The 144179-nt window shown below is 34.5% G+C and overlaps 1 protein-coding gene across 1 annotated transcript; it reads left to right on the top strand.

The window, feature by feature from the left end:
• The first annotated feature begins 65419 nt into the window (after positions 1-65419).
• LOC129216705 (BTB/POZ domain-containing protein 6-B-like) lies at positions 65420-123743 on the top strand. Its single transcript, XM_054850922.1, has 6 exons — positions 65420-65563; positions 80215-80528; positions 99416-99706; positions 115244-115567; positions 118168-118344; positions 123446-123743. Exons 1-6 carry the CDS (start codon positions 65420-65422, stop codon positions 123741-123743), a joined length of 1548 nt encoding a protein of 515 aa, XP_054706897.1.
• The last annotated feature ends 20436 nt before the right edge of the window (positions 123744-144179 follow it).

Raw genomic sequence — 144179 nt, 5'->3', positions numbered from 1 at the left:
TCGATTGAAAAATTATAAGGTATTAAATTGTTTTCCAAACGTATTCAATTTTACCAAGAACTATAGTGCTATTTATATGAATACGTATATATTGACATATTCGTATAAATCGATCATGGGGTGACTTTATATCGAGGTCTGATTGTATTTCAATATTAAATCGATTTTTTTTTTTTTTTTTTTGCGTTCTACCTTTTCATCGCCTGAATCATAAAGAGTAATTTTTGCATGATTTGTGGATAGCGTTCCAGCCCCAAAACAAGGTTTTTCATCAAATTTTCTTCCTAGAATACTACCCCTAGTTTTTGTAAAGATCAATTTTAATGTTTGGGGATAGGGCCCCTCTTTTAAGACCCACTCAATTTGATTCTCAGCTGTGTGAACGCTTGCTTACTATGTTGTTCGATGCAAGTCGAGAATACGTCCCTAAAATGGCGGCGTGGAGGTTCGTGCGGAAAAGAAGACTTAAGAAACACTAAATCTGAGGGTGAAGCCGCTATGCAAGATATCCTGAAAAAGATTTTCATTATTTATCACGGCCATTTAAATTCAGCGACGTGATCATGCGGTCATTGGACAAATGAGCACTTCGCGTGCGGCTCGGTCCTTGACTGTCGCCAAATGGCGAGAAACCGTGCCAAAGCGGCAGCTCCGTCGTCCGGCCAATGAGCGCACGATCCGAATCCAAACATTCCGACACCCTCACGTGCGAAAACAGAAAGAAGTGAGCTCGAACTTCAGAAGCAATCCGGGATTCTACACGCAGGAATGTTCCTTGTGTTTCGTATCACATTTGGGTGCTAACGAGTCGCAGCTGCTGGTTCCAGGTAGTGTGGCATTTAAAATTCCACTCTTCTACTCTTGAATCTTCTAGTTTTATTAAGAGTTTTCACAAGTTTCAACTCCTGTTGATCCACTTATATGCATAGAAATGGATATGTGTTTGTGTGTGTATATTCCTCATACAAATTCAGGTTGCATCGGATCTTTGCCAAATTTGGCGTAGAGAAATTTTGATGTTCAGAAATTCACAAAGGGACACAGGTTTTGGAATTGAAAAACAGTCCAAAGTGGTCAAAATTCTAATTTTGATTCGTAACATCACTCTTTTCTATGTGTTGACAAGATTTTTTTATTTTCTTTTATTTAAGTCTGTCGTAAAGTTTTCTTTTAGTTAAGAATGCGCCACGACCCTTCCCCCCAGGTGGGCACCCCTGTGTTCAGTTCCGTTTTTAGTTTTCCTAAGTTTCGTTTTCAGCAAATTCTACATCGCATAGACTTATATACTGCCGTGGGGACGTAAAAGGAAGCGACTGCAAATTTTACAATTTTTGTTTGCATTTTTGTCATTTAGTGTACGTTAGGTTGATTATACAAGCTTGCTTATTTAGTTTCCACGGAAAAAAAGGCGCGAAGAAAACGTCTCAGTCCCACATTTTCCTATAGTTAATATTGAACCCAACACACATTTCTTCAAATGTCTCGCAAACTCATTTCGGCAGATACTGCCGTTTACTTACCACGGCAGTAATGTAACGGTAGGATTAAAAAAAATTTTACTTTTAAAGTTAAAATCTGATTTTTAAAAATTTCAATACAACTTTTTTGAAAGTTCATAAAAGTACGGATAGTTTATCAACGAAAAGTATTATTAAATGTTGAACATCATTTTAAATAGTTAAAGGTTGAAAGTTACATGAATCTTTAATTAATAAAATTACACTCAAGTTAAACAAAGAGAAAATAAAATAAATTAGTGATACCGTATAAATGTAAATTTATGAAGAACTTGACACTTACTTACACAATATAAGTTTATCTTTTTTACATATTTACAATATTACTTCCTTTCAGGACTGCGATAAAGAATCTATTAGTGCAGTTTAGTAGGCAAAACAAGTTAGTGAAACTCTGTAATATCGCGTGTGGTGGGAAAGCCCTTTTTCATGCACTTTATAGTTTCATCCGTAAAGAATTAAAAACAGGGATTGCAATACTGGACCAGAAATGCAATACCGGTATTCGGTATTTTTTTAAACGGAATACCGGTATCAATACCGGTATTACATATTTCTCAAAAAATGATCGACAACATATTGTTTTGTTGCCATATTTCATTTTGTGCAAAAACTATTGGACCAAATGTGATAATAAAGAAATAAATAACTGTATGAAATGAAATGCATCTATTGAATTTTCTTTAAGCCTGGAACTTATTTAGTGCACAAAATTCCTGCAATTGAAAATACCCTTTCTAAATTCACGCTGGTCGGTGGTACTGTAAAAATACGTAACACAACTCCTCTCCTTGCCTCGAATTCCTTCATTTTCAAATAATTTGGTCTCTTGATTTGTATTTTTGGATAAATCCCTTTTGTATGTGTGTGTTTATTTTGAATTGCGTGTAGTTTTTTTTTTTTTTTTTTTTTTTTTTCAATTTCTAGCTAGTTGATATTTAACTTCAAGACAAAATACTTACATTTCCAGTTTTTAATTCATCTTCAACGGTTTCCTCTTGATCAGTATAGGTTTGTCTTTGCTTTTAAAAGTTCTTTGGTTTGAAATTTAAGATTAACTTAACTAAATTTGATCTTGTTAGTTTCTTTTTCGTTTTCTTTTCAAAATGTTTTAAAATTAGATTTATGTAAAAATGTTTTAAAACTATATTTATGTAAAAATGTTTTAAAACTATATTTATGTAAATATTTCAAAAAGGGGTTCCATTTGATTATGCCTTACTTTTATGCAAATTTTTACGCCATATATAATTTCCAAATACTAACTTGCCAAGCATCAAGTTAAAGACAAACAGGACAACTAACCAATAAAGTTGACAACAAATTACTATTTGTTATTCTAACAAGAAAAAGTTTTTGTCAAAATTGCAGTTAAGGCAAATGTATATTTTTCTAAACATTATAAAGTAATACTGCAATTGAAAGTTGTAATAAATTCCATGTAATAATGTTCGTAGGAAAAATACATCACAAATTACCCTTGAAATTAACATTCACAAGGAAAGTGAGTGATCAGGGAAATGGGGGAAAAAAAACATGGTACACAATAAGTTAGGAAATGTGTTTCAAACAACATCTTGATTTTAATTCTTTCTTAGGATGCTCCATTGGTAGTATTACTCATAACTACAGGAAGATTTCGATAAGAATTTTTTTCCGTCTTTTTTTTTTTTTTTTTTGGCTTTAAAGATTAAATACTATTGTTTTCCAACCTAGTCAATTCCTACAATGGACCACAATGAAACGATTTTCACTCAAAATCAGGCGAAAGCGAAAACTTCTCAGTTATGACAAGAAGTTCCGCCCAGAGCTAAACGTGCCTACTTTCCCATATACCATTATCGACTTTATGGTATCTGATCACTTTTCTCAAAATTATTTAAAACTGCAAATTATTCCGAACATAACTTCTTAAAATTTTCAACTGATTTCTACACAATCGGATAGATTCTGAAATAAAATATGCCTTACACATCTAAAGAAATAGATGCGTTAAAAATAACTAAACGAACGAATAAAATAGCAGCACCTTTTAAACAAAGCAACTAATATATCATTTTCTCTTTATTGTAAACTAGCAAAAATATCCGGCGTTGCCTGGGTCAGTAATAATCGTGAGGAACAATCGATACTTTCTTTCGTTTACTGTTTTAACTGAAAGAACTCAAAACACCGCTTTGACATGATTAAAAATCGAGTTTTTTCCTTACCCATAAAAGTAAAATGGCACTAAGTATGAAGAGCAAAATAGTACTCTTTTAGAAACGAAAAAACGACATTTAAGAATATACAAATTTGAAGAATTTCCAAAATATGAACTAACAAAAACAAAGTTCACTAAAAAAACCGTGCGCTTTATTTAATTAAATAGACACACACACACACACAAAAAGAAAAAAAGAAGATCTCTACTATGTTTCCCTAAGTGAGCAAAAAGTAGAGTTTCCAAATGTTTAAATGATTTTAAACTCATGTTTGCTCCGGAGAGGCCTTAATTCAAAATTTTCATTATGATTACTTTTAATATTGCTGTTGTTAGGCAACGAATTTTTGTAACAATGGGTTTTATATTTAATATTTAATGGGGAAATTACATGAAATTTACTGTTTTCCATCATAATTTTTTTAAACTAAGTTTTTATTAAGAAATTATAGCCTAAGTTGCTCTCTGATAATGTAGCTATCTATGGTGAAAAAAGGTTAAAATCGGTCCACTAGTTTTGAAGCTTACCCCGGATATACATACATATATACAGGTGTAGCCATTTATGTATAACTAGTGGTACCCACACGGCTTTGCTCGTAGTAGAAAATTAAAAGGTCTTTTGGTTCGCCAGTATATTTACAAATAATGTATGGTGGATTTCTCGCCAATTTGCTTGCTTATGTTACGGTTCCACGTTATGATAACTTGGTAATTTACTCGTCAATTTTATAATAGTTTTGCTCGTGAAAATGTTCTTAAAATTGGAATAGAAGAAGAACAAAATCGAATTTTCGAAAAATCGCTTCGAGGCGCACACCCCATACTACAAACTAACTTTGTGCCAAATTTCATGAAAAACGACCGAACGGTCTAAGCGTTATGCGCGGCACAGAGATCCAGACAGAGAGACTTTCAGCTTTATTATTAGTAAAAATAAAGAAGATAAAAGTAAGGTTTCTAAGAAATTCTGGAAGAAAATCTGTGGCGGACGTGCGTTCAAGAGACCCCATAGCACCTACAGCCTTGAAATTTTGTACAAAGTTACTTCAAGCCCCGGGGGTGGGCACCTGAGGCTTTATTTTTTAAAATTTGAATTACTTTTTGTGTAATTAATTTTTTAAGCTCAAAAATAGCGTAAATTGTCTATTATTGCCTATTAAAGGGTGAAAAATTATTTGCACGCATTAATATTACATATCGTTGGAAAGGGTAGAATTTTCCGCGTTCTAAGCAATTTATTTCATTGCTCTAACTTAAATACGGCAGGAGTTATTTGCGTCTTTAGCTCGAACTATTTCAGGCTTAGCTAAAATTTAAGCACTACTTTCTTTATTAAATATATCAGTAAAAAGCGAAGGAATTGTCCCACAGTTTTGTTTTTTACACCACTGGAAAAAGCAGCTTTTTTTTTACTCCAGATCTAACTTGACCTATGGTCGAAAAATTAAGCTTTTATCTCCAAAGGAAAAAACGTTACAAGCCGTTAAAAATTAAGTTCAAATAATTTCATTTCCATTTAAAATATTGATGTTTTATTTGGCATTGCCATTGTTACGTCTTTTCGATTCGCATGTTTATTCTTTCTTATTCACAAACTTTGAGGATTTCGATTTTAACAGAAAATCTTAGGCTCAACTTAATTCAAGCTCCGAGCAAAATATATTACTAGAGACCACGAATATGAAGAATATGAAAGCGACGTGACGAAGGCGGAGTCAAGTGCCTTCTCGTGGAAAACGGACAGTAAATATGTTGGAAGCAATCCTTGTTTCAGAAGCCTATACTTGCTTTAGAAGTGCGCAAAATGTAGTTAGGGCAAAACGGCGCCACTTATCTGAAAAAGTATAGCTGTTAGAGAAAAACTAATTTCATGTTTCGATTCGGAACCTCAAACTTATCTAAAATCTGTTCTCAAACTCTGGGCACCAAAGAAAAAAAAATTTTTTTCCCTCCCCCCCCCCCCCGTGTCTTCTAAGAGCTCAATTTCATTTACTTCAATGTAATTAATTTCAATGTTCAGAATGAATGGGAAGAAGGGGAATGTGGGGACAAAGTGAAATAGAGGGGCAGAATGAAAGGGTGAAATATTTACTCTTTTTAGAGTCAGCTATCTAGTAACATTTTAACCATGTAGTACCTCTTGTAGTCTATTCTAGTGAGAAAAAAATTATCGTCGAAGATCAAAGAACATGATAAAAAGGCATTAGAATAAAAAAAACTACCATTCTGTTTGCAAACCTTTTCCTGGCTTAAAGAAACACACTTTAAAAATTTCAGCAAAATCGACAAGGTAGTTTTGCGCGTTCAAACACACAGACGCTTTTTGAAGACTTCATTTTATACTACGTAGAGATTCTTATTGCTTCAAAAATAGTACTAGTAAATCAAACTAAATCCTGTTTGTCACGGTAGGACTCCTAATTTTACACGTTTAAGAGAAAAAAAAGTCAATTTAGGCTTTTTTTCATAGATTTAAAAATGAAAAATATAAGGACAGAAAATGATTATGAAATGTTTTGGCATTTTGCCGAATGAATGTAATTACTTACGTACTATTTTTCAAAATCCTTGGCTTAAATCTTATTGCTTGAGCCTAATCCACCGTTGAGGAGGTTACCTTTTTAAAGTCGTTTTCAGATTTTTATATATTTTTTTATATTTTACTCTGGCTATTGTGTTATTACATTTGCACATGATGTAAGCATTTTTTCTCTTTCTAAATAAAATTTCTTTTAATTTTCAATTAAGGTTGAAATATTATTACATACATGTGAGTTATTTCAAATTCACATACCGATTTCATGTCTTTGGAGGAGTATTTTCTTAAATAAAGCAGTTGATATTTGTGCTCAGTGTAGCCAGCGCATTTGATATCATTTATTTGTCATTAAAAAATAATTTAAAAAAATAGTTTAAGAATAGTTGTTTTATAAATAAAAAAAAATGAATAACTTAGAACTCTCCACTGATGTTTTTGGCTGTCCCAGGTGAAGTTTACTACGTTGTTCTATACAAATCTAGTAAATGTAATAAAAAAATATGTTTGAATGTGTGGGGCTCGCTTTCTGCGAAAACGGTAAGAGAGAGTATGAAAATTGGTGAACAGATGTAGTTTCTGCGTATATTGTGCACCCCAGAACTGGAATTTCGATTAATTAATTAGAAAAAAGTTATTTAATATTTTATGTGATTTTTAGTCCTTTTTTATCCAATATAACCGGAATGAATTGTTGAAAGTATCGAAACTGGAACGTGCATGGCTTGTGTAACTTCTGTTAAATAATTTTTGTTTCTAACTGAGTTTTCCGACTTTTGTCAAAGGAGGGCAACATAGAATAAACAATGACTCACACTAGTGATCAATCATAGTAGCCATTTTAGAATGTGTGGCAAGAATAGCAAATGTAGTGAAATGATTCGCATAATTCTGAAATGCGTGATTTTTGTCTCCGTAACCTTTGTTATTAAACTTTGATATTTTCTTAGTTAAGAATTTTTAGCAGAATGAGTTCATTGGTCATTTTCACGAAAATTCGCAATGGGGTGTTTTCTCATTCAGTCAAAAGTACTGCTTTTAGTCGCTGAAATTCATAGAATAAGAAAAAATAAATAAATAAACGAGGGAGAAAAAAATAATAATTTTCCCAACGCTTAATTTTTAATTAATTCTTTAACTGACCGATTTTGAAAATAAGGCGTGATCCTAATAACGTCACAAATGATGTACTTTGGCGCATCCGTCTACCGCGTTTCCACGTTATGATAATCAAGAAGCGAATTAAATATTGCGCTCTACGCTTGCTATCAAATATATCGTTGCCAGTACTCGTGAGAAAAGATGCGAATTAAATATTGCACTCTGTGAATGGCATTATTGAATGGCATTTCATCGTTTGTGATGTCATGTTCAGAGGCGTAAACAATAAAATTGCACCATTTAAAATAATTTTTCAAAAATAGTAAACTTCGTCAAATTATTTAAAAAATGGTCAGATCCTATGTTTTTTAAGAAAAAAACTCTTTCAGAAAAAAAAATAATTTCGGAAACGACCCCAGTCTAGATCTTGAACACCACACTTTGTGGTGATTTAAAAAACTTGCCAAAGAGGCAAAACATTTCAATTTTGCATTTTCAGGCAGATGTCTTATTGGATAGTTCATATGCTACTTAAGTGGGTTGACCTTTTTTACCTCTTTCAGTCACCATTTACCAGAGACTACGGCGCCTGCTGTAAATTATTTGAACCGCGAATAGTAAACATTATGCTCGACACTTTCGAATTTTGCTTATCTTAATTACCACTAATTTAACATATCTTTAACTTGATTCTTCATTTAATTGAGAGTAAGAAGTATCAATGGTTTGAACATAAGTAAGTTAGGAAGGTCATGAAAACATTTTTAGCACTCTGTTAGAGAGAGGACAAATAAGATTTTTAAAAAATCATTTTAACCGTAAAAAAAATTGCAATTACAGAACAAGACAATGATTTTAAAACTGTTATTCTCTTCACAGTTCAAACAAGATTTTTTAAATTATTATTATTTACACAAATGAAACAGAGTGGACATTAAATTATTCAAATTAACTATCATTAAAAAAAGTTTATCCCACCTTGTTTGTTGATTAGAATAAAAGGCTGAATAAACGCAGAATTTATACTACTCAGACTTCTTAAAAATATTACCAGATTCAATGCCATTGTTTATTTGATTTTCAAAAGGGCCACAACAGAGAAGAAAATATGAACCATAGAAAATGTCGGGATCTGAATGAAGTGAAATATTTTTAGGTTAATTTTTTTTTCAAAGTTGCATATTAGCATATTAAATAGATGTGGAATACTTTATCATTTTTGTGTTACTATATATTTTTGAAATCAATACTAGGACCAAAGAAAAGGAACAACAAGCACAGTCACGTGCACTTACTTAATTTTTAAGGGCATGAAATTTATATGAAAATTTCTTTCGGCACACGCACTTCGTTTCTTCCCCAATAATGACTTAACAAAAGAAACAAAAGAGTTTAATGCTGTCTTCGATGCCGGAATCACAAACCCTCTTTCAATGATACGAACTACACTTCAACTTTCACCCATAATGTTTTTGTATGTCACCTCCTTTCTGGAAGTGACAAATGGAAATTTTTACACCGAGCCGGTCAATTTGTGGAATTACTTTTCTGTCCCCATTCTATCCTTTCTTCTCGTCTGCATTCCCAGAAGAAGCTGGTAATGACGGGAATGAAATTCTCACGCTGCTTTTTAGAAAAAAGCTGCTCAAACTATATCTGCTCGTTTTCCTTTCATTTTATTCAGTGCATAGATATGGGGGAGCAAGTAATTTTCTTTTATTTTCCCCGCTTCCTATAATAATTGTTGTCGGCGTATGACATAGCTTTTGGTGAAAGATAAGTAAATAAGAAATAAATAAATACGTTTGTGCTGAAATGTAAGAAATAGTTAAGCAACATGCTAAAAGTTTGTGAAAAATTGCAAACACGTGTTTCAGGGTTACAGAAAAACCCCTTTTGAATGCAAAGGAAGTCAACACGTGGTTGAAAAAACATTTGGTTGGCTGTCTTTTCCTCCATGAGTTCACTTCTATTGCATTGAAAAAAGGGGTCCTTGTAACGCCTAAAACTGTGTCTGCGATTTTTTGAAACTTGTGCATTTCATATGTTATGCTGACAAAGATCTGTTTTCATTGAAAAAAAGCGGAGTCGTTCTAAATGAGTGCTAAGAACCAGTAGCAAAATTAGTTTTAACCGTGCGTAGCGCAGTTTTCTCATTAATGTACATATAGCAACCAAAATTATCTCGAATTATACTCAGCTAAAAATGATGAAAAATGTGTGCTTGTGCAATTTTTTAAGAGCTGAAAGCAATTAAATTACAGGAAAAAAACAATTACTTGAATAGTAAATTGCAAGTTAGAAACTATTAACACTTAGCGATGATTATCTAGTAAATTCCTTTTTCATTAAATTACTAACTTTTGGAAGCACCACATAAATTAATATTAAATTAACAATTCAAATCAAATTGACCCTGATTGCCGACCTCATATTGAGACGAACCTCGCGGATCTCAGAACACAAACAAAATTTAAACACGTTTAATTTTTTTCTGAATAGCATAAGAAACGTGAAAAAGGAAAAGAGATTGACAACGACTATAATTACTTAGTCACAAAGCAGATTCAGGAGAGGAAATTGATTTTCCTTTCAAAACTCTTTCTTATGCACTGAAATGAATCACAAGTAATTAATTTGTTTATAAATAGAAACTGTCAATAGATAAAATTTTTGAATAATTGACTCTTTCTCTCGATTTTCTCTCAGTTTCACCGACATTTAAAATCCCCACCCCCGAAATATTCAAAAGGTATGATTGAGACAGAAAAGCTGGGGAAAGAAATTTCGTGTCGGCGAAACTGGGGGGGGGGGGACACCTTTTTCTCCCTACTAACTATGAAAATGTTACCAATAAAAGGCTGGATTTGAAATATTATTTAAAAAAGGTTCAGTTTTATGTAACTTCAGTTCTATGCAACTTTGAAATTTCAAATTCCATCAGAAGTGGAAAATATTGTTGTTTCAACTGGTAATAATATTCTAAGCGTGTGAGTAAATTTTCGCTACCAAAATTGTGAAAGATGCTAATTTTCACGATAGTTTATTAATACCATCAATATTTGGGGCTATAAAAAGTGGAGACCTACAGCTAAGATAACTCTAGATAAAATCACCTTTGGAACAAAAAAAGGAATTTTCAAAAATGTGTTCGTCCGGTTTGGCGCAATGTTACCCCAAACGCGACACACGTATATACACTTAAAAGTTATAATCCCCTTCCTTTTTGCGGCGGGGGGGGGGGGGAGGGGGGTTAAAAAGCAAATATCAAATTCGTTTTTGAATGAAAATGTCAGTTTCGTGAGACTGGTTTCATAGGATTTACTTATTCGCAAGCTGGTAGCCGAGTAAAACAGTAAGCCGAATGAGCTGCACGGCAACTAGCGTATATGTGTAAGAAAACTACATTTACAAAAAACGAGCTGATGTGTGCATCACATGATTTCCTTTTACTCTTATTTAATGTCATTTCCCCATTATTGGCATTTTTAGTGTGATTCGATAGTTTACTCTCTAAATATCACCAACAGTAGGCAAATTGAAACCAGATGTTAAGAAAAAGTCAAATTTGTCGCCAAATTGGTGACAAAACTGGGCGACCAAAATACTGGCGATATATCGCCAAGTGTCCACCAAATGATAACACCACTTGAGTTTACATCGAAATTAACAATGATTTCCCCCCAAAAAGGGGCAAAAAACCCCTTTAGAAACACCCGAATGCAACCAAAAGAGAAGGTGCACTACTAGACCCCACTAGGAGTCTACGTACCAAATTTCAACTTTCTAGGACATACCGTTCTTGAGTTTTCGACATACCTACGCATATATGCACATCCGCAGTTACATACATACGTACAACGGACGTCACGAGAAAACTCGTTGTAATTAACTCGGGAATCACCAAAATGGATACTTCCCGTGTCTATACGTTCTTAGGCACTTATCTACGTGTAGTCGAGTCGAAAAAAAAATCATCATTCATTCGAGGGAGGGGGGGGGGGGTGTAAAATGGAAATTAAGGTCTATTTTTGGGTAAAAAAAATTTCGCAAATACCTTCCTTTTTTGTAAAAGATAGTAAAAAAGAGGCACATAAAAATAAGCTTAAATTTTAAAAACGGAACGAAAAAATGATGATGATGATGATGACTTATTCCTCTGGCTTTTGTCGGATGTCTTTTCATCCATAAGTTCATTATTTTTTGCATTGAAAAAGGCGTTCCCTGTAACGCCGAAACACGTGTCTGCTGTAATTTACAAATTTGTGCTTCTTCTGACGTTGTTTTATCTTACTTTATTGATTATGTATAGTTTCAAAAAATCTCTCTACATAGTATAAAATAAAGTCCCCAAAAAGCGTCTGTGTGTTTGAACTCGCAAAACTCGAGAATCACCCGGCTGATTTCGATGAAATTTCACAGTTTGTTCCTTTAAGTCCTGAAAAGGTTTGCAGACAAGTTCAAAAAAAATTCGATGAATAGTTCTTTTTTTATTAAAATTTAGGCCCAATTTTCTCATAAATTCTAAAATATGGGGGTGAAAAATTACTTGCACATATTAATATTACATATCGTTAGAAAAGGTAGAATTTTTCGCGTTCTGCGCAACTTGTTTCAACGTTCTAACTTTATTACGGCGGGAGTTATTTGCGTTTTCTGCTCGAATTTTTTTAGGTTAAGCTGAAATTTACGTACTACTTTTTTCATTAAATAAATCAATAAAAAGTGAAGGAATTGTCCCACAGCTTTCTTTTTGACACCATTGGAAAAAAACGACCATTTTTACTCCAGATCTAACTCGACCTATGGTCTAAAAAATAAGCTTTTATCTCGAAAGGAAAAAAAGTTACAAGCCTTTTTAAATCAAGTTTAAGAAATTTCGATTCCATTCAAATTGTGAACCATTTTCTTTCGCATTTTAATTCCTTAAACTTATTTTATTTTGTGTTTCCATGGTTACGCATTTTAAATTCATCTTTCTGGATTAAATTTCTTAAAAGTATTTTAATATCTGCCGTCATTGTTTGGAAGGGAAATCATGATGTTATTTTTAATTTATTTTTTGCGCCTGATTGTTGAATTTATGTCACTTGACACAATTTTTGTTTTCAAGTTGGATCGGGCAAAGCCAGGCAACGCAGCTAGTTTTTTTTATAAGGGTCAAAGAAACGAACGCACTTATAAAATAGGCACCTAGTTTTGAAACTGGATTAAAAACTTAAGGTTAGGTAAATCTTCTGGTAAAAATACATTTTACCAGAACTATATTTCTGTAGGGCTGCAAACAAAATACATTTTCGTGGTTCCAGAAATTTTCTTTCCCCTGAGAGGAATTAGAACGAAAATAATACTGGAGGCAAAAATCTTTCTGCTGTTAGAGCTAGTAACCGACTAAATCATAATGTGGATTTCCACAGCTACTAGCATATACGTGTATGAAAATTATTTTTATACGAAATGGATTCGCTCTATAAACGTGTACTAAAATATTAGAAACGGGACGAAAAATTATTGTTATAAAGTTAACAGAAAAGAATACACTTATGAAATAAGCACGTAGTTTTGTAAACTGGATAAAATACTTGTGGTTATCTAAAGTTTCCGAAAAAGTTAAATTTAACCAGAACTATTATTTTGCTGGGCTGCAAGCAAAATAGGGTGGTTAAAAAAAACTTTTTTTCAGCTAGAGTCCAGGACACTCCCTTATTTTTTTTAGACTAACTAATAGGATTATGCTGTAAAATTTTTAGTTTCTTACTCCAATTTGGAGAGGGTGCTCAATGACCCCTCAATTTAAGATTAGCCGTATCATAGAAAATGCTACAAATTTAGAAACATTTAATTTCCTCAACTGATTATTTTGTAAGTAATAATTCTATTGCAATGTATATGCATATTGCTCGTGCATATTATAATATGTATCATTGTTTTTTTAGCTCAATGAATTTGTTTTAACCCACCTCCCCATACTTATGAAGTTTGGGGGGGGGGGGGGTTGAGCACCGTCTTTCAGTTGAAATAAAAAGCTAAAATTCTTCCAGTATATTACTATCCACAAGTGTAAAAATATTGAAGGGGGTCCTGTTATCTAGGAGAAACTTTTTTTACATGTATTTTTGAACCACTCTAAAGCAGAAGTTAAGGTCCCAACAAGTTTCTTTTGCCTAAAAGGAATAAGACCGAAAGCCTTTTCGAATGAAAAATACTTCAGCTATTCGAGAAGAGTGAGGCCCTTATGAGGAGCTTCACGGCAACTAGCATATATGTGGAAGAAAACTACATTTACAGAAAACGGATTGTTTTGCGAAGTGTACTTCGTATTACAAATAAGCTGGAAAAACTGCAGTTATGAAAAACTACCGGAAAAAAAGTGAATTTCACCAGAACTATATTTTTGTGGCACTGTTAGGAAAAGAAATATTTTAGTGCCGGGCCGCATTTAACGGGGTGGGTTTTTAGGGTTCAAATCCCCTTCGAATTTTTAAAAACTATTCTAAAAAAGGCCTTTCGTTGTACTTTTTTGCTAAGAAAAATTGTCATTACTGTTTTGTTATTTATTTATTTATTAAATTTCATTTGAACAATCCTACCAATTAGTTTTAGTAGCTGAGTTTCCGAACTTTTCTAATTCAAGGCACCCTTTGAAGACTTATAATTTTCTCACGACATCCTACTCTATCCGTCACATACACGTATTGATATCATGAACACCTTGCGGGGCCCTTTACCTCCTTCTACGGCATCCCAAGGCGCCTCAGCTCCAAGTTTGTTAACATTTGGAGTGAACCATTATGTGGAGCTCCACGACAACTACCGTATACGAGGCAGTGAGAAGCAAAGGGATGCAAGTGGACTATTTTAAGTTTCGAGTAAAACGCGTTTAAAGATCAGATCCTAGGTAGGCTTTCATTGAAATTTTTTTTTTAAATCATCCTATACAGCAGCACCTACCAGGGCTACTAGTACCATCTCTTACCCCGATACAGAGGAGAGGTTCACCTACCATTTGTATTAGTTATCTCAAATTTTTTATTTTTGCCACTTGCATCCCTTTGCTTCTCACTAACTCATATGTGTAAAAAAAACTACATTTACAGAGACAGGATTCGCCTGTAAAAAGGTAATTAAATATTAGAAACGGAACGAAAAACCTACGGTTAAATAGAGTTTCAATTAAATATTTTATTTTATAAAGTTCACAGAAAAGAATACACCCATAAAAAGGGCACCTAATTTTTTAGGCTGCATGAAACACTTGTGGTTATCTAAAGTTTCCGAAACGGTTAAGTTTCATCACAACTATGTACAGTTAAACTCGGTTAATACGAAGTGTCAAAAATCCATGGATTTGTTCGCATTAGCGTCATTCGTAACAACCGTGAAGATGTAAAATGAAGAAGAAAAAAAGCATATGTATAATTTACATTGTATGTATTTGTTATGTAACAAATTATATAACGAATTATATAACAATGTCGTTTATATTAGACATAAACGACATTGCTAGTCATTTATATGTCTAACGTTTCACGAGCTGTTAGTGTTTTTCTTTTTATGCCAGCCACCATTGTTTTTTAAAGGATTACCAGAAAAAGCAGCACTTAATTTATAAAAAACATAGACTGTCAGGATAAATACTACGGATTTTTTTTCTTCCATGAACCAGAAAAGGTAAGCTAAGTTTAAGTTACAACATGAAATAATCTACCTTATTGATGTTCTAGGGTCGAATAAAATGTGTGGGACAAGTATTTTTATTGTGTTGAATTGGATTAGCGATAACTGAAGAACCTATTCGAAGAAAGATGATAATGGGCAGAGGAAAAGGAATAGGAGGTGATACCCAAATGAAAAGAAACTGTTTTATTCCTAAGTAGACCTACCTGTTCAATGGTATGCAGCAACAGTATGAGTTTCAACCGGATTCAACCCTTTCATTCTCAGCGTAGCAGTAGGGGAGAAATACCTTGGCTGTAACAATAGCCCAGTCCAATGAGAGCTAACAAGCTTGAACTCGGGGACAGTGAGAAAAAAATACGTAAAGGTCTGCACTGACTGCAGTCATTGTCAGTTAAAATTTTCAGTGCTATGGTGGAAAAGGTAGAATAGCTGTCACCGCTACAGTTGATAACTGAAAGATGGGTAGGAAGTTACTCCAAGGATTAGGAAAGCATGGTGAGCTTTCCCATTGATACAAAGTATCACAAAAAAAAGTATTCAATCAAGAAATTTTTTTGTGAAGAGGTCAGAAGTCTTGTTCGTCTTAACCGAAACTTTCTTTTTGTTCTACGTAATATCCATGACATTTTAAATATTGTTCAATAGTAAAGCAAACTTTATTAACAAAATGTTCGTTTTACCCGTGATTTCGTATTAACCGTGCATGCTCGTATTAACAGAGTTCAACTGATTTTTTTTTAATAAGGATTCTAACTCCACTAACTTATATTTCGGGAAATAATCTTCATTGCAAAATAATTCGAACACAAGAACTTTGATATTAGTACAACAAATGATTATTGAGAAATGAAACGCAGCGTTTTGTGATTTACACCACTTTCCACTCGCATTCAATTACACCTTTTAGGAAAAATATAGAGACTCACACAGTTTTAAGATTTATTTGTGTACATAGAAAGCGTTTTTTTTTTTTTTTTTCAAATTTTACGATCATATGTAGTACGTTTTTACTCCTCTTAGCGAGACATTTGCATTTATTTTTCAATAACAATGGAAAATTTAAACATTTTATTATTTTTGTCTTCGACAATCTGTTATTCTTTTGAAAAGGCGATAAGTTCCAATCTCATCTTCAACACGATCCCTGTGAAAAAAAAGTGAATCTGAATCAGAACAAAAAGCATTTTTGAATGAATATTTTTTCTATGTGAAGCTCCACGGCAACTAGCATATATTTGCAAAGAAACTGCATTTACAGAGAACAGATTCACTCGCAAAGGGTACTTCGTATTACTAACGGAGTGGAAAATCTGCGGTTATGTAAAGTTCCAGGGAAAATTAAATTTCCCAGAACTATATTATGTAAAGTTGTACCGAAAAGATAATTTTTAGTGGCCCTAGAAAATTCTTATCTCTCAAAAGAATCAGAACAAAAGGAGTTCTTGACTGAATAATTTTTCTTATTAGAGCTAGTTGCAGAGTGAACCATTATGTGAAGCCCCACTGCACCTACTGTGTATCTGTAATTAAACTACATTTACAGAAAAGAGATTGGCTTGCCAAAAGGGCAAAATGGAAAATCTGCTGGTAGGTATAGATTCGGGACAAATGAAATTTCTGAAACGTTCACAGAAAACAATTTACTCAGAAAACAGTTCTCATTGTTCTCCTTGAAACAAGGTAATAGAGTTTTGAAACAGAATGCAAAACCTGTGGTAATGTAATTATTCCAGAAAAATTAATTTTTGTGAGTTTAACAGAAGTGGATCCACCAATAAGGAGGGTATTAAGAAATGAATAAATTATTTTGCGCAATAAAGTAACAGTAAGAAAAACAACGTTATAAATGGACAAATTTGCAATAAATTTCTGACACTTTTCTCCCGTTTTGCAATGCAAAATGTTTTGAGCCTTTGGATGTTACATCATCCGAAATCATCTGAAGAAGTAGCTATGTCTGAAACATCTCTATGTTTTCCATCCTTATGGGAAAAAACTAATTTGTAAGTCTGACAAACACATTCTTTTACCCATGTTAGTTTTGTAAAATTCTATTTGTTACGCTGATAGTTAATAAACCTTATTTTTAACTCTGGCAGTTTTATGAATTTTTACTTGCCATCTCTATGTGTATGAAGGAGAAGGAGAGTTGATAAACGAACTTCTATTTATTTTCCTTGGAATAAAACAAAGGACAAAATATTACTTTTGTTTTGACCCTGGCAGTTTGATGAAATTATATTTGCCATTTCTGCAGGAAAAAAAAATGCATTTCAATTTACTTTAATCCTGACAGTTTAACAAAATTCCAATCTTTATTCTGTCTTTCCTTCCTAATCCAGCCTACTTCTGACTTACACGCGACAAAAACGGAACAAAGAGGCCCACTATGGCTGCTGAAACTTCCAAAAAACAATTAGAGTTCCGCAAACGTTCGTCAAAAATTTTTTCCGGTCTTCCCTTGACAGTCGCGTGAGAGCGGACATCAGCATTCTGCCAACGCTTCCTGCTCGCAGACTGGAATACTGACGTGGTCGCCTCAAGGTCGAAAAAACCGTAATCATGGAATAAGAAACTCAAAAAATCCGGAATGGAACATTCTGCATTTTCATTCGACCACCCCCACCGTTGTTTGAGTCGATACCGTAGAAGCTGAAAAAGCGAACCTCGCAGCTTCCGACATTTCAGTCCACCACATGATTCATTGAAAATTATGTTGATTAAATTTAAGTGAAAACGAGCTCATTTGATTAACGAGAAAATTATATATATATATATATATATATATATATATATATATATATATATATATATATATATATATATATATATATATATTATTCCCCACCCCCTTTTTCAGTTTTAAAAGTCCAAAACTATTCACGTTCAGCATTTACTTATTGTATTATAAGTATGAAATACAAAGCCTATTGAATAAAAGTACAAAATTATTTTCAGTAAAAAAATGATTTATTTATTGTATCCATCGGTACATTGCATAAAAAGTGACAACCGGGACTATAAACCGCTGAATATTGTCTCCGACTTTTGTTTTAGCATTATGAAGCATAATTTCATTCAGATTGATCAAAAAATAAAAGAAATTTAGCACAACATTAGCGAAACCAGAAAAACGTGACAACTTTGAGTCAGAATCCAAAATCCGGAAAGGTCGCGGTCTCAAGCATTCTGGATTTGGAATCCCATACTATACATATATATATATCTGTACCTGGGAGGGATACAACAGGATGTCCAATTTTTTCCAAAATGACATTACAAAGTTAAAATCAGCTTTTCTCATATTTCCTAGAGGCATAGAGCACTATGTCCAAAACCAATTATTAATTAATGGATGTAGCGTATTTTAAAAGAACACCAAGTCCACTATTACTTAGAGGGATAGAACAGCATGTGGCTAAAAGCTACTCTCCTGTATGAGTATAAGTTATGAAAATGAACATAGTGTTGTATCCCTTCGAGGTATATATATATATATATATATATATATATATATATATATATATATATATATATATATATATATATATATATATATATATATATATATATATATATACAGAGAATCTTAAAAGGAATATTCTTGATCAGCGCTCTATTGTGAACTTACTTTTATTTTTCTCATCAGCAGTGTTGTGATTTTAATACTACCCGTCTCTGTGTCACTTCCAAGAGTAACAGCCTCCGTATAGTGACAAGGAATATTCAGTGCAGCTGCCATGTCGCTATTCTGCAGCTGTCCTGTCACGCATCTTTAAAATATTTTTCCAAACAAAAAACAAAGAAAATACCATGGGGGTGTTAGTGAATACTGCACATGAATGTTCCATCTGAAGTAAGTTGTACAACTTTATAAGTTGATACACGGGAATTAAAATTATTTGCACTTTTTTATGATGAACACACTCAAAATAAAATCTTGGTAACAAAGGGTTGAGTGAACATTTATTGACAACGAATAGCTCAAGAATTGAAACACAACCGAACTTGATCACATATGGGGGTGTGCAAAAATGGCGTTCGGATGAGATCCGTTCCCACAGGGGCAGAAGTCGATAGCGCCCCAAGAATTCCCAAGAGAGGGAATCGGAGAGGGCGAAAAAGTAACCCAAGGTTATGCAAGTCATTACGGAACAAGAAGCGCTCCATCTATCAAAAGGAGAACCCCACGACGGGAAAGGGTTGCCGGAGGCTCGCCAACAGGTCGCCAAGCCGGGCGGGATTAGAGCGGCAACCTTGACCTGAATTCTAGTACGATTGATGTGATTTCCTCTGCGATTACGTCCACCTAGTCGCATTTAAAGAATTTGATTAAGAGAAGATAAAATTCACTTTTTCGCTCGGCCTAAGACACGAAGCTGTGTAGGGGAAGAGAGAGGGGGGGGGGGGTATTTTTATAGTTTTGCAAAAACTTTGATGAAAGTTACCTCTGTCTCGTACAAATCTCCAAAAGACGTCTTTTACATTGCTTAAAGTAATTTCTATACTATTAAAACTAGTTTGTCTGTAACATTATTTCTTCCGGCTGTGAATGCTTACGAAATCAATACTAGTAACGTTGGATACAGAACATCCATGAAAAGTCATTCCGGCCTGTCTCATCCTTCTAAACCTTAAAGGGCCGGACATCCTGGTGTTAAAGCGTTAAAATTATTAATTACACGCCGCAGATGGCGAGCGGGAGTTGCGGCGAAGCAAAGCAGAAGGCGGAGTCACCTAGCCCTGAAGTAAATGACAACAAAAGTAAACCGATATCAACAGCCACAATACACAAACAGTGGAAATTTACTTGAAGCTAAACATAATTATTTAAGTTAATTGTGACAAAAATTGCTGATAGAGCTCCATTTTCTTGTTTTGAAGAAGTGATTTCTTATAACTCTGAGGCACAAGTTAACAAGCATTGTTGCAAATTTATGTCTCATTGAGCTAAAATTTTCTAGCAAACAATCCTTTTTGGAAATCCCTAATCTAAATTTTTTACAATTAAGGAGTCACAGTACTTTTCAAACATTTTTTTTTTTTAAATTTAAGTAAATTTTATTTTTCTTTGAAACCATAACATGCATACTTGTGTCTCGTAATCAATAATTTACTTTCAAAATTTTAAAATATTGCCTACTTTTTTTTTAATTCAAAAAATTTAGGAAAATTCCAAATTTTTAAAATTTTTAAGACTTTTTTGTTTTTAAATTAATATTAAAAAAACTTTTTGCTAAACGATCACAATAATCATCTCTAGAAATCTGTGCATTAATTTGCTTTTGTGTTTATTAGAAAATTTTCTGTGATTAATTATGTAAAAAATCGTAATTTAAAAAAAAAATAGTTTTTAAAGGTTTGACGTGCTCTAAACATTTGAGAAAATTTATAAAATGCTTATCCCATGCACAGTTTTGTTAAATATATTACCCTAATTACAAAAAGTATTACTTTAAAGCTGCGTCGTTAATAGAAAAAAAGTCTTAGGGATTCTAATGACATGAAAACACACACACAAAAAAAAAAAAAAAAAAAAGATCATCGAGAAAAATCAATTAAAAGCTTTTCTTTTGCATAAGAATACATAGCGAGCATGACCTAAAACCACGCATAACTTTTAGCCTACTTTCCTAGCAAAAGTCAGAAAAAGAAGAAAAAAGCATGAAAGAAGGCTTAATGCATCTTAAAAATATCGCGAAAAACAAAAAAAGTCAAAAATAAATAAAACAATTAAATAAATATCGAAAAATTAAAAATTGGAAAGTAGGGTATTGAGATGGGGGAAAATGTCTGTCGGTCTGTCTCTCTATCCCCCTAATAACTTTTAAATGAATAGTCCGATTCGAAAAAACTTTTTTTTGTTCGAAAGATCTCGGTGAGGACACCTCATTCCCATATTTCACTTTTTCATTAGAACTATATTTTGTTCAATTTTAAACAGTTCAAAAAAACTTAACATTAGCGCCTACGGGGAAATTCAAGGCAATTCCGAACTGTGAGGCAAATTCGCTTCAAACAAACTTTGTTAGAAAAAGATTTTGATGAAAAACTTGTATATAAAATATCTTTTTTATATACAACTTGAACAATTTTCCGTTCAATTTTGAACAGTTGAAATCCTTTAACAATAGCGCCTACGGGGAAACTGAAAGTCAATGTACAGTGACTCCCAAAAGTGTTCGTACACTTAGAAATTTTGTAGCAAAACCAAAATTACGCAAAACTGAATTCGAATTTGAAGTCCAATTTTTTTTCACACCATTCCTATGCCATTCTGAATAAAACTGAGTAGTTTTTTGTTTTCAAAATATTGCCACATTTTATTTTTGAAATTTGTCCAAAAACCAAGAGACAGAGAAATATTGCGCCACAAAAGTCATTGTACACTGAAATATTTTCGAATAAATTCATAATTAAAATTATCATATGTAGTTTTTTTATTATTTTTGCATTGTAATGACACTGTAAAGTCATTTGCCTTTAATTTTTTGTTTGTTTATTCTCTAATATTCTGCTTATTATTTTTAAATGGCAGGTATACGTAGAAAACAACAAACACGATTCGAAATTTGATTTTTTTCCCCTCACAGTAGCCGTAAATTGGTTTGAAGTGTATCTAAATTGGTTGATTTATATCATTCTGTATTGCAGTGCTTGATAAAATGCTTTAAAGAGAAGAATCGGATCGAAAACAAGGTAAGAAAAGGTCAACTGGCAAAGTTAACAATGCGCGATCGGAGGTTTACAGTTAAAAAAATTATTAAAAATACACATTTCAGAGCTGAAAAAGTTTCTGCAGAATTAAATGAAACATTTTACGTTTAATTTTCATCTAAAATTTTTCGCCAAGTTCTCTGATTAGCTGGATTAAATGGGACCTATTCCCGCAGAAATTTTCTTGTTCGTGCGAAAAACAGCAAGCTTACGCTTTCCGTCGTAAAATCAATGATAAATAAGCTCAAAACGTTTTGGAACAACGTCTTATTTATAGATAAAAATAAATTCAACATTTTGGGTTAAATTGTTGTATAATTGTAAATGGAAGAAAAAAATGAGGAATTGAAGCTTAAGAACTTAGTTGGATCAGTTAATCAGGACGGTGAAGGTGTTCTTGTGTGAGGGTGCATCTCAGCATCAGGACTTGGAAATTTTGAATTTTTTGATGAAATAATCAATCATGCTGTTCATTTAAATATTTTAAAAAACAATTTTAAACTATAAGCTCAAAATTTGGTATTCGGAAACAACTTTTTTTTATCAAGATAACGATAAGAAGCACACGTTTGCGTTTGGTGCCTCAAAATATTTCCTTATAAGCTTTGAAATATCTCCTCAATCGCCAGACTTGAACTTAATGGAACATATTTGGAGATAAAGTCAGAACAAACAACGTAAGTAGAAGCACAAATTTGTAAATTACAGCAGACACGTGTTTCGGCGTTACAGGGAACGCCTTTTTCAATGCAAAAAATAATGAGCTTATGGATGAAAAGACATCCGACAAAAGCTTTTGTCGGATGTCTTTTCATCCATAAGCTCATTATTTTTTGCATTGAAAAAGACGTTCCCTGTAACGCCGAAACACGTGTCTGCTGTAATTTACAAATTTGTGCTTCTACTTACGTTGTTTGTTCTGACTTTACTATTCAGCACAAAGGTATTTATTTATCTTAATATTTGGAGATATCTGATGGCTAGATTACGAAAATACACCATTGAAACGAAAATCGAACTAGAAACAGTAAGACTCGAAGTGCGGCTGAACACTTACTCAGAAATTGCACAAAAAAAGAAAGAAAAAACAATGAAATCTAATCCCAAGCGTTTAAAAGGTGTTGTTGCTACTGCATGATATTCTACTAAATAATAACTTAGTAAAAAGTTAGATTATTTACTAATTTTTAGACATTTTTTCAAAGTGTACGAAGACTTTTGTGAAATAAAATTTCCGGCACTTTTTGGTTTTTGATTTTTAAAAAAATAAATTTTAATGTTTTATTAAAAATTTTCATGTAGTTTTGTTAAAAATAGATCATAGATCTTATAATAAAATACCTATTCCAAAATATTAGGTCTAACCAATGGATAAGGGCCTATTTCATTGAAAGTCGTAGGTGTACGAAGACTTTTGGGAGCCACTGTAGATTCCGTACTTGAAGGCGGATTTACTTCAAACAAATTTTGTTGGAAATAACTCTTGACTCCAAACTCCAAACTTCGACTCCGAGAATTTAGGGGCACTTGACTCCGACTCCTGTGCCCGACAATCAATCTGACTCCGACTCCCCGACTTCAACTCTGAGTTCGTAGTTTTGGTAAAAATTTATATACGGAGGACAAATGCCTGACTCCGATTCTTAAATATTCGACTACGACTCCTTTATCTCAAATTGAGATTGACTCCGACTCCGCAGCTATGGCTTTAACTGTGAAATAATTATTGTTGATATGACTTGTTTTTATTTTTACGCTAAAGTTTCAATTTAGGTACTCAGTTTTTGGCGAATAAACTCGAAGTCATTTATGTTTCTACATAAAGATATGCGCAGACGATTTTTTTTTTTTTGACAAAGAAAATTATTTCTTAAGTTGACATTTTATTGTTTTTTTTTTTTTTGGTAAGTGCATTAATTCATTTAAAAAATGTTTTTGGCAGCAGGGGAAAAAGAAACGATTTTTTTTTTTTGGATATGATGTATTTATTTTAATGAGATTATTAATTTTAATTATTATTTTTTCGTTTTGAAAGCTGTTAAAGATTTTTTTAATGGAAAAAAATGTATTAGCTGCTTTGTTTAAAAGTTTTGCTGCTATTTTTTTTTTACGCATCTAATTTTTTTAGATGAGTGAGGAATATTTTATTCCTAGAAATCAGCTTAAAGTATTTTAAAAATATGTTTGAAAAAATTTGCGATTTTAGCTATTTTTGAAAATATTGATTAGGTACTAGAAAGTAGCATGGGTATACAGGAAAGTAGGCTCGTCTAGTTCTAGACAGAACTTCTTGTTAGTTTTGAAATAAGCAATAAAACTTTTTTTCATCGTTTGATCATTTTCGAGGTACTGAACCCCTTAAAAGTGTTGCATAAGATTTTTTCGAAAAGGAGTTCGTAAAGAAATAAACAAGCCTAATTTTCCTTCGAATTCAATTTTCAGATGTTAGTTGATTTTTCCCTCAGTTGATTAATGGGTTATGCTGAAACTTATTTATAGGGCCTCACCTTAGGACTTTTTTTTCTTTCTTTTTTTCCTCCAAATTTTTGGATATTGATCAATTATTTTCAAAATTCTACATGGTATTCTTTCGTTCTATATCAAATATTTTTCAATCTTAAATCTATTATAGAAGTTTAGTGAACATTTACTTTGTCCTAAGGTGTACCACTATGCGACAGTTAAAAATAGACAGTGAAACAGTCAATTGTTGAAATAAATTATACTTGGAACTGTTCGTTCATTAAAAATATCGGTGTTGTGACCTTATTGTACAAAGTACACACAGTTTAAGCAGATTTAACTAAAAAATTTTTTTGCACAATAGCTTTTCATACCCCTTCGTGCCCTTTCGTTTGTACTGTTCCGTATCCCATCCCAAGGTGCTCCAAATACCCAAGATGATAGATATGCCTGTTGTACATAGCACTAAAGATTCTACTTGTATACCAATTTTATATACGAGGGCTGATTAATAAAGAATGAGCATAAATTAAAGAAAATAAACACTATGTGTAATAATCCTCCAAAAATGGTCCTTTTCAAAGGTAGTTCCCGTTTCATACCCCATGCAATAAGCTTGGCGAATTTTTTTTCGAGTCGGCGAAGGCATTTTAAAAGAAATTTTACATGGCATTATTTTATCGTTTGCGTACAATATTAAATAAGTTTCAATCTTAAATCTAGTATAGAAGAAAATATTTATGGAACATTTACTTTGTCCCCTAGGTGTACCCACAAGGTGAACGGAATTTTCGCTCTTTCTTTCTTTTTTTTTTAAATTCTTTTATTCTTTCTTTTCTTCCTTTTTTTCCGTTAAATACTTCCGTTATTCGAGAAGAGTGAACCATTATGTAGAGCTTCACGGTAACAAGCATATATTAGGGTTGCCCAAATGAAAAGTGGACAAGCGCAATAACATCAGAATGAATGATGCGATTAGAGAGTCACTGCCCAAGTATATAAATGGTGGTATGAGGTATGCATTTCGGTCTGAAATCACAATTTTAACGGAAACCTCCCTTAAAATTGCCTCTAAAGTGTCCACTATTGCCTCTGGAGGTTAGAAATGTCGTCCCCCCGAGGGGGGGGTGTTTCTTTTAACTTGGAAAAAGAAAGAGATCACGAGGTGCTAAATATGCTATATGGAGGACGGGGTACGACGAGCAAACCTCCACCCGACATTCTAAATGAAATCATCATTGCTGTCTAAAAGGGCACAGTGTCACAGAAGTCTGATAAGTGCGATGATGAATGCATCGGTTGGTTGGTCAAACTTTCTTTTTTTAAGGCCTTTGATCTTTTCATTTCTGACCCTGACCTCAGAAAAACTCAAGAGTGTCTTTAGAGAAAACTTTTGGCAAGCGACTTTTGGTCAACTAATCCTTTTAGGGCGATCCAGTGGTGAGAATATACATTGCTGATTTGAGCTCTGGAATTTCATTGTTATCTCTTACTTCAAAGCATTCGTTAAGTCGAAAAAAAGTTAATTTTGGTTGTAAAATTGTTTGTTCCTATTTATATAAAGCATGGTGTCCATACTTACATTAACAATACCGAAGAAAGTAAGCAATTCCTCAAAACTGAAGTTGTATAAACGTTTAGGCTATATTTCATGATCTCAAGAAAACAGGGACACCCGGGGGCTCTTTGTAGAAAATCTTTCGAAAATACAGTCGTAAAAACTCAATTTCAGAACAATTTTTGTAATTTGCGGAATCGCCTCAACCCCCCCCCCCCAGGAAAGTATTTGAAAACTAGATTCTTGGAACATTTAGGCTGTCTTTAGTGACGTAAATTAAGGGAGAAGGGAAGAATTCTCTTCTTAGATGCATTTTGAAAGTAAAAGCGCTTTAGACCGTATTTGGTGACGGAAGGGGATCAGGGTTTCTCCCCAAAAAACATTTCCCATGAAGTAGCATTGCAAATGATATTTTAGGGAATTTTTTGGGTAAGTTTAGGTCAGGGGTTCAGGGTCCTTCTTTTTTTGCATATTTTTTGAAATTAAAATATTAAGTCTAATTTTAAGCTTTCTTTTGTGGGATCAGGGACAGAAGAGAGTTGGGGATGTCCCTCAAAAGTTTTTTAAACTAAAGTCTTAAAACGCTTGGGCTTTATTTGGTATGTTAGGAGCACAGTAGTTAGTAATTGAGCTGAAAATTTATTAATTTTGTTAATAAAGGTGTTTTATTATTCAAAAAAAAAAAAAAACTCGCGAACTATTTTTTCCCCCACAAATTAGCAACCTCAAAACATATTTCATGTTTTTGCTGCTCATTTTGGGGGTATAAACAATTAATGTCTGATACAGTTTAAAAGGTTAGGTGCATAAACGTATCAGTTTCATCAAACTGTCAAAATCAAAGAAAAAAAAAAAACTTTTTTTTTGTTTTTTTGTTTTTTTTTCTTTCTTTTTTCTTTCTTTCTTTTTTTTTTTTTTTTTTGCTGCAGGGAACTCAAATAAAAGTTTATGTTTTATGAAACTATCCTTCTCCTCTATATACACAGAGATGACAAGTAAAAATGCATTAAACCGTCAGCGTTAAAAGTAAGGTTTGTTTTAGCCCTCAGGTTGGCAAATAAAACTTTATGGGGCTCTCGTGGGTTAAAGTATGGTGTTTTGTTTTTCTTTGGACCATGAGGATTTATAATAGAATTTTATCGGACTGTCAGAGTTAAAAAATAGTTTGCCCCACGCGGACAGTAAATATAGAAATGTTTTAGACACAGATACTTCTTCACGCGATTTTTGATGACTTTACACCCAAAAGCTAACAACTGTCTGCATTGAAACAGGTATTCCATCAGACCCAGATCTGCGTACCCGCAGACCCAGCAGTGCGGGGAAGGGGAAAGGGGGGAGTGACTACGTCCTTAAGGAGCCCATCGGTCCAACAAACTGAAACAAAAAATTGAAAAAACCAGCAATAAGACTTATTAACGGTGCACATATACACGGCTGGCCCCTGGGAAGGACCCTACAAATTTTGTTTCAGAGGGGCTCAAAATTATAAATTCGGGCCTGTGTTCCTTGAAACAGCGGAAAAAATGTCAGCAGTTTACTGCAAATTTGTTCATTTATAACGGTTCTTTTTAACTGTTAATTTGTTGCGCAAAGGAAATTATTCATTTCTTACTTAATGCGCTTTTTATTGGAGGATTTCCTTCTGTCAACTTCATCAAAATTTGTTTTTTCGGGAAACTATGCATAACCAGCGGTTTTTCATTCTGCCTATTTTCAAGGTAGATTAGTAGAACTAGTTTTGCTGTTTTCTGGGTGGAATTGTTTTCTGTGAATATTTTAATTTTAACTGTTTAAACTTGAGTTTTTCCTGAAACTATGCATAACAGCAGATTTTCTATTCCGTATTTACCGCTTACTCTATTGCGATCGAATACCTTTTCTGTAAATGTTCCTACACATATTACTGTATTTGCCGTCGAACTCCTCTCATAGTGGTTTACTCTGATATTAGCTCTCTATAACAAAGTTTTTTCATCCAAGGATTCCTTTTGTTCTGATTCCTTAAAGGGAAAAGAAACTTCTAATGCCACGTAAAAGTTTATTTTCCTAACAGCCCTAAAGAAAAATAGTTCTAGTAAAATTTAATTTTCCCGGAAAACGTACATAACCTCAGGCCCTCCATCACGTTTATGATACTCAGTATCCTTTTCGAGCGAATCCGTTTTCTGTAAATGTAGTTTTTTTTTACACATATATGCTTCTCCCCGCGGAGCTTTACATAATGGATCACTTTGCTCGAATAACAAAAGTGTTTTTTTATAGTAATGCAAAAAAAAAAATGCAAAATTAATTTGAATTTTGGCTTCTTGAATTCAAATTATGTTTTTCGCAATCACGAGTATGTGTGTTTGTCTGTAGGGGTGTGTGTTTGTGCCCAGGCATGAGTGTGGGTATGTGTGTGTGTGTATAGGAATTTGTATGTATGCGCGTGTGTTTGTGTCTGTATGCAGGCATGAGTTTGTGTGCATGTGTGTGTAGGTGTGTGTGTATGTATCCGTGTGTGTTTGTGTCTGTGTGCAGGCATAAGTATGTGCATGAGTGTGTAGGTGTGTGTTGTGTCTTGTGTGCAGGCATTAGGGTGTGTGTGTGTTTGCATGTGTGCGTGTGTGTGTGTGTGTGCAGGTGTGTGTGTGTTTGCAGGTGTGTGTGTGTTTGCAGGTGTGTGTGTGTTTGCAGGTGTGTGTGTGTGTGTGTATGTATGTGTGCAGGTGTGTGTATGTATGCGTGTGAGTGTAGGATATGGACGCAACCTGGAGACGGTTTTCGCTAGAGGAGCAGCATCGTGAAGTCGGTCGACGGTGGTGCTGCAGAGGGTGCTGGTGGGAAAATAAAATGATAGCACGATAAAACAGTCAAATAAAAGCAATAAGCAATCGTGATTGCTCAAAAAAAAAAGAAAGAAAGACTACCCCCCTTCCTCCCCCCCTCCCAAAAGAAAGAAAGAAAGGGCGAAAATTCTTGAGACCACTAAAATGTTTTTTCCTTGCTACCCTGCAGAAATATTGCTCTGGTTGTATTGAGTTTTTCCAGAAATTTTTATATCGGGGAGGCTGGGTTAATAAGAGACAAAAAAATTAATAAAATGTATACTACCGTTCCAAATAACTCCAAACAAATAACTCATATTAAGTGCACTAAATGGACCCCTTTTGATTTTTAGGTGATTATTGAACTTAAATATTTTGGTTCAAAAATGTTTAAAAATTTCAATAAATTCTTGTCTCTAATAACACCATGTAGGGTAATAAGAGACATCTGCAAGCAATTCAGAATCCACCAACATTTTTAATTTTTTGATATTTTCATTCGTTAAAAACATATTTTTTCTCAAAAGTTAATGCTTACAAATGCGTTTGTGAAAATCATTTCTTATAATACTAGGTCCTAAATAATGTAATGTTGGATTTAATTACAGTTCTAAATAATGTACATAACCACATATCCTAAGGATTGACCAAAAACATCAATAAAATTTTTAAAGTGGTCAGAAAATATTTTAAAAGTTCTCTAAAGTAGAGTCGAAAATATGTAAAAAAAACGCGTCTTTAAAGTATATGTTATCAGGGATTTTTTCTCCCTAAGTATTAATGAACTTAGACTATTTATTATCTAATGAAGTAGAACTGACTTATTAGTAACTTACAGACATTCTAAGCATAAAATCATACATTTATAACATCTAAATATAGTCTACTAATTAAAAAAAAAAACTGTTCCATGAACTTACTAAACTTAGACTAACCATCAAACTCACTGTATTTTACCAAAAAAAAAAAAAAAAATTATTAGTACGAGGTAATAAGAGTCACTTGTCTCTTATTACCCGCACAAAAAATAAAAATGGGGTAGTAAGAGACTGCTCTACAACCTGTATTTAAAGAAGGCTTTCAAGATTTCAAAAAATAGTACATCAATAATCATAGTTTTGGTCAGAAGTTTACACATTAAAAACTCCCATACACCTCACCTACAAAATAAAAATAATAAAAACGTAAAGAAAAAAATCGCGAGCTTTTAAGGTAAGTTTAACGTGAAGGTTTTTTTTCATTGTATGAAAAGAAACGTGCTGATGTGTGCATCACATGACTTCTTTTTACTCCAATTTTAATGTCATTTTCCCATTATTGGCAAGTTTAATGTGATTCAATAGTTTACTCTCTAAATATCACCACCAGTGGCCAAATTGAAACCAGATTTAAAAAAAAAAATCACCAAATTTGTCGCCAAGTTGGCGACAAAACTTGGCGACCAAAAGACTGGCGATATATCGCCAAGTGTCCGCCAAATTATAACACCACTTGAGTATACATCGAAATTACCAATGATTCCCCCCCCCCAAAAAAGGAGCCAAAAAGACCCCTTTAGAAACACCGGAATGCAACCAAAAGGGGAAGTGCACAACTAGACCCCACTAGGAGTCTACGTACAAAATTTCAACTTTCTAGGACTTACCATTTTTGAGTTATGCGACATACATACGTACATACGGACGTCACGAGAAAAGTCGTTGTAATTAACTCGGAGAATGTCAAAATGGATATTTCGAGTGTTTATACGTTCTTAGGCACTTATCCGCGTGTGGTCGGGTTGAAAAAACTCAACATTTATTCGGAGGTGAGCAAAATGGAAATTAATGCTGAATTTTGAGTGAAATTTTTTTTCGCGAATACAATACTTCTTTTTTTGTAAAAGGAAGTAAAAATCAAAACATGTTATAAACTTTTAAATAAGTGTATTGTAGTAAAGTATACATATGATACTTTATACTATATATTTTTAAAGTTGTCTTAGTTTTTTTTTTTTTTTTTTTGTTATTTTTTGACTGCGTCTCTTATTTACTCCGGCATCAACTAACTGCTGATTTTCCATCGCGTTCTAATCCCAGAGTTAAGGTCCTTTTGCAAGCGTATATGTTTTCTGTAAATGTAGTTTTCTTACACATTTATGCTTGTTGCCGTGCAGCTCTACGCAATGGTTTACTTTGCTCGAATAACAGAAATATTTTTGTATTCAAGAATGCTTTTCGTTCTAATTCCTTTCGGTAAAGAGAACGTTTCTTGAGCTACTAATTTATTTTTTTGCAACCTTACACTACCATAGTTATGGTGAATTCAATTTTTCCGGAAATTTTGCGTATCTGCAAATTTTACATTCTGTATCTAATTTTCACGACCGTTCGTTCTAGATGCATACTTCCAATTGCAAAAATTGTCAAAATATGTTACAGAATTAAGATACGAAAAGTTTGAAGAGAAAAAAAAATTAGTAAAAAAAATAATTTGAATTCAAAAATAGTTTGAATAAGATCTTGATGTTTTTCTCAATCACGAATTGCTATAGGACCTATTCGTTTAGGCGAGTACATTTAATTTCTCTCGTGTCCAACGATCATAATAGGACGAAAAAAAATTAATAATCGAATTCTCAAACCGAAAATCGGTTTTGATCAGCACTGAAAACTTGGGAATTTAAGGTTATTTTTTTTCAAAACACTCCACAAAAAGTGTCCTTTTATGTCCTCTTTCAAATTAATATTAATTAGTCATCAAGACCCTGAAAAGGAATTAGCTGCGTAAACCTCCGAACTTTGAACCCTTAGCCCAAATAAGTCGAAAAACCTCGTTAGTTACATGCCAGTTTAAACAAACAAACGAGAGAGGTTTAAAAAAATGTTAAAGCGCTTTTTGCCGTTTTCGCTCCACTGTGTGCCGCCCCCCGCACAAAAGCGACCAGGCGGCACTGTTATCGTTCGACATTTGAAAAACAATCGTAAATGTTGTGTTAAAATGCGTAAACACACACTAAAAAAGCTTCTATACTTCAAAAAATAAAAAACACACACTCTGTGCATAGTAATAATTTTAAACTCCTGTTAGTCACTATGTTTCCCTCTAAAAGGCGTCATTGAATGCGAGTGGAAAGCGGTATAAGTCACAAAATGCTGCTCTTCAAATCTCGGTGAATATAAGTTGTACAATTGTCATTTTTTTTTTTTTTTTGTGTGTTCGAACTGTTATTGATGTTGGTGATTTCCCTAAAAGCTATGCAAGGGATTTGGGGACCATATACAATGTTAAATATAAATCAATAAATTATTAATTGCAAAACACATACTTACTGACATGATTTAAAAAACACCAAGAGAAAAATTGTTTCACAGACAAATTGTCTAACTGAACATTTTCTATATTATGGATTTTATTATTTTTCCTGTGTGTAACTTACCTCCAATACATTTTTTCTTTGGCAAAGCTATATAATTTCAAGAAATGATTGTTCAAATCAAAGTTATTGAACATTTTCTGCTTCAAACAGAAAAAGGACGACTCAAAAATTACGCCCCTCTCTTTTAATTGCTTTTTATTTTTTTTTTTTTTCGAATCAGCTGGGATTTGATCTAATTTAATTTTTCTTTTCATACTAGAGCACAGCATTTCGGTTTTTTTTTTCTCTTTTTTCAACGAGCAGTTGATCAGTATTCTTCCACCGAAAAAAGCTCCCTCTTCGGGCTTGCGCTCCTAGGCCACGACCTAGGACGGCTTAATGGGCTATCCTGGCGTGAATATATATGCGTAAAAATGTCACACGACAAATGAATTGAACATATAACACCCAAAGGGTTAGATCTCGAACTGATTAGCAATCTCCACAACAGATGGCAGCACTACAATTTTTAAGGGAGAATTTTACTGAAACGGCTTATTACGCGGTAGGCTCAGGAATGGGAAATAGATTTCAAAAGTGCCAATATTAGAGTTAATTGAAATTAATTTAATTTCAGTTGTGAATTTATCAAGTGCCAAAATTGAAAATTTGGAGGTAACCAGTACAAATGGTAGAACCTTTTCTCTGTCTTGGAGCAAGCGATAGTACTTGTAGCCCTGGTAGGTTCTGTTGTTACAACATGATTTAGAAAAACTTTTCAATGAGAGTCTACCAAGGACCGGAACTTTAGATGCGTTTTACTCAGAACTTGAAAATGTCCACTGACATCCCTTTGCTTCTCATTGCCTACGTCCAAGAAAATGAAATAAAGCAGTTTAAATAAAAAAATCTCCCTGCAGTTAGTTTTACATGAAAACATATTCTCCCAATTATTTTATACATTATTATTGATATCTTAAAGATTTTTGAGTTTCTGGGAAATTTTCTTAGAGTACCAAGTTTGGCACGCAAGCCCTATCATTAACACCTCCGTGTAGTAAGTTTCAAAAAAAAAAAAAAAAAAATGTGTAGATGCAGTTTGATATACTTAATGGAGGACTTATTGTACAGGAAAATTAAAGTAAGGAGGAGACGTGGAAGAAATTTAACTCGTTCTAACAATTAAACGTAAGTTTGTAAAATTCATTACCGGCCAAACTGTTTAAAATAACTGTTTTGTTGATTCACCAGAACGCTTTTCTACCGTAGTTATCACTCTATCTAATTCATGAGAGAATATCTAATTCTAATCGGTATAAAAACTTACAAGTTGCTCAATGGAGGATGGTGCTAGACACAAAAAATGAATATCAAGGTAAATGCAAAAACAGAGGCTGTTCAAGGACTAATAAAGAATCCCTTAGAGAATTTTGCTGGAGTGGATGATTAAAGAGAGAGCCGGGCTGCTACACGACAGCTGAGCATCGCACTACTTGGCGATCGCATTTTCCATCATCTATTTTTCGGGGATTTTGAATTTGTTTCGTTTTCATACACATCGACCATTAAGGACCTAATAATGGTACGTGCCTTCCCCTCCTTAATGGGAAAATTTTTTGCTGTTTTGTGTGTGTATGTGTTAAGATACAGGGTGTTCCGTTTTAACCTGCAAGACCTCTTTTTTCGCAACCGTTAGTCTTAGATGCATACTTCCGATTGCAAAAAAATTCAAAATCAGAAGCAGAGTTAAGACATTGAAAGTTTGAAGCTAACTTAAAAATCAGTCAAAAGTACAAAATTTAACTTTTTATACGGGCTCTAGGTTCCTTAATTTATATTTAGAGAAATAATCTTCATTGAAAACTATTACTGACATTTGTGCGACCAAAACTCAAGGAGATATTCCAGTTTAAAGTTTTAAGGGACCATCAAGAAGATGAGATTGAAACTTATCGCCCTTTCAGAAGAATAACAGGTTGTCAAAGTAAAAAAACAAGGTTTTTATCTTTTTCAATGCTATTCAAAAATGAATGTAAATTTTATGCTGTGATAAGCAAAAACATACTGAAAAATCTCGAACAATTTGAAAAACCACGCTCTACGCACCCGTATAATTTTAAACACTTATTAACCACTACATTTTTCCCCAAAAGGTGTTGCTGACGGCGAGTGTGAAGTGGTATAAGTCACAAAACGCTGCGTTTCATATTTTGAAAAATATAGGTCGAACTAATTTCAATTTTTTTTTGTTTGAATTATTTTTCAATGAAAATTATTTCCCGAAATATAAATTAGGGGACCTGGAGCCCGTATAAAAAATAAATTTTATATTTTTTAACTAATTTTTATTTTTATTTCAAACTTTCAATATCTTAACTTTACATCTGATTTTGAACATTTTGCAATTGGAAGTATACATCTTGGACTAACGGTTGCAAAAATAGTGGTCTTGCAGGTTAAAACGGGATCTCCTGTATACAGTGTGCCCTCTAAAGTTTCTCCCCAGCTTTCTATCCACTTAATTTCGGATCGACTGCTGCTATATTATTAAAACTATTAAAACTGGTGTCTAGGTAGGTATAGTGAAGTATTCAGACGCTACTGAATTAAGGCATTTCCCTAAAGTGTCTAAGTACTAACGGCGAAAACTAGTGGAAAACTGTGTTAGAATTCCTATCTCGAAAACAGATCGAGATATGGGGAAAAAGAGATAAACAAAGTTGTAGAGCAACGTCGATTTAGAGTGAAAAGGCACCTTGTAGATAATAATGCAATGAACAGAACAGTTAAAACGCGACTTTGTTTTGCGTACGCTTGAGCGACGACAAATTCCAGTCGCTCACGTACAGACACACAGACAGACATTTTCCCAAAATGGTCAAAATGGATTCAACACGCCTCAAAATGTGTAAATCCGTCAGAATTCGAAAATTTTCACGAATACAATACTTTCTTCAACATACACTCAAACCTGTTTTAGTGCGGTGGATAGGGACCGCAGATAAAAAGTCTCACGTAGAGAATAACCAAAAAACTAATAGTACAGTAAAATTAGGCCAAAAAATGGCCAAACCCAAACATCCAAAAAAAAAAAAAAAAAAAAGGTGAAACCTGTTGCAAATTACTTCTTACACTTCCAGCAAGAAGGGGTTAAAAGTCCCAGCACTTTGCGCGTCGGGTTTTGGGGGGAAGGGGGGACGACGAAAGAATCCTCTATTTAAATAGTAATAATTTCTATTACTTAAAAAAAAATTCTCAAACCTCGCAGAAACCACTCTATAATAGTAAAATAATAAACTCTCACAGAAAAAAATTCTAATTAACAGGGGTGCACAGGCGGGGGGAGGGGTTCATGGAGCAGCTTTGCGTCATTGGAATTTTTAAGGCATTTTTTTCAAGGGGTATTTCTTTCTTTTTGAGGCTTTTATTCTGGATGGATACTTCGTCACACTTAAGGGGTGCGCGATCGCTTTTTTTGAGGGGGGGGGGGAGACCCTGAACTAACATTCTAAAATTAACTATTGCAGTGAAGTTCGCGAAAAAAGTTCCCCGATTTAAACTTTTCCGAAGTACAAAATGCCACACAATGATATAGTAATGTCAGAATGATAATTCTAAAAGATCTAAGCGAGCTCAGTAACCAAATTATTTGTGACTGGAGTTATTCAACTGTTTAGAGCGCTGGAAAACAAGATTCCTGTGCAGCATAAAAAAAGTCCAAATTGACCAAAGTTTCCCTACTTCTTCTTGATTAACAATCTTCAACTATTCTACAATCTTTTGCCATCACCGTACGGGGACAAACCGAAATTGCCAATAGTGAGACGGGCAATGCTGCAATTCTGTACCCTCAAAGTCGGTGGGGGTTCTCATTTGCAAACACAGAGCTACCTCTCTTTTACGCAGCTGGTTATGTGAATTATTTTAAGTATGCGGACATATACTTTCAACACTATCTCAAACTTTTGAGTACATTGAGCGATAAAAAAATTTGATCACATCAAACATCAGCTAAAACATCAGCTATTCAACGATCTAACTCAGTGACAAATTCAGGTGGTCTAGAAGCTGTAGTGATTCAACGGTAGAACAAGTCTTGATGAGAGAAATGAGCAACACAACAATAGAATGCTAAATATTTACACTTTTTTGTCTCTCAGTTTGGAAATCACAATCCGTTTCTAAAGCCCCCAGAAGTTTCTTCCCTCTTAAGTTGGTAGTGGTATTGCTCGCTGATGATAAGGTGAGTTGCGATGAGACCTTTAACGTTCGGGTAGTAACTCAAGGGATATTGAAGGCAAACAATTTTGTGGCATTTCTTTGTAAAGGAGGTAAACAGTTATGTCTTTGCTTCTGTTACGAGAGTAGTTACTATCTGTAAAGATGGGTAAGCCCAAACCATCTTTTACACCGAATGGTATGAACAGTAAAAATGGAATAACAAATTGCTAAAAACTTCTGGTACGAGTTATGAGCTGATCCTCCATCAGTATTCGATGAATCTGGTTTCAGAAGGAAAGAAATCTTGTATCGTTAAAGTGCTATTATCTGAAGCAAAAGTTTCATCCACCATCACAGAACGAACAACTGGTGTCATAAATGAGGCAGTGAGAAGCAAAGGGATGTAAGTGGACATTTTCAAGTTTTGAATAAAACGCGTTTAAAGATAAGATCCTAGGTAGGCTTTCATTGATTTTCTTTTCTAAATCATGCTGTATAGAAGCAACTACCAGGTCTACTTGTACCATCTCTTTCCTCAAGATAGAGGAGCGGTACACCAACCATTTGTACTGGTTATCTCCAAATTTTTAATTTTGCCACTTGCATCCCTTTGCTTCTCACTGCCTCATATGTAATAGATGGAAGATACCTGCTTGATCATATTTTTGGTAATGATCTGTAAGCTTCAAGGAGATATGCCAGCAATGCAGTGTATAGGTAATTTGTAAGTATAGGAAAGCTAGTGTCATTTTTGATGGGTGCAAAGAAAGCACCACAGAAATATAATCTGTGTCCTATTACAACAGTCAAGCCTTCTGTTCTAGAAGACTTTCTGCGTCTCAAATCTTGTGCTTGCTCTGAGGAGTTCATTGGATATAGTGAATGTTTGAAAAGTCTGAAAGTGGACTGAAGTGCTCAATTATATGCACAAACTGTGTTAGACATAGCTGCAACAATAACGATTTTGCTGAGGATCTAGATTCCAAAAAACATCTTGATAACGAAGACTTTTCGCTACAAGCTTAGGAGAAATCATTTGAAAGCAAAAAACAGTTCTGCGTAATTTTTCTGGCCATTTAATCAAATGTGCACCATTAGAGGGGGTGGGGGGGAGGATAATATTTTAGTATATAATTTCATTTTGGGAGGTGAGCTACTGTTCTAATGGGGTGGACAATCCTGATTTAATGCATTTTTGATTTGCATGAAATAATACTTCTACTTGAAATAAAGGGGGGGGGGGTGAGGTTTTCATTTATTTTGCGGAGGGGTGGGGTGCTGCAGCTTTGAGAGGAGGTGCATCATCGATCTTGGAAAATGGTCACACTCGATTTCTAACTTTAACTTAGCATAAAATAATGTTTCCATATGAAATGTATGGAGGGGGGTTCGGGGGTACTGCTTCGTTTTACGGGGATAGGGGGGCTTTGTAGCATTGGTTGGTTATATCATCCCTCTTGGGGGTCAAACACCTTTAATTTCATGCTTTTAAATTTAGTAAAACATTATATTCTCACTTGAAATTTACTCTAAAAATTCTTGAAAAATACCCAAAACAGCAATTTTTAGATGCTCCCCATTCCAAAACCCGACGCACAATGGGGTGGGACTTATTACCTGTTCTTATTGGGAGGGTAAGAAACAATTTGCACCAGGTTTAGCTTTTTTTTTTTTGGATGTTTGGGTCCGACCCCTATTTTTACTGTACTATAACGAATTAGCTAGGAATTTTTCTTTGAACGAAATAAAAAAGAAGCAAGTTATGATAATTTTGCCGAACTGTCAGATAAAACTTCCTGAGTAAGGAAATTTTTGGGAGGTCACGGTGACCTCCCATCAGGGTGTCTCTGAAGGGTACTACTTCACACTCGTTTTATAAATAATTTCGTCAAATGAGTCTCCCAATCTGATGGAAATTTTCATATTCCGCACAAAACAATTTGCACAAAAAAAAAAAAAAAAAAAACACACAGCACAAAAACAGATTTGAGTGCGTTAGATGTAGAAGAAATTAAAAATCAACAGAGTATTCTGTATACAAACCGTTACCATCCCCCATAAAAATTTTTTTCGAAATTTAAAATTCTGAAAAGGTCACACCCTAGTCACTCGCGATTTCCCGAACGCCCGATTGCCCAGTCCGGAACTGTTTGGCAACAGTTAGCAAGTTGCAATTGTTTACACGTGAATTTGCTGTTGATGAACTTTGATTTTGATTTTTTTATCTATTTCCAATTGCTGTTTAATTTTGTTTAAGATTTGTGATGAATTATTTTTGGGGGATATTTGTATTCTTGAGATTAGCCGCGATCGGCCAAATTTCAGGCAATTTTAATCCGTCAGCATATACTCATAATCTTTGATCAAAATGTTTAGTGACAAATAGAAAAATTGATCGGAATCTTCCCTATTTTATAATCGCTTAAACTGGGGAGTTTTAGCTGTTTTTTTTTTAATTTTTGAGCGTGTTTCTGATTACGAAACCCTTTTAAGTATTATTATATTAGTTCGATCCTTAAATAGTTAAGCACTCCAGTTTCCCGACACTAACTAGGTGTATTTAAGCGAAGCATTCCACGCGTTTTCTGTCTCTTTCCGGAAATTGCACTCGTCATTAGTTTCATTTCTAACGATCTGCTTAGTGCGTTCTGATGAGGTTTCGGTTGCAGGTAATTCAGTACTTATTAATGATTTCTCAATGAGAGCATAAACGTTGACCAGGGAGCGGAACCGAATTTTTTTATGGATTCGTTCCTGCCGGAAAAGAAATTCACATAAAGACGACGCCTCCTGTCTTGTGCGCCCCAAATCCCCCTTCGAACGCGCTCAGAGCAGCATTTCTGAAACAGAGTGTTCACTAATGGTGTGATACTTTATTTCAGGAAATAAACACCCCTCCCCTTGTGTCACAAAGTGTCACATTTTGCCTTATCCCCTCCCCATTCTGTCACATATCACATTGTTTTTCATAAGCATATTGTTTAAAAAATGCCAGATAACCCGAATCTTGTTGCTCCTTCCTCCCCCTTGTCACAAGCTCACAAACCCCCCTCTCCCTAACAGCGTGAAATCGTTCGTAGACTGCATCAAACTTGCAATATACAGGTAGGACACTACAACACATTTTTCTGATTTAAACTATTAAGAGATGAACAATCTAACAGTATTTTTGATCAGGAATAAGTATGAAATTACAAAAAAAAAAAAAAGAGAGAGAGAAAAGAAGAAGTTAAACGTATGCTGTGTTTAGCAAAAATTAAAGAAAAAAAAAACTTATTAGAGAAAAATTTTTTGTAGTAACTCAGATAAAACTAATGCTGAAAAACATTTCAATACTTTGATCGGTAGACTTTAAAAATATTGTTGGAATAAATCGATTTTAGAGGTAATCTAACAATTATAATGGAATTTTTTACCTGATTTCTGAAATAAGTTTTCAAATAAAAAAGTCCTTAATTAAAAAAATATTCAAACACTAGAAATTACTTAAGAAAACTTTCTTAGAAAGATTTCAAAAAAAAAAAAAAAGTACTCTTAAATAATCTCCACAGAAAAAGAATAATTTCTTAAGAAACCGTGTTTGAAGTTTTTGAAAATTTTCTCTAAGAAAATAGTGACTTTTTTTTTTTTTGTAAATTTACTTTACTTAAACTCAATATTTGTATTCCATTTTTTTTTTTTTTTTTGAAATCTTTATTAGGTTCAAGTTTGAAAAGCATATTTTAATGTTCTATATTACAAGTTATTGAAACTTTAATCCGAAAATGTTCACACAAATTAAGTATCTTTCGCATCCGTATTTCGTCAGGCGCAAGAAAAGTCTAGACTTGACCATCTTTAAAAAAGTCTACATTAGACTTCAGTCAATGACCACCGCAACTGCATATTTGTAATTTTACTCATGACTTCCTTTAAAAGAATTTTCAGCCTCTTTTTAAGCGATCAGTTGGTACAACCGCATTATACCAGGTTCGAAAGTGCAAATTAAGCCAAACTAGTACGAAACAACCGGATTTGTTTCAGCTGGCACGTTTTTTCTCATTAGATAGAACCCGTATTAGTTTTGTTCCATTTGATTCGGAACAAAATAAATATCATTCCGTTCGTTTTTAACCGATTTCAAAAAAATAATTTTGCGTTGAAGAATTCGGACAAAAAAAAATGTACATTTTCAATGAAAGAATTTTTATCTTTCGCAAAAAGCGACAAAAGTGTGAAGTAAGTTTCCGATAAAAAACATACTTTTTCACGAAGATATAAGCATTTATTTCGAAAATATCCTTCAATAATTATGCACTTAAAAAGCACTCTTTTTTTTTGCTCAGCCTTGAACATTTTACGTGCTTTTTTTCCGTTGCATACTTGTTGTTGTAAACAGTAGCAGATCTGTTAGGAAGGTAAGCGAGAGCACGAGTGGCAACTTTAGAGAGCTACAAATTCAAGTACAGCGCTGCAGTACGGATAAAAAAGTGGAATCATGAATCTCCTTGAGAGCCATTCATTCCATTTCGGATCAGGCAGAGCCTGTCACATGACCATCACCGATTTTTTTTGAAAAAATTATAGTAGTTACAACTAAGAGATATATGATGTATACCAAAAGGATTTTGCAAGAAATTTTTTTTTTCTTCGGTTACAGCCTACTACAATTCTGCACGAAATCGGCCATTTTGAGAAAAAACAGCAAAACTCTCGATTTGAAATGGACACCATTTGAAAAGTATTTAACCTTTTTGAATATCTCTTTTTTCTAAAAATAAATAAGGACCCATATATCATCTTGACATCGTTTTTGAAAATTTAGTTAGGTTTTTTGAGAAAGAAAAAAATACTTTTGTGGCGAAAAAACTGCATTTTTGCCGATTTTATGATTTTTTTCTACATAAAAAAGCGGTTTTTTTTACTAAATGAAGATGGCAGTCTAAAGCCCTTATAGGATAGTTTCATAACACCATTTTATTATAATCCTTAGATTCATACAGCTTTGGAAATAAATTTGAATTTTTGAAAATTTTTCCACAATCAACGATTTTTGAAGTGAGATTACTCAAAAAACTTATTTTTTTTAATCTAAAAATTGGCTTATTTGAACCCCTTTTAATGCTTACCAAGTGGACAGGGCCATGTCCAAGGGGAGGGTTTTGGGGGTTAAACCCCTCCCATTAAGGTAAAAATAATAAGCCAAATTAAGAAAATGTACATTTGACTAGTTTTAAAGTAAAAGTTGGTATGCAGCGTTTCTTTAAAAAAAAGAAAAATAAAGAAAAAAAAAATCTGCAATATACGACTGTTAGAGCTTTACCAACTGGAACAATATTTCGGAAAAACTGTGGAGGAAGAAGCCCTCAATGATTTGTCAGTATAAAGCCAAAATTGCGTGCCAAAGTTAATATTACTTATGGAGGTTATGAAGGATTTAGCTTATGTTGCAGCTATGAAGAAGCATTAGTGATTGTGTTTGGTAATGTTAACTTGCATCTGCAATAAGTTATTTGTTGTTTCGTTTAACATTTATTAAGCATTATTTCAGAATATGAAACTCGTATACATTATGATGCCATGCTGAATTATAAAAGAATCTGCGGACATTTTGTAATACTAATTGCAATATACCACAGAGTAACCAGTTATCATTAAAAAAAGCATGTTTTTTTTCGAAACAAAAAATGTTTGATTAAAAAGAAGCAGTAAAATGAAGGTATATTGTGGTCACTTGTGCAGCCAGAATTATCCTTTGGGGGGGGGAGTAGGGAGGGGGCACAGCAGGCCTTACAGGAATAGAAATGCCATACTGAGATTACGTAATTTTACGTGAAACTAAAGTTTGTGAGGGATTGAAGAATTGAACTCCCCCCCCTTCTCGAGTAAAAATTTGGTAGCTTTAAAAACCCCTCCCTTTATGAAAATGTAGACACGGGCCTGCAAGTGGATATGCACCACATTGCGTGTTTTACCCAGAAAATGTTTTATGATTTTTTGAAAGTGACCTTATCGACCATGGAATGCATGTAAAATGAAAATGTTTAATAATTTCATTCACTGAAATTCTGATTGTATTAATGCCTAATAGCTACAATAATGGTGCACTCTACAGCAACAACTAAAATCTTACTGACTTTTAATAATATACGTGTAACAAACCTCTTTTGATGACCCAGTGTATTCGTCTTTTTGAATGACTCTGTGCGTAATTATAGAAGAGCCTTTGGTGGCCATCTGGCTTAATTAAATAAATATTTTTCTGCTAATCAGGACTTAAATTGTTATGCAAGCTGAGCTCCCGTACTTCCTTGTTTATTTCACTCTGATTTTTGTATTTTTGACCGAATTCACGCCTTTTAAGCATTAAGATAATTTCTGAAGACTGTAGGGCTCCTGCACTTTTGTTAGAAGTTGGATTCCTGGCTATAATAGCTATGTTTGGTGATCTGTTTGGTTACCTCTAACAATCATCTTCAATGGATTTATTCTCTCGAAAAACAGGTGTTTTATTTTAAAATCCCAAACTACAGGTGAGTTTTGCGTTTTGAATTTAATGTACCTATTCTTATGTATAAAAGTAATCATACGAAGTAGAATTCAAAAATTATTGGACAACATGCCCCCAATGACAACCAAAACACGAAATTAAAATAGTAAGTCGTTTTAAATGCATTGTACCTACTGCTTTTCTCTTTGAGCTGGATGATTTCCCCTGTCATGTAGTTGAGTTGCCCGTTGTAGTTGAAAGAGAAAAAAAAATTGATTCGTTGCGGCAAATGTAAGTAACGGTGAATGCGTGGCTTTGGAGTCAAAATAAACTAATATTGAAACAAGAAAAAGGAAATATTTCAGCTGTTACTGGAAAAGTACACCATTATTGTAGACATTAGACATTAATATGATCTGAATTTCAATGTATGAAATTATTGGATATTTTCATTTTACATGCATGCCATGGTCGATAAGGTCACTTTCAAAAAATCATAAAACATTTTCTGAGAAACAACTCGGGATGAGGTGCATATCCACTTGTTAAGCATTAAAAGGGGTTCAAATGAGCCAATTTTTAGGCTTTTTAATTTATTTTTTTTGAGTAATCTCACTTCAAAAATCGATAATTTTTGAAAATTTTCAAATTTTCAAAATTTATTTCCAAGGCTGTATGCATCTAAGGATTATAATAAAATATGCTATGAAACTAACTTCTATGAAACTGTATAAGAGCTTTAGATTGCCATATCTTTTTAGTAAAAAAACTTTTTTCATGGAGAAAAAAAATCTTAAAATCGGTAAAAATGCAGTTTTTTCGCGACAAAAAATTATTATTTTTTCTTTACCAAAAACCTAACTAAATTTTCAAAAACGATGTCTAGATGGTATGCGGGTCCTTATGTATTTCTAGAAAAAATTTTGAAAAAAAATAAATAAAACCGACTTCAAAATTGCTCTAAAATGTGAAAAATAATTTTATTCTTTAAACTCCATCGATAATACTTTTAAACATAATTTTTGAAGTTGGCGCAAAAACAAAAAGTAAAATCCAGTGTAACCATGCTTCGTTCATCTTTTTTTTTCAAAAAATCATCCAAAGTTAGGAACGAAACATTTAAATCGTTGCTCAAATATGCTGTCATCTATGTATAATGTATGCAGTAGTGAAGAAACCAGGCCTGGTTAAATTTATAGTCGTAGTTGAGTTATGGCTGTGAATGATCTTATTTATCGTTTTTGTGCCAACTTCAAAAATTATGTTTACAAGTACTATCGATGGTGTTTAAAGAATAAAATTATTTTTAACTTTTTATAGCAATTTTGAAGTCGGTTTTATTTATTTATTTTTTTTTCAATTTTTTTTTTAATTTCATTCTTTTTAGTGTAAATGTAGGTATTTCAGTAAAAGTAAGAAATTACCATCACGAAGCTTCACCATATTTTTTTCATAAAAATGCTCCATACCAAAAAAAGGAAGAAAACTATAAGCACGCCTTAAACTTTAAGCGACTGGCACTAAGAATTTATCTTTGTTCCTCTCTGGAATTCATAATTTGTGTGTTAATTTAATTATAACCATTTAAATATTCCATTTTCCCTAACTAATTTGCATTTCACAGCACACAAGTTGCTTGTGATGCAATTCTGTATAGTTGAGATAAACCTAACCTGGTAGTATTGTGAAGGCTAAAAAGATCCTGATTACTGCATCCCCTCGCTTCCAGGTTAGATTTATCCCCACTATGAAGCAATGACACTGAAAAAAACTTGATGCTTGCTTCAGAGAAGCCTTTATTCAAAATTATTATTACAATTACTATTAATGTTACTGTTACATGACAACAAACTTTTATAACAATGGGTTTCATATTTAATCGTATTTAATCATTTAATAGGGAAATTGCATGAAATTTACTGTTTTTTGCCCATAACTTTTTGTTTAAGGAACAAATATGGTCAAAAAAAGTATTCGGACCTAAGTTGAGCCACCCCCTATGCATTGAAAAAGAATCATCAAAATCGGTTCACTATGTGAGACGCTGTGAGTGGACAAAAAACATACGTACTGTATGAACTGATAACCGCCCCCTTTTAGAAGTCGGTTAAAAAAGAATTATTCAAATAGGTTACTGTCCAACCACGGATTGCATGGAATTTTCAAACGTCCAGATAAGACGAATCTATGTGAATAAGGGGGAAAAGTAAAAATTTGATGCGCGTATTCCGCTCATTTGAATGAGACTCTGCTTCTGCAAAAGCTGACATCGGTAAAAAATAATATATTCGTCCATTTCCGGCTCTAAAACGGATGTTTGTCTTTCCATACAATCCGTGGTCAGACAGTAAATACTTTTGAAATAGTGTCCATTTCAAATCGAGTGGTTTGCTGTTTTTTTTTCTCCAAAATGGGCGATTTTTTGCAGACTTTTAGTAGGCTGTAACTGAAGAAAATTTTTTTCTTGCAAAATCCTTTTGGGATACATCATATGTCTCTTTAAACTACTATATTTTCTCAAAAAAATCGGTGATGGTCATATGACACTTTTCATACCTGCCTGCCTGATTTGAAATGGAATGACTCTTGACAAGACAAAGAAAGTTTAAAGTTATGTTTAAAGATCTAAAATTTCGGGGAGAGCCTCTGACTTCCAAGTTCCTCCTTTATGTCACAAAAGATACTAAAAAAATATGCTTTTAGGACTTAAATGTCAAAATATTTGCTCAGAATTACAGCTCACCTCCCTCTTCTTCCCTAAATCGGTCAAACAGATCTTCTAATTTCTGCTTTTGGGACATCATTTTGAAAAAAAGAATCCAAAAAAGAATCATCCCTCTCCTGCCTTATCAAACATTGACAAAGTTTGCATTGAAATATGTCTTTAGAAAAAAGAGTTCCCGCGTCTACCATAAATTCCCTAACATTATAGAAAAAAAGAAAAAGGAAAGCACTGTTTCTAGTACGTCAATGTTAAAAAATTCTGGAGAGAGCCACTGAACTCGCTTGTTTCTAATAACGTCAGAGTAAAAATGTATTTCCTAGCCAATTTAAAAAGGTTTCTGATGAGGAATACCCACTTCCTTCCCATTTTTTTCAACATACTAATATATCCTAAAATTTCATTTTTAAAAGTCAATATCAAAACGTTTATTACAGGAACCTCGAACCTGACCTCTTTTCTAACATTATAAAAGATAATATGAAGTGCATTTTTAGGACTTCAATTTCCCAAAATTTCCGGGACCTAAACTGCCGCCTTTTCCGTAACCTTAGTACAAAAGATAGCATGAAGTTACATCTTTTTGGTTTAAATTTCGAAAAAATTCTGGATTAGATTTCCTTTGTCACCTTACTCCTCTAAAGATAGTCTAAAATAGCGTTTTAAAAAGTTCAAATTCTAAAAATTCTTGGAGTGAACTGCGAGCCCAACCCCACCCATTTAGCAGTTAAACGTCACAAAATATAGCCTAAAACAGACTTCATTGTAGATAAAGATTCAAAGACGTTTTTAACTCAAGTCCCGTAACATATACAATGTCTTTTGCTACGAAGATGTTTTGTGGTAACATGTATCTTTTTGAGATAATAAACACCAGTTGAGGTTCTAAAGTGTTTGTTCTTCATTCCACAAACAAGTTCAAGATTTAATGCCAGTAGATTTGTTTCGTCGAACTTGAGTAAATGTGTGGTCGATATCTGAAGTTTTTAAGTGGTGGGAATGGGATCATAAGCTTCTGTTTTTATGCGGTTAAAATATAAAATTTAAATTCACATTTAGTTATTTGAATGAGATTCCTGACGAACTTGCTGGTTGAATTTCTTGAAAAACACAAAACACACTTTATTCTCTAACGAGTGGCATAGCAACGGTGACTGGGACTGCAGGGGCAAAAAATTTTTGGAACCTGAAGGCTTTATTTTTGATTATCTTTGTGTGACTTAATAGAGAGAGTATTCGGAGGTTCTCCCTCGTAAATATTTTAAAATTGTAGCTTTAAAAAAGTGTTAGTATAATTTCGTCAACGTTTGAGGAACGGTTCCAAGCCCCCCCCCCCCCCCGAAGTTCTTTGAAGCTTAAGTCTTAAAAAAAATACAACTGGTGTCTTAAAATCACAAGTTTAGGCCATCTTTAGCATAGTTAGGGGTTCCCTCTCAAAACATGGAAAAGTAGAGCTTTAAAAAAATATTTCAGGCTATTTTTTAAAAATAGGAAAGAAGAGATTCGGAGGTTTTCCCCCTTAAATTTTTCTTAACTGCTAAAATCCTAAAAAAATTATTTTAAAACTACCTTTGGGGACTTCAGAGGATGCTTCGGGCCGAGGGACTACTTCCGGTTCTACTTCTTTTTTCTAAATTGGAGTCTTAAAAAGACGAGTGTACACTAATTTTAGTGTTGAAAAGGTAAGTGTTCTCTTTCCAGAAAAAAATCGAAACTCCAGTTTTGATAACGCAAGTTAAGGCCGTCGTTGAAGCTAGGAGAAGGCCTGGAAATTTTTCGAAATTGAAGTCATAAAATTTCAATTTTATGCTATGTTTGGTAACATTAGTGTGTCGGTGGTCTAGTCGGAAAGTTTTTGAAATTAAATTCTAAAAAGCGTTTAGGTGATTTTTGACGATAAAAAAAAAAAGTGCGGCGGCGGTTGCCCCCCGCCCCTTCCCGAGTCGCCGTGACTGTCATTCTACTTGATATCGGCTCCAAATAGAACCACAATCTCGATATTCTACAGTATCCGACTGTTCCATTACACCCTTCTCTCATCTACACCCCATTTAGAGTTGAAACCATCTATTCTGTCCGTTCTATAAGCAATTGCGATCCAAATTCTTATCCTCACGCTTCTTTCTCATCGGGTCCATTTTTCAGTGTGCAGCACTGTTTGCCTTGTTAGAGATCATCAGGGGCGCAGCGGTGCGGCGCGGCCTCATCCGTATAATGAGGCGTGCCCCACCGATTTATGGTAATGCCGCAGGGGACACGCACCGCTGCGCCCCGGCAAAGCTCGCTCTCTTTACTTTCTTTTTTTTCTTCTTCTTCTTTTCCCGCGCGTGTTGGGGCCAAATCAGACTCGTGTCCGACAAGAATCTGTGCAGTTTGCATTTGAATTCTTTATGGCATTGGACAGAATTTACGAAACGGTTTTACAGAAATGAAACTGTTAGCCACGCATGGCTGCACTTTCAAATGGGTTTATTGGGATGGAGGGTCGAATAACGATGAGTATGGGTCACGATAGCGAGTGTATGGTCCCGTGGGCAATTCAATCATCAAAGCGAGCAGAATGCTTGTAAGAAATATTCCTAAGATAATGCACAAACATTCGATTTTTTTCTTTCCTTTTTTAAAAACTTTTTTGATCCAAATGATTGTTCCGTAAATTGGGATCGGAGAAATGATCTAATTTGCTTTGAATTCCACATCAGTTACAAGAAAAAATTGCTCAACCAGAAGACGGGAGTACAGAAAACAAGAAGCTACCTCGTCGCCGAATGAAAAACTGGCAAGATGGAACGTGTTACCAAGTCTTCCTCATCATACACTGACCTCAAAAAGTTAAGGTACAACATGTTCTCCGAATCTCACCATTAAAAAAAATGGCAGTAACAATAAAATGCATAGTTTGCACGAATGATAATAACGAACTTTAAAACCATTTATAGAAAAACGATAGTTGCCACTTTTATTTTATAGAAAAGAACATATCGTTATGAGAAAAAAAAGTATGCAAATATCAAGCTTTCGTACTTTTATGTGTAAGTTGTGTTGATTTTCAACTGTTATTGAGAGTTTCGGTGAAAATAGTAAATAGAATTCAGAAAATGTTCCAGAGACGTCGTTTGCCCAATTCGTTAACGTGGCGGGCAGTTGGACGAATGTAAATGAGATTGTCTCAGGTTGATGCTGCTAGATGTCTCAATGTGTCTCGCAGTGTTGTTCAGCGACTTTGGGATCAATATCAATCAGATCAGAAAATTCTGTGTCCAGAAGACCTGTTCCAGGCCGACCACGAGCTACAACACCTGTAGAAGACCGTTTTCTAGTTCTTTCGGACCGAAGGAGAATAACCACTACTGTGCCGCAGCACGTTTCAGACCACTTTGTAGCATCAGGAAGAAGAACTTCTGCTACTATGGTGCAAAATCGTCTTCACAATGCAAGACGACCAGTTGTGCGTGTTTCACTCAACGGACCACAGCGAAGGATACGCATATGCTGGGCAAGAGGACATGTTTCCTAGACCCAGCAGCAATAGGTTTCAGTGCTGTTTACAGACGAGTCCAGATTTACATTGGAAAGTGATTCAGGACGTCTATTGATCTGGAGAGAACAGAGCAATAGATATCATCAATCCAACAGTGTTGAAAGGCACAGTTCTAGTGATGGTGGAATCATGGTTTGGATAGGGATCTCGCTCGGTGGTCACACTGACCTCCATGTGTTCCATGAAGGAACTCTGACTGGTCTGAGGTATCGGTTTGAGATCCTTGGTCCATATGTCCGCCCATATGCTGGAGCTATTGGTGATGACTTCATTCTGATGGATGGTAATGCATGATCGCACCGAGCTGGGATTATTGAGTAGTATCTTGAGGACCACGGTTTGGCACAAATGGAAATGTCCAACTCAATCTCCAGACCTGAATATGATAGAATATGTTTGGGACTATCTTGACATTTTACTACATAACACTGTGATGTTCTGTTTTCTTCTAGAGTGGACTTTTCCGCAAAGATTGCTTTTTCTGTTATAAATCGTTTTTGCAATGCACTTGTACAAATTTCAATGACGCATTCAATAAAAAACTATTTAATGTACATATCCTTCAAATTTTTTGTTTCTACATTCATTCATTTGCAAGTTAGACGCAAAAAACTGGCTGTACCTTAACTTTTTGAGGCCAATGTATATTCATTGCTACGATCGCTTAATGCCTAATAGCCTTGGACCAATCCAGACGAAGAGTTGAAATGGAGGCAATAAAAGTCCTCGAATTCTTCATTTTAGTTTTTTTTCTGTTAAGGATTGAAATGCAAGCTTCTACCCAGAAAAAAAGTTCAAAACTTTTAACGTCACGTTACTGTACGATAGAGTGGGCTGAAATAAGCCGAAAAATTTTTTTTTTTCGAAATCAATTTTTGGATAGCGCGCAAAAGTTGCGTAGTGAGCTAGTTAGCACTCACAAAAAATTTCTTGGATATTAAAAAATATCTAGCCGGCGCTATTTGACACTGAAAAACCGAAAAAAAAAGAGAAAAATGAATTTTTGTCGAAATTTTTTTTTAAAAACTAAATTCCAAATATTTTGCTATAATGCACCGAAAAAGTTATATAATGAGCCAGTTCGAGCCCATAAAATGTTTTATTGATTTTAATGAGCATTTAACCGCACCTTTCCAACATCAAAAATTGGAGAAAAATTTAAAAATATCGAATTTCTTTAAAAACCAATGTGAAAATTAGTTTTAAAAATTAAATCATAGACTAATTAATTAAATAGCACTATTAATCATAGTAATTATTATCAAGCAATAGTATCATACATTTTCTAGAATTACATATAGAGATAGTAAAATTTTGAAAAAGAAATCTTCAAATTTGATTTACAATACCTCATGCATCCCTTGTTATCAAATGATGGAAGTTCTTTCCTAGCTTGAAGTTTGGCACGAATGTATCCATCTCTTGCAGTTGCACCACGAACTTTTATTGCAGCTTCGGTTATTAGTTTTACACGACGTTCCACAGCTTGCGTGTGACAGGGAAATTTCTCGAAGTGAACTCCGTAGGCTGTTCTTTGCACATTTCTTTCAATTATTGGTCCTTTAGATGCATTGTAAGACGTGGCTCTGTTACAACACAGTTTGCCCAACTAAATCAGCATAATCAACGGCTTCAAAATTGAGTTTAGGACGCTTAAAAAGTCGTACACAATCCGAGCTCTTCGTCTTCTTATTTCTAGAGTTCAGAATGAGCCGAACAGTTAATTCCCGAATGTATTTTCTTGAGTCAAACAACATTGTCAACAGTAGCTGTTCAAGATGAGCGAAATATGCATTATTTGAGAGATCTCCTTAACGTCGTCTGGAAACTGCCTTGCAAAAGATATCATTTTCCAAAAATGTTGGGCACCATACTGGCAGTTCGGTTTCATTTTTATTTCAAACTACATTGGAGCATAAACTAACATTACATACTTTACAAACATTGTAAGGTTTTCTGATGGAGTTGGAGTGTCTATATACAAGCGTAACAAACGGTTTGCAATTGTCAGCCATCGCGCATGACTGAGTTTTCCTGGGCTACTCTCAGCCACGCTAGAAGGACAACTACCATCTTTTACTGCAAGACAGATTCTATACAAATATTGTTGTTTAGTACTTAATTTTTTTTATCTTCCATGTCCAAAACCAGAAGATTGCAGTCAATTTTATCAAATTTGACAACCTGATTTTTTTCACAATCTCTAAGAAGTTGTCTGATAGCTCCAGAATATGAATGTGGCCCCTTTGTGCAACTGTCTATTTCCAGAATAAGATGTCTCAGTGGCAACTCACAAGCATGCAGCAGCCATATGTTCCACTGTAAAGGCCTTTTGAAATATGTCTCAAGTAAACGAATTACTCCACCTTTCCATCCTGTATTTACATCTGTTCCGTCGCATCCAATAACCGATAAGTTAAGCAAGCTCATATTATATTTTTTGCAAAGCCTATAATACCTTGCGAAATTTCTTTTGCACTTTCGCCAACTGTTAGTGATAAATGACCGATGTTTTTGCTACCTGGTTCTTCTATCAGTGCTACATGTGCTTCAGATGCTAATTTTTGATGGCCAGATTTCTTTTGAAGGGTGTCGTCTTTGCGGCCGTCAGAATACAAACTCTTTATAGCTGCCCCTTTAACTGCTCTTAAATTCCTTTCTCTTAGCTAGCTCCTTTTCTATTGACTTCCCTCCTTACTTTGTTTTTATCGACTATATATTTTTGTTGAATAGGAGAAACTAAGTCGAAATCAGCGAGAACTGCTGTAGCAATTTTAGCCACTGCTCTGTTTGACGCGCCAGTTATTTGCTGCTAAAGCTGTATGAGGCATAGAAAGTCTCATTTGACTTGTCGTTGTTGATGGCGCATCAGTTCGCTTACGTTTTCTTGAAAGCGGATAATTCAATTTAAAATCGTCATCTGTATTTTCTGTGCTTTCTCCTGATTCAAGCTCTGTTTCAGGTTCATTCAATGTAATATGACTTTAGTTAACCCTCAATCCACTTGTGCTGGGTACTGATATGTCTTTCTCATCCAAAGCAACACTTGTTTCAATTTTCTGGCATCTTTTTTCTCTTTTTCGTAGTTTCTGGGTTGTTACCTTATCCACTTTTCCAATAGCTTTTTTTCTTACTGTCCTTTGATCAATTAGAAATTACTTTTCTCTATCAGGGACTTTTGCTTTTTTTTTTCTGCAATTGCACGAATATAAATCTGCGCATTTGCAGGCACAAATATCAAACAAAGTCGTAGCCTCTGCTTTAAATTTACCTAGTTTTGATAGCATTTTTTGTTGCGCTATTGTATTTAGAATAATAAGATAAAATCATGGTAATCACTCAATAATCTTAGGAATAGTAGAAGCAGTTGAGCGTCGTTTATTATCCAGGAAAAACAATTGGAACCGAAGATTAAAAAATTAACGTCTTATGTAACTATTTTTTATTTGAGTGTGTGCATTTTTAAAAATTGGTGTACAAATGTCGTATAAAATTGATTGAATTTTCAGTTTTTTCTAAGTAACGTATTGCTTAACATTTCAGTATTTACTTATTTCGAAACTACTTTATTATTATTATTATTGTCCTTTTTTCATGTTTCCCATGTTTCAGTCTTAAAGGAGCGTAGCTAAATAGTCTACGAAATGTATAAAAATCTTTGAGGATTTTAGCTAATTCACTGACAGATAATTCTAATGTTTGCTGAAACTAGCTTCAAACTTTTATTTTTAACCCCCCCCCCCCCCACCCTCTTTTTTTTTTTTTTTTGAAAAAATGCATTTTTGCCCTTTTTTTAGTTTTTCAAGGTCAAATAGCGCCGGCTAAATATTAAACAAATTTAGCGAAATTTTTTATGGGTAATAACGGGCCCATACAGCAACTTTTCCGCACTATCCAAAAACAGATTTCCAAAAAAAGTTTTTTCGGCCCACCCTACTGTACGATGGCAAGAATTTCTATGAATGGTTATAGACCAAGAGCTGAGCCCCCAAAACACGATTTATCTCTTTTATGGCAGGTGACCGGTTAAAATAATAAATAAATGTAATTAAAAAACTTTGGCTCTAATCCCCCCCACTAGTTTTGGGTCACACGGCTGCGTGGGTGGATGAAAGGTCAAAAAAAAAAATATTAAAGTGATGAGTTAAATGGCTAAAAATTATATAATAACATTAAATTAATAAGAAAAAACAAGTAGCGAATTTCTCCCCCCAGCTATGTTGGGGCGAACGTGGTGCCCCCCAGGGGTAAAGTATCGATCATTAAACTAAAAAAAAATGATCACTTTCGTGGTGGGGGGGGGGGGGAATTTTACAGGGTATTAGTTTCATTATTTTAATTGCCAAAAAAAGAATTCCCCTCCAGTAACTATGGGTCAATTTGTCTAAAAAAAATTTTTTTCTTCCTCTTCATTTGGTCCAAGCCGAGTATTATTCAAACTTACGCATGACTGCTTAAATTGCAAAAAAAAAAAAAAAACCCCAAAGTTTGAACGTTTATTCGTTAAAAAAAAACTCGTAGCAATTCCCCCTTCCCCACACCTATGGAGGGGATTGCTACGCGGTGCGCGGTTTTACAACGTGATGCCCCCCCCCCCCCCAGGAGTGAATTATCGATTGATTAAATAAAAAATGATCACTTTCGTGGAGGGAATTTCACAGAGTATACATTTAATTGTTTTAATTGCAAAACAAAATCTCCACTCCCCAGCAATTATGAGTCTACTAGCTGCATTGCCCGTCGTTGCACGGTCTACCTCAAAAATGTACGTGTATTCGACGTTCCAAGCATTTTATACAATTATATAAATTTTCCCGTTTTCATTACATTTCTTATTGCTGCTCCACTCCTCTTAGTCAAAGCGCAATGTTATATAGCCTATAGCCTATATATATAATTGTTTTAATTGCAAAAAAAAATCTCTCCCCCTCCCCCTCCAGTAACTATGAATCAATTTGTAAAAAAAAAAAAAAAAAAATTTTTTTTTTTTTTTTGTTCCTTTTTATTTGGTCCGAGTCGAGTACTATTCGAACTTTAGCCTGAACGCTTAAATTGCAAAAAACGAAGTTTGAATGTTCATTCGTTAAAAAAACTCGTAGCAAATTCCCCCCCCCCCCATCTATTTGGGGTGGGGGTTGCTACGCGGTGCGCGGTTTTACAACGTGGTGCCCCCCAGGGGTGAATTATCGATTGATTAAATAAAAAATAAATGATCACTTTCGTGGAGGGAATTTTAAAGAGTATATATTTAATTGTTTTAATTGCAAAAAAAAAAAAAAAATCTCCCCCTACCCCAGTAATTATGAGTTTATTTCACAAACAAAAGTGATTTGATGTTAAAATTGCAATAACGATTTTTTTTCCTTGTAAATTTTAGCGCGTTAATCCGATGCGTTAAGTGAATTTTTAAAATAATAATTTGGTAATTCATATTGATTTTTTTACCTTCAGCATATTGGTTGTGTTAGTGTCTATCTAGTTTGATAAAAATGTTCCTGCAATCTCGATGATATAAATCTGCTTCTGTTAAGAACTTGGAAAAATCTAAATGACGGAATTTCAGTTTTCAGTATTTTCTAATCTTTGAAACTTTTATTCCTTCAAATGAAGTTTCTGTCAAAACATTCAATCTTTTATCTGGTGGCTGGCTACACTTAAAATTACCTTTTAAAACACTCATAATATAAAAACATCAAAATATATTTTTGAAAAGAGGATTTTTTTACGTTTTCAGTTTAAGGATGCGGTACAGCGTGCTCCGAAAAGAAAAACCAACAGCTATAACGACTTCACAGTGTTGGCTACAGTTGATCACTGACGAAACTGCCCTCGAAACAGCAAGAAGAAACCATCACAGGCGTATACTTTCCCCTTCCTTCTTTTCATGCTGAGCACACAATGGTAGAAGCAGATGTACGGACGCTGAATTGCTACCTTTCATTTTGAAAAATATTTCAAAATTTCTAATTTAAATTAAATTTTTTTTTGGGGGGGGGGATTTTTTTTCCTGCTACATTCAAACTCTGAGAAAATCCCCCCTCTCTACGAAAGTAATTTTTTTTTTAATTTAAACAATCGATACTTTACCCCTGGGGGGCACCACGTTCGCGCCAACATAGCAATACTGGGAGAAATTCGCTTTGTGTTTTTTCCTATTAATTTAATGTTATTATATAATTTTTAGCCATTTAACTCATCACTTTAATATTTTTATTTTTTTATTTTTGACCTTTCATCCACCCACGCAGCCGTGTGACCCAAAACTAGTGGGGGGGATTAGAGCCAAAGTTTTTTATTGCATTTTTTTATTATTTTAACCGGCCACAAGCCATAAAAGAGATAAATCGCGTTTATGGGGGTCAGCTCTCGGTCTATTAAGGAAAACAAATATATAAAACTTGAAGTTGAGCATCGCTAAGGCAACGTTGTTGTTCAGTGACAAAACTAGCAAAAACATTACCCACAATAGAGTAAATTTTCTTCTGTCGTCAATGGAGTGAAATGGAATAAAACCGCTCAGAATCTCGCCCAAATTTACTCTAGTAATTAGTAAGTTATAGCGTTGAATACATTGAAACTAGTATATACGTATATTAAATCAGGCTTATTTCTTTTAACTCTAAATATGGATTTAGAAAAATAAATTTCAGTTACACAAGTTCAAAGCTAATACAGAATTCTACCATTTCAATACGTCTTTAACTGTTCAATCAACCTGTCCCATTTGCAGCTAGAAGAAGCCAAAGTTGAATTTCTAGCACTTATTCCTGGGCAGCCGCGGCAAAATGCATCTCTCATACAGTGTGGCTCTAATAACTTGAGCTATGGCTATGACCCTGACACTGTTTGGAGTAATTTTGAAAGGTAATTGCCACTGTGTTGAGTTGGGTATTTTCGTAGTAGTTTTGCAAGAAAACTCCAATTCAAATCCGTGCCAGTAACACGTCTCCTTTAGAATACGGCATTGAAATTTTTATGGGGCTTGCTTTGAGGGGTACTTTTTACTTTGGGAGGGGGGAGGGTGCTCTTGATTTGGGGGGAAGGGTCTTTGCAATTTTTAGGGAAGTGCGCCCTTGCTGATAGTGGGGGGGGGGGGGGGGGTTATCTCTGCCTTTTACACTCAACTCCCAACCAAAAAAGAGATAAACATTGTCAAGGTCATACTCGATGTATCAGAGCCACTCTATAATCAGAATATTATTTGGAATCACTCTTAAGTCGACGTATTTCAAAAGTTTACTATCGTTCTTCTGCAGCCACCTGCCCGTAAAATGGTTCGAATTGAGCCTTCCTCGGGAGTGAGCTGGAGTGTAACACCCGAACAGTCCCGCCAACAGGGGCGTCTGATAAATTGAGAGGGATCGTCGAATCTCTAATCAAACACCGTTAATAATAGAACGGAAGATCGCCCGGACGATCCCCCTCATTTTCTACGGCTGCCGGACGCGCATCACGAACTGATAGATGACCCCGGACTGCCGGATATCCGGACGGGTCCATTCGTCAACATCGAATCATGCTAAATATGGAACAGAACGCCCCTCTTCATTTTTTTTTTTTTTTTGGCATCCTCTACGATCCAAATATGAAATATCTTTGCATAAAGCTATAGTTCCTGTTTAATCAAATTCTCTTTTTTAAAAAAAAGCTACACTACAACAGTAAGACTTTTCCGAAATTATAAGCTATAAGTATTTTCTCTGTCAATGATTGTGCTAATGCTTTTAGTCAATAACTTTTCTTTTTTTTTTTCTTGTATTAGCGAATAGGTTTTTGTGTGTTTGAAAAGTGTGTGCGTAGGTGTTGGGTCAGCAGTGTATGTACTTTTAACTTCAGTTTCTAGATTTCTAAATTTCTTTAAAATAAGCAAAATTATTGAATTAACTTTCATCATCATCGAGAGCTAGTATATCCGCTTTAACCTGGAAGTCCAAAAGTAGCATAAATATCCTTTCATGGATCTTACACACATGTTACGACATTATACATCACACATAAAATAAAAAAGATGTAAAATTAGTATTTCATGGCGATTGTGACTTAAGATTCTGGTTTTGGAGGGGACCATTATTAAAATATGAGCACACAAATAGCGGAGGGGTTCATAAGTCCAATAATAGGACAAAAATTGGGAGTCTGACTCTCAAAATCAATTCCCCAATCCAAAATGCATTTTCAAGCTATCTTTGGCCCATGTCAAATGGAAAAGCTCATGATCCTACCTTTGGATTTGCACTTGGGTCCACTTGTTTAGACCACATGCCTCCATAGGCCAGTACACAGCTCCTTGGCATCACATACTTAAGCATTTAAGATATTTAAAATGCTGCAAATGTAGTAGATGAAACGTACTGAATTAAAATTGATCATAAGGGAGGGCGCTAATTCAGTTGTCGTTTATTCTCACGAGAAGCCATTTTGAAAAACATATGAAACAATCTATCATTTTATAAATGAATTTGATTCTACAGTCCAGTGGCACAGCGAAGGGGGGGGGGGAAACGCCTCAGAACCCCAGACATACTGGTTTTAACATATATGCAAATTCTAATGCAGTAGTTTATGCATATGAAAAAGCTACTTTGATCAAAAAAAGACCCTTCAGAAGGTATTTTTGATCAAAAACCTCCCGCAGAAGGTATTTTTCATCAAAAAACACCCTCAGTACGCATTTTTCATCAAAAAAAAAAAAAAAAAAACACATCCAGACTGCGCTGTTGCTGCAGTCTATTGATTTTTTTCTTCATTGATCTCTTTATCTTTTTAAAGTTACGTCTTTAAACTTGTTAATAGTGAGATCAAAAGGCTTCTGTATCGAGTGTCACAGAATTTCACCGCCAAAGTGGAACATGAGTCAACAAACCACTCCGTTCTTGATTGCAGTTCGGAACTCGAGTCTAGTGACTACCACTTGTTTTCTAAGTTCAAGGAACACTTTGACTGCCTACGTTTCCGGAGCAACGACGAAGTCGAAAAAGGGGTAAAACTCTTTACCAACGGACTAACGGTAAAATTCTGTGACACGCGATACAGAAGTTAGGGCATCTTCTACAATAATGCACAGAAAAAGATGGCAATTATATATAACAATAGAGAAATGTTTTTTCTTTCCACCGATGTAAATTTCAATCATAATATACAGTGCTGTATATTTGTGAAATAGATGGGAACCTTACTTTTGGATCTACCCTCGTATGATAGTGTGCTTTTGAAGAGATGTCAAATCTCATTTCAATAGGTACGATATGACCACCTTTCACAGCAGTAACAGGACTCGATCAAATGGCAAAGTTTGAAGTCACTTGTCTCTATTGAGACGGACGCTTCTGCCTCAACACAGCGAGTGGCTTTGACCTTTGCCCTTCGTTACTGCTCTGAAAGGGAGTCACATCGTACCCATTGAAATGAAATTGGATATGTGTTTACGAAGCACACTATGATGCAATATTTAAAAGACATTTGTGACTACAGCTCTCTCTAATGTCAAATATTTTGAACTGTTTTGGAAAACCGATGTATGGAACATTTTAGACTTGTCTATCTAGCAGTCTAGCATTCCACCTGTTTGATCTTTCTATCTTTCGCTGTTTTGTCAGTTCGAAGTATGAGAGTCCTTTCTTGAAAGGATTCAAAGGCCGAAATTGAAAATTTGGACGTAATTCGCTCAAATAGTAGGAGAAACTCTCCTCTGTTTCGTGGAAAGATATTGAAATTGTAGTCCTGGCAGGCGCTGCTATTCAGCATGATTTAGAAGAAAAAAAAATAATGAAATCCTACCTTGAGCTTGATCCTTAAAAACGTTTTACTCAAAACTCAGTTCTTCACTGCCTCATATCGTCGCCTCAGAGCAACAGTAAGATATCTAATCCCAGAAATAACACTAAGATATCTTACTGTTGCTCTGAGGCGACGATATGTGGAATAGCACAAATGTAGAAATTTTGCAAAAAACATCATGAGATATTCGGGTCTATATTTTTTTAATGCTAATGCGATTTTTATGGGTTATGTGTAAACATTTTTAATGAATATATTTTAAATAGTCATTAGTTAATCGAACATACAAGACTAGCACGTTACAAAATTACAAACCAGCTACATGAACAGAAAGAAGAACAATCTCCTGCGTCACAAGGCAGTATTTTCGCATTCTACACGGCATAACGCACCGAGTCCGGTACGCTTTCCGAGGCGTTGTGGAGAACGTCAAAAAGTATGACGGATAAAACGTTTTGGTTTGCGAGTCAAAAGAAGGCTGGCGTGCAATCTTTTCTATTTAAATTCACTTATTCGAAGTGATCTGCATATTTAAACGCGATATCTGCATTTTCCTAACTGAGGGTTGACTTACGAACAGAAGATATAAGTTTTATATTATTAAACTGTGGAAACTCTATATCCTAGTTGATTGTTTGAATATCTTAAACATAAAATAAGAACGAAAGAAATAGCCTATCTAGAAATTCGCCCTTGATTTCTGTAACAAGCGGAGCTGCTCTACTCGTGGCTCATTAGTCAAAGAGAAGAGGTCTGGCGAATTTCCTCATTTCCATTCACCGATGGCCACAGCTTAACGAAAGCGCAGTCGGCTGTCCAGACGAAATAGACATGGAATCATCATAACGGAACAAATAATCTCGCCGAAAAGCGCGACTAATGCACCTCGCCATTACCTCTCAAGTGATAAATGATGCTCGCGAAGTAACTCCGAAAACAGTTTCAATGGAATAAAATGAAGTGACGACGGTTTTTTTAAACACTTTTCTTATTTGCATTTGCGCATGCAAGTATTATAATAATCATAATGATAGTGTTGACTAGTTGGTTGATTTGCTAATGTAAATTTGCGTAAAGTCCTTAATGGGATATATTTGGCACCAGAAAGAGTGAAGAGAAACGAAATATAAGCTATTTCTTTAAAAGGTGAAGGTTAAGTTATCAAGAATTAAATGAACCATGTGCAATAAAACATGAACACGAGGCTTCAAAAATGTTGAGTAAAAAACAGATTACTAAAGAAGCATAAAATAGAAAGCAATTTTAAAAAAACACTAAAACAGCAAACCAACAAGAAGTAAATCAATACAACACAAATGAGCGAACAAAAGAACAGAACACTAATATCAACTGTGTGTAGTTAACGTTGTGTTAATCGTTTCGTTCACTCGAAACCTTAATAGCAGAATAGATTGTTCCTCAAGAGGAAATTGCTTTCATGGAGAATTTATGGCCAGCACAGGCGTTTTGATTATAAGAAAAGTTGAAAAAAATTCTCGAAGTGATATTGATATATTAATATGAATCGTAGATTGATTAGAATCGTTGCGTTTCTTCTTTTTCTAAAGCATGAATATGTCCGATTTATGCGTTCAATCTGAAAAATAACCATGACTAAAAATTAAATTAATTCATTTTCTCTTTTATTTACAAACATCACTGACGTCTGTCTACAGAGACTAGGAAATATGGTGTCTTGTTATTGGCGTTTAGTGTGTATTTTACGGAAAACATTCTGCCCGATGCCCGAAAGTCACGGGTTTAACTCCACTATCGTTTTCAGCTCGGCATGTGACGAATCTGACATCTGATTGCTGAATCGGATGTGAGTTCGTTCATATGACTGGTCGAACACGACATCAAACTAAGTTCAACAGTTACGGGAATCTTCCTGATTGCTTTGCTTTCATGTCGACGGATATGTTTTGACAAAACAGTAATTTCACATTAAGTGTTTGTTAGTAATATTCACACTCATTTTAAAGAGGAGAAACAGCTCAAGGGGCAGACTTCCCTAGCTCATAGGACTGCTTTCAATGTTGTTATTTATCAATCGAAGTATCAAGGATTGCTTATTATTTTTCAAATTATGAGGCTTAAGTCCTGATGCATCTGATATTCCGATGATTTGTCATTCAATAATTGAAAGCTTGGAAAATCATTTGCATTCTCACAATTTTTCGAAACGGGGCAACACGAAACAAATACCCAATCAGAGATATAGAAAATTTGCTTTGACCACACACTTCACAGGAACTGGTCATGGAATATCGTACAACAGTAAGAATAAAATCCTCAAAAAGACAAAACTAGTTTTGATTGATTAATTTTAGTGATACTTCCAAACCAGCTGAATGCATGTTTATGAAACTCTACTATATACGAATAGGTATTTTTTAATTCTCACGTAACTGTAGCAGTTCTGCATCATAATTGGAGAACAAAGGCCCTCGCGTTGATTTTTGGGTTTGAATCCTGACATGGATGTTGTTTATTAGTACAGCACTTTCTCCGGTGACATCCGATTTTAAGTTTTTTTTTTTTTTTTTTTCCTTTCACACTAAAGTAACAAATTGGACAATCGCAGTCCCATAAAATTCAAACGGGATGTGATCGAGATCGCGGCCCTCAGTTTGAGAGATGCTACGACAAAAAATAAATAAATAAAAAAAATAATAATAATAAATACGCAGACGACAGCCTATTACGATTTATCTTTCTTATTTGTTGCATTTATAAAGCTATTTTTATTCACACAAAAAAAATACTGTTTAGGTTTACAATTAATTTGAATTCTGTAATTTTGAATTCAAATTATGTTTTTCGCAATCAGGAGTTGCGACAGGATCCTACTTATTGGTTACTACCCTAATCTCTTGTTTCTACAGAAACGGCTCCTGTCCTTCCTCTTGGCTGGTTACGTGTGTACAGTTGTGTATGTATATGTGTAGGCTTGTGTGTGTCCGTAGACCTGTGTGTATGCATGTTTGCGTGTGTGTATGTGTGTGAGTGTATGAGCGTGCCTGTGTGTAGGACATGGACACCACCGACCAGGAGAAGCGGCTACCGGAAGGAGTCGCACCTGTAGAGGATGGTGGGGTTGAAAAAAGAAACAAACATCAAGGATTGTCAAGTGAAAACAATTAGCAATCGTGATTGCTCAAAAAAAAAAAAGTTTTTGAAAACGAAATTGACGATAAATTACCACTCCAAATAACCGCCCGTCCCCTAAAAGTATCCTCTTGTACATCACTCCAAATGCAAAAAATAAACGTTTAATCGCTTAAATTAATTCGAAGAATAATTTCCAGTGACGTGCGTGGACAACGCATTGGTTTACCATTGTCATCAGTAACCCTATCACTGTCGGCTGTGACATCTCTGCTGCTTGTTTCCTGAGAGAGAAACAGCAAAAAGAGACCACTCCACTCCCTCCTTTCTCCGTGAGTCAGCTTGTGCAATGAATATTTGAGCGAGGGCGTTCTGTGTTGGGCCGTCATCGAATGACGTACGACACAGCTCGTGACGCAGCTGTAAATCAACGGAGCGGTTGCTCGTCTCAAGATTTCTCTTTTGAGAGAATTTCGGGGCGCTGCGATTTCTTTCACATGAGTGAAGCGCGGGAAATACTTCCTTCGCGGGAAAAAAAGCAACATTTTGAATGAACAAAAATTTGAATAAATAATAATCATTTCATTAAAGCACCAATTGCCAAAATATTACAGCAAATAGTTATAATGAGGCTACAGCGTGGGTATCACGTATCAGTGAAAACAAAACGCTTAACACAGTACAGTGGATTCTTAAATGAGCACACTTGTCGTTTACTATTTGCTACAATCACACGTGTACAATTCTATTCCGCATAAGGGTGATATGATGAGAAAAGCATCTTCCAAACTCATATATTATATACACGCATTGATTCATATATTTTTTCAATGTTAACTTATAATATATCCATTTTAGATTTAAAGCGCTACAAGAAAAGATGAGACGCACGCCCAAAAGCACAGATGGTTTATATAAACGAAAATATTCAGAATAGTGAGGCTCTAATTATTCTTTTCGATCATGTTTTAGAGCTCATGAATTTTTTATCATTTTTCAAATGAATAAAACTGTCTTTACGAGAGGAAAAATTCTTTAAAGCATGATTTCAAAACAAGTTTGAAAGCAGAAACTAGTTTATTAGTTGCACAGTAGTAAAATCAATAAGCATGTGTAGTCACTACCGTTCTAAATCATTCTTCTAAACTTTGGGCATCTATAGGATGTATGTCTTACAGAAATGCATATTATATAATTTTACGCGTGACTTGACTGAAATGCTTTATACACCGGTTTAGAAAAAGAAAGCACAACAAATCAAATATTAACGAAAACTTAAAAACCGCCAAGAGATCACCAAACTTACAGTCTTAAGATTCTGTTTGCTCTTATATAGATAACTGGGATCCGTCGGGGGGGGGGGGACAGAGAGTTTTCTGAAACAATACCAATGGTTTAGATTAAGGCCCCTATATATACGAGCCGACGCATCAGCTTAAGATAAGCCTATTTGGATCTCAGCGCATGTTTGAGTGGCTGTCTTTGCTGGCGAGTTACCGCTTTTGGTGATTGTTCACTGTGAGCAATTATTAGCGGCACGTGAATTTTTATAAAACAAAATATTATTTTCGGAAAATCTGGCGAAATCCGAAACTTTGTTGTAGTAACCCTAACAGTGCAACAATGAAAATCCGATCCAAGATGGCTAAACTTAAGCTCATGCGCCGGCCTGTCTATATAGCGGCTCTAGTTTAGATCACAGTGACACAAAGATGTTCCAGTGCTACCAGAGCAAAAAGAAGGACCGAAAGTGGTGTCAGCGAGAAACCGGAACAAGTAACTAAATGACTAGTCGTTAAAATGATGGAGACGAACTGCTCAGATATCAGGTTTACAAACATTTTCACAACATTTAGGCAAACGATACCATCGTATAGTCTGAGCACCAAGGGGAGTTAATTGACACATGAAACCCAATGGCGTTAACGCACAATGAAACAAGCACCCCATGAAGGCAGATGCGCCACTCTGGTTCTTCATTGAAGTGCAACCCTCAGTCGAGAATGGAGCTCGACACCTTCCAGCAGTCCTTTTTGACTTCTAGATAAAAATACTCGACGTGACTGATCTTTCATGCAAGGTATTTTTAATCATACCTAGGAAACATTCGCTTTAGATTGTAAAATTGACTGATAAAATAGGTCACATATTAGGGATCCTGTAGCTTGAATAGTTTAAATCCCTGAAAAAATACGGTATCATGAGGAACTGTTGTACTAAATTTCTTGAAATTGACTTCAAAACAGTCAACGACAATAACGTCATTGGTATGACGATAATCTCGGTAAGTTTTTAATGACGCAACATTGTAACAACCGCTATCGATGATGCAAGCAGCAGTTTTAGTTGGATGGTCATTCGTCAATTTTTTTTCCCTCCCATCCAACTTCAACCATCTATAAGCATCCTCATATATATGCATCCAACTATAACTTATAACTTTCGTCCCAACAACTGTGCAACTCATTGTTGAAGCCTTCACTAAATTTTGAGCCAGTGGAAATTGGGAGAACTGACAATTTTTGCCAGGTCAGATAATTTTATTCCAGCATTTAAAAATCGTACACAGGAATTAATTGGCTATATAAGTACATCGTTACCGCACTACTGCTAAAGAGTACTCAAAATTCAGTTATTTCGTTAGATTGTTACATGAATATACACTTCATACCATCGCGAGTGTCACCCGGTCCTTTTATTTATTTATTTTTTTTTTTTGCTTCTAAAATAAGTTTTTTAATTTAAACGTTGGATTTAATCACAGATCTATTATACTGTCATCCTGTTGTTAGTTCTTTAATAAATGCTTTCGTTTTACTGCAAAAATTGAATTTTAACAATAAAAGGTGCGGACTGATATTCGGGATGAAACACTATATTTGCACCTTGGGAGGTAAAGGGCACTAAGACACAAGATAAAGTTTCACAAGAAAAGAGTTAACAGTTATTATATGGAATGATTTATTTACTGAATTGTCATTTATGAAGTTTATAAATAATGCAAACTTAATAATTTTAATCTTAGTGCTTTATACCTCCGCAAGAAATATAAACAAACTGAGTATGATGGTGCTTAAAACAAATAGACATATTTCTCCTTAACCTTCAAGGTACAGAAACACAATATTTTTGAATTCTGAATCTCAGAAGCATTATCCTTTCCATGAACTATTTCTCATTACCTGTAGGCTAATGGATGAACATTAAGTTAAATTCCATCTCATAAATAAGTGATACAAAGAGTTTTAAGTTAGCCTTTATAAATATATAGCAGTTATAGACATTGCGATTTAAGTTTTCAAAAAGAAAAAAAAGAGGAAAAAATATGTAAAAAAAAAACTCTAAAATGTTCTTTTATGTGCTGCATTAGATGAAAAAAAAATCCTCAAACATTAACCTGACTATAAAACATGCAGACACATCGAAAATAATAAGCATATGCACTCATTATGGAACGAGACGCAACTAACTATTGCTCAATCGCCCTTCGAAATGAGCCGAAATTCATTAGTGTTTAGGGGTCTTTGGGAAACGAGGCTTGATTATCCTGATGAATTCGAAAAAAATGGGGGAAGCTTTCGGGTCCCCCTCCCAGAGGTCCTAATGAGTGTTACCGAGGCAACGGCGTCACGAGGCGCGTGCCCACGGGAATCATGATTGGTCCGTCACGGACCGGAGCATACCAGCGACACCTACACCCCGAAGATGGAACCCCCATTCCTTGGGATGGCGGAATCCTGACACAGGGGTTTTTGAGAAGATTGTTGACAACTCCTGGTACCGAGATGACGGAACAGGTAAGTAAACATTACCCTCGCCTTAATTAATTCAGCCAATTAATGACTCCAACTGTGTTTGATGACATACTTGACCACCGTAGCGACAACTCACCACGTCCAGATACCTGTAATGGCTCTCTAGTGACGTTGTGCAAATTCCCTGAGAAATTAAAATTTACTAAATAGTTCTGAGCCAGTGATATTTTTTGCAGTTGTTCAAAAAAATTCCAATGTCTGGCTCATATCTATTTATCTTCTCCCATATTTGTCTACTTATCTTATACTGTATCTATTTATGTAACACATTTTATTTAGTATCTCGATATATCTATGCACGGAAAGCGTCTTTGTTGTTTTAAGTTTACATGGAAAATACGTGTCGATGAAAATTTTCTCGTAACGTATTCAGTTCGGCAATTTGTTTTAAAAAAGATCGTTAGTTTTTATTTACTTTTTAAAGATTATCAGCGATTTCCAAAAATGATAATTGCTGCTCTTTTCAAAACCATCAACTTTAGATTGAGATCACGCACTGTAAAATATTTTTCGAAAAGCTAACGAGTTTAATTTGACAGCTAGGTTCGTGGTGCAAAAGGTAGAAAATACAGTAAAATTTCAGTTCTCAACGGATGTTTTTCAATATTGTGTGAAAGTTTTTGCATCATAAATTTTGTTGTTTACTGTTATTTCAAAGGCTTCGAACATCCATCCAAATGCATGTTTAAAACCGCTAGAATAACCAAAATGCTTTAGAATAGAAATACTTTTTCTACACCGAGTACAATCATAACTGATAGTGTCTTCATAACCCATCGCTGATATGTGTCAAATAAAAACGCAATTGCAACCTAAGTTTGTTTAGCAAAAAACGACTTTCATATATACAGAGCTATAACTTGTTTTATTTTCCAAGGTGTGAAAATACTCCTTGACTTTTTTAGGAGTGAAATATGAAAAGAGGGGAGCAGTAAAAACTATGCATGTGAAAAAAAAATCACCTTTCTAAGGATGAAAGGATAGATGATAGGGAAAAATGAAATGTGTACTACTTGATATTAAACATTTAGAACGTCTAATTTTTGAACAAAAAAAAAGTAACAAAACATTCAAATGTAGCATTTAAAAAATCCAACTTCCTTTTTCTGCTGTTGTCCATGATGATACATTTCTAGACAAGACTTAGTTTTTGAAGAGTGTCTTCGATTTTCAATACTGGAAATACTCTTACAGAGACGTCAAAAACACTGCTGCATATATACATTAAGTATTCTACCGTGAGCAGGTGAACGGCAGTATCTGCAGGAATGAGTTTACGAGATATTTGAAGAAATGTGTGTTGGATTCAATGCTAAAAATAGGAAAATGTTGGAATTATACATTTTTTTGCGCTTTTTATTCAGCGGAAACCAAATAAGCAAGCGTGTATGATAAAGCAAACGTACACTGTATGACAAAAATTCAAAATGAAAAATTTGCAGTTACTGCCCTTTACCTGCCCAAGGCAGTATTGACGAGCATGTTTTAATGTAAATAGTTCTTAGGAAGGAAAAAACACATCGAATTGTGCAAAACAAATGTGAGCTTGAGGGTAAACTATGCTTCACATTCATAACAAAAGGGTGAGAGAGAGAAGACTTAAAATTTACAATAGGAGAAATTCAGATTAATAGTAAAAACGATTTCAAATCTTTTTATATAATACATGTGTGCGGTATCACAGCAAGTAAAATTATGGTAAAAATTATTTATGTTTTAAACTTTCACAGTTGACATTAAACGCTGCAGGAAACCCCTCCTTTTGTACTATTATATCGAGCATTGCTTGACAATTGAGTTGAGAGAAATTCACTTAGTATTATTAAAATATGTTGCTATACTTTTGGCTTTTTATCGGAACTATCAAGTACAAAGCATTCCTTTTACTTTCTCCTATGTCTGATATTTTGAAAAAAAGTTTCGTGAAAAGTTTCGAATTTTGACAGATTCTCACGCTGTAGATGTGCCGAGTCCATTTCGACCATTTTTGCAAAATGTCTGTGTGTGTATTTTGTCTGTATGTGGGTGACCGGTTTTTGTGACCGCTCTGGAACAAACACTAATGCATGGAATCTGATAAAATGTGGTACCCATATGTGTCCCCATGTGAAATGGGGACCATTAGTATTTCACGCCGATTCCTTCAAAAGGGGATGTAGCAATCGCACGATTTTCACGTTATGCGTGCCTGCTACATCCTAGGAAGCTACTGGCGAAATAATAAAAAAAAAAGTCCATATGCTGACCCTAAAAGGAACAGGTGCCGATTCAATTTTTCCAATAGCTCAAAAAAGGATTGAGCATTTGAACATTTTTTCTCGATTCTTGTGTTCCTTAGAGAAATCTAGAGTCAGGCTGATTGAGTGGAGGACCGGTCACGTATTACGCAATTCAAACAAGTTTCTATCATAAAACTTTTTCATTCTTTTTTTATCTTTTAATGCCGGAAAAAAAATCAAAATAAGGCCATTAGAATTTTTTTTTTTTTTTGTACCTATTCTTCTTATTTTTTTTCTTAATATTTAGTAGATTTTCAATCAAAAGTTGTTTTTTTTCTCAAGTCTGAAACTGGGGTTTTCGCACAAATCTTTTCGAAAGTTAACTTTTTAACGATAGATACAAGTCAATTTTTAATCTTTGACATTCCAGTAATAATTGTTCTGAAAAACTTTTAGGCTTTTTTAAGCTCAGAAGGGTTATATAAATTATAAAACACTTGTTAAATTTTCTGCAAAGCAAAATTTTTTTAAATTTCAAAACAATTCTTTCTACATCGCAAGAGAATGATTTAAATATACTACAAAAAAATGATGCAGATATTAGCTGGTACTCCAGAGATATAACTTGTTGAATTTCTCAGTTGAAAAAAACATACAAAATGATTTTAGCTAAGAAATGGCAATGTTTCAATGCTTTAACGTAATTACGGCGGGAGTTATTTGCGTTTTAGCTCGAATTTTTTTAGGCTCAGCTGAAATTTAAGCACTACTTTCTTCATTAAATATATCAGTGAAAAGTGAAGGAATGGGGTTGTTTCTAAAATTTTAAAATATTTTTTCTGAAAAAGCATGCTTAAAAACATAGGATCTAATTATTTTTTAAACAATTTGACTAAGTTTAATATTTTTAAAAAAAATATTTTATTCGGTGCGCTTTCATTGTTTACACTTCTGCTGATGACATCACAAATGATGAAATACCATTAATTGTTGCTATTTGCAGAGCATAATATTAATTCACTTCTTTACTCACGTATGTTGGCAACGATATGGTTGATAGCAAGCGTAGAGCGCAATATTTAATTCGCTTCTGAATTATCATAACGTGGAAACACGGCAGGCAGATACGCCAGAAGTACATCATTTGTGACGTCATAAAGACCACACCTTATTTTCAAAATAAGACATTTTAAAAAATTAATTGAAGACTAAGCGTTGGGAAAATAAAAGTTTTTCTCGCTCCATGTAATTTTTTTTTTTTTTTTTGCTTATACTATCACTTTCAGTAACTAAAAGTAGTGCTTTTGACTGAAGGAAACGTCCCCATTGTTCCATAATTTTTTTTTTTTTTTGACACCACTGGAAAGAGCGGCTTTTTTTTACTCCGGATCTAACTCGACCCATGGTCGTAAAACTAAGCTTCTATCTCCAAAGGAAAAAAAAGTAACAAGTCGTTTTAATCAGGTTCGAAAAATCTCATCTTGTTTCTTCTTTCTTATTCACACATTTTTAAGCTTTCGATTTTAACGGAAAATCTTTGACTCAACTGAATTCCAGCCCCGAGCTAAAGAGCAAAATATATTACTAGAGACCAGGAATGTGAAAGCGACTTTTCAAACGAACAAAACTGCAGTTTTGCAGTGCTCAGGAACGCCTTAGCCCTTACAGCTCTGCAAGTTGGTACAAGATATTTTGAAACCTGGGAGGAGGGGGCTTTTTGTTCCAAAGGGAACCATAATGCGATTTTAATCTGTTTCTTTTTAAATGACAATTTAAATATTTGCGAATCAAATAAGATTGCGAAGCAATCTTCGGGAGTTGGTGAGCGTCAGCGAGCAGACGGCGGAGCCCCCTATTAGTACTGAAAGGAAAAAGTATTAGCTTGAAAGTGATATCTAATTCAGCTCAATTGGTTGAAAAAAAACAAATTAAAGAGATTTTTCTAAGTTCATACCAAAAAGGTGAATTCAAAAAGGATCAAAAATCGAATTTTTCAAAAATTCTCCAAAACGTTTTTATTCAAAAACTATATAAAAAAAAACGTCCCATTGCTCCACCCCCCTTGGAGGAATTCGCGCCAAAAACCAATGGGCACAAGTTCACATAGGGGCACATATGTGTACCAAATTTCGTTCGATTTCATGCGGTAGTTTTTGCTGTAGCGCGGCCACAAAAAACTGGTCACACACAGACGTGACACACACATACATACACACACACAGACAGACAGACATTTTCCAAAAATAGTCGAAATGGACTCAGCACACCTCAAAACGTTCGAATCCGTCAAAATTCGAAATTCGAAAATTTGCACAAATCCAATACTTTCTTCTATGTATTAGATATAGAAGGAAGTAAAAATGTAATTTGAGCTTCTCTCATCGATATCTATTTGTAAAAAAAAATAATGAACAAAATTTGAGACACGACGGCACGGCCGACTATTTAATTTAGGCAATAAGAAGTGGAATAATAATCATATAAGTTGTCTGGAAACAGAGGCAACATAGATATTTGTCCTGTCTCTGGAAAGCCACATATAATACATATATAAAAATTTGGATAACTATAGTTTCGCTGTTTGTTTGATTTATCAAAACTAAGCAAATTACAATGCTCACAGTAGTGCTTTTCTTTTGGTACCATTAAAAATTAAACACTCTGTATATTAGAAAAAATACGTATGCAATGATTTAAAATTTGATAGCGACTTGGAATATAAAATTCTACTAACAGCATATGGTACATATTTAAAGTAAAATTACATTTTACCTATATCAATCAAAAATTTATAGGGGGAAAACTCTCTTAGTAGGCTAAAACTCTAACGCTATCCAATCTTTTGGTTAACAGTTTTATAGAATAAAGGGATGTTAAATTTTGTATATTGTAAGAGTGTTTCTTTAACAATTAATTATAAAAAACTTCTTTCAGTGTGATGGATATTGCGATAATTCATTATGATGCAGTTTATATCATAACTGTATTTTCATCAACCTAACCATCAACGTTGTTTTTTTCTTCGATGTTTTTAATTATATATTTTAAACATAAAAGGAGAAACATGAAGCGGGAAGCATCGATGTTTCAATAACATCAACTCTGATGTCATAAACCTAGTTTAAATTCATTGATTCATGAACTGCATATAAACATGCTAAAAATGAGGATGGTTTCTTTCTGATTGTCATTCGATTTAAGGTCTGAATGCATTTAAATTAGAGTTTTAAGCTAATTTGAACTCATTAAATTCATTTTTGTAGTTAAAAATTAGACATTCTTAATTTTTTTCCTAGTGTGAATAAGGCTGAGTTGGGAGGAGTTTTACCTACCCCCCCCCCCAGAACAGAACATGAGATGGCAATAATTATGTAAAAATAAGAAAGAAATATAGATCTGGTCGAAATTTTTTGGGTTTGCTTTTTGAAGTAGCAATTTTTAATTCGGTTACAACTAAGAACCAGACGTGTCTCCCCCCTCCAAAAAAACTACCCTCTCTGCGACTGAGTACCCCAAGCTGCCAAATCTTACACCTAAAAGCGCATTTAGGTTGACTTTACGGTCACATGTGGGACACTCGTTTGGGTATCAGCTTTAAAGCTCTTGATTCTAGCAATATATCATGACAATTTGTTGTAGCAAACTAATAAAATGTATAGGGGAATGTGGGGCAAATTGAAATAGTGGGGCAAAGTGAAATGGTCAAATATTTACTATGCTTTTAGCGCGCCCTGCCAATTAATCTTTTAACTATGTAGTAACATATGTAGTCTATTCCAGTCAAGACAAGATTACCTTTGATAATCATAGAATAAGATAATACAAGCAATTTTCAGAATTAATGCTCATATCATACTAATATTATATATGCGAAAGTTTGTCTGTATGGATGTATGGGTGTTTGTTACTCTTTCACGCAAAAACTACTGAACGGCTTTTGATGAAACTTTACAATAATATAGCTTATGCATCAGAATAACACATAGGGTAGTTTTCGTCCCGTTATGGGGGGCAAAACCCCCTTAGGGGGGCAATAAAACACAATTTTTGTATAAATTCTCTAATATTGGGATGAAAAAATACTTGCACATATTTACATTATATGTCCATCGAAAGCTCTGATTTTTCTGCTGAAGATGGCACCTGTTCGAAATTTCTAAGTAGAATAAAAAACGAGTTATGAAATTTTTAGATCCATGTTCGAAGGCTTTCCTCAACTCAATACAGTATTTAGTGTATCATCTCAACTCCCCGTCGACACACCACCACACTAGAGGGACTCTAGTGTGGTGGTGGTCGATAGCGACAATTGTTGTATTGCTGACTTTCTTTGCTTTTCGTGATTGTTCAAGGCTTTTCTCAAGTCAAATCTTGAAGTAAGATTTTTGCACAAGATGGGCAAATAATACATGATTTGGCTAATGATTTTCCATTTAAACGGAACTTTAATGTAATTAATGGTTTTTATTATTATTTATGCTGATTGAACACTTACTCATTATCCAAACAACCAGCAGATCGCCAAAATTTTTGCAGAAAGATTTCCGTAGCTGATGCATTTGGCAGTTTTTTAAACGTTGCTGTTTTTGAAGCCGAAGACTACGTCATAATGTTTCTCAGCTTTCACCATGTAAACAATCACCAAATTGTATTACTTATTTTGGTAACATTTCGGATGAAACTGTTTAGCGCCATTTTATGGTGACCAAAAATATCTCAGCATCTGGCGACGATATCTCTGTAACGAAAATTAATATCATATCGTTCTATAAAGTAAGGAAAGAATGGGGGAGCATCATCGAAGGTACCCCGAAACGACTTTCGCAAATTCGGTAAAATCGCACCAAGAGCCACAATGATTCAAATTTCCCGAAATAACTAAAGCAAGTATAAGGGGATTACGAGCGCAGCTACTTTTTTTTTTAATCACTTCGGAGTTCATTAGCCATACAGAGAAGGTTTTAGACTCCATGTTAAAAAAAAAGTATCAACAGATTAATTTTTTTAAATATGAGAAGATTAATTTCATGTTTTTTAAATTTGTATATGCTTAAATATAGTGCTTTCGTTTCTAAATCAATACTACTTTGTTCTTTATACTTATTGCTATTTTAGTTTTATGGGTAAGAAAGAAACTCGATTTTTAATCACGTCAAAAAGATGTGTTTTAAATTCTTTCACTTAAAACAGAAAACAAAAGCAAGTAACGATTTTTTCTAATAATTATTACTGACCCAGGCAACGCCGGGTATTTTTGCTAGTTGTAATATATTTTATTGTAAGTCGAAAATTATTTTTGGTATTATTAAATGATAAAGTTCTTGTAATTAACTTTTCAAATATTAATTGAGACCTTCTAATATTCGGTGCAGTATTTATTTAGTTAATATTAACTTATTTGTATTTTAAATATTTTGTACAATTAGACAAGTACATACGGGCAAAGTGAAATAGTTAACCACGTTTAATTATTCAATCATTTATTAAATTTCTTACGTATTCTATATTAATTTTTTATTAACATACTTTAACTTGGTAATTCACTTATTTATTTATTTATTCATTCATTTATTTATTTATTATTCACTTTTTTTCTTACTGACTTATTGGTCCTCATACATTATTTATTTGTTTAGTTTTTCGTTTAATTTTTTCAGTACTTTTTCATTTGTTCATTCAACCTTTTATTTACAGATTCTTATGATCAAAATGCTTTACAAATGAATGCTCGTAGAAAATGTTTCACTGCAAAAAATATTTCATTTTTCACTTTGCCACTTTTCACTGTCTTTTTTTTTTTTTTTGAAAGCGAAAGTTTACTGCAAAAAAAAAAAAAAAAAATAAAAAATAAAATAAAATAAAAAAAAATAAAAGCACTATTTCAATGCAAGTTACATTATAGAATACAATGTGTTTTCTTTATGTACTGTAATTTTCAGAACAAATTTTCAATTTGTTCATTTTGAAAAAGCTCAGTCATCTTAAAAATTTCACTTTGCCTCACACACACACACACACACACACACACATTTCCCTCTTCGCTTTCCTACTAATATTGTTTCCTATTCCTATTCCTATTCAGAGTCACAACTGACTACAACTGTATTTATGTCGAGGACTGCATACTAAGTGCCTTGCCTCCATTATTTTATATACCGATAGATGGCAGCACCATCACCGGATCGAACAGTTAATGAGAATTTAGAACTAGACCAGGAGCTAATAGCTACCTGGTGCTAGCACCCCCAGAGGTATCGTTTGACTTGGAGGACATTGAGACCACGAGCATATTTAACGTCGCCCAGTCCCCTTTAATGACGACGGTGGGTCTTCGACCATCGAGGTTCGAACTCAGGACCCTCCGGCCCCGAATCCGACACTCTACCGATCGGGCTACCACGGCCCTACTAATATTGTTTAAAGTTTGTTTCAAAAAAGAACAAATAGTGGGCCCTTCCACAGAAAATCAGAAATTTTGCCCTACACGTGACAACTCAATACTTCGCGTCAAAAGTGACATTTAAAAAATGTAATAGACAATTTTTTTTTTTTTGCCTAAGAAGCCACACAGACAGATATGATTTCTTAGGCACATTTTACTTATTATAATGGAAATATTTTTTTTTTAAATTCAGTTTAGAAAACTTCTTTTAACCTTGTGAATAAAGTTTTTAGTTATTAGATTTCGTATTAGTACTACTTCCGACACAATGCGTTTTTATATGAAAGTTGACGAAGAGAGTTTAGCGAATATTGCTATCAAACAAGGTACCATGCAAAATAAAACTGGTTACGAACAAATTAATATTAATATTGTGAGTTGTGAATAAAGAATCACCCTGTAATTGATTACCCTGTAATAATACATAGGCCCTTCGATGAAAAAAGATTTATTGCTGACTGTAAGGAATCTCATTTAACCCCTTATTGAAATGAAATAAATTATTGAAATATTCGTGATAAGAAAAGCATATACTTCAGTAATGGGGTCGTTTCCGAAATTAAAAGTATTTTTTCGGAAAGAACTTGCTTAAAAACATAGGATCTGACCATTTTTTAAATAACTTGACTAAGTTTAATATTAAAAAAAATTATTTTAATCGGTGCTCTTTCATTGTTTACGCTTCTGCTGATTACATCACAAATGATGAAAGTCATTCACTGATGTCATTCACAGAGCACAATATACAATTCACTTCTTTACTCACATGTGTTGGTAACGATACGGTTGATAGCAAGCGTAGAGCGCAATATTTAATTCGCTTCTTTGATTATCATCACGTGGAAACGCAGGTAGACGGATGCGCCAAAGTACATCATTTATGACGTCATTAAGACCACGCCTTGTTTGAAAAATTGAACATTTTAAAAAATTAATTAAAAACTAAGCTTTGGGAAAAAGAAAGTTTTTTATCGCTGCATGTCATTATTATTATTTTCCTTATTCTATCAATTTCAGTGACTAAAAGTAGAACTTTTGGCTGAAGGAAGCAACCCCATTGCAAATTATAACTCACTTGAAATTGAATATTAATTTCATGCGGTATTATGGAAACGGATATGCTCTTGTTGCTACAGTTTTATAGTTATCATGATATTTATTAGCCTGTTAGAAAGAAACAATCACGAGTGCGAAAATATTTTTCAAAGGGCAACAGAATTTATTTCCTGGATACGTGTAAGTAATTACAGTCGGGCAAGCGAAAGTCCTCAAGAGCAGTTACAGCAATACAGTGATGTCTAAGTTTAGTTCTGAAAAATATACGTGAGCAGTCGTAAAGGGTGCCATAAAATATAGTCATGTCTGTGAAAACACATCTCAGAATAAAGCAATCCAACAAGGTTGAAAGTAAAAAAAGTGTTACCTTTATTTTTATGTGTACCGTACATGGTTTTTTAATATTTATCTTATCTTCCCATTTTACGAGGCGCCATTCTGTTCCGCTACCCGTAATAACGGTGTTATCGCTTGTCGCTTTTCACGGTTCGTGTTGTGCGAGCCGTAAAACTCACGAAAGTGGCCCCTTCACGGGACAAGCTTTTAAATGCCGGCCATTCACTTGCATAGATTTATCTGTTTTACTGTATTTACAGACACGTGGTTGGAATATGAAACTGATTTCGTGTTTTTCTGTAATTTATTTTTTCTGGTATATTTATAAACTAGTGATACCCGCACCGCTTTGTCCATAGTTGAAAATTAAAAGGTCATTCGGTTCGCCTGTATATTTACAAATAATGGATGCCGAATTTCTCGCCAATTGGCTATGTTCATTCGCTCTCCCATTCCAAGCCACGATAATTTCGTAATTTACTTGTCCATCTTATGATAATTTTGCTCCGGAAAATGTTCTTAAAATTGAAATAGAAAAAGAACAAAATCGAATTTTCGAAAAATCGCTTCGAGGTGCACACCCCCGTGCTACAAACTAACTTTGTGCCAAATTTTTTGAAAATCGGCCAAACGGTCTAGGCGCTATGCGCGTCACAGAGATCCAGACATCCTCCAGACAGAGACTTTGAGCTTTATTATTAGTAAAGATTAAGAAAAAAAAAAAAAGCTGATTTCAAAAGAGCATAATAAAAGCAAAACTACACTACAAGCAATTAAAAAATGGTTTTTCTACTAAATGACTCGAATGGTATATCAAAATAAACAGGCGGAAGATATTTTTCCGCTTGTAAAAATTTTAAGTTAATCCTTCCTTTTTTTTCTTAATCCCTGCAGTCGGAATTATGAAATACTTAACCGAAAAGGTTTTTATTTGGTAGACAGTGTACCATGGTAAAAAGTATCTTCAGGCCCGGATCTAAAAATTTTGTGGCCCCTGCAACAGATTCTGAATAGTTCCTCCCCAGAAGCCAGCAATGTATATTTGCAACGTTAATAAGTCCTCGTGATTTTTTTTTTTTCAATTTCTTGGACTGTTGGGCGTTTTAAAGACATACCTCCCCCATGTCTTAAAAAGGCCCAACGGCTTTGACATGACATAACTGAGACATATTGTGCATTATGTATCAATCGTTATTAGAGCTTTCTTGAATCTTCAAATGTTTATAACACTTTCCGCAGTTAATACAAATATTTTCCTTAGTTCATTAAAATTTTTCTCTTAATTATTACATTATTTTAATGCTTAACACGTACTTCTTATTTCTTTGCGACTTTTTTCGTATTAAGTAAAATGATTTTTCAATTATTCATTTGGACTTTTAGCAGTAGAGATCTTAAATCAGTACAATTTTCTTTTCAGCAGAAAAATGTGTTTCGTAACTTCATAGAATTTCCTCTGTTTTAGAGTGTTTTTAGTAGGATTTTTTTTATGGCTACAGTATTCTCATCTTGTTACTCTTTGTCAATAATGTTTTCTTCAGACATTAAAAAAAGTTTTCATCCTTATGGTTGAGCATTCCCAGCAACCATGAAGTTTTGGCACGGCCATTTTTTTTCAACCAAAAGAACTTGCTGAATGTAATAAATGTAACTATTATGTTCTCGTTAACATCGTCAGGAGTAACGCATTTCTTCCTAAATGCCAATAGGCATGGTTTTCTGAAGAGGCTGCCAAGTGGGAAATAGCCCAGAATGCCTTGCAAAAGACACGAGGCGTCCGGGAGTTTCGTATTTTGTCTCCATCTGTTTGAAAGAACATTGATGAAGTTCTAATTAATTGCGTTTAAAGAAATATTATCTTTACATAGCCCAGATCCAAGGACACATACCCTTCTTGGAATTCAGTCAAGACTATGAAATTCGCCACCTGCACAGTCATAAACAAATAAATGATTGAATTCAACTTCCTAAGTAGAAAGTTCCCCCTCCCAAACAAGAACCCAAATCCGCTCTTAATCTTTAGAGCACGTACTCTATGTTCGTGAAAAATAAAACGCATGTATGTGTCATTTGCTAAGACGCTGAGTATATCAACATTTCAGATAGTTATAAGAAGCATAAGTTCTAACTTAAGATGTGTACGCTGTTTTGTATTATGTCGAAAATTGTTTATCTCGGGTGCCCTTACTTATAGGGACGTTGGTTCATGTCGCTAAAACTACAAGGGCTCTCTGTAGAAAGTAACCCACATGCAACAGTCGTACACACACGTACACACACACACACGATTTGAACTGATTTGCCTTTACCTACATAATTTTACCTTATTTCTTTTATTAACTTGTTTTCTTGAATGTTTTTATGTGGTAAGAACTAAACATTAGTTATTCCTTTCGCCAAAACTAGGCGATGGCACGGATTGTTTAGAAACGTTAAACTTTTTCGAAAACTGGAGTTAATATAGTCTTCCATGTGATTACAATTCATATAATGGCGCTCTGTCCTCATTTCCATGATATCATCATTTTAATTGCCGTTTGCCGGAACATTTCGATTTCTCTGGTTTTCGTGAGCTGTTTTCACAGAAAAGTCGTTTACGTGGTGTGTGGGCGGAACAATTTTGCAAATGGAATAACTTTTGGGGCAGACGACCGACTCAAGTAAGATGATACTGCCTTTGTTTCGGCGGAATGTCTTTTTGTTTTGCATGCGACCACGCCCTGAAATGGGAATTCCCTACGCAGCAAAATCTGATATTTTGTCTTTTGTGCATGTGTTACGCGGAGGCTATTTGTTTTCCTGGAAGTATTTTTCTTTCTTTAGAAAAAGTTTCTTCTTTTTTTCAGGTAAGCCCTATCTCGTTTACAATAGCTAAACAGCTGAGTTCAAATGACCTTAACGAAGAAATTACTGATTACCACTCTTAAAATATACCTTAGTGATTCTTAAACCGTGGTGAGAGTTTCCTGAATCTAAGCAAGTCTGGATAAAAATTCATTTTCGGCAGTGCCATTTATTTAGTCTGTAAAGATATAAAAAAGAAGTACCATGCACTTTGAGCAGTAAGCTTCGAATTATCATCTTGGGGAAAAAAAAACACAAATTTGACAAGCAAGATTTTTAACGTTGCCATTAGCTTTTCGCGATTGTAGTGTAATTGTCTCTCAAGGAATTTCTTTAAAGTATTCAATGTTTAGTGAAATATGCAAAATTTGATTTTTTACAACAATCAGTTGATTTCTACTAGTTTTCTTGCATAGAAAAAATGTTTCATGTAACAGTTATTTTCACACTTTGCAGCTCATATAATATTGTTCTGCATCAGATGCAAAGCTTCAAGGAGAAAGACTGCCTTCAACTTGGGGTTGAGTTTAAGGGGGCCCAGCTCGGAGTTGGGGTCGTGGTTCAAAAATAAAAATGTCATCAGGTATTCTATGTAAGCAAGAAAAAAACTTTGAATATTAAAAATGAAAACATCAAAGCATAACGTTTGCACGAGCAAGCAATGATTGAGAGAATTGTAAAATAAAAATTTCCGTCAGTTCTGACAGTCAGTCCTGTCAGTTCAGCATTTTTCAAAACTGCTTTATTTTCAGCTGTTGCGTTTATCATAGTTTTTTTTTTTTTTTTCGCCGTATTAAAGTTTTGCACATTGAGTTCCTAAATGCTAAAGCTCCAGATTCCCGAAGCCTACAGTCTGACTGATTCTCAGATGCTGGAATTAAAAGAAAAAATAAATAAATAAAAAAAAATAAAAAATAAACGAAGTTCAGTAAAACTTGTAAAGCTAGTTGACAATTTGTTTAAGTTGGCTGCTTTTGTCAGACTTTTTTTTTTTTTTTTTTTGTTATCACCATTTTTAAGTTGACTATCTGCGCAGTGACACAGCAATGAGAGAGGTTTTGGGTTTAAAACCCCTCTCAGAGCTCCAACATATTTTCCCCTGCAAATAAAGGGAAATAAGTAGTGTGTTAACGTTTTCAAAAAGAATACCTCCTTTAGCTTTTAGACACAAAATGTATTTATGCATGTTCTTAATTGTTTTAGTTCCTATATGTGCTGAATATATAACCCTTTGCTTCCCCCTGTAAATCTTCGAAATTGCTGGCCTATACGGTCGCTCTACTTTTATTATTGTTTTAATGTCGAATAATAAAAGTACAACGCAATAATAAAAGAAAGAAGTACTTCCGAATTTCAATTTTTTAGTTTACCCTAAAAACAGAATGATTTCGCCCTCACAAACATATATCGAAAGCTCGATTATGACATCCAGAGTCTGCAAATTCTTCTTTTTTAGACTCAATAGTCTGGAACAGTCAATAATCGAGCTAGACGCAATGGCAATTTCATTGAAGCTGAGATTACCTTCAAACTGGTAGCTGAAATTAATTACCACACCATCTAAGTTAGTTTTAGCTACCCGAGTGAAGTTAATCTCATCTTTGAGTTGTAGTCCTCGCTTAGGAATGATAATTTACTGCTGATTTCGTGATTATTTAACAATGTCAGTCAGATTAGCTCTTACCCGTTAATTACCTTACACATCCTGATATGTGACTTAACTCCTTCCATTTCAGGAGCTGACCGAGGGCGATGAGCTGTCGGTGACCTATCCACCGCAGGAGCCCTTCCACAAGGGGGTCGTCGTCTGCGCGCCCCAACTCCCCTCCCCCTCGCACCACCTGCCCCTCCCCCAGAAGAAGAAGTTCTCCGACATCACCTTCATCGTCGGGGCACCGTCCGCCGCCAAGAAGTACACAGGAAACAGGGTGGTGCTGGCCATGTCCAGCCCTGTCTTCGAGGCCATGTTCCAAGGCGACACCTCGCCCGGAAAAAGCAGGGTCGTCAGGGTCACGGACATTCACCCGTCAGGGTTCGAGAACCTGCTCAGGTGAGAGGAGAGTCACCATTTTGGTCATCGAAAATCAACCTCCCTGCATGTACACACACGTCCATATTTTGCTGGTAAAGTTCGGAATCTGGTAAATGTCGCCATCAGTGGGTGAATACGAGTATCAGGTTCACATACCACATATACCTGCGAAAAAGTGAATATTTCCTGTTAATCGCTGGTGTAAGTCGACATTCACCAAATTTCGGTCTTTCGCGATAAACTATAACAGGTTTCAAAACGTGTATTTTTTGAAACTGCAAATAATATTGAACCCCTGAGAGAAAGCAGCTCACTACCTAATAATATTTGATTTCGGCCAATGGTTTTCAAGTATTCGACTTACTGAAAAGTTTTTTGATTCTCTTTTGTACTAATTGTTTTCCATCTTTATATACCTATAAGGAAAAACATCTCATACATTTGCTCAACTTACATAAAATGCATTTGAAGTTCGAAACTGCATTTATGCGCAACTTAATTGTAGAATACTACATTATTCGAAATTCATATTCTATACCTATTTTATTTAGCTCCGTTAGTTTTTTGGACATTAAATATGATCACGAAAAGCTAGGCTTTCAGAAACTCTTTACACTCCTGGATGTTTCTTAACTGGAGTTTGGTCATTTGTTTTTCAGGCTACTTTCTGTTAATAGTAAAAAGTGAATAATGACATGACAGATGGTGTTACAAAAATATCGCTAAAATAAAAATAAACACAAAAATTTGTCAAAAATTTAATCAATAGTAAAAAATTTAAAATTGGAAAGTAGGGATTTGAGATGAAGAAAGGGGTGAAGGGGGCAATTTCTCTGTCGGTCTGTCTGCCCCTCTCCCTTCTCGAATAACCTTTGAGGACAGTCCGATTCGAACAAACTTTTTTTCTTTTTTTTTAAATCTCGGCGAGGACAACTCATTCCTCAGACTTAATTTTTTGATTTCAACAATTTTTCGCTAAATTTTGAGCAAGTCAAAAAAACTTAACATTAGCGTCTGCGGGGAAATTTCAGGTGAATGTAGCTCCCAAACTTAAGGGATCTTTTTCTTCCTTTTTCGAATAATAAAGACACCTCTTTTGATAAAACTCGCATGTAAGATTAATGCGCAGTGTGATTCTTTTTCTCTTTGGGTAATAATAACACATTATCCCACATTTTGACGGACAAAGACGCATTTTCCAACTTAACTTGCGTGAAAATAAATGCACAATGTGATTTTAATTCCCCTTTTTTGTTCCTTTTTGCACATTACCCAGTTTTGGGATTATAGAGACGTATTTTATTACAAAACTCGTATGTAAAACCCATGCGAAGCGTGATTCTTCTGTTTTTTGAGTGATGGTAACATATTACGAAACATTTTGGCTGGTTAAAACATTTTCCTACAGAATTCGTATGCAAGATGCATGCGAAGTGCGATTCTTTTGATTTTTGAGTAATGATAGCAAGTTACCCAGTTTTTCTTTTAGATGATAAAGACTTGATTTTACAACAGAAGTTGTGTGTAAAGGAGTTGCGCAGTGAAAATTTTTCTTTATGGATAATTTTTGCACATTACGCAGTTTTTGGAAGACATCGATGCATTTTACCACCGAATTAGTGTGGAAGACGTACGCAGGGTGTGATTCTTTTGCTTTTTGAGAGATGGTAACATATTATGAAGTATTTTGGTTGATAAAAACATTTTACAACAGAATTCGTATGTAAGATGCACAATAAATGCGATTCTTTTTATTTTTGAGTAATGGTAACACGTTACTCAGTTTTTCTTTTGGATGATAGAGACTTGATTTTACAACAGAAGTTGTGTGTAAAGGAGTTGCGCAGCGTTATTTTTTTCTTTATGGGTAATTTTTGCACATTACGCAGTTTTTGGAAGATATAGATGCATTTTATCAACTAATTCGTGTAGAAGAAGCACGCAGGGTGTGATTCTTTTGCTTTTTTAGCAATGATAACATAGTATGAAGTATTTTGGTTGATAAAAACATTTTTTGAGAGATTTCGTATGCAAGGTGCATGCGAAATGTGATTCTTTTGGTTTTTTGGAGAATGGTTCCATATTACCCAGTTCTTGGATAATAAAGACTTATTTCATAATAGAATTGCAGTAAGAGAGATGTGCAGTGTGACTGTTTTGCTTTTATCTGTAATTCTATCTCATTATCCAGATTTTTCAAGACATTTCTTCACATATTATATGCATAAGATGCATGCAAAGTGTGGTTCGTTTGTTTTTTGAGCGATGATAACATATTATTAAGTATTTTGTTGATGAAAACATTTTCCGACAGATTTCGCATGCAAGACGCATGCGAAATGTGATTTTTTTAATTTTGGGTAATAGTAACACGTTAAAATTTTTTTTTTCTTTTTTTTTCTTTTCTTTGGATGATGAAGACTTAATTTCTCAAAGGCTTTGCTTTTAAAGGAGATGCGCAGTGTGACTGTTTTAGCTTTTGGGGTAATTATAACGCATTATCCAGTTTTTTTTTTTTTTTTTTTTTAACCGACGAAAAAACGGAGGAGGTTCTCAATTCGACACGTATATATTTTTTTTTTAATGTATGACCACGCATAACTTTTTACAGAACAGTCTGATTTTGATAATTCTTTTTTTATTGGAAAGCGTATACCCCGAAGGTGGTCCCATAAAAATTTTGAAAAAAAATTCCTACCCTAAGGGTGGGAAAAGGGGGTTGATTTGTTGTTCACTCACAGATTTTTAATGTATGACCACACATAACTTTTTACAAAATAGTCCGATTTTGATAATTCTTTTTTCATTGGAAAGGTTATACCCTGAAGTTGGTCTCATATAAATTTGGAGAAAAAATTCCTACCCTAAGGGTGGGAAAAGGGGGAGATTTGTTGTTCACTCACAGATTTTTTTATATAATACACACATAACTTTTTACAGAATAGTCCGATTTAGAATATTCTTTTTTTTATTGGAAAGGGTATAGCCTGAAGTTGTTCCTATATAAATTTGAGGGAAAAAATCCTACCCTAAGGGTGGGGAAAGGGGGGCGATTAGTAGTTCACTCTAAGATTTTTTGATGCTGAATTGGGTATAACAAAAAAAAAAAAAAAACCTCACGATAAATGAGATGCAGACTTGTATGTCTCTCGTGTGTACTGTCTTGAGCAGGTAAACGACAGTATCTGCAGAAATGAGTTTTCGAGATATTTGAAGAATTGTGCGCTGGATTCAGTACTATCAACTGGGAAATGTTGGAATTTTATTTGGTTTCCGCTAAAAAAAAATATGTTAGTTTGTACAACAAAGCTAACGTACAAACAATGATGACAAAATGCAAAAAAAAAAAAAAAAAAGAAAAAATTGCAGTTATAGCCCTTTACCTGCACACGGCAGTGTAGACCTCTCAATCTCTGGTACTTGTGATTAGGGTTAGTTTTCAGTGCCAGTCGTCTAACATTTTTTATATTCAGGATTTGTATGAAAAAATAGGGCGAAGTTTAGTGATGGTGACATACTATGTTGCACGATTTTAGATGTATGCATTATTTGCGGCTGATGACAATTAAATGATTGGCGTTGTTTTTGAAGAACTGAAGATGTTTCTTTACCTTGATTTAACTGTTCTTGTGTATTTTCGGGTGTTATCGTAATTGGTGTCAGTGAAAAAACATTCCCAGTTAACACACTTACAGATGTGTTTTTAATGATCAAATTTCTACGCACGATATTATGCAGTTCATGGATACTAGTAAATCGTATACAACATGAAGTACCTCTCGTTGGAGCTTTGAAACCTTTTAGACCTCGCGCGTGGGAGTCAAACAACCAGTAAGAAAAACCTCCAGGATCTGGTCTGCAATGGACGGCTACAGTTGTATTATTCATAGTAAGTATGGCATAACTATGATCCCTAAATACATTTATTAGAGCGTTTAACAAATTCGGAAATCCTTCTCCACTATTGTCGTTGTCTGCGTGACCATTAAATGATGATTCATGAAGAATATTGATATGAACTTTTCGATTATTGTATATGATACTTGGTAAAAGCTCAGTTGCAGCCAAATAATCTATGTGTACTTCTTCAGGATTGGGGTTAACCCGAGCCGCAATACAGTCTCTATAATACTTATCTCCTACTAGCAACATATAATCTATGTCACTTTTGCACCAATCATTAGGATTGATCAAAGAAAATGCCACAATAGCAACAGTTGCAATCCCTGTGCATTGTCGACCACGTGACTGTGGAGTAACTCGTTCATTGCCCTGATGAAAGGACCCATGTAGTATAGATACATTGTTTTGCAAGACAGTATAGTTATTTTTATTAATAGTTGACCGTTCAACAATTGGTTCTTCACTGTCATGAACATGTACGGGTTCGTCAGCAATTTGTGTTATCGTAGAAATATCGATCACAGTAGGAAAATGCACACGAACATCTTTATACAGTGCATTATTCTTTAGGAGCCACTGCAATGCCACTTGAAGTTTACCTATATTAATTTGAAACTCCCTAGAATGTTCTAAATTTTCACGACTTTCTACTACGAGCACTAATCCAGTTTGATTAGGTTCAAGCGGAAGTTGTTCCGCCAGCTCGACCACATCCTGAGCAAAAAGGATTGCCTGCCCTTTGCACCAGTCTTGACTCAAACGATTTTGAACTTTTATTATTTTAAGAGAAATGGCACTACTCTGCAAATAAAACGTTTCTCAATTTCCGATAACTCATCAATTTCTGTAGGTATTGCAGCTACCGACATTTTGTTCCAATAGGAATGGGGTGGAGTTTTATGTTTTTTAATATTGTTTGAGCATCGTGAACAAGTAATTATATTACCTAAAGCTACCAGTTCGTTAGGAAAAATAGAGCCTAAATTTTTAGTTTGCAATTTCCTACGTTGCTGAGGATACAAATTTTTTTTGCATATTGAACACGACAAGTCAGCATAAACATTAATTGATTTCTTAAAGTTTTCTGCGTTACACTGGTTTCTTCGCTCGCGAGCTGCTTGTCGCAGGGCGCTCAGACGATTAGTTCTCTCCTCGGAAGATTCGTGAAGTACCACCATTGCTGAACGGTTACGAGCAGCATCCAAACGCAGCATACGTTCGTCCTCAATTTCATTTGAAACTCGCTCTCTTATCAGATCTAAACGATGAGCGCGTTGCTCTTCACTCTCATTTGAAAGTCGCTCTCTTATCAGATCTGAACGATGAGCGCGTTGCTCTTCACTCTCATTTGAAAGTCGCTCTCTTATCATATCTAAACGACGAGCGCGCTGCTTATCACCTTCTTGCAATAACCTATCGTTATTGTAGCTTCTCATTCTCGACAGTCTTTCCTCGCGCTGACCTAAATTCTCCTGTGAACGTGTTAATGTAATTCTCTTTCTGTTTGCTTCCAACCTTTTTTCTTTCTCATTAATAGATTCTTCTAAACATCTTTTCCTCATCCGAGCAGCATTTTTTGTAGGCCTACCCATGTTAGTATATAAAGCCTGCTTTTTTTTAAATTATTTATGTAACACAACAGATAATTGTTAAAATACGATTATATATATATGTTAATAGATAAAGTAAGGTAGGTAGCTATTTTAAAAGTAATCAAAAATATAAGCATACAGATTATAGCCACAAAAAATTATAAAATAAAAACTTTTTAACAAAAAAATTGAACCGCCGAAAAAACTGAAAAGCAAAAAATAATAAACCATTTTAATTAAACCTTAATAACTAAGTTCTTAAACTGATGTAAGTATACCTAAGTATATATTTTTGTAATAATTTAGAGTTTTTAATTAACCTTAATAACTCAGTTCTTAAATAAATGTAAGTATACCTAAGTAGTTTTGAGTCGGTGCCAAACAATAAATAAACAAACATCCCTAAATTACCTAAATTTAAAGAAATAACCAAATAAAATTAGCAATGTAATGTGAAATGTCCGGCGATAAACATAAATGTTTCAAAAAAAGCTCCCTCCGCACGCCATCATTAAATCATGAATACTAGTAGATCGTATACAACAAAAAGTATCTCTCGTTGGAGCTTTGAAACCTTTGGGACCTCGCACGAGAGAGGCAAACAACCAGTGAGAAAAATCTTCAGGATCATGTATGCAATTAACGGCTACAATTGTTATGCCATACTTACGCTGAACAATACTATGACCCACAAAACCATTTATTTGAGCTTTTAACAAGATGAGAAATCCTTCTTCAGTATGATGAACAATGATATAAACATTTTGACTGTTGTATATGAGGCAAAAGCTCAGTAGCAGCCAAATACTCGACACGTGCTTCTTCGAGACCACTCGACGACGTTCGGGTTTAACTTCGTCAACGCTCGGCATTTTCCGGCGAAGTGGCGTGTCGCCATACGCCACCGCTGCGCCTCACGCTTTACAAAAATAATTAATTGCTTGTTTGGCACCGACTCAAAACTACTTAGGTATACTTACATTAATTTAAGAACTGAGTTATTAAGGTTAATTAAAAACTCTAAATTATTACAAAAATATATACTTAGGTATACTTACATCAGTTTAAGAACTTAGTTATTAAGGTTTAATTAAAATGGTTTATTATTTTTTGCTTTTCAGTTTTTTCGGCGGTTCAATTTTTTTGTTAAAAAGTTTTTGGATGATAAAGATATTTTTACACATAACTTGTGTGTAAGAACATGCAAAAAGCGATTCTTTTGCTTTTTGAGCGATGATAACATATAATGAAGTATTTTGGTTGATAAAGGCACATTTTCTGACAGAATTCGCATGTAAGACGCATGCAAAATGTGATTCTTTTGATTTTCTGATAATGTTAACAAATTCAGTTTCTTTCGATGATGAAGACTAATTTTCTCACAGAATTTGCGTATAAAAGAGATGCACAGTGTGATCGTATTGATTTTATGAGTAATTCTAACACATCGTCCAGTTTTTTGGATCATAAAGACATTTTTGCTCATTATTTGCGTAAGGACGCATGTAAAGTGTAATTCGTTTGCTTTTTGAGCGATGATAACATATTTTGAAGAATTTTGGTTGATAAAGACATTTTTGCAAAGTTGGTGTATAAGATGCATGCAAAGTGCGATTTTTTTGCGCTTTTGAGCGATTGACAACACACTATGAAGTTTCTTCAAAGGTAAAGATACATTTACTCACAGAATTCGCAGATGGTAAGACGGATGCGAAGTAATTCTTTTGCTTTCCGAGTAATGACAACACACTATCCAGTCTTCCTTAGTTCACTCTCGAGGCTTAGAGCTGGTATTTTGTTTGTTCTGAATACGAAGTGCTCACTTTCATAACCTCTTTATGTCTAGGTACAGCGACCACGACGCTTTCGTTCGCTATCTGCGGTTAGAGGAAGAACTCAGAAATCGCTCTCGATGTCCCAGGTTTGAACCAAATACATTTTCTACCTGTAGACAGTTTTTCCATAGAGTAGCTTTCTCTGCTCTTCTCTCTGCTAGTAGTAGCTCTCTTTCTTTTCTTCGACTAGAATCGCACTACAGTCAAGCAGGACATTTCTCTTCTGATTTATCCTGAAATCATTTGGAAGCATGTTTAACGTCTTGGAAAAAATAACCTCTCCAAAGACGTGTAAACGTTATCTCTTTTAAATCGTATTCTGCTGTCACAATATTACAGATGCGTTGCTAATGAACCAATTAAACGGACCCATCATTACTAAGAGAACATGAGACAAGAAAATTATTATTTTTTTTTTTTCAAATATTTGGCATTGAATTTGGAAACAATTGCTTTACGAGCAGTTTGGCAAACTTTCAGATTATTTTTTACTTTCCCACCGAGAGCTACTTAAGATTGTGAAAGGTTTTCTATGGTCATTTTGACTGGTAAAAAGCCTGATTCTAGATTATATATATAGTTTTTTAAATCTCATTTTTAAACAATACATTCACAACATAAAATACAAAAAAGGATCAAAGAAAATTGCCTTGGCATCTTTTTACGAAGGCCGCATAATAGGTTTTAAGGGCAAACTTTTTTTTAAAAAATATAGACACGTTTTCTTGCAAAGCTTTTTATTAGTACTTGAACACTGAAAGGTGTTCCTCCTTTTATTAATGCTAATTATAAAACATGGGTAACATAACATATTGTTTAAAATGTACTGCGACTACGGATAAGCCCAAAAAATCAGTTTTCAAAAATTTCGAATTTTTTCTTTTTTACTCTAACTTATATCCAAAATTTTTACATAAATATCCAAATGTGAGTATAAAAAGTCCTCGCTTACTTTTAATTCAAATGACAAACGAAAGGTCTGACTTTTGATGTAAGGTTAGCTTTGTTCGAATTTTCTAAGCTAATTTGACCATTTGTAATCAACGTTTAAAAAATGAGAAAGTCAAGACTACGCTGTACTTTTTTCGTCTGTTAACGGCCGTTTTAGGCCTTTTTTGCTCTCTTTCTTATGGATTTTTGCATTTTTGGAGACGGAGTAGTGTTTTTAATTTTTGGTTCTTTCTTTGCTTTTCAAAATATTTTTTATTTTCTTTTTAGAGTTTTAGATGGACTTTTGGTGCATTTTCGATCCCTGGTTTAGATTTCATTTAATGTTTTGTATTTTTGCCCCTGTTTTGCTCGCATTTCTTTTTCCATCATTAACGCCATGACATGAAATTCGGCACAATGGTTTTTAAGGCTTTTGAGTTCGCCGTGATTTTTATGTTTTTTTTTTCAAACATAATTTTGTTCTTATTTTTATCTCAAATTTAAGCGAATGTTTATTTGGGGAACACAAAAGTCTTCGTGAGTTTTATTTTTTACAGCAGTCAAAAGGTTCGATTTTTTAAACCTAAGATGAAATTTGTTCAAAGCATCTAAGTCAATTAGAACGGCGCAAATGAATGTTGAATGAGTTAAAATGTTTAAGGCTCTTCTATGACAGAAATCATTCCTTTTACGTCATCATTATGTACTTATAAGAAAAGTTTTCCGTCATTCACGTGGCTTTTCTTTGTACTTTAGTACGTTTTTGTATTTTTTGGGGGAGTGGTTTTTTACATTTTAGCTAATTTAGACTGGTACCAATTGCAAAATTGAATTGTAAAATATTTTCAGTCATCGATCACAACTGCGGTAAAAGTTTAAAAGGAAAACCACATTTTAGTCTAAAAGTAAACAAAAATATATTTGTGATACTCCTCCAAGAACAGCAATTACTGGGAGAGCATTTCAAGAGCGGCTTGAATTATTTGAACCTTAAGAATTTAATAGTTAATAGGTTTTTTGTGGAAATTCCGTTTTACTCATAAAAACGCCAATAAGAACCCAAATAAAAAATTTATTACTGAAACTACCTCTCCTCTTTTCTCAATAAATTGAATACAAAACTCTCTAGAAAAATTATCCATGTTTTAAAGTCTTGTCATAAAAAGTTTTAAAACAGCATTACGACCAAAGAAAAATTATATTAGTCGTCAACGATGTTCTTTATTGGACATAGCAGTCAAACTTCAGTCATTAAATGGAGAATTAGAATTAACCCAAATAACCATTTTGGATGTAAACTTTCTGTAATTAAGCATGAGAAACAGATGCACTCTTTTAGTAGAATCTACTGCACTTTAGAATTAGTTTATACCTCGTGTTTCTTTAATCATATTAGATGTAGTTTTTCCCTAATTATAAGAACATTCATTGATAGTTTAGCTTCAACTCTGCTTGTTAGAATATGTATTTCTCTCAAGTGTTGTAGCATTGAATAAAGAAGAGTTCTGTAAAATTGCTTTTGTATTCAAATGTTGTTTTAAATGTTTTGCATATGTAAAAGCAAATCTGTTCGTTGCAAACAAAAAAGAGGCAAATTATTGTGTCATCAAAATCGGCTTTCAAAACCGTGATCATTTTTCCGTTTATTATATAATTACTTATTTAATTTTATTCATTTATTAGGTTTATTTTATTTGTTTATTTTTAAAGATGAATTTTTATAAAAATTGACAATAATTCAAACTTGAGAATTCTCAAATATGAGTTGACCAGATGTGAATAGTTAAGTTTTGATAGCTAAAAATCTTGTAATATGAGTTCTAGGCAACTGAAAAATTAAATTGTATACTGTTTTTAGAATAACTAGAACTGATCTTTTTTGCACAAAATATATTGTTTCAATTTTATTTTAAAATAAATATTTTAATCTATGAATATGGACAAGAAGTAAAGTACCTGGGGTGACGGTTACTACAAAAAATACATAAATAAATAAATAAAAAAGTTAGTATATCAAAAAAGAGGAAAACTTGTTCTAGATAATAAATAAAATTTGCTTTCAGAAAATCTTGAAAGGTAATGAATGTTTCACACATAAAAATAAATGTTTTCTCTAGGTGCTAGGTTCCTCATCCAACATGACTTCAGCGTTGAAAATTTGGAATAAAAATATAAGATCCTCATTGAGAACAATAGAATAGTTAGTATAAAAAATGCTCAAAGGGGAGAACAGTAGAACACTTTAGCCGAATTTATGTTATTCGAATAAATTCATATAGACAGATATACAGATGTAGAGTAGTGGAAACTAGAACTATCATAGAAACCCAACCCACGTAACTTACTAGTTAGTTTGAAGTAACTGTATGGAAAAAATCAGCAATCATTCGAATGCGCTAAATAGTGGTGTATGTATAAACAATTTTCTTCGAGAACAAAACTTATAAAAAAAAATGTATGACTCGAGAAAGGGTTTTTCTTTTTCTCTTAATATAGTATAAAACAAAAACCATATCCCTAATCTCTTGTTCCAAATCAAAAACTTGAAAATTTATTAAATGCTACTTTAGTTATTCGATAAAATAATTTTCCATTTCAAAATGCAAAAAATGAAAAAATAAAAGTAAATTTTGATTTCAGGCATTTTAGTTGAAATATATCACTTATTTGGAAGAAAAGTGCCCCCAATAAGAAGAAATGAAATTTTACAGGAGAAGTTTTGAAGTTTAACTCTTCAGGAAATTTGCTAAAAGAAAAGTCGATTTGCTGTGCTCTCCAGAAGTTAATATCAGAACAAAATATCTGACATTATTTTTCAGAGATTACGTCATTTGAAGCCATTTAAGTGGGGGAAAAAAAAAGAAAATTAAAGTTTTCGTATTGTGGCACTTTATTTCCAATTCTTCCAAACGAGCGATACATTGAACAGTTTAACTATTAAATTTGAAGTAGATGTTACCAAATGTGTTGGAAGACAAAGACCGACGTCTTCCAGGGTCCAAAGCAGGTTTTGAAATTATTCTTGATTTTGGTCACTTTCTTGAAACATAATTAATAAGATGTAAAAAAATCTACCTCTGTATTCATTTTTTCATGCTTTTGTTTAACTGACAATCACTAGTAAAAACTCAGAAGCACAAAAAAGAATGATACTATCATTAAATCTTCTTTTGAAGATCTATTTGCTGATTTTTCCCGTTGCCAGATTCATTAGCTCATGTGTTTGGTTAATCCATGGCCCCACTAAATATGCTTACGGGCCTTGACAATTTTCGATTTTCCCGTGTTAAACCGATGCAGCTCACCAATCAATGTTAACGTTTCAATGCAGCTCATGCATCTACCAATCATAATCAATGTTTCAAAGTTTGTTTATATTTTTGATTCGACGTCACCCATTTTGACCGCAAGAGGGGCCACTGGGAACCCCTGCATCCACCAATCAATGGCTAAGTAATGAAAACAGGGGTGCCCTGTAACGCCCTCTTTGTGCCATGACCCGTAATTTTTCTGTGGGGCCATGGTTAATCATTTTTGAGCAATTACGATTGCTTATTGCTTTCATTTGACTGTTTTTGGTGTACTATCATTTTATTTTCCCACCGCTACCCTCCGCACCCGCACCGCCGACCGGCTCCTCACGATGCTGCTCCTATAGCGAAAGCCGTCTCCAGCATCCATGTCCTACACACAGGCGCATACATACACAACTACACACACACACATAACTACCCACACACTTATGCCAGCACACAGACACAAACACACATGCCTACACACACATACTCCCTACACCCAAACACACACGCCTACATACACACACTCGGGATTGCGAAAAACATAATTTGAATTCAAGATGTCAAAATTCAAATTAATTTTTCTTTTTTGTATTTATTTATTTTTTTTCAGTTGTAAAAGAATGTTGAAAAATTATTTTAATTTTTTGCCAACTATCGTCTGCTTTATTAACTAATTTAAATCAAAAGCTAAACTGCAGTGCAGTCAGTGTTTGCGAGAAAGTTCTACGTTAAACAGTTGTTTTATTTTCACAAAATATTTTTTGTCCCACTATGGTTGCGTTCAATGAGCAACCGGTAGCTCACCGGTTAAAATAATGACTTCAAAAATGACGTCACCTCCAATGCTTTAGTATTAATTGACGTCACTAGCTGTCACGTAATCGATCAACCGGTCGCTACCGGTCGAACATAAGCATAGTACTTTTTTTCAGCAATTACTCTTGACAGTGTCCTCTTAAATGGAATTTTTTATTTCGCATATATATTTTTAAACACTGTGTTTAAAAATACATCTAATATCAACTTTTCCTCTCCAAACTGTAGTTTATGAGGAAAAGATATGAGTGAAGATTTGGAGGTATAAACTTACACCGTTTTAAAAACCTTTATCGAATGTAGATGCTAGTTTAGAATGTGAACTATATCCTAAAGATCTATAACTAGCACTAATATTTTTTATCATATTTAACGAAAAAACCCTTAGAGTATTTGTCAGTGGCTGTTTTCCATTAATTCTCTCTCATAAATCATAATTAGTTATACGTTCTAAGTGATAAATTCAAAATTTGTCAATAACGAACTAGCCATTTTTTTAACCTGTGAGGATTTTTTCGAAGCAAATTTTCTTTTTAAATTTGTTTATTATTTTATTTATTTAATTTACTCAGCGAGAAGATTGCTTTTAGTCAGAGGAGGAAAGAAAGCAGGCTGTTGATTGCTGCTTCTCTGCAACAGTTCTACTATTGTTAAGAAACGAGATTTACAGAGATGTTCTCGGTTGGACCGGAACTCGTTTTTTCGTTCATGTCTTTAGATTTCACCTTTTTGTTTAAATTTGGTTACACTGGATGCAATTAGCGGTGAATGGGTGATGAGCTGTTATTGACTTGAATGAGTTATTTTTTAACTTATTTTGTGCATACTTACTTTTTTTTTTTTTTTTAATTTTCGGAAGAGAAAGAAGAATCTTTTACTATCTATTATATAATCACATGGTTTTTTGCATTATTAGTTAAAAGCAAATACGATTCATGATTCGTTTAAAAAAAATATATTTGATAAAAAATACATATCAGTGACAAAATTAAGTTTTCATAAAAATTTCTGAAGATTGAATTTCTCGCAGATGGGTATTTTCTGAAAATTATCTTAGTGCAGTGGTTAAGTTTCAACGTTTTTCGTTTAGTACTGCGCAGTTTATATTCCCAATATTATATTGTGTGTGTATATGTGCGTGTGGGATTGCGTTTTCTGAAACGGATTAGAAATGGTAGAAACCTATGTTTGTCGATCTGTTACTCATCTTTCTCCTAATTCGGAACTCCAGCGCTCGAATACGCTACCTTGTGGTGATTTACAAAACTGCCGATGGAACTAAAACATTGCCACGTTTTAGTTCCATGTGTGTCTGTTGACGTAAACACAGGCAGTTTGTTCTGAGTATTTATTAACGCAATCGATGTGTCTTAGTTTGCTTTCAGCTACAGAAATTAATTCGTCCCCTAAGAGTATTCTCGAGCTTCTCAAAATAATGTTAGTTTTCCTTATTTCTTTCAAAAAAGTATTAAATGGTGGACGCGTAAACAAGAAAACTCTGGATTAACAAAATTGGATAACGTTATACCAGGTAAAATTTTTTATTGTATGAATTTGTAAGAATATGAGTTTTTTTTAATCTTAAATTAATTTAACTAATCATATTTTACAGCAGCATTTAGTTGGAATGGACAGTATGCAAAATATTTTCTTGGATTTATTATCGTAGAACAAAATGAAAAATGTTTAACCTAGAAAGAATTTACTTTATTCCTTTTATTCTCAGCTGAAAGGTTTCGCCAAATTTGTTTAGGGTTATAATTTTGGTATTGTGCGAGCAAAGTAGCCTTGGCGAGATTTCGCGTTTTTAGTTAAACCATTTTTAATTTTTATCATGAGTGGAATAAAATGGTAGTAAGATTACAGAATTCGATAAGTGAAAAGAAATAATGGTCAATCAACTGAAAAGAAAACTACCACCATATATCCGTGAGAATTTTGTTGAGGATTTGCATAACATGACACAATTAAATCGTAACTCAGAAATTAGAAAAATCGAAACAGAAAATTTTTAAATGAACCGATTCGGGAATTCGAGAGAAATAACTCAGCTACAAATGGAAAAAAAAAATAAGCGCTAGCCAAGCAAGGCAATGAAGTATCATCTTCTTTCGATAATAATTTGTAATGTCATATTGAATTTTCTAGCATTAATTGTTGTTCTTGTCAGGCCACAATTATTATTTAGTTTTATCAAGAATTGATAAATATCGAATTCAACATCATGGAAATAGCTGCTTAGAACTACGAACTACGTAGTTTGCATTAATCTTTGACGTTTAGTAATGCTTCTTGAATTCTCATTTCTTTCTACGTGGGCCAGAATATCCACAAGACTTTGAAAATTAATTTAAAAAGAATAAAGCGAAAAAATCATACGTACGAACAAAAATCACAACACTTTTAGCATTTTCTTCGTTACCATGTGCGTTTGTTTTAGTTTTCAATTCCGCCATTAGACAGTGACTTCAGTGCCCCCTACAGTTCGTTGGAGTTGCGATCGGAACTCCAGCGCTCGAATACGCTACCTTGCGGTGATTTATAAAACTGCGAATGCAACTAAAACATTGCCACGTTGCGCATCACGTGTGTCTGTTGACGTAAACACAGGCAGTTTGTTCTGAGTATTTATGAACGCAATCGATGTGTCTTAGTTTGCTTTCAGCTACAGAAAATAATTCGTCCCTTAGTAGTATTCTCGAGCTTCTCAAAATAATGTTAGTTTTTCTTATTTCTTTCAAAAAAGTATTAAATGGTGGAAGCGTAAACAAGAAAACTCTGGATTAACAAAATTGGATAACTTTATACCAGGTAAAATTTTTTATTGTTTTGTATGAATTTGTAAGAATATGAGTTTTTTTTAATCTTAAATTAATTTAACTAATCATATTTTACAGCAGCATTTAGTTGGAATGGACAGTATGCAAAATATTTTCTTGAATTTATTATCGTAGAACAAAATGAAAAATGTTTAACCGAGAAAGAATTTACTTTATTCCTTTTATTCTCAGCTGAAAGGTTTCGCCAAATTTGTTTAGGGTTATAGTAGTTTTAGTATTGTGCAAGCAAAGTAGCCTTGGCGAGTTTTCGCGTTTTTAGTTAAACCATTTTTAATTTTTATCATGAGTGGAATAAAATGATAGTAAGATTACAGAATTCGATAAGTAAAAAGAAATAATGGTCAATCAACTGAAAAGAAAACTACCACCATATATAAACTGTGAATACACATTTTATTTATTTTGTTCTGAGTGAATTTGAATAAATATCAGTTTTTCAATTCGATGAAAAAAAACGAACTTAACAACATTGACTGGACACTTTTCCTTAACCTAATTCTACATAAATACTTTAAATAACCTTTGTTACTACAGTATCCTACTGAAATAGACAGTATGCAAATAAATTTTCTTGAAAATATTTATCGCAGAACAGATTGAAAAATCCAGAAAGAACGTAAAGAATTTGAACAATAAAAAATAAAAGTTCGCCAAAAATCTGTTTATAGGGGTATGGTTTTGAAATTATGTGAAAGAATAATGTATCTTGACAAGATTTCGCATATTGGGTAAATCATTTCCATGACGAATGAATTAAATGCATGATTTCTTTGGATATCCAATCATATAGTCATAGAAATAAATTATCTAGTGTTAAACGTTACTCTTGACAGTCTGCCACGTATGTGCACTATGTGACAAAAATGTCAACAAATGCCTTAAATGTCACGAAACTGAACTTAATATGTACTAATGTATAGAAAAAACGGTACAAAATGAAAATGCCGTTCGAAGCGAGCCAAAAATTTATGAATTCCGAATTCAACATCGTGAAAATGGCTGCTTCAGAACAACTTACTGTGTGTTCTGCATTAATTGTTTACTTTCGTAATACTTTTTGGTTTCTAATCTCTTTCTATATGGGTCAGAATAACCAAAAGACTTTGAAAAATCTTTTCAAACGAATAATGCGAAAAAATCACACATACGAACAAAAATCACAACACTTTTAGCATTTTCTTCGTTACCACATGCGTTTGTTTTAGTTTTCAATTCCGCCATTAGACAGTGACTGCAGTGCCCCCTATAGTTCGTTGGAGTTGCGAATATATTTGCATTTTTTGGTTTGTTCGTGAGCAGTTAAAAAGTCGGAAACAAATTATATGTGAAATGAAACCATTTCAACCGCATTTACTCAAAAAAAAAAAAAAAAGATTTTTTGAACAAATTGAGCAAAATTTGGTTTTACTTTATTTAATAACGCATGCTCAATTTTGAAATTTTATAATGGAACAAATTTTGGATATGATTTAGCTCTAGATATTTTTCCTTTTACATAACAATATTTAAAAAAGTTGCTAGATTTTAAACTATTCATTTTAAACATTAATAGTAAGACATAAATGACATATCTAACGTAGAAGTTAAGGAAAATAAACTACATAACGATTTCATAAAAGTTAGTCATCTTTTTTTATGAATTAAAACAAGATTTTCATTTTACGCATTTTCTTTTAGCTCTGAAGTTTTTTTTTTTTTAAATTCGGAATAGTTTAAAGCTTAAGCTTAACAAAAGAAAATATGGTAAATAGCACCAACACAACGTTCATACACAGAAAAGTAGACTCGAGTAGATCTGAAAAAACTTGTTTGTTTGTTTCTGATGCCCAAGATTTCTCTTACGCGCTCATTAACCGTTAATATGGATTCGAAAAATATTACCAACTGAATGAAGTGAATTAACTGTGCCACGAGTATTTCACTGAATAAAACCCTTCTACATTTTGTAACGGCCTATTGACCTGCTTACCATCAAAGTCGTTAACTAAAAACGGCTGCCCAGCAATGACCCAATTACGCGCCTCTCTCAACTTGACCCCACGTGATCGGCGGGGGGGGGGGGGAGGGGTATTTTTAATCGACCCTATGGTCAGGATTCTTCTCTGTTGCATGTGCGATCGATCGCTGGACATGATGACGCTTAAGGGAGGTAGAATAATTATTTTCCCACCCGCATTTCTAAGGCCAACTTATCATTTTTGCTTGACGAAATTCATTATCTGCATTTTTAACTATTAAAAGAATAAAAAGTTGGAATAAATTAAAAGGTTCAATTTTGCAATTTTCAGTGTATTCATCAATGAAGGTTTCATGATAGTGCATGTCTCTTTATTATTAGAATCTGCTCGCGTCTGTCCTTTTGTCCGATTAAATCCTACCTTGTCAGTCTGGCGCGGGAAAGATTCCATCGAACTCAAACATACTGGAGAAGCAGTTATTCCCGGATAATCCCATGTCTCAGCATTTAAGTGCCATATATATTTTTAAATTATGCCATTAAAGTCGGGACTTTTAAGGGATGACGTCTTGGTAGTTGTTTAGCGAGAGGTCGTCTAATTGTCATCAAGTACAGAACAGCCTCTGATACTGAATCGTTTCTTTTCCTCTTTCGCAAACTCAACTACACTAGTTACCGAACTAGTTTAACACTTTAACCATACTAACTTAGCATTATTGAAAATAATATATCAAAAGTAAAGATCTATTGTTTTAAGAAAATACAAAGAAGAAAAAATGTGAAAGTAAAGTATATCCGTCACAGCGCTGCAGTTCAGAGGAAAATCTAAGCTTTATCCCAACTCATTTGCGCCATAACAGCATTTTATTTGTTCTTTGTTGTTTTGTGCTAACATTGAGGTTGTTTGCTAGACAAGATTACCAAACATAGGAATACTCTCCTAAAGTGATATAAACTATATTGAAATGTCAAAGGATGGATCAGGCCCGTAATCAGAAATGAGCGTTAAATCGGGCGTCAGATGCTATAGATGGGGCTCGAAAAAGTGGGGATCAACCCCCCCCCCCTCGGCCTAACGCAACCAAAGATAGCTTAAAGCTACGTTTTTCTAAATTCAGTTTCGAGCAAAAATTATCGGGGGCGAGCCCCAGACCCCTATTTGTGCCTAAATATTGAATTTATACTCCTCCCTTCCGATTTACGTGTTCACATTTCAATTAGGAATCTTTACAAAACCAGAACCTGGATCCGGTTTTGTGCTTTATGCTCAACTCTCAAACATTACCATGGAAAACCACTTGAAGTACTTAACTTCTGGGTGTAATCCCATAGTATTGGGATGGGACCCAAATTTTAAATTTTTGCTCCTGCCTGTGCTACTAAACCGTGTTTTAATTTTATTTATTTTCGCTGTGTGTAATATTATTTATTCGCTAACTTGCATAGAAATTTGTGTGAAAAGAAAAATTGAATACGTAATGTCCCAGCACGGGCCGCCAGTTTTACAGTACGGGCATTTCTCGACCTGCCCCACCACTCGGGCTTCTTGCTCTGGAATGGAGGAATTCTAGAGACAGACCAGTTTGTTTTGCGTTGACTTTTTGGTGTCTAAGTGTTTGTGTTTCTCTTTATAATGCCATATTCTTTGTTTGTAATATGTTCATTTTCCAAATAAAGTTACATGGAACCCATCTACGTCATTAACATTCTCGTCATTCTGTGTGTGCGAACAGGTACGCGTACAGCGACGGCCTGCGACTGCAGAGCATCGAGGACGCCATGATGACTGCCTTCGCTGCCAAGAAGTACGCCCTGCCCCACCTGCTGGACCAGTGCCTCTCGTACCTGGAGTCGAACGTGTGCCCCAAGAACGTTTGCCAGATCTACGAGTTCGCGCAGTCCGTGGATGCGCCCCTGCTCGTCTTCCTCTGCCTCAACATTGTGGATCGGCAGACCTTCCACGTCCTCACCTCTCCCCACTTCACGATGGTGCTACCCAGCACGGCGGAACTCGTCGCCTCCAGGTAAGATTTTTTTTTTAATCTAGGGAGCTCGCTAAGGCTCACCAACCCTCGAAGGTTGCTTCGCAACTTATTTGATTCGCAAAGATTTAAATCGTCAATTAGAGAGAAACAGATCAAAAATGCATCATGAGTAGTTCCCTTTGGAACAAAAAGTAACCCTTCCCCGGATTTCAAAATAACTTGCACCACTTTGCAGAGTCGTAAGGGCTAAGGGACTCCTGAGCAATGTAAAACTGCAGTTTTATACGTTTGACAAGTCGCTCTCATATTCTTGGTATCTAGTAATATATTTTGCTCTTTAGCTCGGGACTTGAATTGAGATTTTTCGTTAAAATCGAAACCTTAAAATTTGTGAATAAGAAAGAAGAAACAAACGAATTTAAAAGACGTAACTATGGCAACGCCAAATAAAACATCAATAATTTGAATGGAGATGAGATTTTTCGTACTTGATTAAAACGGCTTGTAACTTTTTTCCTTTGGAGATAGATGCTTAGTTTTTCGACCGTAGATCGAGTTAGATCTGGAGTAAAAAAGCCGCTCTTTAAAGTAATGTCAAAAAAAAAAAAGAAAAAAGAAAAAAAACAGAACAATTCCTTCACTTTTTACTGATAGATTTAACGAAGAAAATAGAGCCTAAATTTCAGCTAAGCGAAAACAATTCGAGTTAAAAACGCAAATAACTCCAGCCGTAATGAAGTTAGAACAATGAAACAAATTGCGTGGAACGCGGAAAATTCTACCTTTTCCAACGATATATAATATTAATATATGAAAGTAATTTTCACCCCTTTAATAGTCAATTTACTCGAAATTTGAGCTTACAAAATGAAATTACAATAATAATTCGAAATTTAAAAAACAAAACTCCAAGTGCAAACAACCGGGGCTCGAAGTAATTTTGTACAAAATGTCATGGCTGTAGGAGCTATGGGGTCTCCTGGACGCAGGCCCGCCACTTCCTTTCAGAATTTCTTCGACCTTACTTTTTTTTAATATGAAGAGCTAATAATAATAGCGAACTTCTGCTGTAATAACTCAATGGTGTAAACCAGGGATGGCCAACTCGTATCACAGAGTGGCACGTCGTAGTAACAGTAATATGAGAATTCTTATTAAAAAATTCAAAAACATAGAAAAATAGTTTTCGAACACTGATTTTGAGATCTAACACTAATTCTTATTCTTCAAGATTATTGGCTAACACTTTATATTTTTTTGAAAAGGATCGAAAAAGACACGACCATTCTGCTTTTATTTGTTGCAATTTTTAACTCCCGACGCAACAAAGAAGGGGTTTATAAGTTTGACGTGTGTATCTGTGGCAGCGTAGTTTCTAAACGGATGAACCAATTTTAATATTTTTTTTTTTTTTTTGTTCAAAAGAGGACTTGTTCGACCTATAGTTCTTATCTCGATCTCATCTTTGTGGGTCTTTAATTATAGGAGGTATAATTAAAAACTACAAAAATTAGCACTTATACGCAGTTTTGGTAGTAAAAACTTACTCGAACAAATTGAAATACTAGTACCTATAAGAAGGGCAAATTTTCCTACATCTGGTGGAGTTTGCTTAGAATTTTGAAGTTACGCAGAACTGAAATTATATTACCTTTTTTTTACTCAATTTTGAACATACTTCTATTCGAAGTTTTATATACTCGTAGATGGGGCACACCTAACCTGGGACCATTGTTAAGACTACGCAGACCCTAACCAGAATATTACGATGCTTGTAGATTAGGTCTGCCCCTACTATAGTAATACGATTGCATTCGCAAATTCCAATAAATTGTATGAGATGCTGCAGTCTCTTGCCTATGGTAGCTGAAACCGGTAAAGACACAGAAAAGACACGGTCACTTAAGTTGCCCAATGAAAATGAGAATCTTTTACCTCTTTGACTATTTTCCGCAGTCACTGCTAGGTAGCGTATTCTAGCTCTAGAATTACGAATTGTTGAAGTTGAGGAAGATCAGCAATTTAAAATGTTTATCTGTTTGTTTTTGTTAACAAATAAAATACTTGTAATTAATTTCAGTACATTAAGTCAAGTCTTTTAAGTGGGTTATTAATTTTCTTTCTTGATTCTGCATTTTTGATTAGCAAATGCAGTGATTGTTTTTAATACGTACCTGGCAGCCGTACGACATGAATTTTTATTTCCTCGACAATGTCAAATCTTAGTAAAGTTACGGTTTTAACTAATTAAGATCAGAGCTTTTTAAGAAAGACACAAAAAAAAGTTTTCTGATATCCACAATATACTAATTCAATATGTTGGAAACTTTAAAGTGATGCACCTGTACCCCCCCCCCCCCGAATTGGAGGAACTCTTTTCAAAAAGGTCGGCTACCCCTGGCGTAAACTAATATTGAAAATGACCAATAGTATTCTCTTAAAACAAATAATAATAATAATTCATTAAGTATGAGGTGAAAGATGCTTATAAGTTTACGAAATTCTACTCAATAGTTATTTTATTTTATAACTGTGTTCGAAAACACTTTTTATTTTATTGTAAACTTTGTTCCAGTTGTGCAAAAAAGTAATGCATATCTAATATTTCTGGAACTGGAAGTTTTCCATCAACATCTACAAGAATTTATTAATTCCATCAATATGTCGAAATTGTGCACTTGCAATTATTTCCTTGTAGTCCTTGTATTGATCATAAAGGCCAGACCTCGTTAGAGGTACTTTCAAACCGCGGTAAGATAACACTGCGCGGAAAAAAAATCTTTCAAGATGCTTCTGGCATTATTCTAGCTGGTTCTTACATAAAAGGACTCCTTAAATCTAAATATGACCACCCCATAAAAAAAATTGGTTTTGCTGATTTTTGAAATATTTCAGTGGGGAATACCACCATGAGTATCCCGACTCACTCAAAATATTCCTGGTTTTGAACTTTGCAACTCTCTGGCCACTCAAAAGAGGGGGTAATGATTAAATATAATGCTACCTTTTCCTCCAAATAAAAATAGTAGCTACAAAACCTAAAATCGAAAAAGGGGAGGGGGAAGGAACGCGATTTCCAAAGAACGGGACATGAGGGAGGAAAACAGTGGTCATATTTGAATTCAGGGGTCTGTTTACAGAAGACTCAGCAGGAATATGTCAGAAAATTTTTGAAGGTTTTTTTTTTTTTTTTTTTTTTTTTTTTTTTTTTTTTGCCGCGTAGTGGGTGAAATTATAGCACAGTCAATAAAGGTTTCGTGTCGCGACTAATTTAGGGAAAGCTAAATTTTTGCAGGTTGTTAATACATAAAGTATACACTAAAAAAATACGAAGTTCCGACCCCCACCCCTCTTGCTTTCTCCACCACCCCCTCCGAAACATTTCAAGAGTAGTACTATGATTATACGCTTTTCGTGTCGCAACTAATTAGAGGAAAGCTGAATTTTGGCAGGCTGTTAGTCAGAGGCGGCATTTCAGCATTTCGTTTGAGGGGTCGAGTTTCTTGAACATGAATTTCCTCAGAACGGTATGAAATACATATCGTTTAACAAGAACTGATAATTAAATGGTTTTAATGTTAAGAATTAATAGGTTTGTAAAGAACAATTAAAATTTTTTCGACCGAAGCTTTAAATTTATTTTGTTATAAATTATCTCACAAAATATCTCGGTACTAGTTTTTATTTTTTAGTAAAGTTTTAATCTACTATTTTTGGAGCCAGGAAGAACAGAAAATTTTGTAACTATAGTTAATCAATATCCAATGACTTAACTTATTGCCAGTATAGCTAAAGAGGAAGGTCTTGCTTTGCCTCATTGCGCTTCGAAGGCAATTCTCTAACCTCCTGAGACACGAAAATCAAACTTGGTTGACGTTCAGTTCTCCTACAACTTTCTGGTTGTGTGCGTAGTTTTTTACACCAATGAAGAGGCTCCATTATTGTAGCCTTAAAATAGCTATATGCTGTATTTTCGTGTAAATTTGTGCTTTATTTACATCGGTTTTTCAATTTAATCACGAAAGTTATCTTTCAAATGACTGATAGGACTCGACCGATGCATCGGCCTGGCCGATGCATCGGCGCCGATGGTTCAACAATCTAGCCATCGGCATCGGCATCGGCGGCCGATGCTAACTTGCAAGAAACATCGGCCCATCGGCCTTAAAAACATCGAAAAGCCGATGGAATTGGCCGATGTTTTTGAAAAAAAAAAGGACCTTTGTTGTTTTACTTTTTAATACAAAGTAAAAGGAGTTATTGTTTTCATATAAAATTGTTTACTTAAATTACAGTATGAATTTCTATTTTAGTCACCCCTGAAAGAGATTTTAATACTGCATTCAGGTACCAAACAAGTTAATTATTGCGTTGTTTTTTGCGGCTGGATGTACGTATGTATCTCTCATAAGTCATAACTGAAAAGTAGTAAGCTGTAGAAGGCTAAATTTTCGCATGTTGGATGTGCGCACGCTCCAGTTGTGCACTTCACTTTTTGTTTTTGATCGGGTGTTCTAAAAAGCCTATTAACTGATTTTTTGTGGCTATTAATTACTTATTTCAATGCAAAACTAACATAGCGTCTCAGACTGACGATCATTTGGTGATGTATTGCAGAAATGGAGACCAAGGAAACAAATATAAGATTGCGAAACCGGTTTTGTTTCATTTTGTTAGATTCCGGTTGAACAGACGATAATTTTTTATATTTCGACATTTGTAATATGAATCGCAGTAATGCAGTCTTTTCTGCATCGCTTCGGCGGAGCTACAAGTTTGGGGCCCATCGAAATACATTTTGAGTCCCTATATCTCTATCACAGAAGTTGTAAACATTTACCATAAGCATTTATTTAACTCCTGCGGTGTCCCTATGGTTATGGGGCCTCTCGCGCAATTGAAACTTATGCTATATTTTAAATCCGCCACTGCACGTCAAAACAAACTCGGGTGCAAGTTTTAAAAGGGTTTTTCTGCTGAATGTTTATGATTATTTTGAACTCTATTTTTTACGACTATTTTTTGTATTTCCGAGAACACTTGCGTGCCCCTCCTCCCACTCCCTCAATTTCTGAAATTAAACTCTAGTTGTACTTCTGAGTGGTTTAAAACTAACACCATTCATAAAATTAGAGATTTTTTTTCAAGCTTTGTCTATTGTTTAGGAAGAATTTAGAGCATTAATGTAAGAAATTGATAAAGACGTTTTGATTGGTGACATAATTCGGAAAACAAAGGGAGTTTGGAATTTTTTTCTTCGGAAATGCTGAAGTAGATTCAGAAACTATTCCGAGGCGTTGGTGGTACACTGTAACAAATTTCGGAAACGTTTCTAGATATATCGGAAACGTTTCCGAAATAGTAGGCATCCTTCATCCAATAGCGAACTCCTCATTATTCAGAAAGCTTTTTGTTATTTCAAGAAATCTAGAGGCGGATGTGATGACGCAACGCTTCGAAGCGTATTTCATCCTTCCAACCCGGGCGCCAATGAGTCGGAAATAACGAGAACTTATTTTTTTCTTATCTATGGTTGCTGCAGTCAGCAACTGTTTAGCATTGGATTGCTTGTTATTTCATGTCTAGAGAGTAGCAAAATGTGTCGAAACTAATTTTACGCCTTTGCATTTCGGACTGCCCTTGATTTTTTAGACGATGTACGCAGCTATTAAGTTATTTAATAACCATTTGCTTCTTTACAATTTCCAGTGCGATCATAATTAGATATATATTGTGTGTTCAAGCGTGAATAGTTTCAACACCCGTGTTTATACTTCATGAAACGAAACCCTTTGGATTACTTATTCAGTTGTAATGGAGGTACTTAGATTTTCTTCCGCTCATGTTCACATGTAAGTATTAATGAATATTTTAAAACATGTTGTTATATAGATTTATATTTTTGTTGATTTGCATTTGATGAGGCCCCAATTGTAACTGTTTTTGGGTTTATTGAATTAATTTAAAGTTATCCTACATACCTATGTGCGCGGTGTACTATTTGTTGTAACCAACTGAAACTGATTAATTACGCAAAAGAAATAAGATTTATATTTAAGAAGCAATCACAGAAAAATTATTTCGAAATACTTGGGAGTATATACATTTTGGTTCAAAAAAAAAAAAAAAAATCAATTGTTTAATTCATTAAAAATATGGTAATGCAAATATTTTCTAGTATTGCAATATGCTTCACAAAAAATGTGCCAGTATTATTTATCTTTTTTTATTATAATTTATTCATTCATTTAAAAATATTTATACCATTAGAAAATGACCATGTTATCTATTAGTAAGAACATAGTTATGCAATTAATTCATCTGCTTATTCATTTTGTTAAATATGGTTAACAATAAAAAAATTCCTTGACATTAGTTGTTCCGAAAAAAACATTTCCTTCGTGGATATACTAGTTTAATGTAGGACAGTCAGGAGGAATGAGTCAGTGGCAAAAATGGAACAGCTGCATTTACATGCCGAAATAAAAAGTAATATTATTTCATGTCATCGTTTTAAAAGTGATCATTTTTTAAATACTACGTTATTAATATGAAATGCACATATGGGGAGAAGACGAGGGGCGTTCACCACGCAGACTGTGCCATTGACATTTTCAAGGGGTTGCTTTTTTTAAGGGGGGGGGCGCTTTATATCATTTTATGGGTGTACCATCACTCTTATGGTGTGGGGGGGGGGGGACTCTCGTATATATGAAATGGAATAATCATGTAATAGAGTTCAATGTTTTAATAAATAAAATATATAATGCATTTTGCGCACACTCTAAAAATAAAATCAGTAACCTATTTTGATTAAGTATCTATATTTGTGATAAACTGGAAAAGGGCAAGAACAGAAGAATAAACCCGAATGGTTCCAGCAGGGGGACTTTGGTGTCATATTTAAATTCATCAATTTCTCTGTTGGTACTTTTCGGTACACTTTGTTCGTCAGAGAAATTGACTTGACGTGAACGAATTTCGGAACGCGAAGTGTAGGTAAGTTTTGTCAAATTTTATCCGAAAAAAAAAGCTACCAAGTTTGATACAAGATATGTTTTTAAGTTCTGCATTAAAAATACAATATGTTGATAATTTTGTCTTGAAAATATTGAGAGAAAAAATGAAGTTTAAGATTGTTTAACAAACAATCCCCACTTTTCAGAAGGTACCCCCCCCCCCCTCCAATTCCCCGACGATTTTGTGATTGGGAATGAAACTACTATATTATTTCATAAATTTTCAAAAATTTATAACTGTGCATATGTTATGCTGTTAACCATGCCTTTTGTCATTAGAAAATCAGTAAAAAAAAAAAAATACATGAATGATTCTAAAATTGCTTGTTTCATTGCTCTTAGATATGAAAGAATTGAAACTGATATGGCATGCAATACTATAGTAAAGAATTATTTTTTAGAAAAAATCACGGAAAAAGGATTCCGAAATTCTCAGAAACGTTTTTGAAAATTGTTTGGAGAATTCCGAAATACTCGGAAACGTTTTCGAAACTTTCATGAACCACAGCTGCACAGAATACTCAGAAACATTTCTGGAAATTACGGAAAGAGGATTCCGAAATACTCAGAAACGTTTCTGAAAATTACAGAAAGAGGACTCCAAAATACTCAGAAACATTTCTGGAAATTATAGAAAGAGGATTCCGAAATACTCAGACACGTTTCTGGACATTACAGAAAGAGGATTCCGAAATACTCAGACACGTTTCCGGACATTAGAGAAAGAGAATTCCGAAATACTCAGACACGTTTTTGAAAATTTCATGAACCGCAGCTGCACGATATACTCAGAAACGTTTCCGAATTTTTTTTACAGTGTAGCGGTTCTGTACTAAAAAAATTAAGCCGAAGTTGGGGCCGAAGTTTAACGTTGTGAGTTACTCCAAAATCAGAGGGTGACACCCCTAACCCAACCTCGTCGTTTCAAGCATTTCTTAAATATTTAGCGATTCTTTAATTTGGTCAAGAAATGTCATTTTGCGTATTTCTTATACTTGTTTCACCTATATTTTGTAATGCGTCATCTTTTTTGCATCATTAATAGCGATTGATTTTTTTTTCTGTTGTAAGTAACTATTTTTATGTATTTATTTAAAATCAATGAATAAGTTATTTTCGTTTTCATCATATGTTTAATAATATGTTATAGAAAAGTTTCAAGGATTTTCTATTATGCAATTTTTTAAATTTCAGAAAATTATTGTTAAATTGAAAAACTTAATTTGAACTTGTTTGTAGTGCTTCATAAAAGATTAAACAATCAAATTGTTCAGTATTACGTGTGCAAACATCAGATCAAGTAGTATATGTATTCAGTTATTAACTTGGTGGTGTAAATATTGAGTTTGTTTATTGTAGCTGCGTTTTAAGAATCTCGCTGTTTTCATGGCTATTTCTTTTTTCCGCAAAATTTATGTCACTGTTATACATTTTATGAAAAATGCAAACTTTTCTACTCATAAATTTTAAATAGGTATAAAAATATTCCTATTATGATTTAATATTGTACTTTATCTGTTACATTTTTTGTTTAATTTAATGACTAAAAAATGTATACGTGCAATCTTTCCATTTTAATTGCGTAATTTGTTGACGGTTTCATAGTTTTATTCTTAATTTTTTTTTTGAATGATTAAACAACATAATTTAATATTTTTTAACTATGTTTAGTTTACCTAAATCCATACATTATTACAATATTACTGAAATCTTAGTTATATGTTCAATTAAAAAAATCAATTGTTTATTAAGCAGTCTCTTTGTTTTTCTTCCTTTTTTTGGCTGTTGTTCTTTGTCTTCCATAATACAGCAGTCAAAAAAGGAGAAGGATAACTACACCCTATACATATTGTACGTAGTACGATCCAAAAGTTCGGGGGACAAGCTGTATAAAACCTCACCCAGAATAGTTCACATTACCGAAGCACATCCACCTTCAAAAGGTCATCTTGAGGGATTATGTACGTCTGCCAGTGTTCGTATAACATTTGGAAACACTCCTGGAAGCCATTTTTCCCTAACTTCTGTGATGCAGCTTTATCTTCTCCTAACAGAAGAAAGCGACGTCCATGCAAATGTTTTTTTTTTTTGCTGGGAACAGGTAAAAGTCACTCGGAGCTAAGTCCGACGAAACGTTATGTTATTTGTTTGTCTTATCAAGGTATTGACCAATCGAACCGTGCATCCTCAACATGAAAGTCGCCTTCTTCCCCACGATGAAGTTAAAGCAGCAGCGCAAGAGGCCTTACAGGAGGTTGCGATAAATGTCTTCCAGGAGTCCTTCTAAAAGCTATACGAACGTTGGCAGAAGTGCATAGTCGTTCAAGGTGACTATTTTGTATATAGATGTACTTCGGTAATGTGAACTATTCACGGTAAATTTTTATACAACTTGTCCTCAAACTTTTAGATCATACTACGTACGTATGAGTTTTCAACTTACTATTTCATAACGTTTTTGAGTGACGTAAGTTGACGCGCATGAAGACATCACAAGAGAATTTGCGATAATTTACTAAGGAGACGTTCAAAATGGATATTTCGGTCATCTATCTGTTCTTAGGTACATATGCATGTACGTGTGCGCCGAAAACACTTGTGAACTTTAAATTGGATGATCGTAAAATAAAAATTTAGGTCGAAATCTGATTTTTTTTGGGCTGGGGGATTACAATTCCTTATTCATTGAAAGGAAGTAAAGTGAAATGAATCAATGATCCCTGACAATCTTATCAATTTTTTTTTCTGTTAGATTTTTTTTTTTTTTTTGCCATCGGCCAACAGCATCGGCCATCGGCCATCGGCAATCGGCCATTTGGAGGAAAACAATCGGCCATCGGCCATCGGCCACCTTTGAACAATCGGCCAACAATCGGCATCGGGCCATCGGCCAAAAAATGCCATCGGTCGAGCCCTAATGACTGACCTGATTGAAACAGTCAAAAAACAATGGAAGCAAGAAAGTTATGTCAAAAAAGCACATTTCCTTTAGATTCCTCTCTTTAAAATAACCAAGAAAGCTTTTTAAATAGGCTAGTATTTATTTTGTGTCATTAAAAAGTATAATCACAATTCACAAAACAATTCCTCTTCCCTCATGCTATTACTTATAAGTGTAATATTTTCTTTTTCGCTTTCTATAACCGACCTATATAATATTGAAGTTAAGACCAATAATAAATATATTTTATTAAATCCTGTCTCAATTTCTTGAGAAACTGAATTGATCAGTTTATTCAAAATATTGATTTAATATTTTGACTAAAACTTCATCTGGGTTTTGTCACCTCTTCCACATTGGCATACATTAAAAACTGTTACGAAAAGTTCTGTCACAAAGTTCCACACCTGGTTCAAGTATGCATTAATGCGAAAATTACTAAGAGTTTCAATTGTCAATCCAAGAATTAAGATTAGCGAATTAAAATTTTTATGATAGAGTAGCATTTATCAAAAAAAAAAAAAAAAAAAAAACGCTCCGCAGTATAAATAAAATAAACAAAAAATTCAGACAAAGGCATACATATTAAAATGACATCAAATTTTTTATCAATGAAAAGGTCGCTTTCCAGTAATTCTTCCAGGGGGCTTTTATAACTCTTGAAGACCATCTTGTGTCACTCAGAGATTGTCAAGTAAAGAGCCTCAAGATACATTTGTTGATGTGAAAGTATTTTTTGATGTGAGATGTTTTTCAAAAATAGCATATCTTTACAAAATGCTTCCATGAAAGCATATGATACACCGAGTTGCTAAAATGTGTTTCTAGTACATGGCGTCAATAAACACTTACTAGCTGAATATTAAGTTATAATATGAGCGTAAAAAATTATGTAAAATGACATGGAATTTACGCGTAAAAATTGCACAGACACTGTACGGGTATCTCATACAAGATGCTCCATCATAACATAGATTACTCAATTTTGAAATATTTAACCCATATGAAGAGATTACTTCTTTAGTTAAGGCAAACACTTATCCTCCATCAGTTTTTTCTGTTCTGAAAATTCAGGCAAATGATTTTCTAAGTTATCTAAATTGAATTTTACCATTTTATATTATTCTTAGTGAGAAATTTGGGGGTGCAACCGCCCCCTCTCGCACTCCCTATTTGCCGCCCCTAATGTTAGTACACAAAGTACACACTAAAAAGCCACAAAGTCCCGACCCCCACCCCTTCCGAAACATTTCAATAGCGGTACTATGGTTATATGCTTTTTGTGTCGCAACTAATTAGGGGAAAGCTGAATTTTGGCAGGATGTTTGTACTTTTTTAGGAAATATATTATGTACTAAGTCCCGACCCCCACCCCTCTTGTTTTCTCCCCCACCCCCTCCGAAACATTTCAAGAGCAGTACTATGATTATACGCTTTTCGTGTCGCAACTAATTAGGGGAAAGCTGAATTTTGGCAGGATGTAAGTACATAATGTATTTTTTAAAAAAGTACAAAGTCCCGACCCCCACTCTTCTTGCTTTCTTCCCCAACCCCCTCCGAAACATTGCAAGAGCAGTACTATGATATTACTTTTTCGTGTCGGAACTCATTAGGGGAAAGCTGAATTTTGGCAGGATGTTAATACATAAAGTATACACTAAAAAGCCACAAAGTCCCAACCTCCACCCCTCTTGCTTTCCCCCCCCCCCTCCGAAACATTGCAAGAACAGTACTATGATTGTACACTTTTCGTGTCGCAACTAATTAAGAGAAAGCTGAATTTTGGCAGGATGTTAGTACGTAATGTATTCTTTAAAAAAGTACAAAGTCCCGACCCGCACCCGTCTTTCTCCCCCCCCCCCTCCAAAACATTGCAAGAGCAGTACTATGATTATACGCTTTTCATGTCCCAACTAAACGGGGGAAAGCTGATTTTTTTCAAGATATTGGTATACTAAGTATACACTAAAAAAACACAAAGTCCCTACCATTATTGCTTCCCCCCCCCATACCGTCCGAAACATAGCAATCGCAGTATTATGATTGATTATACGCTTACAGCTCGAAAATTAATGATGATACCGGAGTATTCCTTCTTTTATTTCACTTCTTACAATATTATAAACCAGTGGTGTCCAACCTACGTCCCACGGGTCACATCCGGTCCATGAAACTGATCAGTGTGAACCTGTGAACCGTTGTTTTGCGAAATGTTACAACTCGAGGACTATGTAGCAACTGGTTTCTGAAAAACAGGTTGCATTAAAAAAAAAGGCATCAAGTTATTATAACTACAATTTTTCTTTTATAAGGTGTTATTTAACAGTTTGTTGGCTTGGTCTGAAATATTGTTACAATGTATTCCACTACAGTGTCCACACATAGACGTACAATCGAACCAATTTTACGACAGCTACAGTTTGTAACACAATGTTTTACAGTTGCAAGATATTAGTAGGGGAATTTCACTTGGAGCAGAGAGATAATTGTCATGATCTTAGGAATCAGTCTGTTACTTGAAATATATTTCCAAACCCATTCTTCTGCTGGAAGTTGAAAACCTAACCAAGTTTGAATAAAAGTTTGTGAAAAGCAAGTAATCAGAAAAAATGTCCCTAAAGTCCACTTCGATTTATCAAAACTTCCACAGACTTCAGACGTCACTCGTCAACATCTTTTTAAGGTTTCCACCCGAGTTTTTAGGGTCAACACCAGATTCAAACTCGTTTAGGTTTTAAACTTCCCCCAGAAGAGTGGAGTTGGCATTATACTTCATGCAACAGACTGATTCCTAAGTTCATGAAGATTATCTCTGCTTAAAGTGAACTTCTCCAATTAGTATCTTGCAATTGAAAAGATTATGTGTTTCAAACTGTATCTGTCGTAAAGCTGGTTCGATTGCACGTCTATGCGTGGACACTGTAGTGGAATGCACTATAACAATATTTCGGACCAAACCAACGAAATATTAGAAGATGGCCCCTTATTACATTGTTGATCCATTTCAAGAAAATGACTATTATCATATTATTATCTATAAATTTTGCTCAAACATTTCTTTCCAAGACGTAATGATAAAAAGCTATTAATTATTTGAAGTTAATTTTTGGTTTTTGTTGTGAGATTTCTGCATATGATTAAGTTGGTAAAATGGTGAAATTGAGCTATCTACATAAACTGTGTATGTTTCATAATTTGTGTATAACAGTGGTCCCCAACAATGTTTTCAGAAACCAATTTCTAAACGTTTGGTTAACAATGTGTAACATTGTCATTAATCGTGCTCTTCGAGTTGTAACATTTCACAAAACAACGGGCAACACGGATCAGCTTCGCGGGCCGGATACGGCACCTGGGCCTTAGGTTGGGCACCACTGGTTTATAATATTGTTAGGAGTGAAATAAAAAAAAGGAACACCCCTGTAACATCATAAATTTTCAAGCTGTACGCGTATAATCATAGTACTGAACTGATCAGTGTGCAATGTTTTGGAAGGAGGGGGGAGAGCAGCAAGAGGGGTTGGGGTCGGGACTGTCTAAGTTTTAGTGTGCACTTTATGTACTAACATCGTGCAAAAATTCAGCGTTCTCTTAATTGGCTGCGAAAAGAAAAGCGAATAATCATAGTACTGCTCTTGATGGTCTAAGTGTTTCGCAGGGGGGGGGGGAAGCACGAGGGATAGGGGTCGGGACTTTTTTTTTTAGTGTTTTCTTTATTTACTAACGTCCTGCCAAAATTCAGCTTTCCCCTAATTAGTTGCGACACAAAAAGTGTATAATCATAGTACTGCTATTGCAATGTTTCGGAGGGGGTGGGGGGAAAGCAAGAGGGTTGGGGGTCGGGACTTTGTGGCTTTTTAGTGAATACTTTATATACTAACATCCTGCCAAAAATCAGCTTTCCCCTAATTAGTTGCGACATGAAAATGTATAATCATAGTACTGCTCTTGCAATGTTTCGGAGGGGGTGGGGGAGAAAGCAAGAAGAGTGGGGATCGGGACTTTGTGGCTTTTTAGTGTGTACCTTATGTACAAACATCCTGCCTAAATTCAGCTTTCCCCTAATTAGTTGCGACACGAAAAACGTATAATCATAGTACTGCTCTTGCAATGTTTCGGAGGGGGGTGGGGGAGAAAGCAAGAGGGGTGGGGGTCGGAACTTTGTATTTTTTTAGTGTATACTTTATTTGCTAACATCCTGCAAAAATTCAGCTTTCCCTAAATTAGTTGCGACAAAGCCTATTTTTTTACCTTTATTGACTGGGCTATTATTTCAGAGAAGGGGTACTGATCAACAGCCGGTCGTAATATAAACGATTGGATTGACCCCCCTCCCCGCTAATAAGCCCGATGATAACATTTCCGTTCCAAACACGCCCGTGGTTTCGGACTGTTGATCAAAACTATGGTTGAGGCAAAGTTAACTTGGCAATATTGTGAAGGACGCGCAGATCCTAACCATACTGTCACGTATGCTAACAGGTTTGGTTTATCCCAACGATAATTAAGTGCAATACGGAGAAAATGTCCGCACTACGCCAGACTGATATGTTGCGCTTGTGGCCAAGTACTTAAGGGCAATGGATTCGTAACATTTCCGTTCAACTGTTAAAGGCACTACACTACCTCGCCACAAGCTTTTTCGTCTATCCCATAATTAACTCTGTTTCTACAAATACATTTTTAGGGCTTAGTTACACAAAAGCATAGCCGAAGATTCCTCAAAAGGTCCAGACTAGCGATAACAGAAAGGATGTCAAAAGGAAAGACCCCATAATTTTACACGATCTCAATTTAGAGCTCGCCCTTAACAACAGTAAAGTAAAACCTAATACAGTAGACTCCGGTAAATTGAATCAATGGTCAATTAAATCAACCACTTTAATGAATCAAATTTTCAAAAACAGAACAAAATCAAGCTTTATTGAATTAGCCGCTTTATGAAATCAAAACTATTCAGAACAAGCGTGATTCATATAAGCGGCGGCCACTGTATTTTGAAAAATCAGTTGAATAGTCAATAACAGTTATTGGCAGTATGCCAATGTAAAGAACTTTTCATCCTTCAAGCGAAAACATAAAGGAGATTGTCCAAGGCCGAGCATCTTTTTACCACAGTCAGTCTCCAGCCCAATAAAAAAAAAAGCCGACATCGCTTTCAGAAGGATCTTACTGCCACAGTTTTTGTTTGAGGTACACAGAGGTTCTATTGCTTTGACATTGTCAGACTGATAGGCCGTGGTGGCTTGATCGGTTATGCATAGGACTCGTAACTGAAACATCTCGGACTCTATGCCAGCCGGTCAAAGATCCGCAGTGTTCGCTAACATTGGCTGAGGCAGTAACAGTTAACACAGTGACTGACAGGGCCTGATTACTGAATAGGCCCTGGCCTAGGGCCCCGTATATTTAGAGGCCCCCAAATGGCTGAAATTTCTTTAGTCTATGGCTAAAATTGTTTCAGCCAACGGCTGAAGTTATAAAGTTTGAATACAGGGGGCCCCAAAAAATATTTGGCCTGGGGCCCCTTGATATCTTAATCGGGCCCTGGTGACTGATGATACAGTACTGTAATACAGTGACTTATAAACTAGCCATCTTTCATTTCTTTCTTAGGCCGTACCTAAACTTGTACTCTGAGTTCACGGTGTACACGAGCCTGGTGGCATGGGCTGAGGAGGAGTGTCATCGGCGGAAGATCTGCGCAGATCCGGACAATCTGCGCCACGTCCTGGAGCACCACTTGCCCTACGTGCGCTTCCTCGCCATGAGCCCCGAGGAATTCGCCAAAGGTCCGGCCAAGTCCGGCATGCTGAGTGTCGACGAGTGTTTCAGCATATTCATGAACCTCGCCATCCCGGACTGCGTGGGGGTGCCCTGTGGGCTCTCCCGTGACTATGCCAAAAGGGCCGCCCCGCCCGAGTATTTCGTCTGCACCAGGTAAGTGCGATGAAACTTCGTGATAAAATCCGAAATATCTGTACTTCAAAGCCACACTAACGTAAGAGTTACACTATCATTACTTTTCAGGAGAGTAAAAAATTTTATCTGGTGCATACGAAGGTGACATGCGTACTCTTAACACTTGTGAATAATTACAAAGGTTTTTTTAACCTTTAGTAACGGATTTCTGTTTGTTAAAACGTTAATGTTTGTTACGTGGAATCTTCGGAAAGAATGGTTGGCCACAACATATCGCAAAGAAACTTTATTACAAACAGAAACGCATTGTGGCAATAACAAAATATTATGCAAAGATTTTTTGGTGCATTCTTTGTACTTGGTATCGTCATTGATACATTTGTCAAAATCATCCTTTATCTAAACCCTAAAGATACTCTTTAGGCTTCACAGAGGCTCATTTGACTTCAGCTATGTAATGTATACTGTCGGAAGATGTTTCATTTTGACTAATAAACGTTGGCAGCAGAATGAAAAAAGTTTGAATTTGCCAAGTTAACTTCCAATGGGGTCGTTTCCGAAATTTTAAAAGTTTTTTTTTTTTTTTTGAAAGAGCATGCTTGAAAACATTGGATCTGATCATTTTAAAAATAATTTTACCAAGTGAAATATTTTTTTAAAAATATTTTAATCGGTGTGCAGATTCAATTTCATTTTTACTCTTCTGCACTTGACATCACAAGTGATGAAATGTCATTAGCGCAGAGCGCAATATTTAATTCGCTTCTTTACTTGCATGCACTGGCAACGATATGGTTGATAGCAAGCGTAGAGCGCAATATTTAATTCGCTTCTCAATTATCATAACATGGAAACGCGGTAGACAGCAAGCGTCAGCAGTCCGGGCCATCGGAGTACGCGCCTAAGTTTATCACTTGTGACGTCATAAAGACGACTCCTTGTTTGAAAAAACGGACATTTTAAAGAATTAATTAAAAATTAAACGTTTTGAAAATAAAAGATTTTCCTCGCTCCATGTATTTTTCTTTTTGCTCATTCTATCAACTTCAGTGACTAAAAGTAGTACTTTTGACTGATGGAAACAACCCCATTGACTGAAGCTCAAACAATTATACTTGTTACAAATAGGGGCGAGAAGAGCCGCTAGCGCTTTCGTTTTTAAAACAACGACGCTGCGTTGCCAATAACGATTATTGGCATTGTGTCTATCTAAGAATTTTCCCTCTTTCAACTCAAACGTAAATGAGCACGTCAAAGGTCAAACACTTTTATTTTTACCATCAGAGCCACACCAGAAATAACTCGGGAAATATTGCATTCCAATATTCTACATTATTTTTGATCTCTGATCGCACCTGAAGGGATTTTACACATCAACTCCTTTATGATACTAAAATCGTTAATGCAGTGCTAAGAATTTTAATTGTGTTCTGAAAATCACGTTTGGACTCCTCATTCATAAGATTGTGCTTGAACTGAATTTATGTTTCTATTCTTTGGAATAACTAACTCACCGTTAACAGAAAAGAATACGGAAACAAACGGTGAAGAAAGTTTTCGTTTATTAAGTCCATCTCTTCCTTTTGAAATGTTTTATGGACACATTGATAGGTCCGAGAATAGCAAAACTATGTTCTTTTCTCTACTTCCAGCAGCCTGAAGCAATTGACTATAGTGAGTTTTAAATTACATTCATATAAAAGCGAGATCGAAGCTACACAGCCCTCTCCCCCCCCCCCCTCATTCCTCTTCGTGTACGGTTCAACCCATTGAGAAGAAGTTCAACCACCAATTCAGTTTTCAATCGTGGAGCGGAATCTTTCAAGTACTGCAAATCGTTCACGAAGTTTAATTGTGCGTTTGTGTTAGTTAGCTTGAGCTTGCCCTTAGTTAGTCTTATTTGCCCTGCCTGTCTAATGAAGAGGCTCCACCGTAGCCCCGGAACAACTGATTGTTGTATTAGGGTTGCTTCCTTCAGTCAAAAGTAATAACTACTTTTCGTCACTGAAATTGATAGAATGAGAAAAAATAATAATGATAACATGAACCCAGAAAATACTTTTATTTTCCGAACAGTTATTTTTTATTTATTTATTTATTTTTTTTGAATGGCCGATTTTTTAAACAAGGTTTGGTCTTTATGACGTCACAAAGGATGAACTTAGGCGCGAATTCCACTGACGCGCTGAATGTTTAAGCTTGCTGTCTACTGCGTTCCCATGTTATAATAATTCAGAAGCGAATTGAATATTGCACTCTACGCTTGCTATCAACCGTATCGTTGTCAGTATATGAAAAGGAAGAAGTAAATTAAATATTGCGCTCGGCGCTAATGGCAACAGTGAATGACAGTTCATCATTTGTGATGTCATGTGCAAAAGCGTAAAAAATAAAATTGACTCTGCGCATCGATTTAAATATTTTTTTTAAACAGTAAACTTTGTCAAACTGTTTAAAAAATGCTCAAATCCTAGGTTTTCAAGCACGCTGTATCAGAAAAAAATACTTTTAAAATTTCGGAAACGATCCCATTTTGCTTTACTTTACGTTGTTTATTCACGTTTCAGCAAAAAAGAAAAATTCCAATTTCTCATGTACTATTCCTTCCTCCCCCACAGGTACAGGGGCCTGTCTTACTCCCCTCCGGGCCGGCCCCTGCGTGTGTTCGGGGCCCGATTCTCAACGCTTGAGAAGAACGTGTTCCTGGTGGGCGCAGCCTTCCCCGTCAGGCTCGACAACAACTACTACGCCGTCCGGCAGCCCAAGTACACTGGCGTTGTCAGAATCGCTAGGCGGTAAGTGAGAAGAAGCGTTGATTGAAATATTCACTAACATTTTCGAAAAAACTTTTCTTTTTAAATAATAAAATAATAGTATAAAAAACTAAAAAAACACGCTTTCGTAGCAAAATGAACTAAAAAGTGAAAAATATACTTTGGATGACAGTAGTTGACCAATCACTTAATTTTAATGTAATACAAAAACGCGTGGGGGGCTGTCTATTTAAATTTTTGCTTGGACAACAAATGGAAGAAATTCAAGATAACTGATAAGAAGCCCCCCACGCTTTTTTGTATTACATTAAAAATTAAGTGATTGGTCAACTACAGTGATCCAAAGATTATTTTTCACTTTTTAGTTCATTTTGCTACGAAAGCGTGTTTTTTCAGTTTTTTAAACTATTTTTTTATTTTCTTCTTTTTAGTTTAACTTGTTTTACAAAAAAATATTCATTTCAACATTGTTCAAAATCTTTTATATTCATGAAATTTGCCCCACAAAAGCAATTAAAGGTCTCGGGTGGCATTCGAAACGTGGTCTGTCGAACTCCAAAAAGAATAACTGTACCCCTTAAAGTGTAATAGCCGAGCTCTAAAAACATTCAACTTCGCTGATAAATTGCCTGTGGAGTAAATGCCCCACAGCATGGATTAGCTCTAACCCAGCTAATCCATCTCAATCATCGATGTATGTGTGCGAAAATCATATCTACATTACTTTGAAAATTTGAGATGCATTTGAGTAAAGTTTTTTTCAACAATGGACTGATCAGCAATGAATTTCCAATTGAAGGCTCACCTAAATTTTGACATGAAATTAGTTAAAAACAATTATATTTCATGTTCTAATTACCTTGGAACATTGGTAAAATTTTGTCTGATGCAGAAAAATTAAAGATTTTTGAAGATATTTTTAAATAATTTTTGCAAGCATTTTTCAATGTATTTTTTTTTTTAATTTTTCCTTTTTCACATTGTTGGATTTATGCCAAAATATTGATTAAAATTGGAGGAAACGAACAATTAAAAGAGTAAATTAATTTGATTATAGAATATTGCATTGTCATCGAGTCTGAAGTCGCGTGCCAAATTTTAAAAGAATCCGATCGCAGGAAGTGGACGAAATTTGAGCTGTAAGATTCCGTTACAAGATACATACATACAGATGAAGCTAATAAAAGCGTGTTAATAAAAAGAGTTTATGGGTCATTCCACAGTTTTTTAATGTGAAATTTGACATACATATCATTAAATCTCGTAATATTTATATTTTTTCCATGCAAAAACACAAATGAAAGAAACCATCGTTACCTGCATTTTTATATTGCAAATATACAAGCTCTTCAAAGTTTAGGGTTATGTAAAGGACTTTCACAACCAAATATACTGTGACTGATAAATTGAGGCAGTGAGAAGCAAAGGGGGTGTAAGTGTCAAAATTAAACATTTGAAGGTAACCAGTACAAATGGTTGGTGGACCTCTCCTCTGTTTTGGGGCAATAGATAGAACTGGCAGCCCTGTTAGGGGCTGCTATAAATCATGTTTTAGGAAAAATAATCGATAAAAGCCTACCAAAGATTTGAACTTTATACGCGTTTTACTCAAAACTTTAAAAAGTCTACTTAAATTCCTCAGCTTCTCACTGCCTCAATTGACCTATGACCTTGACAATGTTTACTTCTTTTTAAAGGGTTCATGGAAAAGGGAAGTGTTACTGTTGCGGATTTTGAGCTGCAATACTTTTACAAAACTATTGCGAGAGTAAACCTTTTCAACTCAACGCCGATTACCCTTCCTTATTACCCCCCAAAAGAAATAAACATTGTTAAGGTCACAGCTCATCTTATCAGAGTCATACTATACTGGGGAATGACCCTTATGACTTTCCACGGTTCAGAAAGCGCTCCTGCGTGATACTAAATAAAACCATGAATATTTCATTTAATGGAGATGACTGACTGCGTTTAAAACAAAATTTTTGAAACAATGCATGTCTTAAACTCTTCAATTGAAACTATGATCACAAACAAATTATCGTTCTGCTCATATTTATTGTATTTGTTTCATTAACAGTATACAACGAATTTGAGTTAATTTTGGTCCTTCAAATAATGATATTATAGGTGATTCTGTAAAAATAAAACTGGTTTGATTCAATAATCAAAACCAAAGTGGTTAATCATATCATTTGGTTTTTATAGGACACTTACTTCGCGTTCGGAGGCCACTAAAATTTTTTCAAAGTAATAATTAAAATGTGGATTTGGGGGGTAGTGCGTGCCTGTTATTATGTGGAACGTCCTCTCAGGAATATACGCTACTTTTTAATTAATCTTTCATGTCTTTGCCATTTGCGCATTCCGCTTTTTAGAAAACGTATTAATAGCAGAATTTAGCCTTAAAGCAAATTTGTATTTAAAATTTAGTAGTTTCAGACGTGACATTTTATGCACACCAAGAATGAAGTGAACAAGATATGAATTAGCTATTTTCATATTTAAAACTAGCCGCCTACGGCGACCAGCTGATTCGCCTTCTTACGCCATTCCCCTTTCTATGCAAGCAGCCACCTACGGCGGCTGTTTGTCGTACTTGTCATTTACATTTTTTACTTAGTGTTTGCCGCCTTCGGCGACTGTTTAAATAAATTTGGCAGCAGTATTAATCAATTCATCTCTATCTTATTTTTTTTTTGGTGCCATTCACATTTTTACGCCAAGATTGCCGCCTTCAGCGGCTATCTACCTTTACGATCTATCTCTAAATTTTTTTGATCCATCTCTATTTATCTTAACTTCCCCGTCCATTTCATAATAAAAACAATGATCACTCAAAAAACCGCTTTTTTTATGTAGGTAAAGCAAAAAAAAAAGTTATCTCCAAAATTCCCCGTAGTGTGCAAAAGGTAGCGTTTGACAAAGAAAAAAAAATCTCGCTGTTTTTATTGAATGAAATGCGCACAACTATGAAATGTAACGTAATATAGATGCAGCACAACGCAACGTAAAGCTTGGGGGGGGGGGGGTGAATGGGAAAAGAAATAATTGCAATGCCTAAATTTAAAAAACGGAAAGAAAAAAAGCAAGCGCTGCCGGAAAAACAGTGGTAATCACGTAGTAAAATGTAGATGTAAACTATATGTGGTAAAAAAAAAAAAAAAGATTAAAATTGTTTGCGATTAAGATTCCATTGTAAATATGGAATCGAAATCCAAGTAGTGACGTCAAAGGCATAAAAGATTGAAGAACGCTTTTTTCGACCGATGCGTTTAAAGACATGATGTGTTCAACATTAAAAAAAATTGTAAAAAAAAAACTAATGCATATTTTTAAGAACTTTTTTCTTCTGAAGTGGGCGAAATGTTCTTACTATTACCAACTTAAATTTTAGAGATGTGGCTTTGATACTTCTAGCAGGATGACATTAGAAAAAATAAAACTTAGGAAAAAATGGAAATTAAAGGTTTTTTTCAAAAATTCATACAAAATACAAAAATTGCTCTCTCTTCGAAATTTTTTCATTAATCATATTTAAAATTGAATTTCCTACACTATAGTACAAGAAATATTTGTGTAGTGCGATTGGTTCGGGGTCTGTGAGGTTAAAAGTACTAAAAAGTGCTAAAAATCACACAAAACATTGAATAACTTTTTTCTAATTAAAATATCAAAAATCGAAGCCCGAGGTGCACATCTTCAGCTAAAACTGCACCTGTATACCAAATTTCATCCGTCTAGGCCTTACCGTTTTACCGGGATGCGCGCCACACACACACACACACACACACAAACATCTTATTTTATTATATGTATAGATGACACGAAATAACTTGACTTTTCCTCTTTTGATTTTGAAATCATAAATCTCACTGCTATCACAGTTCGAGTATGCGCGACATTCCTGTTCTATCTCACTGAGCTATACTAACTCAGAAATCGAAACTCGATGTTATAGAGTAAGAGCACATGAGTGCCAGACCTACATCATAGTAAATGACCCAAAATTTTTCTGCGTAAGGGGCATCACAGCAGGTAAGAAAGGTTTGCTATTAGTTAAGCTGAGTCGCGCTCACTTTGGCAGGAAACAGTAGCAAGGTTGCAGTACAAACTGAGTCAGTCCAAATCAAGTGACCTCGTCGTCTCCATCTGACCATTTCCGATTTGAGCGAAATTTCATTGACATGCCTTTGAAGTTCATCTGTACAAATTTTCAACTTCCAAGACCCATATTCTGAGGATCTAGGATCAAAAAAAAAAGGCTCCAAAATGGCAGATCGGCATCGTAGAACGAATTGCCATGTTTATCATGGTCTCCCCTTTTTAGACCCTTTTGGAGCCATTTTTTCTTTTCTTTTTGAGGTATCCCCGATCCTCAGGGTTTGTGTCTTGGAAGCTGAAAATGTGCATAGGTTAGTTTCAAAGGCATGTCTGCACCTTTGTAGAACGTCCTCTAAATGGAGATGGTTGGATGGGGACCACCGGGTCACGTGACATGGAATGAATCTATGATGTTTAGCTTTTTGTAGCAATTTTACGCACCTTTGCTACCTGTTTCCTGCCAAAGTCAGCGCGATTCAGCTTAACTAATAGCGAACCTTGTTTACCTGCTGCGATGTATTACGCAAAAAAAATTTGGACCTTTTTACTATGACGTAGGTCTGGCACTCATGGGCTCTTGGACTAATATGTGTTCAATGGGTTTTAGTAACCACGCGCAGCACATAATTTTATCTTAACCTAATTTCATAAAAAGAATTTGAAACTTAATTTCACTTTACCATGACGATCCGTGAGATGAAACGTGATGGCCCCGCCTTCCTCCCTTAAGTTTCTAAATTAAGTAGCCAATGGGCAAAATGTGTCCTTCCACCTGACCGTTAACTATAATGTAACTCCAATGGTAGATAGCATTCCAGTTATAGAAATATAGCTCAGTTTTCAATAAATTACCACCCCATAGCCAGGGCTAAGGCAGAAATACATGAAATATACCGCCAGCTCAGTCATACCAGCCCGGCATAGGAATGACTGAGCTGGCGATGTATTTCATATAGCTCAATGCTTCGTTTTAAAGACACGTTTGCTCATTGATTTTCCTCTTATGTTTTTTTTCCAGGACGCTGGACGGCAAGATTGAGAGGCAAGAATCTGATGTGAGCTTCCAACTGTCCAAGGGAAAAGACACGACTTTTACGCTTCGGAAACCTTACTACATAAGACGAGGTGAGAAATACGAAGTCGAGTTGTCGGCTCACTCTCTCATTTCGGATGACGTCATCGTACCCCTCCTCAGAAACAAGAAGAGGGAGGATCATGTGGAGGGAGTCACCTTCCAGTTCATTCCCTTCACCAGGGTTAAGCTCTCGGCCATTCTCGACATAACAGAATTCACGGAACTTCACTTCTACTGCTGAAACACGAGCACTTGGATCGTCTTCAAGTTGAATGTTGCCTGACACAGTATCGAACGGTGTCTGATTCTCAAAAAATGGAAATTGTTCCAAATCTTCGGCAACATGCAGGATTTGGATTTTCCGAGAGCTTTACCATTGATGGATGGCATTAAATATAAAACCGAACCATGTCATGATCATTTCGAATTTTACTTTTCTCATTTCACGTAAAATTTCGTAACATTCCTGAAAACGAAGGTTTCAAGAATTTGACATCGAAGAATTTGATCAAAGTTTCACGATAAACGTCTACAACAACGTTGTTCTTCAAATGTGCTACATTTATACACTAGTCATTGGCACTAGTCACATTGGAAGAATCGAAATGTGTGGGGTGGAGGTTGTTATTCATAATCTTTCATCATTGTGTAAATAATTCATAAGAACTAAAACAACTTCCTTCAAGGAACATCTCCTCCAAGTTCATGAATACGACCTATTAGTTCACGGCCAATTGAGTGGCCTGAGATGATTCACAATCATCCGTAAACTTAAGCTCCACTTTTAAGCATTGGGTGGAGAAAATGCATGTGGTGGATTTTATATGTAGTATGTACTTCCAAGGTTTGGAGTTTCATTATCATTTAAAAAACTTAGAAAAAAAAATACCTTAAGAAGTATCAGTTTTAAGTTCATGAATCTCGAGATCCTAATCTGTTGTTGTAAACTGAATCCATCAGTTATCTGAAAAATTTTTACAGAGACGGAGACAAGTCTGTGTGGCGGAGGTAATCGCCTCTTACCTCCCTAATTTTGGATTTATTTCTCATCTTTACTAATAATAAAGCTGAAAGTCTTTCTGTTCGGAGGATGTCTGTAGGATGTCTGTGTCGCGCATAGCACCTAGACCGTTCGGCCGATTTTCATAAAATTTGGCGCAAAGTTAGCTTATAGCATGGAGGCGTGCACCTCGAAGCGATTTTTTGAAAATTCGATGTGGTTCTTTTTCTATTACAATTTTAAGAACAAAAAAATAAAAGATGGACGAGTAATTTACGAAATTATCATAACGTGGAACCCGTAACATGGGCACAAGCCAATTGGCAAGATACAAAATTATCATAATGTGGAACCGTAACATGGGTACAAGCCAATTGGCGAGAAAATTCACCATACATTTATAAATATACAGGCGAACCAAAAGACCTTTTAATTTTTCTATTACGGGCAAAGTCGTGCAGGTACCACTAGTCTTAAATAAAATGATTCCCCAAACGAAATAGATGATAAAACATGTCTCTACCATAAGTTTGTCTTTCACTGACATTTTCTTTTAATTTAAGAAACTCGAAATATTTGACATCTTAATCTTTCACAGCTTTAGAAACAGCGTTCCAACACTTTCTTCAGTTGACTTATAATTTAAAAGCTTATTCTGACACCCGCACGTAATCATTCCGTTTCGGATTTACGTCATAACTCCCCCCTCAGGAGCTGTTCACACATCGACCGTCCGTCACGTCCCTGTCGAGTTTTCCCACCCGAAACAAGTTTTCCTTGCTGGTTGCCATGGCAGCAAGCCATCTTGGACGGGACCGGTTTCGATCAGAAGATCATTGATATCTGACGGCCGTCAAAAGTAGGACAGCATTTCATTGGTTTTCGCCAAGCAGCGCGCTCTTCTCTCTGGTGGGGGAATTCAGCCACGTGATTGATGAACGGCGATCGTATGTAAATGCTACTCAGTTTTCGTCGGCACTCCGTCACGTCGAAAAACAGAATGTACGGGGACGGACGGCCGTAGTGTGAACTGCCCTTCATTTAATCACAGCATAGAAATTCCGCAAATGGAGACGATTTAAGGGAAGAGTTATGACGTCAGTTCGAAGTAGAATGGTGCCAATTTTTTCTGAAATTACCGCCCATAATGTTTTTTCCAATGTCTGCCACATAGATGAATCAGTGATGTGTATTGCATTTGATGCTTTTTGCTAATGAAATGATTTAGTTATAAAAACATAAAAACTTCTCTTTTTGTTCATAAGCTACAGAAAGCCATTTGAAAAATGGCTCCGCCGTGGCAATATGATCTATCTGACGTGATGACAAATGAGACACTAGAAACTTATTCAAATTTTATAACGAATACATTTAACCTGTCATTCCGGTATCACAGAAAGTAGCCCAATCTGAGCAATTCTCTTCGGATTTTCGTCATTTCCTTTCGTACTTCTGATGCAAACAGTCGAACACTTTTAATAGTATAATATCTTACAAGAAAATCTAACTCAATGAACTAGTAAATTTAACAGCTTACACAAGACAAGTCGCATTCAAATTCAGAAAAAATTGAGACACGTTTCCTAGCTTTTTCGTATTTGGTATTTAGATTTTTAAGTTCACTTATTGTTACAATGAAAACACGAAACATTCCTGTAGCAGCTTCTGTGACAGAATTTTACTTACATTTTATGATTGCCGCTATCAGTCAAAACTTCCACTGCTTGAAGAATTTATTTTTGAGTCGAATTAAAAGTTTCAGTTGCCCAAAGGGACTGTCCAAAAAGTATATCCTCTAAGAAAAATAGGATCATCTCGTGTCAGTGGCGCACCCACGGAGGGGGTTAACGGCCCCTCCCAGAGATCGGAAGCAAATCAGAAATGGCCATGACCCTCTTGACCAGACCAAAGAAAAGACCTAAAATTGGGTTTTTTAGTCTTCAATTTTGGAAATTTTACGAAATGGTTGAAAATAACCCTTCTTAAAATAGAGCTGCTGTAAAAATCTTTTTCCAAAAGAATTTTCTCTCCACAGAGGAATCAAACTCTTTTTCTTTTCTTTTTTTTAATGATAATATTTGTTGCATGTATCTTTATTCAATGTTTTTTTTTTATTTGAGTATAATTACGTTGCTGTGTGTCTTTCATGATTTACAAATTTAAACTAATTTTGTAGTTCAATAGATAGAGAGCGAGAACATTGAGAACAGAAAAAAAAAAGCAATCTTCATTGAAATTTTATTAAGAAAGTTTATAATTAAAATGAAAACTGTGTATAAAACTTTACTATTTCGAAATTTAAAAAAAAAAAGTCTACATGAATCTGGGAGAGGCCGAAAAAATGCTGATTTTGCCGCTCTTAACGTATCCGAAATATTTTAGTCCCGCCCAGGAAAAACTACTGAGTGCGCCATTGTCTTGTGTAATAGAAAGAATCACTTATTAAATAATTTATTTTGTTTTTTGAGATATGAACTGATATTACGATATTTATGACGATATTCTCGATAACGAGGTTATTACGATATTTTCTTCTAGAATTTTTTTTTTTTTGGCGTGCCCATTTTATGCATAAAGTCATTAAAGCTTAGTTATTAAAGGGGACTATGACATTTCAGTGACACAGACAAATGCAATGAATCATTTGACTACTTATACTTTCTAGAATTTTAGTCCTTAACTTCATATTTCGTTCGTTTACTCAAAATGGTGCACTTTCGCTTCAAGCACCAGAAGTGTTTCGAGATCATTTTATAGCACAAGACTGCCCAAAGTTCTATTATTTCGAAGTAAATTGAGTCATTTTGCACTGTCCCTGACTTGTAACTATGATTTTCTATTTAAGTTCTATAAATAATTTTTTTAAAAAACCCCGAAAATGGATGTTGCGTGAAAAGTTTTGTATTGTAAATGTGGAGTACAAATGCATTGCAATAAGCATAGTTTGTAACTTGTCGATGCTCAGATTTATTTTCGCAATAAAAAGGTTTTACTAGTTGATATGTTTAGGCACGGGTATGAACGCTTCAGAGACATTCTAACACTTAGAATAAATGAGTAAAATTTTTAACTCAGCAAAATTCAGCCGTCCACTATTCTACGTTTCATGACATTTCATTGCATATCCACCATTCTTCGTTTCATGGCCTCATTTCATTGCAAATCCACTATTCTACGTTTGATGATGTCATTTCATTGCATATCTACAATTTGACGGCTCATGCATATCCATGTCATTTCATTGTACTGTGCTACGTTTCATGACGTCATTTAAGTGCACATTCTCTGTTCTACGATTCATGACTTCATTTCATTGCATATCCACTAGTCTACATTTCAGGACGACATTTCATTGCATAACTCATTGTCCCGATTCCGTGATGTTTGAGAAATATAAAAGTGCCTATTTCTGTATAATAAAAACTTATGGTTCAAAAAATAAATTGAATCAAGTTCTATTTATGTGATGAAGTGTTGTAAATGAATGATCTATAGATTTGCTAACAAACTTTCCCAACAAAGTTTCGCATTGGAGAATAAAAGTACAGATGTATTTTTCAAATGGATAGCAGTCAAATTCATTGTAGTTGCAGGAATCTACTTGTATAAATAATTAAATTTCATCATTGCATAAAAATCAGCCATTTCATAAGAAATGTCAAGGAATGAAAACACAAATCGTAGTAATATAACGTACTTCAATAAACTGGTAAACAGTCAAAAATTCAGAAAAAGAATTTGAATTTTTGAGAAACGTTATTCAGATAAATAGGAGTACTTTGTGAAAGGGGTGCTTGAAGTAAAGCAAAAAATACTTATGCCATTCAAAGTATGAAAAATTAATTAGTAAAAATTTTAAGATTTGAGTGCACAATTCATTTTGTACTTTCTCATAAAATCTGGAAAAAAATTCATATGTGCAATATAGGATGATGTTAACGTTTTTTCTGTAAAGCCTTTGCACTTACGCTACTACGCTGTCGCATTTTTCTGGCTAAATCAGTCGCCATTTTAAGGTATATCTGCTACCTTTGGGGGAACATTGATGGACATTTTAGAGGGCCTTCGTGTAATAAAATAGCATAATAAAATAGCATTCAGTAACAAAATTAGTCTAGTGGAAACAATTAAAGCAAGAGACTTCTTACAAAAATTGTTTTCAGCGTTCATGACCTTTTTAAGAGTTTTTTTTTTTTTTAATATAAAGTTGGACACTAGTGATAGTTGACGTCTTCAATTTTCGTAAAAATTTCAGAATGAGTTAGTGGTACTATCATAAGAAAAAAAAACGAAGTTTATTTTTTTAAAAAAATGATTTGTTTGTCTTTGAGTAGTGGTCAAGGTTTAAGGTCGAGAAAAAAGAAGAGTTAAATATATGATTGCTTTGCTTCAAAAGCAATGAGTGGATCAAGCCAATTCTTTCAAATGTGGATACTACTTGATGCTAGCATAAATATTGATGCCAGCATAAATATTTTGGTGTCTCACTCATGGCTTTGAGGGCAAAGGTCAAGTGAAACTGCTACTTTTTTTGCCTTGTTTAAGGCCGGATATCTGCTAAAGCCATGTGTAACCCTCAGAAATAAGTATATGATCAACTACTCACTACAGTATAGTACTAAGAAAAATATAAAATAGCTTTCGTTTCTCTTGACTTTAGTAGTTAAATGGTCTCAAAGTCGAGGATAATTTTGAAATGGCGAAGTTTAGAGGTCAATAATTTTGTGCGCGACGGAGCAACAACTTTGAGACGCAGCTCTAGTTATAGTCTGAGCAGTGTAGTTTAAGGTCCCGATTAGAAACCCAAGGCAACTAATCAACTTTTTTAATTGTGCGGTCTCAAAGTTGATAATTTAAAACAAAAAGAATCAAAGTTTTAGGTCAATTACTCTAAAACGCCTGAGTCAATAACTTTGAGCAAGAACTGTAATTTATTATACTGTACGTGGTGTAGTTTTTGACTCATGTCAGAAAACCATGAGATCTAATCATCTTACTTAATTAAACGGTCTCAAAAACTATGATTTCAGTATAAAAGAGTGTTTCTTCACGGTGAGTGCTACGCAAAATCTTATGAGCGTCATTAATCACGTCAATTGACCTAATTTTTCTAATTGTCCCTGCTCGATCATCCCCGAATGGGATGAAATTTTATGGAGGCGTCAAGATGTCTTTGAAACTAAGTCTTTGAAACTAACCTATGGAAATTTTCAGCTTCTGAGATCCGAATTCTAAGGATTCAGGATCTCCAAAAAGTAATGCTCCAAAATTGCGGATCAACTTTTAAGATTTTGAGTTGCACGCATATAAACTCGTGAAAAAACGCTCTTTTATATTGAAATCATCATTTTTGAGACCGTTTAATTAAGTAAGCTGATTAGATCTTATGGTTTTCTGACATGAGTCTAAAACTACAACATGTAGAGTATAATTACAGCTCTTGCTCAAAGTTATTGACTCTGGCGTTTTGGAGTAATTGACCAAAAACTTTGATTCTTTTTGTTTCAAATTATAAAATTTAAGACCGCGTAATTAAAAAAGTTGATTTGTTGCCTTGGGTTTCTAACCTGGACCTTAAACTACACCGCTCGGATTATATCTACAGCTGTGTCCCAAAGTTGTTGATTTGTCGCACACGAAGTAATTGACTTCTAAACTTGGGGGGGGGGGGCATTTTTAAAAAATCAAATCCTCGACTTTGAGAACGTTTAACTACTAAAGCCAAGAGAAACGAAAGCTATTTTATGTTTTTCTTAGTACTATACTGTGGTGAGTAGTTAATCATATACTTATTTCCGAGGGTTAGTCATGGCTTTAGCAGATATCCGAGCCCAAACAAGAAAAATAGCAAAAAAAGTTGCATTTTCAATTGACCCCAAAGCCATGAGTGAGACACCAAATTATTTATGCTAGAATGTACCCAGTATTAAATAGTATCCACATTAAAAAGAATTGACTTGGTTCACTCATTGCTTTTGAAGCAAAGCAATCATACATTTAGCTTTTCTTTTTCACGACTTTAAACTTCGACCTCTACTCGAGGGCCAACAGGTCAAATTTGAGAGGAAAGAAGCTTCACTTTTTCTTATCAAAATACTAGTAAAATATCCTTAAAGTTTCAGGAAAATTGAAGGTGTCAACTATCAGGCCCTCATTCACTTTGTTCAGCTTAAAAAAAAAAAGACTCTTAGTAACGGCTTTTCCTTCTGCTTTATAAAGAGTATTAATGTAAATCGATGTCATGTAAGAAAGTGATAATAATACTCGTAGTTTTTAAAAGAATAACAATGTCTATTTTAATTGTTTAAATTTATACGGTTTATAATCGTATACTCCTGCACACAGGATTTAATTTTAAATTCGCAGTCGTATGCAGATTGACTGAAATTTGTTTGTTTTAGGTCTGATGTGTAAAAATTCATTCAAAATTTTAAAAAGTATAAAAACTGAGGCAACGCACTTTTAAAAGTATAAAACGAATTTCAAGATTTCCAGTACTGCTTAAATTAAAATTATATATCTTTATTTTTTTAAAGTATAATGAATAAGCAATCTTACTTTTAAAAAAAACTTCAGATACGAAGATTCATCTCTGAAAATTGATTAAATGATGAAAGAACAGGAAATTATACAGAGTGAATAAGTGGACACGCTGGATTCAATTGCAAAATGAAGCTCAGTAAATTATTAATTAGTTGAGCAAGTGTTATGGTTAATCCAGAAATAATTCGTCGATCAAATGACTAGAGGAATATCCCGACTTTAACTGTAAAAGAAAAAATGTATATATCGTCGTCTCAAAGCAACGGTAGGATATATTACTGTTATTCCTGGGATTAGATGTCTTACTGTTGCTCTGTGCCGACGATATATCTGTGTAGGCAATTAAAATTCGCCGTGTTCGATTAAGAATGTATGTAGAATTTGCGCAACTATGACTGTTGTTACTTAAAAATAACAAATGTAAAGTCGTGGTTATATTAATTAAAAACAGAAAATAATTGTTTTCACGTGTTTCGTTCTATTAGCTTGTAGTAAATGTATAACATTTTCTTGAACCAATAGAAATGGAGCATGATGATTGATGAATGAAACCCAATAATAAAATTAAATGCTTAAGTTCATAACATCATTTAAAATGTAAAAACTAGCAAGACCTTCTCGAGGTCCTTTTCATACTTTTGAAAAAATCTGCTTTCTGTTTCAGAAACGAAAAATGAAATGTCAGAGAGCAATCCCCCCCCCCCAAAAAAAAAACAAATTCCCTCGAAAATGAGATCAAAAACCCTAAAATTTTACCTTTCCTGCCCCCCCCCCCCTCTAAAAATTTCAATGGCGTAGCATGGACCATGACCCCTCCCCCCCCCCCCCTGTGGGACTGCCTGCATAGGGGCGAAAAAAACCGAGTCACATGTGCTCGTTTGTGCTTTTGAAAGAGACGAGCACATGTGTTACCGGTTCTGGACAAAACCTTAAAAAATATATCACTCCAAGTCTTAGCACATTTCTGCACAGAATTAGGCAAGAACCATTTCTATGTTTTCGAGTTGACTGTGTAAATACCTTTCGACAGCTCTGTGCACTGCCTTAAATCACCTCAACGTCGACTATTTTCGAATAGAATATTTTTTAAGTACCTATTTTAGTCGTATGTTCTTTCTTTCAATGAAGAAAGCTTTTTGTAAAGAAACTTACTCCGGATATGAAACTAAATTGTCAGACATTGTTACAGAAAAATGTTACAAATAATTAATAAAATTGTTATATATAATTGTCATATTTGTTCTTTTGAGTACTTTTCCTTTATTTTATTTATTTATTTATTTGGTTTCAACTTGTTAATTGACTCGTTTATTTCAAGATCCCATTAAGTGTATTTTTACATTTTTTAAAAATGAAATACAAAGACAATTTTGAAACAATAGCTATTACCTTTTTCTTAAAAATATTTAGAGCAGTGGGCAAAATGGAATGTCAATTATCGCAGTTTTAAAGAAAAAAAATCTGGTATGGGAAACGAATTACATAGAAAAAGGAGAGGAGGGGGGATCTGGAAAATGTCTGTTGACAAAAGGGTTTTATAACTAATTCAACTCATACATGTCATTTTCTGAACGAATGTTCCTCAGCCAGAGAAGAACTTACAAAGAAAAGTATTTGGAACATGAGCTAAAAAAATAGCCAGTTGCAATTTATATTGAATTGGTTTATAAATAACCTAATTATCTACTTTCTGGACACAAATAACACCGTGAATAATAGGGCGAGTTCGAACGAAACGAATCGAAGCAGAACTCGAAAAGGTAAGAATATTTTTTGTGAACACTCTTCTAGAATCTGACACGGGACAAAACAACATTTAAGTAAGATTTACATTAGACCAGCCCCACTAAAGACACATGCTGAATTCAACCGTTGCAATTGGCAATAGAATAGATGTGATTTACACTAATATTCTAACAACTAAAACTGCTGCGAAATTTTCGAAGCAACATTAAAGTTTCGTGAAAGCGAGAGAATCGTCCGTAATTCATAAAACCAAAATTTAATCTAAATCTTACAACCCGGAATAAAAGCTGAAAAGTATTTAATATCGTACAATTGGCATGATGAGTGAAATAATGAACAGTTTGAATTTCCACTTACTTCTATTACTTTTAGGAGCTTTAGAAATGGCGCGTAGAAATTACACATCTTTAAAAACGTTATTTCTGTATCTCTCATGCTTCAAATCGAAATGAATTTTGTTGAACTTGGGTGATTAGAAGTTTGTATAACGCCAAGCCGGTATGTTGATATCAATCGAATATTGCACATGCTAAGAGCTTAAAGCTGATTGGTTATCTGAACGGTAAGCATCACTGAAACAAATGACAAAAGATTGAAGTTGAGTTACTTTAATCGTTTGATCTTCTGGCTGAAAAATACTGAACTAGCGATGTGATCAGTCAAGGGTTTTTCCGATAAACTATTTTTGGAAAGCTGACAGTGTTTGCAAAGTTAGAATAAATTCCGCTTTAGGAAAAACGTCACGACCAGTGCCAAAAACTTTAACCCGATACACTTTTTAAGTTTGTTGATAGAATGGTCGTGTTCGAATAAACTTCCCGGTTAACCCCGGTGGTTGATCTCATATGAGGCAGTGAGAAGCAAATGGATGTAAATGAACATTTTCAAGTTTTGAATAAAACGCGTTCAAAGATAAGGTCCTAGGTAGGCCTTCATTGAATTTTTTTTCTAAGTGATGCTGTACAGCAGCACATACCAGGGCTACTAGTACTATCTCTTGCTCCAAGACAGGGGAGATGTTCCCCTACTATTTGTACTGGTTTTCTCCAAATTTTTAATTTTGCCTTTACATCCCTTAGCTTCTCACTGCCTCGTATGACAGTAGATGACGTCAATGTTCAGTGTTCGTAGAACGTTTTCATATTCGATCGGCTAACCAGTGAATCTATTTGAACGTTTCTAGTTAGTGAGTGGTGAAACCCGAGTCAACCGGTTTGTCAATTCAAACACAACCTATATTTTCGAATTTAGGTGCTTGGTCTCGCAGGACACGTTTATAGGCTTTCATTCATTATTTCATATCTACGCAGGTAGCATAGGGAATAGTTTTACAACTCAGGAGCAAATTATGTTAAGGGTGAGGAAGGGACTCGGACACTGCATCAAATCACTTAAACCACACCAAATGTGCCGTTGAACAGGAATTCACTAGGCAGTCGCGAGGCCTCTTTGTCAAGAAGATCCTCCAATGGCGGATACTCTTTGATACGCCTAGGAAAGACTTAAAAGTTCCGCCTTTACTTCATCTTTTTTCAAGTTTAACTTGAAAATGAAAAAAAAAAATAGAAAGGGTATTTATAAAACTTAAGATAAGTTTAATACAGAGAAATTCTTATGTGCAAATCATACATTTGAAGGAAAGATAGTTACCAAAAACCTTTAATTCCTGGAAACGCAATTTTAAGGCTACATTCGGAAACAGCTCACCAATTACACCGGGTCAGATTGTGATTATGCGTCACTGGTAGTTTTCTGGTGAGTCCGGTAGAACAGCAATGTTTCTGAACACTTGTGGATACATCGCGGTTAATTCCAGTTCAGCAGCAGACGACACTCCAAGCGAAAAGAGTGCAAAACTTGAAACACGACCAGATTGGCCAAAAAGTACCATATGGTCTTGCTAACCATGGCGAGACTGAGGTGAGAGATGGGTGAGAGCGGTGGCAACCAGAAGTTCACTGCCAGAGATTGCTTGCCAGCTTTTCCGAACGCTGGTACTTGACGTCAAAGTTTCAACGTAGGTTCAACGTCAAACATTATGGACTAAAAAACTCACTTTAGGAGAGGAGTTTAGTTTATTACTCCATTCTCCTTTGAAACCATTTAAAAAAATAAGTTGCAAACTTCTGAAAATTGATCCGCACTGAAAAAATAGCAATAAAATTAGTTTCTGAAATAAAATTTGTTTAATATAACTGTACCGTGTGATTTCATTACAGTATTTTTAGAACTATGGAGATTATTTGTTGGTCATAAATTAAAATAAAAAATATTAATAGCATTAAATTTATTGAGACAGGTCCCACAAGACCAAACTCCCACCACCTTGGTTTTAAGTAGTGGTATCATATTTCTTTTAGGGCACAAAGTTCTTTTCATCAAGGTTGTGCGATAGTATTGGTGGTTGATTTTTTGTACTTTTATAGAAACTCTTCTTGTTAAGTATCTTGTTAGTATATGATAGCTGGCCAGAGAAGTCAGTAAGTTGAACTGAAAATTTTTAAAGCATGTTTCAATATTTCTTCAGCAAAAGATTCCGATGAAGATAAAATAATTAATCAATGGAATTTTTTACTGCACGATTTACAGCTCCCCTGTTCCTCCTCCTCTTTGATACGCCCTTGATTAATACAAAGTTACCTTAAGTAAGAGTACAAAGACAGATAATGTGCAGAGAAATGCCATTTATGCTATTAATACACAAAAACACTTGAAACAGGTCCTTAGAGAAAAACACAACTTCATAATGCACTTAGGATGCAGACTGAAACATTAAAGACCACTCAGCGAATGAAATGATGGGTCTTCCGGTCGGGGCAAAAAAAGAACAGACTCGTGCATAACGAGCTGCTTATTAAGGCAGACGATTGAAGAAAAAAAAAATGGCGGAACCATGCAGATCACGAAACACGAAAAAACGGGGCTCGATTCCGATTGAACGCTCGAATAGAGGGAAAAATGGGAAGCGAATCCATAAATGAAAAGAAGTAACGAGATCTCATGAATAAAAGGCTTAAGTAGTTAGTCAAGCTGTTGGAATTCTGGAATGAGCACGAGAAAGCCAGCTCCAGCAATGCTTCGTTGTAGCACGCTACGTAGAGGAGAAAATTTCTGATTTTTGCCATCGCACAGGGCGTGAGTGAAAGTAGCTTGGATAAAAATGTTTAAGAGTTTTTTTGTGTGAGAGTTGAATTTCCTGAATATTCAAGTAGTCATTTTAGGTAATTTTGAGCCAAGTCGGTAAACTTTTTGCTACTCCAATATCTTTAGTGTACACCCAAATCTCTTTTTATGCGGTCTTTTTTTATGCAATTTTTTTTTGTGTGCGGTATATATATAAATTTCAATCAGATTGAGAATCAATTGGCGAAATTATTTTTAAAACGAGTGCGAGGTTGTATCTTTAAGTGACAACGTAGGCACCCCGATGGAAAGTTACTGTGACCTCCTAGAAATGTCCTCAGTCGGGAAATTTTGTCCGACTAATCGGCAAAAATTATCATCAGTTGGTTTATTTTAATTTCGTTTAAAGATTATTTTGTAAGTTTTAGGTTATTTTCTGTGTGAGACTTTATTTGTGCGGTCCTTATCCACTGCATAAAAGAAAATATTTTCTAAATATGCTGCGAAAACAACTTTTTAAAGCTACTCGAGAAGTTTCAAACAATTTTTTATGCGGTCCCTATCCACCACATAAAAACAGGTTTGGGTGTATTTGAATTCTGAAAAAAAAAATCATTTTAAATTTTAAGACTGGATTCAAATTTTGTTTTTCGCAATCACGAATTGCGATAGCACACTCGTTGGATTTTTTATTTCTACAAATGAAATGGAATGGAAGAGGCCAAGAAATTTGCACCCATCATATTATGACTGGTATAGGTAATACGAGGCATATCAATAAATAACGAAATGGTGATTAGGATACGATAATAAACGTCAAGATTTATGACCGATATTCAACAGTATACTTATCACGAAGATTATTTATAGCGTATAACGTTATTATTATTATTTTTTTTTCTTATCAACCTTAAATGATGAAAATTAGTAATCTGGAAACTTTGTATTTAGATAAAGTTTGTATGTTTAAGTTCATCTACATAAGTGTTTTTTCCTGAAAAGACGTTATTCTACACTAAAAATCCTTTTTTTTTTTAACGGAAAGTCTGCTTTAGTCAAGTTTTGAAATAAATAAGAGTAAAATCAAATAGCTGACGATTTGTTACTATGTGGACAAAAATTTCGGTTTCTAAATAAATATTAGAAGCAGCCGTCGCCACAGTAATCTGAAAAACCAGAGCAACATCAACTTCGGTCAAGTGAAGGTGATAAACAATTCGTGATTACTCGAAAAAGAAAAAAAAATAGAAATCCTAGCTGATGTTGCACTTTCCTGACAAGGATACGGAAAACATTTTTCCGCTCTAAATTTCACACACACACACACACAAAAAAAAAAAAAAAAGTCGGCAATATTGTACAGACAGCTCATTGCATCATTCAATAATTCTGAAGTTATCGTTTGAAAGCTATTTCAAAAGTGGTGGAAATTGCTGTTCCTACATGGAAATATTATATGCAATATTATAAATGATTTAAGTCTTGTGATCTGTGAAGTACAAAGGAGGAAGTTTAAAGAGTAAGAAAATTTCTTTTTCTGCTTTAAAGTGTCACTACTTTTATTAAAAAAAAAGAACAAAAAAAGATATTTTTCATCCTTTTTCCGACGTGACTCAGAGTTATCCTACCTGGCAGAATAACTTTGAACTGGAGGCTATAACATCGTTTTAATTATGCTCAATAGTAATTGAATTTGTGTTTCTTCCGTTTTACACCAGTAAATACGCCTATATGCTACGAGAACATGGTGCAGAGAAATCAGTTGTGTTAGGAGACATGGATATTGTTCTACCGATGTTTATAGACTTCAAGGTAACTGTGTATAACAAACATTCAACCAATACTAACATAATGTTGAAAATAAAAGGGCGGGGTAGGGGTGGTACGTTTATTTTCGGACCACTCTGTAGATACATTAGGGTGTATCGAAAAAAACTTTTTTTCGAAATTCAATTTGTCAATAGTTGAAAAATAGTTGCCTCTACCGACCCACATATTACAAAAGGTCTAAAATTTATAATTTCCTTTAAAACGAACAACCTTACACGAACCATTTCAAGCTACTTTTGACTCCCTCACTTCTCAAAAACTATTAAATCTACGTGCTTGAAATTTTGTATGTCTAATAGAGCTGCTTAGCAAACCTATAATCCTAAATTTCATGAATGTACCTCTTATAGTTAAGAAATTATTACTATCTGAAAAGTGTCATTTTTTACATTGACTCACTCACTCACTCACTCATCAAAATGTTTACGAACTTCCAAGTGTCTCACATACTTGAAATTTGAGTAGAATTACGGTAACCGGGTCGCGGCGATAAATATTTCATTCTCGCAACCCGCTATCTTACCTTGGCGATGGAGCAATTTCGGCAACCCTACACCAAAGTTTATTCGCTTTTCGTTTGGCCAATCAACCATTTCAGAGCTCACAACACAAAATTGTAATTCACTTGTCTACGAAATTTTTTATTTTAATTCTATAGAACAATATTTTTATTTTCCTCAAAGGTGATTTTTTTCTGAAAACTGGCAACATATACAGTGGCTACCAAAAGTGTTCGTACACCTTGAAACTTTGTAGTAAAACCAAAATAACGCAAAACTGAATTTGAATATGAAGTCCAATTTTTTTCACACCATTCTTATGCCATTCTGAATAAAACTCAGTAGTTTTTTTCAAAATATTGCCAGATTTTATTTTTGAAATTTGTCGAAAAATGAAGAGACGGAGAAATAATACGCCACAAAAGTCGTCGTACACTCAAATTTTTTTGAATAAATTCATGATTAAAACTATCATATGTCATTTTTTTATTATTTTTGCATTGTGTTGACCCTTAAAAGTCATTTGGCTTTAATTTTTTGTTTATTTATTCCTTAATATTGTGCTTATTACTTTAAAATGACTGGTATTTGAAAAACACCACAAACACCATTCGAAATTTGAATTGTTTACTCACAGTAGCGGTAAATTGGTTTGACATGTCTCTAAATTAGGTAATTTATACCAGTCTATAGTGAAGTGCTTGATAAAATGCTTTAAAGACAAGAATAGGATCGAAAACACGGTAAGAAAAGGTCAACTGGCAAAGTTAACAATGCGTGATCGGAGGTTTACAGTTAAAAAAATTATGAAAAATACACATTTGAGTGCTGAAAAAATTTCTGCAGAATTGAATGAAACATTTTACGTTTAATTTTCACCTAAAATTGTTCGCCAAGTTGTCTGATTAACTGGATTAAATGGGACCTCTTCCTGCAGAAATTTTCTTGTTCGTGCGAATAACAGTAAGCTTACGCTTTCCGTCGCAAAATCAATGATAAATAAGCTCAAAACGTTTTGGAACAACGTCTTACTTATAGATGAAAATAAATTTAACATTTTGGGTTAAATTGTTGTATAATTGTAAATAAAAGAAAAAATGAGGAATTTAATCTGAAGAACTTAGTTGGATCAGTTAATCAGGACTGTGAAAATGTTTTAGTGTGAGGGTGCATTACAGCATCAGGACTTGGAAATTTGGAATTTTTTGATTAAATAATGAATCATGCTGTTCATTTAAATATTTTAAAAAGCAATTTTAAACTATTAGCCCAAAATTTGGTAATCGGAAACAACTTTGTTTTTTATCGCAATAACGATAAGAAGCACAAGTTTGCGTTTGGTGCCTCAAAAATTGTCCTTAAGCTTAGAAATACCCCCTCAATCTCCAGATTTGAACTTATTATACGGCCGTATCAAAGAATATAGATAAAGGAGAAGAACTTTCACTTCGAGACCGGTTTGTAAGCTCCGCAGAGAAAATAAATCACTAACGAAAACATGTTTTGGGACAAAAGCCCACATTTAGGAACAAATTCGTCGCCAACGGTGAACTGGCTTGGCGGAGGGTTGTCATTTCCTCGCGGGAGTCGGGGAGACACACCCCCCATGGAGATTCTAAAGCCTTTTGTATCTGAAGATTTGAAGAGTTCCAGATGTTCAATCGTTCTTCTCTTATAACTAATGTACTCATTTGCTACTGTTGAAAAACCGCAACTGATACCGCGATTTTTCTCTTTGAGTGGGCCTGGAAGAAGTGTCATCGCGCCGTTCGACCCCTGAGCGTTGTGCGAACTAATGCATCTACTAATCAGAATGAATTCGCCCTAAATTTCCCCTTTTACTGATCATTGAGGGAAGAAACATTATTATTTATTTCCACTTTTGCTAATTTATATCATTGAGGTTGTAAAAACAAAATAACCTTTTTGGTCTGCTACGGGAGTTGTTTTAGGGGAGTATTCTTCTTTTTTTTTAATTTAAAGAAATGGTTTAAGCGAAGAAATAAATTTAAAAGTTTCTCTAGCAGCTCTAGTTTTCAGATAATTTCAGCTGCTTTACCCAAATTATGCAGTTTTAACTCCATTTTATGCATTTCTAAATCAAAGTGTAGGCTTCTGAAACAAGGACTGCCTCCAGCATGTTTGCTCTGCTATAATCAGTTGGCAGTCTAGTTACATTCAGAAAAACTCACTACATGAAGTAAATATCTAGTAAGTTTAGTAACAAGGCTTCAACGAATTGCGGTCAGCTTGTAAGTTCTTGCAATGCATATATTCGCTTTGCGTGATGTGTGACGAATTGGATCTTTGTATGTAATATTTTCAGGGTCCGACTAATGTAGACAATAAACAAAACTTTTTGGGGGTCCTCTACAGTCAAACCTTATAAACAAAAGCATTAATAAAGAATCAGGGGTGGTAGTTTCAGGGGTGTTCAGGTGTCATATCAAAAAAAAAAAAAAAATCGTTTCTTTTCCCCCTGTTGCCAAAAATAATTTTTTGAATGAATTAATGCACTTACCAAAATAAATAAAAACACTAAAATGTCAACTTAAAGAAATAATTTTCATTGTCAAAAAAAAAAATCGTCTGCGCATATCTTTATGTAGAAACATAAATGACTTCGAGTTCATTCGCCGAAAACTGAATACCTAAAATCCAACTTTACCGTGAAAATAAAAAAAAGTCATATCAACAATAATTATTTCACAGTTAAAACCATAGCTGCGGAATCGGAGTCGGAGTCAATCTCATTTTGGGATAAAGTAGTCGGAGTCAAATATCCAATGATCGGAGTCAGTCATTTGTCCTCCGTGTAAAAATTTTTGCCAAAGCTACGAAGTCAGAGTCGAAGTCGTTGAGTCGGATTCCGATTAATTGTCGGGCACAGGAGTAGGAGTCGGAGTCATGTACCCCTAAATTCTCGGAGTCGGAGTCTGGAATTTGGCGTCAAGAGCTATTTCCAACAAAATTTGTTTGAAGTAAATCCACCTAACAAGTACGGAATCTACATTGATTTTCAGTTTCCCCAAAGGCGCTAATGTTAAGGAATTTGCACTGTTCAAAATTGAACGGAAAATTGTTCAAATCTAAAAGATATTTTATATACAAGTTTTCCATCAAAAGCTTTTCCCTACGAAGTTTGAAGCTAATTCGCCTCACATTTTGGAATTTCCTTGAATTTCCCCGTAGGCGCTGTTATTTTTTTTTGAATTCTTCAAAATTGAACAAAAAATAGTTCAAATCGAAAAGTGAAATATGGGAATGAGGTGTCCTTGCCGAGATCTTTCGAACAAAAAAAAAGTTTGTTCGAATCGAACTATTCATTCAAAAGTTATTAGGGGGGGGGGAGAGACCGATAGACATTTTTCCCATCTCAATACCCTACTTTCCAATTTTTAATTTTTCGATGTTTATTTAATTATTTTATTTATTTTTTCCATTTTTTTTTTGTTTTTCGGGATATTTTTAAGTTGCATTAAGCCTTCTTTCGTCTTTTTCTGATTTTTACCGGGGAAGCAGGCTGAAACGTTAGATTATTCAATAATATATAGACATTTTTTAAAGTGTACGAAGACTTTTGTCAGATAAAATTTCCGGCACTTTTTGGTTTTTGATTTTTAAAAATTAAGTTTAAATAATTAAAAAAAAATTTCATGTAGTTTTGTTGAAAATTTATCATAGATCTTATAATTAAATACCTATTCCGAAATATTAATTCTAACGAGTGGATAGGGTCATATTTCATTGAAAGTCGTAGGTGTACGAACACTTTTGGGAGCCACTGTAATTATGCATCTCAGAATACCATAGATTGCAATGTTCTGTGTCAGAGCTGCTTGTTCTGCGATCTTACTAGTTCGTCGGCTCATTCTGACCTGTAGCTCATTCTGCTATTTAACCCAATGCAATGTTTTAAAATGAAATCTTTATTAGGAAATACTGTAGCAATGCGTATTTTCACAAATTATGACGTTTCTTTTTCATTAAATTCCGCAAACATAGTAAAAAAGCTTTGACCAAGCTTCCAAGCAGCAACGCTTTAACTTAAGAATTATTCCACGTAAACATTATCAGCCGGTTCGATGGATGTCAACAGCTATGAAACGATTGTTAAAAACGTATTTTCATTACGTTAAAAATATGAAAATAAAAAATTTAGAAAAAAAACCATGACTTTCTTTTCTACTCAACTTCGAATCAAGATATTTTAGTATTTTAACCATGGAATATTTTCTTGTTCATTCCTGCTGTTTTTTTTTTTTTTTTTCATTTTGCAATTCCATTGTCGTAGAATGAAACAATATGGTTGACTGTCCCACGGACTATCTGTTTTAGGAATTGCTCAGAATGTGTTAGATATCGTAAAAGTAGCCTAAACCATAAATTGAACAAACAATATGAATCAAATTTTATTTTGGCGTCTATGTCCTTAGTATCTGCAAATATACCTTATACAGCACAACCTCTCTGAGCAGCCACCCCTTCGTTCCGCAAAATTTCGGCCGTTCAAAATGGGTGGCCGCTTTAAAGGGTTTTCGTTACAGTTGCAATGTTATTCTATATTACGCAATATAAGTTAGTGTAATACATAGAATGAAATTTGAGACTGTTCTAAAATGGAAATAGTATATTATTTAATTATTGTTTACATTTTTTCGAAGAAAGGATACAATTTGGGAATAAAGTTTTCAATTTTCTCCTACAATTGTTCACAAAATCGAATTCAAAATGTTGCTTGTTGCAATTCAAATGTTTTTCAGTTCAAAATGACAAAAAAATTGCTCTAACCAATTTATTTCTCATTGCATCTGAGCAGATTTCTAGTAAAATGTAGTGTTGTAACTAATTTGTTACCCTGACAACAATAAGAAATGTAGTGATATGGAAGCAAACTAATGAACTAATCATGTAAATATTCTTATTTTATGTAATAAAGTGTTTCAGTGTATTATGAATTTTATTGACTCAAATTCTTAATGCAATCTTTATTTTTGATGCAAACAATACAATTGGGAAAATGAGAATACATACCAAACTGATTGAAGTCAAGGTAAATTTAATATAAAAGGAAATAACTAATGAAATTGCCTATTGATCATTAGAATATTAGCTCTATATAGGCTGTAGTACACATTACGTAGCATAAAAAACAATGTTTTACGAAAAACATTGAATCATTTCACCAGAAATGAATTGAATTTGTGGGATCAAAGCTATTTTTTAAATTAGACATCTTTCATTACTTTTCATCATTGAAAGACTATCACTCATTATCATGTTACCGACCTTTGTAAAAATTATTATTATATTTTTTTTTTTTTTTTTTTTTTTTGCACAATCTAAAACATTTTCACTTTTATTAGATTCTGTTGAATTTGTCAAAGTGAAGTTTCAGTACGAGTTCTCTCGAGTACATTTCGGGACGAAAATAGTTTTAAACATGAGTTTTTAATTGTTTCCATCCAGGTATAACTATTTTGAATAGTTTCGTACGGCGAAATGGATCAAGCTTATTCTCTTCCTACTTAATCATGGAAAATTATCGAACTTTATCGAATATCGGAGCAACTTGCACGCTTAATAAGGGGACCCACTAATGATTTTTGGAAAACTGCTGAATGATCCTAGTCGTTGTTACTTTTTAGGAAACTCTGTAAAGATACATTTACCGGGCTTTCCCCCTTCCCCATCTCTTTTATTAGTTCTGTCTTCTCTTCCTTTCCTCCGAAAACACCAATCACTACCCATCACCCCCAGAGGCACGGAAGAAAAAGCCACCCTGAGAAAAAGCTATGTCCGTAAGGTTAGTTCCCCCCCCCCCCCCCCCGGAGAACATCAATGAAATTGTTAATGAGGTCTAAGGATATCAATGGTGCAATACTGTACTGCAGTGTGCAGGGGAAAAGCAGTAACTGCAAATTTTTCATTTTTG

Source organism: Uloborus diversus, chromosome 2 (assembly GCF_026930045.1).
Source record: "Uloborus diversus isolate 005 chromosome 2, Udiv.v.3.1, whole genome shotgun sequence".
NCBI classification, from domain to species: Eukaryota; Metazoa; Arthropoda; class Arachnida; order Araneae; family Uloboridae; genus Uloborus; species Uloborus diversus.
Note: the sequence above shows the minus strand (reverse complement) of the source record. Positions and strands in the feature narration are given on the sequence as shown.

Excerpts from the sequence above, each read along its gene's own strand:
- LOC129216705 (XM_054850922.1), top strand. The coding sequence starts at position 65,420 with ATGATTGGTCCGTCACGGACCGGAGCATACCAGCGACACCTACACCCC. Across the intron at positions 65,564-80,214 it reads GTACCGAGATGACGGAACAG|GAGCTGACCGAGGGCGATGA; the intron begins GTAAGTAAACAT and ends CTTCCATTTCAG. Across the intron at positions 99,707-115,243 it reads GCGGAACTCGTCGCCTCCAG|GCCGTACCTAAACTTGTACT; the intron begins GTAAGATTTTTT and ends TTTCTTTCTTAG.